Source organism: Haliotis rubra, unplaced genomic scaffold (assembly GCF_003918875.1).
Source record: "Haliotis rubra isolate DU_JTF1 unplaced genomic scaffold, ASM391887v1 Scf329, whole genome shotgun sequence".
NCBI lineage: Eukaryota > Metazoa > Mollusca > Gastropoda > Lepetellida > Haliotidae > Haliotis > Haliotis rubra.
In genome coordinates, this window is record NW_025767001.1 from 9,017 (window position 1) to 150,847 (window position 141,831).

At 40.2% G+C, this 141,831-nt stretch overlaps 4 protein-coding genes across 4 annotated transcripts; 1 reads left to right on the forward strand and 3 right to left on the reverse strand.

Annotated features, from left to right (window-relative positions):
- Positions 1–30,977: 30,977 nt before the first annotated feature.
- Positions 30,978–36,128, reverse strand: LOC124284073 (CUB and sushi domain-containing protein 1-like). Its single transcript, XM_046720129.1, has 4 exons — positions 36,022–36,128; positions 33,893–34,060; positions 32,086–32,227; positions 30,978–31,904 (listed from the first exon to the last, which is right to left on the reverse strand). The coding sequence occupies exons 1-4, from the start codon at positions 36,091–36,093 to the stop codon at positions 31,642–31,644; spliced, it is 645 nt and encodes a 214-aa protein (XP_046576085.1). The 5' UTR covers positions 36,094–36,128; the 3' UTR covers positions 30,978–31,641.
- A 6,624-nt stretch (positions 36,129–42,752) lies between these two features.
- On the forward strand, positions 42,753–55,573 carry LOC124284076 (blastula protease 10-like). Its single transcript, XM_046720132.1, has 4 exons — positions 42,753–43,021; positions 49,258–49,428; positions 54,174–54,315; positions 55,211–55,573. Exons 1-4 carry the CDS (start codon positions 42,950–42,952, stop codon positions 55,459–55,461), a joined length of 636 nt encoding a protein of 211 aa, XP_046576088.1. The 5' UTR covers positions 42,753–42,949; the 3' UTR covers positions 55,462–55,573.
- A 12,780-nt stretch (positions 55,574–68,353) lies between these two features.
- LOC124284075 (cytosolic purine 5'-nucleotidase-like) lies at positions 68,354–105,385 on the reverse strand. The gene is given in 19 exon segments (XM_046720131.1): positions 68,354–71,254; positions 72,676–72,690; positions 72,692–72,795; positions 81,298–81,355; positions 81,525–81,585; positions 82,057–82,279; positions 82,981–83,047; positions 83,604–83,708; positions 87,468–87,503; positions 88,517–88,577; positions 89,392–89,471; positions 89,914–90,007; positions 90,726–90,783; positions 92,186–92,274; positions 93,311–93,406; positions 98,529–98,646; positions 99,517–99,590; positions 102,970–103,170; positions 105,312–105,385. Coding segments are annotated over 18 exon segments (1,698 nt in total). The 5' UTR covers positions 103,068–103,170; positions 105,312–105,385; the 3' UTR covers positions 68,354–70,993.
- A 29,683-nt stretch (positions 105,386–135,068) lies between these two features.
- LOC124284077 lies at positions 135,069–141,745 on the reverse strand. The gene is made up of 5 exons (XM_046720133.1): positions 141,675–141,745; positions 140,121–140,448; positions 139,555–139,684; positions 138,094–138,239; positions 135,069–136,461 (listed from the first exon to the last, which is right to left on the reverse strand). Exons 1-5 carry the CDS (start codon positions 141,743–141,745, stop codon positions 136,156–136,158), a joined length of 981 nt encoding a protein of 326 aa, XP_046576089.1. The 3' UTR covers positions 135,069–136,155.
- Positions 141,746–141,831: the final 86 nt, after the last annotated feature.

Sequence of the window (141,831 nt, forward strand, 5' to 3'; positions counted from 1 at the left end):
TGATGAGAGTGCATGTGGGGTTGGTGATGAGGGTGCGTGTGTGGTTGGTGATGAGAGTGCGTTTGTGGTTGGTGATGAAAGTGCGTGTGGGGTTGATGATGAGGTGCGTTTGTGGTTGGTGATGATGATGGGTGTGTGGTTGGTGATGAGAGTGCGTGTGTGGCTGGTGATGAGAGTGCGTCTGTGGTTGGTGATGAGGGTGCGTGTGTGGATGGTGATGATGATGGGTGTGGGGTTGATGATGAGGGTGCGTGTGGGGTGGGGTGATGAGAGTTCGTGGGTGGTTGGTGATGAGAGTGCATGTGTGGTTGGTGATGAGGGGCGTTTGTGGTTGGTGGTGAGGGTGCGTGTGTGGTTGGTGATGAGAGTGCGTGTGTGGTTGGTTATGAGGGTGCGTTTGTGGTTGGTGATGAGGGTGCGTGTGTGGTTGGTGATGATGATGGGTGTGGGGTTGGTGATGAGGGTGCGTGTGGTGTGGGGTGTTGAGGGTGCGTGTGGTGTGGGGTGATGAGGGTGTGGGTTCGGTGATGAGAGTGCGTGTGTGGTTGGTGATGAGAGTGCGTGTGTGGCTGGTGATGAGGGTGCGTGTGTGGTTGGTGATGAGGGCGTTTGTGGTTGGTGATGATGATGGGTGTGTGGTTGGTGATGAGAGTGCGTGTGTGGTTGGTGATGAGAGTGCGTGTGTGGTTGGTGATGAGAGTGCGTGTGTGGTTGGTGATGAGGGTGCGTTTGTGGTTGGTGATGAGAGTGCGTGTGTGGTTGGTGATGAGAGGTGCGTGTGGTTGGTGATGAGAGTGCGTGTGTGGTTGGTGATGAGAGTGCGTATGTGGTTGGTGATGAGGGTGCGTTTGTGGTTGGTGATGAGGTGCGTGTGGGGTTGGTGATGAGGATGGGTGTGGGGTTGGTGATGAGGGTGCGTGTGGTGTGGGGTGATGAGGGTGCGTGTGGTGTGGGGTGATGAGGGTGTGGGTTCGGTGATGAGAGTGCGTGTGTGGTTGGTGATGAGAGTGCGTGTGTGGTTGGTGATGAGGGGCGTTTGTGGTTGGTGATGATGATGGGTGTGTGGTTGGTGATGAGAGTGCGTGTGTGGTTGGTGATGAGAGTGCGTGTGGGGTTGGTGATGATGAGGGTGTGTGTGGTTGGTGATGATGATGGGTGTGGGGTTGATGATGAGGATGCGTGTGTGGTGGTTGTGTAGTGATGATGGGTGTGTGTGGTTGGTGATGAGAGTGCGTGTGTGGTTGGCGATGAGAGTGCGTGTGTGGTTGGTGATGAGGGTATGTGGTTGGTGATGATGATGGGTGTGGGGTTGATGATGAGGATGCGTGTGTGGTTGGTTATGAGGGTGCGTTTGTGGTTGGTGATGAGGGTGTATGGTTGGTGTGGGGTTTGTGATGAGGATGGGTGTGGGTTTGGTGATGAGGGTGCGTGTGGTGTGGGGTGATGAGGGTGTGGGGTCGGTGATGAGGGTGCATGTGTGGTTGGTTTTGAGGGTGCGTCTGTGGTTGGTGATGAGGATGCTTGTGGTGTTGGTGATGAGGATGGGTGTGGGGTTGATGATGAGAGTGCGTGTGTAGTTGGTTATGAGAGTGCGTGTGTGGTTGGTGATGAGGGTGCGTTTGTGGTTGGGGAAGAGAGTGCGTTTTGTGGATGGTGATGATGATGGGTGTGGGGTTGGTGATGAAGTTGTGTCGGGTTGATGATGAGGGTGTGTGTGTCGAAATTATTGTCATAAGCAAAGTGTAAGTGTATACAAAGTTGCACGAAAAAATAATACTGAACGGTTTAAGATCTGTGCGCTTGGAAAAGGGACAATATGGACAATACCTGTATGTCTGTCGTCATTCACTTGATTTTATTACAGGCACAATTAGTGGGAGCCCATTCAGTTTACCATTCAGCATTTCTCGTGTCTTGTGTAATTATTCCATCAGGCATTGGCTTATGAATCGAGTTAAAATGTTTCACCCCTTACTTATTTGGGCTGAATATTTTGAAAAAACAACAACGTTTGAACGAGTTTGTTCAGATCTAAGCTCTGTTAGTGTGTGGGAGACAATGCCAATGTCAGAGATACTGTAGGGTGTGCGGGACGAGATAGAGGGTTGTGATACTTCTACACAACAGAGTGTCTAATTAATCAGTGACACCATCAGGAAAAGCATTAGATATGGAAGAATCTGAGGGAATGAGTGAGTGAGTTAGTTACAATTTTAAGTCACTTTGGCAATATTTCAGCCATATCGTGACTAAATTAAGTTATAGAGTAAACTTATTAAAGGTAAATTATTCAAATATGTCAACGAAGAACAGTAAAACAACTAGATTATCAGATAGATTATCAGATAGAAAACTAAAACTAGTACTTAAATATAAAACATTTTTACTATACAAGACGATACAATATAAAAACAGGCTATAGATTGCCAACAACTGAAGGTAGATCACCATACTAGGGACCATGGGGACTTACAGTACATTTGCTTCCTACATGAACCTAGAAGAATCTGATATCGGCCGAGACGAAGTATTTGTCGCAAGCCGACAATGTGATTTTGAAGCACTCCTATAATTTTCTATATCGAAAAGCTGAAAATGGCAAGTCTTGTTGGGCTTTAAACGTTTGATCATTATTATTCAGTTATGGTTTTGGTGAAATTTGGCTACAACAAGGTGTAAGAAATAGTGTTTTATTCACCTGTAGTTTAATTAAAGGTGTATTGATATTAAGCAGCAATGTTGGAGTGCAGATTTAGAGGCTTTCGCGAAGCTGGATTTCTATAGAACTCTTAATAATCAGTTAAGTTACTCAAATATACCCGAAACTGTAACAGTTGAAGTTTATTTTACTAATTTCGTCCGATTTTGTTGTTTAAATCAAGACTTAGTAATTGAATCGGACAGGAGTTGGAATATTCCCAGATCAGAAAGATCATGTGCATCCTGTATTGTCCGAAATAAGTACTATGGTTTAAAGTGCCCATTTTATCACAATTTAAGATATACACTGAGAATATCCAACTTCGGACAAGATGCAAGCATTATTCCTTTCAAAAGGTGTAATCTTAAGGAATCTTTGTAAAATAATTTTATTAGCCAAGAAAAGACAAATGTTCTTTCACAAATGTCCTTCTTAGATAAAATTTCTAATACATTTATTTTGTAAAAGCTGCTATTCGTGTATAAATACATGCATTATAATTGTTAGCCATCATTTCAAGCTTTCTGTTTACAACAAATATCTGTACCGCAATGTCTGTTTCATCCTCCTTAGGAAGGCCTCCTTAGGAAATATACACATATCAATTCAATGGCGACGGTATCTATCTCCACATCATCCTTGACTACACCGAACCCTTCATCTGAACATCCTGCCTACGTCCGTCCGTGTTTAAGCCATATAAGGAAAGAAGGTCAAGCGACATGAATTGTGTAGTTTACATGCTCTAACACGATGTTAAATTTGTATTTCTGTTCGATATTCTTCGTAAAATAAAATTTAATTATCCTATGTGTTTCTGAAACCTAACCCACTCTCTCAATATCATATCATCTTGCGTAATGTACCTTGACGTTGGGTGATCTATAAGTTCTTAAGGGCGTTAGGGTAGCCTTGTGTCCAAAGCTTTCGCTCGTCATGCCGAAGATCCGGGTTCGATTCCCAACATGGGTACAGTGTGTGAAGCCTAATTCTGGTGTCCCCGCCGTGATATTGCTGGAATATTGCTAAAAACGGCTTAAAACTAAACTCATTCACTCTCTATAAGCTGTTACGATTGTAGGAACACTGTTCATACCAGAACATTAGCAATGACTTGTGATGTACGACAGGTATATTTCTGACCTTGAAATTCAACAGCAGCATGTGCGCTTTTCAATTTATATCAAGGTATTATTCATTCTGCTTCACTTAAACAGATTAATGAAAGGAACTAAAATTTGAACCAAAATAATATGCATGTATAGTTTTAATGAACCAATATATGTTCACAAATTTGAAAACAAAATCAATTTGTAAATGTTGTTTGATCGACAGATCTCTTACAATACACAAGGTGCGCTTTTAGGAACTTGTTTTCTTCATATTTGATCACTTGTTAGGTCGTTTTGTTTATTCTTGAATTGTCAGGATTTTAAACTAATTACTTTATTTATACATTTTTGCAATAATAATACTTTTAAGATTTTTGTAAAAATTTCCTGAGACACCAGTATTAGTTTGCGTATTTGTTGTCCCGCCATTCGCTGTGATTGTACACACAAATCTCCTAGAAATGAAAAAGTTCTATTAGCGTCCCTGAGCGAGCATATTTTTACGCTGCGTTTACGCTGCGTGTGGGGAATCGAACCAGGATCTTCGACGTTTTAACCACAAGGCTACCCCACCGCCCTCTTGCTATCAGAAACACATGAACAACCTTTGGTTGGAGACAAGGAGACCCCGTCATCAAAATGTTTGAGAGGAATGTGAAGTCAGATGCATTCAAGTTACTAAAGCGTGAGTGTTATTCTGGGGTACCTTATTCTCTGTAATAAAGATCCTGTGCTATAGTTCATAGAAAGTCAGTGCAAGAGCATGTCTACGTGTACTCACATTTCAGGAGATCATGAGCCTTGTAGTGTATCTTGCTGGACAAAAAGTACACACCAGTATCTCTGCATTGCTGATCTTCAACATGACGGATAAACTTGTCATGCTCTCTTAGCGGTATGTCGGAATGAGCACGCATACCAGAATCTGAATAATAATCATCATACTGTTTAGCACCGGGTGACAATTCTGAAGCAGACGACAGTTTTGTAGCAGACGTGTGGATCAGTTCAGTAGCAGACGACGCACAGATAGGTTGTTGCACAATCCCCACAACCTTGTCTATGATCTTTTTATAATATGAATCATTTACTAAGAGCATCTTAGTAACTTTCTTGTAAATCTCCGGAATTTCCTTCGGGGTAGATTCGACTTGAATGAATAAATATTTCTGACGTTGGTGACCTTGGAGAACGTCAGATAGATTCGTCAGTCGGCTGATCATGTCAGGACAGAGATGTATGATTGTAACAAGGGTACTTTCCACCATTTCCTTGAACTTCTCCATAAAAGTAGATCCGATGTCATAATCCCCCCCCTCCCTTCCATGACGCACACGACCCCCTGGGTCTCCAGATCCTCACACATACGAGCATACTCTATTTCACACTCACGGTTCAAGCATGTCACTATATGAACCTTTGCGTCCGACATCCTGGTACAACAGTCATCTGTATTCACACTGTTCACAATATTCCCTGTAGAGAATAACAGTCTTTGTTGCGTTTATCACGAGACACAAATATAGTTTAATGAACAGATATGTGTGTAACAAATAGGTGCATACATACAACCCTAGTCATACATACATGTAACAGGCCTTGAAGGAAGGCGGAACAGCAACGACCCTTGAAGGTTCATATGTCAACTGGCATCCTTCAGTGTATCAGTAAGCATTCGATCCTGTCATGTCGCTGTCATATTCTTCCAAAATCCCGCACATGGAAAGCTGGTATAACATTCGATCTAAGAATACAAACAGACCTTACAAGCCATAAGAATGACCGGTCACTTTACACTATGAGATGCACGAGACGAAACCACTCAACTCGGAAATGTCCGGATCATACAGGCTGCCTCGGATGTGACGGCGGTCGACGCTCTGAAGTAACGATATTTCTCTGATATAGCTTGGGTACTATATAGAATAGCGGTACGAGATCACTTTTGACCAAATCCTCTTATCAGGCCCTAATGTCTTTCTGCTAGTGTGTATACCACTTTTGAAACCCCGCAGCCAACTTCCTGGTCAGTATGACGCAAGCCAACACTTCTTGGTCACGTGACACTATTGTGATCACTCGACAGGGAGGTAAGTGTTAAATATTTTGAATTGCTACTTCTTTGTTTGGGGTAACATTGTGTCGTGAGGTATGATCAATAATTCCTCTCTGGCGAAACCTCTCGGCGGCCCATCTTTCAAATAGTACAAGTTCGGTTCGTTGTCTTTGATGTCCACTTTATCTATGTTGTAAGTTTTGATCGACCGTGTCGGATCGGTGGCTCATTTCCGAGTGTCTCCTTCGTGTTCTCCCGGCTGGTAGAGGTACCTCACGAGAACCCAGTCGGGTATTTGTTTCTCTTTTCCTTTACGCGATGGTGCAGCCGATTCAGCGTTCACTGATTTCAATTTAATAGCGTCGGCTGTTTTTTTATTGATGAGACGAGTGATTTCGTGATTGATAGCCGACACCACTTGAGGTAGCCTCGCGACCCATTCGGTGTTGGGTTTATTTAGACTTATTTCCTGCACTTTCTGATGTCTGAATAAGCGCTCTGCAAAAGTCCTATTGAATCTCTCGATGATAGCTTGGCTGCGATGAGCTCCGGCCGCGCCACGCCTGACTTGGACGTTGTGCTTGGTTAGTAGCTGTGACACGGCACCCATGAACTCCCGTCCAGGATCGACTTGCAGCTCGGTGGGCAATGTCAGCGGACTGCGCTTGTATATGCGCTCGAACGGATGAGCTACTTGGGTCCAATCTTACGCGCTCAAGGGTTCCGCTTCTTTGTAGCGGCTGGCCACGTCAACGACGGTTAGGGCGTACTTGTATGTTTTACGTCTCACCCTGTCGTGAGGTAGAAACAGGAGGTCGGCTTGGTGAACGCCATTGGGCGTCAACACGTCAAATTTTTCTTCTAGGTACGTAGCGCGGTTCCTGTAGGTAGAATTGCCACAGGGTTTGTTTTTCCAACCACGCTTTGGCTTCATTTTGTGATACTCTTGCTATCTCGGCAAGCTTGTGTATGGCGCTCGCGCCTTTCCAGTATCAACGCAGGCTGTAATAAATGTTTTCAATTATTTTTTTTGATGTCGTGACATTATATATATATATACTAGCCTGTGCAAGAAACTGTGCATTGTCAAAATATTATCGCAGTTGATAAGTACGATAACAATGTCAAAGGTACATATAAACTTTAATGGAGGGATCATGAGACCATAACAAGTCGGGAGAATTTCAATTGAAAAGTCAATCAATGACGTCACGAGTCCACAAGCGGGACAGGGGTCAAACGACCATGTCACAAGCTCAATAACGGGTATGTCCACCATCGGCATTGAGAACAGCAGTGCATCGACGGCGCATAGAGCCTATCAAACGTGCAAGGAAGGCTTGTGGGATGTCACGCCAGATTCTCTCAAGTTCTGTTGCAAGGTCAAGGACGTTATCTGGGGGATGAGGAAGACGGCGTAGACGTCGATCCATCTCGTCCCAAACATGCTCTATCGGGGAGAGATCCAGTGAATTTGCAGACCAAGGCAGTAAGTCAACGTTGTGGTGTTGCAAGAAATCCATAGCAACCCTTGCCGTATGAGGGCGGGCATTGTCCTGTTGGAATGTTAACCCAGGGCCATGACGTTGCAGAAAAGGAATTGCCACAGGTCGAAGAATCTGATCCCTGTAGCCCACACCAGTTAAGTTGCCCTGAACAATCACCAAAGGAGTTCTTTGGCGTGCTGTTATTCCACCCCAAATCATCACGGAACCACCACCAAAGCGATTCCTCTCCAAGACACAGGCCTGTGCATAACGTTCTCCCACGCGTCTATAGGCACGTTGACGTCCATCACTATGGGAAATGTTAAACCTGGACTCATCTGTAAAAACAACATTTCTCCACCAAAACAAGGGTCTGCGGACATGATTTCGGCACCACATTCGGCGAGCTTGCCGATGACGTTATGTCAGGATAGGCCGTATGGCGGGACGTCGTGGTCTGATCCCGTGATGACATAAACGTTGTCGAACTAGGTTGGGATGGATACGGCGAAGTCCTGGGATGGTTCGGGCAGTCATCACTGCAGTCTGAAACCTGTGGCGAAGATGGGTCACCCTTATCCATCTGTCCTGTCTTGGCGTTGTTACACGTGGACGTCCAGAACGTGGCCGATCGATGACGTCATTTGTGTTCTGGTAGCGTCTCACCAGTGCAGAAATGGTGTTCCGGTGGCAGTGGAAATGTGCAGCCACTTGTCGTTGAGACATTGCCCCACGGACCATCCCAATGGCATCATGACGTTGTGCAGACGTGAGCCTTGGCATGCTATGCGTTTCAAAAGCCGTTTAATTTTTTGAACGATCGCAAGGGCAGGGGTTGAGCTTTCCAAAGTGACAGTATTGTGTGGCCTTCATTTGCTCTGTTTGTCTTTCCCGGAATGCACGTGGAACAATGTATTGCACGTCTCAAGGACGAACCCACTGACGTCACGGAACGTGGCACGTGCATGCAAGTTAGATACATGTCACTAATCTCTGAGTTTAAATCCTTATGTGTCTACACAGGTTTGATAAATTTAGATTTAAATTTTTTGTATGCACAGTTTCTTTATGTGCCTAGTATATTTTTATTTGATGTTTGAAAGTGCGAGTCTTGAACAGGGCTTCCTTGAATCTGGCGCGTTTGATTTGTTTCTTAACCACATATTTTTTTCACACCTTTCGCTTTTCTGATTTCATTATCGTCAGCTTTCAGGATGGAAAACATTTTGGGCTTCAAGCCGATGTATTACGCGATCGGCGTACCGGTGCATTCGTCCTTCATCTTGCCGAGCACTTTTTTATTGATAGTGTCATGCATAGGGTGGTCCTTGGGGTAGTCGCTGGTGTCGTACAGGTGTATTTTTTCTTCATGTCCTCGTACACGTCATCGGTTCGAATTTCCATCAGCAGGGAATCCGTGTCCGTGTACAGCACTTCACACCTGACGCCGTACTGTTTCTTCAGTTCGTTGTAATAAAAGTCGTACATCAAGTGTTTGAATAAGTCGAGGATGCTCATCCCCACGTTAACAGGCCGGTTGAATTTGATTTGACAATGCTACCAGATCGTCGCTGATTATTTTGCTTCGGGTGAATGCTGGGCTGGCTATCAGTTTCCTGAGTTTTTCTTCCCCTTTCGATTGAACAAGTTTCACGTTCACACGTTTTCTCAAATTTTCCATCGTCTTACCGAACACCGAGTTGTTCATGAGCTTGTACAGATTTTTCTCGAAATCACTGTTGGCCCGCTTTCGAAAATCCGTGTTCATTCTAATGTAGGGCTCCATCCACAGACTTTGGTCGAACTTGAGCACCCTATGCATTTTCGTGAGTTTCATTCCCAGCGACAAGTACAGTTGCAGGTTGCGATAGTGAACGATATATTTTTTTCTTGTTCATCAAGATGGGTACACGTTTTTCAACGTTGGTCGTTAGTTTATTTTTCCCCAGCAACGTTTGTTGATATTCGGACATCCAATCTGGGTTAACGTTCAAACGTTTGGGAGCGAGTGGATAACTGTTGTGTGATTTGTGTAATTCCATGGGATATTCCAAGTCCACTTCGAGTATCGTCTCGGATGTCCACTCGAATCCCCCGGTGGGTAGATACTGGCTCATGGCCCAGTCGTACAGGTTGTTGGCGTTGAGATAGAGGATATGGGTGGTGGGTTGATTCAGATTATAGTTTTTCACGTACTTGTTGTTGGCTTTCGCGTAGCGTTTGGAGGCCATGGAAATCCCACCTCGCAAGCCTTTTTCGATGAACAGGTGCATGTCGTAATCCGTCAACAGTTTGAGTTTCACACCGGTCTTTTTCAACAAGGCATCCAACGAGAGACCGGGGGGAGGAGAAATACCACGAGGGGTCTAGGCCGTACTGTTTCGAGGCCGTTTTTCTAAATGTCTCGAACACGTCGGCCAACAGGAGTATGTCTGTTTTCAAGTACAGGTCGTGGTAATCACCCAGATTCTTGCAGCCCAGTTTATCCCTTATGTTAATCGCGTGCGAGTAATCGTCCTGGGTGATGGCCGAGTCGGTCAAGCTGCTGTAAAATCGGTTGATGGGAGGCAGTCGTGTCTCGTTGAACTTGACCCAGCTGTCCATGTATTCATAGGGGTAAACGCCCTTCCTCATCAGCTGGGGTTGATAGGGCTCGACTCTCGTAATTTCGAGAAAAGGTAATTGCTCCCGGAAAATGACAGGGCGTAGACTAAAGCCACGCCGACTATCATAGCGAACGTAGCCATTCAATATGTGTTCATGTTACTTTAACAAAAATTCCGGTATGATTCCTTGTTTTACGAGAACGTCCTTGGTGGCCAACGCCATACCCAAATTCATAATTAACATGCCCATATCCTGCACGTCGAAATCGAGTTTGATTGTTGGTTGTTTGAGAATCATTTTTGTTAAACGAGAGTACGGCTAGGCAGGCATGATATGCGTGAATGTTTTTCCTTCAGACATTATGTATATAACAAAAATAAATAAATTTTATAACATAATATGCGGGTTTACCTCTAATTGTGGTTGCGGTGTTGTTTTTGGTGCTGATTGGGGTTTATTATATAAACACAGAATATAATTATTTTTGTGGTGCTTGGCTAAACCACCTCTTCTACCAGCGTCGACCTTTTTAGGATTCTTTTCCTTGGTGACTTGTGTCGGTTCCTGAGCCATTTCATGATCGTCGCGGTTACCGGAGCTAAAAACATGCCGTATTTGTGGTACAACACGCAGCTGACGGCGCTCAAAGTGTGTTCGATGAACGGATCTTTCTCGAGATCTTCCCACAGGTAAAGTCGACGTTCCGGTGGAATGGGAAGGAAGTACGACACTAAGCCGGCGTAGACTTGCCTTATGACAGACCCTATGGTTTTCGTCATTTCGGCGCCAATTCGGGACATACATCTCGCGTACAGCTTATCGATCTCATCGGGAGGCATTTTCTGAATTGTATCGGGAGTGTGGTTGCTACCCAAATATTGTTTGGCCTTGCCGCCGACCGCGAGCTACCAGTTTCTCTCGCTTGTCATCGCTTTTATCATCCGGCACCATTTGTTCGAGCAGTTCGTTGCACTCCATTTTATAATGTAACAAACGATTTTTAAGTTAATAAAATAATATCCAATGCACATGAAACATAGCAAGATGAAAGTTAAGTTACACACGAGGAGAATTTCAAAAGTCGACATGTAATATAAAACTATAAACTTTCATTTGCTAAGAATTTGCTAAGATTTGCTAGGAATTTGCTAGGAATTTGCTAGGATTTGCTAGAATTTGCTAGAGTTTGCTAAACTAAAACACTCGATAAGCAACGGGTTGTTCGATTTTGGCCTGTTTCGTTTCGGCGAGCTGTTTTTTCACTCGTTCACGTTCTAGTTTGCTAGGAATCACGTCGTTTTCTCTCAAGCATTCCTCGAACGAATCCCTGTCCTTGCAGTGAAATAAGGCTACCCATCGCGTCTGTTCCCTGAGGTCTTTCAACACTGAGTTGAATTTCTGCGTTAGCACCCAAACGCTGTGTTTTGCGTGTCGACCAGAAAACGCTAAATACTATAGCATGTCTCTATTTTTTTGTTATCTCTTTATTAGCGCTGCAGTCGTCCAGGATGAACAGCGTCGACTCCCCTTTAAATTTGTTGTGATAAGCTTTCAACAAATCCTGCAGACGTGTTCCCGGATCGACTTTGTGCACGTCCGGGTCCGTCATCACCCAAGATCTCTCCGTGTACGTTTTGTTGATGTGTAAAGTAGGGCAAATAATAACGATGTTATCGAACACGTCCCGATAGTATCCTTCCAGCATGTTCAACACAAAAACGGTCTTCCCACAGCCCGTCTGACCGCAGACGATAGCGCAGTGTGGATCGTGAGGTAGATCAATAAATTGCTTGCATGAATCTTCCATTGTCTATATTAAGTTGCGCGTTCCATAATCACGTACAAATATAATTTTAATTTGCCTTCCTTTTTTCGGATTTTTTGGTGATTTGGATGGTTATCCCCTCGCTGCCATTGTCGACGCGGCGCCCACTGCCGTGCAACCGGTCGTCATCCGTGGATCGCATGTCCAACTACAGTGCGTACTTGGTGGTCAGGTAATCCCCAATCTGCACGGAGGATAGATCCGGTTCTTTCACGGCGTTGGGTAGCTTTTTGATCTCATCCCACTGCTGGTGTGCCCTCATACCTTGGCTGAACAGTTGGTTGGGCACGCCCTCGATGGTTACTTCCACTTTCGTGATTTCGGTTCGTAATCCTCCACAGGAATAATCAAGATGCCTTTCATCGATCGCGCCGGCACGTTCAAGTTGATGTTCCACAGCGTGTCGCTCTTGTCCCGAACGATCGTCCGGTGCCGCAGGACTCGGTCATACAGGATGGACAGCTTTCCCGAGTACTGGTTTTGAACCTGTCGGGCCAGCTCCGGGCTCGTTACCATGTCGAACTCCAGCGAGATGTTGTCGATGGCGTAACTACCAGCATCACCGTTTGGCGTACGCACGACTTTGCTGTAGTCGTTAAACGTGAGTTCGTATTCCAACCGTGAGCCAGCGCGACCTGGTTAAACGGCACGTGTCCCGTGAGCAACTCGAAGTTGAGCGGCATGCAAAACCGGTTCCCATACGCTTCGGCGATGGCTTTTTCGTCCGCCGGGATTTTGTTGAGCTGATCTTGCGTGAAGACGTACCCGACGAGCAACCGAGTGGATTTACTGATACCTTGATATACATCATTATTACGTTCACCCTCGCTTTTCCATAGATCTATATAACAGTAAAACACATCGCTGTCGTCTATACTCAACATCTCGTTGCCGCTGATTTTGATGGTGGTTTTCTTGACGATGGCACGGCCGATATTCCGCACGAGTTCACGTTTGTCGTTGTCGGAAGTCAATGTGATGTTAAACGCCAGTCGAACCGTGCCAGGAACGATAAGGTCATTCCCGCCCAGGTTGGGGAATCGAACCAACAGCGTTTGGTTTTGATCTATCTTGCTCGGATTATTGGTGATAGTCACCGACTGACGCACGGCTTTGACGCCGAGAGGCTCTCTTAATCTTCGAAAAGGATCTAGCTTTCTTCCGTATTGTGACATTATATATATATATAATATATACGTTTAATATAATTAATATAATGGATGATATCGAAATGACCGATTTCACCGACCAGTCTCAGCTGGACACCTCGTTCATGGGTGACACCGTTAGCAACGAACTTTTAAAGCAAACCGTAGACGAATATTACAACACATTGAGGCGAGATAAAAATTATGTCGAACCGTTGGGACGAGACTATTCCAAATTCGAAATTGGCAACAACGGGGCGCTGCAATTGAAAGCTCATCCGGAGGTCGATCTCATGAACAAACACACGAGAAAACCGCTTGCCTTGTCGACACTCGCCAATCGCCGTGGTGGGAATCAACTGATCCGCAACGAATTAAACATGCGAGATTACGGTGGCGCACGGCCCAAACAACTTCCACCGAAGGTCGTTCAAGATCTGCAAAAGACTCGAACCGAACTCGGCGCCACGGCGAGCGCATTGGATCGAGACAATCTGAGAGACATTCAAGACGGACTCGACAACATACTGTCCACGATGAATGAAGCCCCTTACAACCTTCGCGAACTTCGAGGTTTAGACAAAGCCATGCAAACCATGCGCGGATCGCTGGTTAATAACATCGCCAAACTGAACACACTAGACGACCGTATCGCTTATGAGAAGACAAAACTCGAACAAGCGAATGACGACGACAACATGCATCAGGCAGCGTATCGAGGAGAGATTACGCGACTTACAAGAGGAAAGATTGGCTCGAATAGAAGCCGCCTCCACCAACCGAGAAGCCCTTCGATCCCAAATCAGTTGACACCATCGACCGAGTCCTCCATGAGGACACCACGTTGGCCGACAGGATTCGAACTCTGCTCCGGGAACAAGGCATTACCATCGCCAGCATTCTTCCGGCATTGGGCTTCATCATATGGACCATGGTCGTATCGCTGACGGGCGGCAGCGGAGGCACACCACCAACACCATCACCAAGCAGCGGCAGCAGAGATTGGATAAAAAAACTTGGTGAAGCCCTGGCTAAACTTGCAGGTAAAGCCGTCGAAGCGTTTCCGGGAATCCTGGGTAGCATCGTCTCGTGGCTACTGAGTACGCTGTCGAAAACTGTCACTTGGCTCGGCCAAAACCTGCGGGCTTTCATCGTCGCCATGGCGGGTCTGGTGTACGTCGCAGCTAAGGAATTTTTAACTAAATGAGGCACAGTCCAACCGCGATCCCACCGACCACCAGCGCTGTTTTGTGATCGAGGTGTTCTTTATTTTCAACCACCTCGTGTGGCGAAAGGGGCTGTGGTGGTTGTGGCCGAACAACCCTAGGCTTCGGGGATGATGTCACTATGTCAGTTTCACCGGTACTCATCATAGGCGTGATGGTTAAGACGTTGATATCTGGGTTGATACCCAACTTTTGATCGGCGGTGGCGATGACGATTTCGTTGTTGTAGCCCACCACTTTATGGATTCTCAGTTGCATGTCACTCGGAGCCATGTACAATCCCACACCGAACACGTAGTCGATTTTCGACCGGGCGTGTTCCAACACGTTTTGGTAGTGTTGGATGGCACTCAGTAGATCAACTGGAGCATTAACAGCATCCTCAACGTTGAACATGAATTGTTTTTGCGCGTCGTAAGCAGTCCATTTACCCACGATGCTGGAACGCGTTTGCGCTTGTGCACCCACCAGCGCCCACACGTACGTTCAAATCGAATCGCTAAAAAGCATTACACCGGCACGGGTAAACCCTTTCGACGTGTCCAGCATGAACATTTCCCAATCGTCCATGGAGTCTTTGGGTTGCTCCACTTTTTGGACGGTGAAAGCAACACTACCTTTAAATCCATACGATCATCTCGCCATTCATTACTCGACAAAGCAAAGTCCTGACGCAGTAAATCTCGTTTCAGTAAATCATCACTGACTTCTTTCACGGATCGGACGCCATCATATGGAAGACACAAACCGTGTTTCGGACCCGGCAAACGCTAATCCATCTTCAAATGGATTTCGAATTCGTTGCAAATTCGTTCGTATGCCGGTCGATCGTACGGATTGTTCACTGCATCCCAACCTTTGTCCTGTGGAAGCGGAGCACTGATTTCTTTGAGGATACGTCTGATCTGATAGTACATGTGAAACATAACACAGACCAACTAGCGGGCCACACTAAGTGTCGCTCAACGCCAAACCGCACCCCGTTGTAGTGCACCACATGGCGAAATTGAATTGATTCTGCCAGAACTGCATCGGGTTGGGTTGTTAAACCAAGCGTGCACCGTTTTCACATTCGTCACAGAAACCCTGTAATATCTAAACACATCAATAAACTGTGCTCTGAAATGTAACCATCCTTTGCATCGACCACGGTCTTCATGTTCATGAAATATATATCCATTTTAGGGTAAAACACTCCGTGTTTGTACATTTTAAAATTATCATATAATGGGCATATAAACTTTAATATGTACGTAACACTTCAAGGAATAACGAGCGGTGAGTCCGTTCAACTGATGCACGCGATCAATAACACGCACTCTGCGATATCACCTACTACCCGCGATGGACCAACATCAACAGCAGCAACAACAGGTTGTTCGTCAGTAACAAACGTAACCACATAACCGACGGCTACTACAGTGTGTGCTCGCTCAGCTAAAGTCTTCGAACCCGTGGGAGTCGAACTCAAAATTAACGACTCGAACCAACAAAGGAATAAACGTCTTGAGACTCTGCCGGTCATTGGCGAGAACACTCGGGTTGCCGTCGAACGAAATACCCCCAACAAACACTGTCACAGGCATGGAACTACCCGACCTAGTCCCATACCGCGAACTGTGCATTCATCTCGGTCAGCTGAGCACGACGGACAACATTCAAGGTGAATGCACTTCTACGCTGCAATCCCAATATGGCGGCCGTGGTAAGACGTGTTTAACTCGGGTGGAAAGTTAGTCAAACGCAAGTCAGACCGTCTACTAAAGTCCACATATGTGCTAGATAGTATTACCTAGAGGTCCTTGGTATAATTTGACGTATATTTTGTGTTTATTCTCACCAAATGGGAAGAAACAAGGGCAAGGACAAGTCGACAGCCAAAGGTCCGGCGAGATCCGACAGTGAAAAGAGGAAACCATCATCATCTCCTGCTGACAGTATGCCTCCTAAATCTACCAAACAGGATTTAGTGCAAAAGACTTTGGATTTTAAAACCATGGCCGACAACTTTTGTGCGAGCTTCACCTATGACAACAAAATGACAAGAACGCCAACAGCAAACGGACACGGAGAAAACAACAGCTACAGACAATGTAAGTGGAAAACCCTCTTATCTTGACCAGTCTGTGTTCAACTTCATAAATAATGCCGCTACTGATGCTCTAACATCGAAACTTTCCACAGCCTTAATGTTACCCCAACTTCAAGAAAAGTTTCAGACAGCTTTCATGGAGGTTGCAACGGCCCTTATCGCTAAGCACGTTCAAAATATTGTAAAACCACTAAAAGAGAGCTTTGAACAACTTAAAGGTGACATTAACCCCATAAAAGAAGATATCAAAGAGCTCAAGAAACTAAAAGATATTATAGAACCGCTAAAAGGAGAAGTAAAATCTCTCAAACAGCGGGTCGAGGAGAAAATTGAGGATATCGACGGGTGCCGGGAGGAAGTGGAAAGTAAGACTGAACAAATCATGAAACAGAAGAATGAAATAAGAAATATGAAAAGACATGTTGAAGAAAGAACTGACGAACTTGAACAATACATTCGATGGAACTCCATCCGTATCACTGGCGTATCAGAGTCTGAATACGAGGAAATTGACAAAGTTGTGATGGATGTATCAAACACCATTGATGATAGTTTGCCCATGTCAGCTATAGACAGATACCACAGAGTTGGAGAAAAAAAACAGGGAAAACGAGACAGATTATATCGAAATTCATGAACCACTACAGCAAGTACTACATGATCAAACACAGACGACGCCTATCACAAAAATACAAGAACGTGTATATCAATGAGGATTTAACCAAGGCTAGAAGTGTACTGTTCAAGAAGTCGAGAGATGTGTGGAAGAACAAGTGTTTCTCTGGTACATGGACAAGAGATGGTAGAATTTTTGTGGAAGAACAACCAGAGGGTGCGATCCGTGAGATCCAACGTGTTTATGACTTGGATAGGTATCGTAGATAAGTTTGTGATATCTGTTGGATTATCATACGGATTGTTTTGGATTATCGTGGAGTGCCTAAATGAGTAAGTGATCTTGACTTCTTGACTTGGCTTTAACGTAATTCCCACTATGTCAATAGTAGCAAAGATGTATCAGTATCTAGTAGACTAAGTTGTAACAACCACCAGTTTGTTTTGATGTAATAACTACCATTGTTCTGTGGAACCACGTCTCCAGCTGCATAACGATTTTGAATGAGCGTATCCCACTTGCATTGTACATATTCCTGTTGCATTGTATATATATTGTACATTAACTACATTGCATCATACCTTGTCACGGTTCCTCTCCTTTCGTTGCTTCCCCAGTTGTGTATATCCATCATCTATATTGTTTGCTATAAGCGGGTTTCCATTTTTCTCATGTGATTACATGTTACTATCATATTTGTCCTATATCTACCGCTTTAATAACCTATTATACCAAATTTACTATTCTTATACCATTAGTATTTCGAAGATCTGCATTGCCTGAACACCCCCTATCTTTCAGCTATAGCAAAGTCAGTAAATAGATATCGTATACACTTTCATTAGAATGGGTAATGACATAATCCAACATAGAATTGTTATCGGGCTTTTTCATGGAATCACACATCGAGCAAGCTCAAACTTTAAAACATCACGTATAAATCTACTAGATTATTTTACAAGCCTTTTCGGCTCATCATTGTGTATCTTTAGCCTAGAGTGTAAGGCGTGGATTGTATTATGTGCTCTGTGTTTTGTGACAGCATCGTTAGGTAACACCAACGCGCTGATCTTATTTCTATTGTTACTTTTGCTTTCTCGTGACATTGTGTTGAACCCTGGCCCTGTGCATGATGTAACTCAATCATTAGACAAGTCTAACTCATTAATCAGATAAAATTTCATTAAGGCCGAGAGACGCATATATGGGGCAAATTAATCAGCTCCTCACAGCGAGTGACGTGTTTATGGGGCAGGTAATTAGCAGTTTCTCACAGCGAGAGCCACATACAGTCGTCAACAGAAAGCACCTCTTATTCAGCGAGAGACGCACATGTGTGTTGTACTTTTAAAAATCGCACTGTACCTATTATTTCAACCAATTTAGCAGTACTGAGCAAATGTTAGCTTTTCTTACGAGAGATCCCACCTTTAGTATCAATCAGAAGAAGTATTTAAAGTGTTTTGATAACAATTGCTAATCATTATCATAGGCTTGTACAGCGTTTAGCAAATGAACGCATGTCGGCGAGAAAGGGATTATGATGTTTTTACAGAGGTAAGTGCCTGGTACTCTTCCTTGGGAATGGATACTAAAATACTTCGTATGCACCTTGATTGAATTAGATGTAATGGTTTAGAGGTTACTAAAAATTATATTTCCTTCAACTACCTAATAAATAGGAAACAATATACGAAATTTCAAGGACATACAAAGAATTCAAACACAATAGAATAGTTTGAATTTACTTTTAGGCATCATTACGTTGTCATGTTTCATATACTGAAACATAATGTATAAACACAAGTAATTATACATCCAAGCTCGAATAGATTAAACATAATTGAACTTACTAATTTGAAGTTTACTGAATTGTAACTAGTTGTTTTCCATAATCTAAAGTTCGTAATGTTACCTAAGCGAATATAAAGTGATAAGTCGCGCCTTTGCATCGAATACATATATACATGTCAGTGTTATTACAACAATGAAATGTTTTACTACGTTTGTTACAAAAGACAGTAAGTTGGTAATTCAAAACATTGTCACACATGGACAGAAGTAATATCATAAGTTATTACATGTAAGCCATACAAAGGTATTTCAAGCATTTTTGTTCAAGCTGTTGAAAGTTTCATGTTGATTTGAATTGTCAGTTTTCTATGCAATTTACATGAGCATTCTGTAAAACGTTTGTATTTGATCTGTGTAATTATCAAATCCGGTGCAATTATCACGTGTATCAATCAACTCAGTCTCTATTGATCCATCGTCAATAAAAGCTGGATAGTATATCAGTTACGGTATCGATACACATGCGTATAATCATTCAAGCAGATTACAGTAATGAGATAATTGAACGCCTCTTTCGACCTTGAAATAACAGCCTCCGGTAGAATGCATGTGTAGTTACGTCCTTGTTGAAAGGTTTGTCCCGTGACAAGTGTAAAATAAACAGATGCGCTGTTATATCATTGGACATCTTGCTTTATGGAGTCACGCCCCTCTCTGTGATGTTTATACATGCATGCACATCTGTAATCTTATGAACCTCGTTTGCATTCAGTAAAGATATAGGCACGCCCACCTTCATAAATATTGGGGTGGGGGTGTCAACTGCAAGTTTATACACTATAATAATTCAGTATAGTGTCACCTCGTGAATTCTGTAATGCGTGTACTCTAGTTTGGATAGTCATTCGTATCAAGGTGAAGATTATATTTACATGTACAGCAAACCATTATGTTTTATGTACTAGTTGTGTGCATAAAATGTATATGAAAATAAATACTACCTCTACTCAGTGGTTGGATTTCAATCGCTTTGTTTTACTTATCGAAAACACTAAAATGAGGACAAATAAACTCGCCAAAGTGACTATCTACTCCTATTTGTCTTATGTGTATATTTCATACATCGTTACCAGTGTGTATGTTTACAATACACAAACTGTTACATGATAGCTTGAGTTGATAAAGCCGAAACCCAGCATATCGACTGGTCAAGGATATAGCCAATAACCAATCTCTATCCAAGCTGCTGAGTGACCAAACGTGCTCTTCAGAAATTTCGCCCACGCCCCATCACCTGTCCTTTCCTCTGTGACAGGTATCTCATGATACGATTGGTCGCAGATAACATATGACCAGCCACTACATTGAACAGTTGAGATACCGAACGTTCTATTCGGGAAATTTGATGACGCCCTATCACGTGACTCTTTGTTTTATGTCTATGCAAGGAATATGTAGTATACATTTTGTATATGTATGTTTGTATGGTCACGTATGTTTTCTGCATTAAATCTGTATGAAATAAAGTGCAATGCTATGAATGTGCTTTGTGCTAGTCACAGACTAGCGTTATAGTACTTTCATTAAAATAATTCGTAAACACTAGAAATGTATCGGCAAACCGCTATTTTCGTCGAAGATTATAAAGTATGAAAGTAAATTCTTCTTTACAGTATGTCATTGTCATAGATGTTTTGTAAATTTAAACCTCACACAATGATATAAGAGAGAGAATTTGTTAACGTGTGTCTCATCTGTTACATACAAAGAATACATGTGTATGCATATTGTGATAAAATATAAATGTACAAGCCGACAAAAGGTCTACAAGAGAAACTTGCAATAAAATTACATAAAGCTTGCAATACACGACATGTATTCACACCTGATTTCTTTCAACATATATCTTTACGACACAATTAAACAATCAGGACTTGTTTGTACGACTAGACAGTTTCCTGTGATCCCCGAAACCTGCCAGGGAAATCAGGTGTGACTAGCACTAATTAGTCTCGGCACAGAGAGTGGGCAATCAGCGAGGGCTTCCAGGTGTTGAGTAGTGATGGGTCTCCCGGGCTTAATGAGTTAATCAGTAACGATATTGACATGTTTGACAGTGGCGTTATTGATTTCAGTAGTGACATAAGTGATCACAGGGGCACACTGGTTGCCATTAACACAGCTATCTCCATGTCTTTATGTTATACCAGAGATGTATGGTGTTATGATAAAGGCGACTATGAGTTATTGAATAGATATATAACCAATGCTGATTGGAATTGTGTGATAACAAACACAACTGATATCGATGAAGCAACAGATGTATTTTATGATCATCTAGGAAGGTATATTAAGGAATGTATTCCATCTAAAAAGGTAACGATTAGACCAAATGACAAACCTTGGTACAATTCGGAAATACGACGTGAATCAAGAAAACGTAATAGGTTGAGAAAAAAGGCAAAAAAGAACTAACAGATGTGAGGATAAAGTGGCATATCGTAAACAACGAAATAAAGTTAATAACATGAAGTGTTATGCAGAGAAACAGTATTTTTCGAACCTTGATGAATTTATATCTGAATTGAGCAGAGATAACAAAACCTCATTTTGGAAAGTACTCAGAAGGCTAATCAAAGAATCAGGAGCTATGAACCCTATTCCGCCATTACGATCTAATGAATCTGACGAGAGTCCAAATATATTTTCAGACTTTGATAAAGCGGAAGCATTAAACTCATACTTTGCGTCTATTTGTAAATTAGATGATAAAGACAAACCTCTACCCTTATTTGAAATTCGTACATCTAGTAGGCTCAATCACATTGTAGTAAATGAACGTGAAATTGCTGATATTATTAAATGCTTACATGTTAACAAAGCGAGTGGACCTGACCGTATAAGTCATAAACTATTGAAATGTATTGCAGAATCTGTCAGTAAACCATTGTGTTTTATATTCAATAAATCGTTATCTTCAGGTACCTATCCTAATAGATGGAAAGAAGCTCATGTCATGCCGCTTTATAAAAAAAAGGAGATAAATCTAGTTGTAGTAGATAGGTGAAGAATTACTTAAATGGATACACTGTTACATCAGTGGCAGGACTCAAAAGGTGTTTTTAAATTGTTCATTATCAAATCCCAAATCTCTTGCACCCGGGGTACCCAGGGATCAGTCCTGGGCCCCTTTCTGTTTATAGTATATGTTAATGATATTGCCGATGAACTAGATTGTGCTGCACGCTTGTTCGCAGATGATACATCAATGGGATTTTCATCTATCAATCACAGGCTTATGCAAGAGACACTCAATAAGAACCTACGATATTTATCGTGCTGGGCAAAACGTTGGCTTGTGACATACAATCCCAACAAAACAGAAGCTATACTTTTCAGTCTTAAGAATAATAATACAATTCTAAATTTAGAATTTGAAACTCATTGTGTACGTTTGGAAAAATCTCATAAACATATTGGAGTAACATTTTCTTCTGATTGTAAATGGAACACACATATTGATAACATTGTAAAAACAACGTCCTTGATGGTTTCATCAATGAGAAAATTAAAGTTTATGTTAAACAGAGACACTCTTAATAAGATTTATATTGTATTCATAAGACCACATCTTGAATATGCTTGTGAATTGTGGGATGGTTGTTCGGTAGATTTAACCGATAAAATTGAAAAAGTTCAGTTTGAGGCCGCCAGGATAGTTACTGGTTTACCAAAATATGCTACTAGAGATACTCTGATAAATGAAACAGGTTTGCAAATGTTAAAAGAAAGAAGAAGATGTCGTAAACTGTCTTTATTCTATAATATCTACAACAAAAATGCTCCATCCTACCTTTGTGATCTTATGCCGCAAACTGTTGAATCTAGGACAAATTATAATCTTGGAAACATTCGTGATCTTTCCCTGTACTATTCCCGCACAAATCTCTACAGTCAATCATTTTTCCCATCATCTGCACAACTTTGGAATAATCTCCCTTTATATGTTAGAGAATCAGTTTCCCTTAAAAGTTTTAAATCGCATATAAGCTCGCGTAAGTCAAAAGCACCAGGATATTTCTCATTCGGTAATAGAAAACTCAATGTAATTCATACCCAGCTAAGATATGCAAATAGTAGATTAAATGGTGATCTATATAGGATCGGTCTCATAGAGAATCCCGAATGTAATTGTAAATTTACCTGTGAAAATTCTCAACATTATTTTATGGAATGTTCTTTGTATTCTGTTATCAGACAGGAAATGTTTCAAAATATTAGCGGAATTTGTAACATTAAAGCACCAACAAACCTAGACGTACTATTAAATGGCAGTGCAGATCTTCCGTATAGTGACAATACTCACATTTTTAAAGAAGTTCAAAAATATTTATCAAATTCCAAAAGGTTCAGTGATTGGATATAATGTGTATGATCTAAATAATTCATGTATTCATTGTATTGTATATATCATTTTGTATATATCTTTCTATCCCTGTACATATAGTTTGTTTCACTTTTGCATGTAAGCACTGTAAATAGGAGAGGGTTTCACTAAGTTGGCATAACTTGTACCCAATCCATTCTCTTGAATAAATATGTTTAAATCAAAACCGCGAACTGTGCATTCATCTCGGTCAGCTGAGCATGACGGACAACATTCAAGGTGAATGCACTTCTACGCTGCTGAGAGCCGTACCGGTGAAAACGGAAAAGTACCACGACGGCAGAACAAGAAATTAACGAGAGGTCCATCTCGGAAATAAAAATATGTATTTTAGATATACAAACCATCCTACTAATATAGGGTACCTCAGCATAACGCTGCACATACGATAATGACTAGCGCCCACGGCCCAGGAACGCGATTAAGAAAATGTGCCAACCTAGCGATCTCCGACCTCGGGGACACTCGTGGATTTGACGAACCAGGAATAGACTGTAAACTGTACGCCTTGCAACTGAAAAATAACATTTACAAACGCGTTGAAGTCCCCGCCGGTGGATCCGACAGTAATTTAAGTGATATCGTTGATACCGCAGGAGCGAACAGCAACACTCGGTACGACCTAGTCCACAGCGGTGAGGATAAATGGATGATATACCCAGCGTTCGGTGGCAAACCACGATCGTCGCTCGAAACAAGCAGTACAGCCTCGTCTTCACCGACGACAACAAATGGGGTTTGGTACAATCTCGAACCGACTGGTTTCTCAACATCACGCTCGGCTCTCCCTACGTGTTCACAGAAAACAAAGACCACTACCTAAACAAAGTTGTGAACAACGGAACCCTGCTCGTGGCTTACGTCCCGACAGAGACGCAGTGTGATCATCAGCGCACTCTCGAGTACGACATCCCACATGCTATCGAGTAAACCTGGGACGCAAAACGTTGGATTGCTAATAGTGTCTGAATTCGACAACGTGGCCGACATCCTGGAAAATATACCAGAGAATTCCACGCTGATCATCCAAGTCTACCTCGGTGAACCATCATCACGTGAAGTCGAAATCGTGAAAGGAATCAAACTCCGGTGGACCAAACAACAATACAATAATACCACGTTTGCTCTGTTTACGTGCGGGTGAACATCGATTCCCACACCAGTCTGCAGGGAGTCACCGTGACCGTGGAAGACACGATATCACTCACCAAAATTTTCCTACCCGACAACATACATTTCATGGGGTTGAAGTGCACACCTGAGAAATTATCAGAAAAACAATTGGAAACTATTTTATAACATTTTATATAAGCAATGAACAGTTGTCACCCAAACATCACACTCGGTGATCTAGGGGACACAGAGGGATTCTATCAGCACGGCAGGGACGACATCTTGTACATCATGCGCTTAAAAGATAACAACGTGTATGAGCGGGTGGCTCTGGCAGACTTTAAAGAACCCGAATGGTTGATCAACATGACCCTCACCGCACCTTACATCTCTTTAAACAAAAATAGGTATGTCTCCGAAATTAGGAACAACGGCGTCTTTCTCGCGTCTTTCATTCCGATTTATGAGGAGATAAGAGTTTCCCAAATACCAAATCACACGAGCAACATGTTAGTTTCAAACGTGGATTCAAATTTAAGGTTCGACTTACCCGATGACCTGTCAGATTCTATGACTATGAAACCAGGCTCCACACTCATCATAGAAGTCCTTCTCGGAGACGCTATTTGGGGTTCAGGCCGGCAACTTTTACTTGGGTTGACAATGCATTGGGAAGACACATGGGAGAGTGACCGACGTTGCCTTATCGTCATACAACTGAGCTCGGACTCCTCACTGAGATTCATCCCCCACTTCATAACCCGCTGGGGGGTTCGTATAGACCAAAATTTACCGATTAACCTTTCCCAGATTTTCCTGTACGAGAATCTAAACCTTATAAGCCTCAAATACATTGATCGACTATTAAATAAAACACAATTAAAATATTATCTTATAAAATATATATATGTACACAGGATGGGGTTGTACCCAGTCGTAGAAGAAGTAACAAAAACACTGGAAACTGTAGACGGATTTCGTTTGAGCCAGTTATGTGACATAAAACGTCAACTAGAACAAGATGGCGACACAGAAAGCATTATGTAAGAAATACCATAGAGCTTTCAATTTCGTGGATGGGGTTGATACCTCCCTTATGGCAGCCAGTATGGGATTAGGTGCGGTAGGTGTCGGGTTATTGTCCACCATTGTAGCCGCACCTATAGTGCTAGACATTGAAATAACAGCTGGAGTGTCAGGGTTGGTGGGATTGGTGTTTAAGTTTGTATCTCGCAAATTACATCGTAAAGCATTGAAACACAACGAAATTAGAATTCTAGCCAGCAAAGTTAAACACAATAGCCGATCATATTTCCACCGCACTCACGGACGGTAAAATCTCAGAGGATGAGTTTCGTTTGGTTCTCTCTGAACTCACAAAATATCACAGAATGAAACAAGAGATTCGAACCAAGTCTCGTAACAGCACTGTCATCAGCGAAGACGAGAAAAAAAGTACATATGAACAAGGGATACAACAAGCCCAACAAGCCTTCATTACGAAAACCAAAGAAATCATAGGAGATTCACATTAAATTGTTCGTCGAGATCAACATTATATAGGTTATTGATATGAAACAACATAGCCGAGTGACCAGGAAGTGTTGGCTTGCGTCATAGTGACTAGGAAGTTGGCTGGGTGAGCTTGTGGGATTTCAAAAGTGGTATACACACTAGCGGAAAGAGATTAGGGCCTGTTAAAAGCTTTATTTCATAAATAAAGCTTTACAGAGGCTTTTGTCAAAAGTGATCTCGTACCGCAATTCTATATACTACTGCTTGCATTGTTTTACTCCTTTCATTCGTTGAAATGTGGTAATCCCAAACTCTATTTTCAAGTGTCACGTGATTCGTTCTTCTTACTAACTACAATAGGTTATTTCAAAGTACACTTGCGCATACAAAGACTCGCATCATTTCCAACTGGGTTGCCCGCCGTGATGTTGCTGGAATATTGCTAAAAGCGGCGTAAAACCAAACTCAGTCAGTCAGTCCAACTGGGTTGGCAAGATCCGGGAACCGCCACACTGGACAAAGTATACAAGGAATTAAGAAAGCAAGGTGCAATGTATTTCACATCCTGTAAGTATATAACAATGGCATATAATAATCTGTTTCCTGCAAGCTGTTTTTCTAAAATGAACAAAATGTGAATTTACGACATTTATAAACTTGTGTGCTTCCTATACAGTGATTATTTAAAATAATGTATTTCACATCCTGTAAGTATATAACAATGGCATATAATAATCTGTTTCCTGCAAGCTGTTTTTCTAAAATGATCAAAATGTGAATTTACGACATTTATAAACTTCCGTGCTTCCTATACAGATAATATTTCAAATGACAAAAATTCACAATGAAAACAATTTCTTAGGGCTTTGTTGCCACATCATGATTGTCTAGTTGTGATTATAGACTCTAGTTTTGAACGACTTTAACACAGATTGTGGGATCAGCCCTCACCACGTGGAGATTGCTCGTGTGCCACTAGCGATTGTATGCATTATGAGGCATTTATCTAAAATGAACGGATATATGAGGTTGGTTGGTTTGTTGTTCAAATATTCAGCAATATTCAGCGGTCTGTAAAGAATCGCGTTTGGCCCAGACAATCCAGTAATCAACAGCATGAGCATCGATCTACCCATATTTGATACGATATGTGTCAACCAAGTCAGCAAGTCTGATCACCCGATGCCGTTAGTCGCCTCTTACAATAAGCATGGGTTACTGAAGACCAATTCTAACCCGGATCTTCAATTTTATTTAAAAAACAATGATTAAACGAGAACCAATTTTATTAAATGGTCCTTTATAGAAGATGATTAGAAACATTGATCCCTTGTGATGGAAAAATCATTACAGTCAAGCACAACATTGCACTGAATTAACAATTATGGTGAAAGTACGAGGATGCTTGCACTTCTACTACCAATATAAGGTTTGAACAGTAAATCCAGATAAAGTTGACTAGTCACGCAACATTCCACGGATGCATTGTGGGACTGTGGACATAGACCCAGTCAGCGAACAGTGCCGTGTGGTGGTTTAATTGTGATTCGAGCTGAGACATTTATCCGTTGAAAAAAGTTGATGTTAGCCGAGTGAAGTACTACAAACCAGGAACCGGGGTGCTACAGAGTAGTTTACTGCAGGAGACTTTACATCGAGTCGTCGGTTGCCAAGGGTACGTTGATTACGTGGGGGCAGACAAAGATGGCGTAGTGACGTCAATACAGTGTGACGTATTGCAAAATGTGTACTTCAAGTGTACGAGAAAGTCCGAAAACAAATGGACATAATTGTTCCAAGCTGTGGTCAGAAAAAGCAAGGGTATCTTATGCTGCAGGTTGTCATAATGCTGTTTTGGTCACACATGGAGGGATGATGTAAATCCAACTAGGGTCCATGCAGGTAGCAAAAGTACTGTAAGTCACCATGGTCGCTGGTATGGTGATCTACCTATAGTTGTTGGCGATCTATAGCCTGTTTTTATGCTGTATCGTCCTCTGTAGTTAAAGTATTTAGATTTCATTACTAGTTTTAACTATATATATCTGTGATAGTCTAGTTAGTTTTACTGTCCTTTGTCGACAGATTTTTAAATTGATTACCTTGTTTTCATCGCTATATGGCTGTAATATTGCCGATGCGATGTAAACTTTTATCTCACTCACCCATTGGTCACAAATGGACATCATTGTTCCAAGCTGTGGTCAGAAAAGGCAAGGATATCTTATGCTGCAGGTTATCATATAATGTTGTTTTTGTCACACATGGACATCACTGTTCCAAGCTGTGGTCAGAAAAAGCAAGGGTATGTTATGCTGCAGGTTATCATATACAATGTAATGTTGTTTTTGTCACACATGGACATCATTGTTCCAAGCTGTGGTCAGAAAAAGCAAGGGTATCTTATGCTGCAGGTTATCATATACAATGTAATTGTTCAAGCTTTGGTCAGCAAGGGTAATGGACATCATTGTTCCATATGTGGTCAAGCTGTGGAAAAAGCAAGGGTATCTTATGCTGCAGGTTTATCATATACAATGTAATGTTGTTTTGTCACACATGGACATCATTGTTCCATGGTGTGGTCAGAAAAAGGAAGGGTATCTTATGCTGCAGGTTATCATATAATGTTGTTTTTGTCACACATGGACATCATTGTTCCAAGCTGTGGTCAGAAAAAGCAAGGGTATGTTATGCTGCAGGTTATCATATACAATGTAATGTTGTTTTTGTCACACATGGACATCATTGTTCCAAGCTGTGGTCAGAAAAAGCAAGGGTATCTTATGCTGCAGGTTATCATATACAATGTAATGTTGTTTTTGTCACACATGGACATCATTGTTCCATGGTGTGGTCAGAAAAAGCAAGGGTATCTTATGCTGCAGGTTATCATATACAATGTAATGTTGTTTTTGTCACACATGGACATAATTGTTCCAAGCTGTGGTCAGAAAAAGGAAGGGTATCTTATACTGCAGGTTGTCATGAAGTTGGTTTCCTCACATATGGGCATAATTTGTCCATGTTGTAACAAAGACCATCATGAACTGGAAATTTGATGTACATAGAATAGAACATCTTGCTGTGGTACAAGAAGTATTATGTCATGCTCATGTGTTTGTTATCTTGGATAGTTACTTCAATAAATTTACTGAGTTTTGGACCCAAAATACATAATGACTGATGTCCCGAGTGTAGAGAAAAAAGGTCTCTTGGGATAATTCAAGCAATCTTGATCATTGGTAACAACCTAGCAATTAGCTTAAGTAAATATTTGGAAAAGGTCGCATGACTTGTGAACCATGTTACCAAGAATATACATCTATGTGATCTCAACTTTTTGCTTCAACGCCTTTTGTTACTAGCTGGAAGATGGTAAATAATTAAACATTTGGATACACAATTATCTTTGCCTTTTCTAATTATGTCAACTTTTCTCCTTAAGAGTTTTGAGTGTCACTTTAGAAGTTGTGACGGGAAACTCAATATAGTTTATTGATGACAACTTCAGTGTTCTGCTGTGTTACCAAGCTTACCGAAACGTGGCAAAATATTAGAAAGAACTTGCCATCCATACACTATACAACCTTTACCTATTCTTCAGGACTGATGTCTGTTATGTACGAGTGTTTATGAAAGGAGAATGAGCAACGTGTGTCCGATATTCTCTTTGTGAGTTTCTAATGAACTGTTACAGAAAATCAATTATAAAAAACTAACCAAAACAAGCATCACGTAGAAAGTAGTTTTGATTTTGTAACTCGGTGAAAACAAACCTAAATACCATTTATCCTCAGACTGGCGGATGTTCCCGACAGGGCGCCGCCATGTTTAAAAATAAAAAAAATCTGTTAGAATTAATGAGATTATAGTTGTTTTTTTCATCAAGTTAGATAATCAAGACTACTTTCTACTCGTAGTTAAATATGTATTGGAATCATAACCAAACGGATTTTGCATGACACAACTTATAACATAACGATTTCTTCCACGGAAGCGAGGTGGGGGTCGAAGTCACAATACTGCGCGATAAATTTCTTGCTACATTCCCATGGTTAATGTCCACTCACCAGTATGTAGATACTAGTCAATGTGCGTCTTTATATTTGGTCTTATAATCCTAATTAGTTTATTATCATACTTGTATGCATTTTGAAACTAAATAAAAAGCAGACGATCTGCTGATACTTATAGTGAATTTATAACAGAACTGTAATATCTAGACATTTTATAGTTTGCCAATGTGAATCATAATTCGCACACACCCTAGTGCATGTTGTCTGACTCATTACACTTCACGGCGAAAACAATGATTCTGTTGAATGCTACGACAAATGAATAAAATCAAAATGCAAATATTAAAATTAAAACAGATTAAAGTTATAGGAACAATATCAGGCCATTACCTTGTTCGAGGAATGTATCCATCAATATCCACAAACTGTTCCAAACGATGTGTCTTTTTAACAGTTTAATATACGAAAAAGTGATAAATCTTTTCAGGTATTGGTGTATAGTCTCATTGGTCACCCAAGATAGCACACCTGGCAACTAATTGCATAATGTCCGCCTTTCTTTAAAAACAGTAATTTAGTTAGCCAATAATGGGCAATCAATCAATGTATTGCCGGTTAATCCTTTGAACGAAGGACGTTGTTTTTACGCAGACACCGACACGACAGAGTGTATTCAGTATAGATTAGTAAATCTACATACATAAACACTACCTTTTGACAATTCCGCTGTGTGAGATAAAAGTAATTAATCAATCAGCGTGTTATCGGTTAATCCTTTGATCGATGTTTATAATGTTGAATATTTACTCCAGACACAAGAAATGCCAAATGGGAACCTTTGTCGGGTAATCTAAGTGTGTTACCACTAATTATACCTGTTATAAATTCATTAACTGACCATCAAGTGAATGATGACAAATAACATGTGTAGGTTTATACCACCTAACACGGGTTACAACAAGGGAGTATTAATTGCTGTATTGGATGTGAAAACTTATGGGCCGACACTGTTTTGAGAATACAAACAGATTTTAACATGACATGATTAAATATCGAGGTAAAAAAACACAGAAATGGGATCGATTTGGATCAGTCATTATACAAATAGGGCCTAACGACACCAATCGATTTTGACAGAATCGTCTATGAAAACAAGTTGTAACTCGGAAACTAGGCAAAGCAGGAGACAAAATTAAATGACAGTAGATTGTGAGAACATATAAAAGTGAAGAAATCTGTATGAAAGGTTTATCTTTAGTGGAATGCGAAATAATGATAAGGTGTTTTCAGGAGGGACAAAAAACGGAACATCAGTATATGAACCGAACAAAACTTAAGTTCTCGTTATCTGATTCAACTACAACGAACGTAAAATATCCTTTGCCGTTGTACATGAACTTGTATCATTAATAGCTCACTCTCCAGGGTGCGTACCCACTAAACAACAATTGTCGGGGGATTCTGCACAATTCCGAATAATTTCCTTAAGGCAACATTTCAACTGTGGATTGTGTTCAAATTCAAAATCTCTGTAACAGCGTGACTCTCTGCATAATATTTTATTGTTAGGTGTGTATTCAGGAGAAATATCATTTCTTCATCTTTTCCTGGCACTCACAGGCCGCTCAACAGTGCAACTATTTCTGGACCATCCATATACGTAACCAACAGTTGTCACGCCTCTAACTCACATTTATTCTGAATAAATACAAAAGCAAAGCTAAAAAGATCAAGCAGTAAACTCGACGACATTTAGATGATAAGGTCACCCAGTTCTTACGTCCTCCTGGGGTTAAAAAAGAACCGTTGGTCTTCGTAAAGTTACAGAAGAAATAAAGAAGCAAACTGTTGTCTCCCCCTACCACTCCTCATCAGGTCTATATCTACATTCGCTTGAAAATACTTGCCGGACCGTCGTCACCCTCTATGTTATGAAACAACGAGCAAGTCTCGCCAACAAAACCGATTGCTGCACAGAAGACGTCAATCCGGCAAATGTGCATACAGTCAAGGAAGATGGTTGAGCTGAGCGTCTCCAGGTGACCCAGCGTGAGCCCGGATGATGACATGCGCACAAAGGTCTGGTCGTACCCACATTCGCCATAAACGCGGTTCGTGATGTTTTGTTTCAGAAAGGCAGCAGCGACTGAAAGTAAAAATGTTTGCACAAACATGTCATTTATAAATACATGTATTTATAAGATTATATGGACAGTTATTTTACAATTTTTCGAAACTCATATCACAAATATTATGCCATGTTGAATCGGTGGGTCTAAATAGTAAATATACACTCAAGCATAACTCATGAGTGACTATGAGCTTACTGGTCCAAGTGGCGTTGAATCCCCGTTTCGTGAAGCTACTATCGCTGGTGAATTGCAGGCGGTAATAGTTGGAAGGCTGCATGACGTACCCAGATTTCCCACCACCCAGAAAGGCAAGCAGGCTTCCATAGGCATCGTATACCTACAAACATGTACACCGTATGTGTGGTAGTCTGAACATACTGACGGAAACAAATAAAGGAACACTGGAAAATTCAAGCTTACCAGTTTTCATCACCCGCTTTCAATAGCGCTGTTGGAGGAAATCTGAGAATAAATAAACGAACACCGCCATGAAATGGTGTTCCCTAATTTATTTCCCTCAGTATATATTCGACAATGAGATCACATTATTATCAACTAAAAGAATATTGATCATAAAGACGAAATCGTGAACTATGTAGTTTGGTGTGCTAATCAGTCTTCTTGACATGTTGCGGTATACAATGTCAACATTGGGAAGCTTTAATTAAAGGGAAGCCTTTTACCTCGGCACTTAAAATTATGGTACTAATTTCTCTCAAAATGCCTTCTCTCGCAATAAAAACACCATCTCCTCAGAAAACGATGGACCAATGAAGCTGAAACATCCAATGATGAAACCTGATGGTTCGAGGGGTTCGAATCGACCGCCATACAGCCATACTCAAAATATCATTTCTACGAAAAAACACCCACACGGCAAGTAAAATCTACACAGCAGTTTGGGAAATTTAGGACACGCTTAATCTCAAATGCTTGACATTGTGAAGATTTAGTGAAAGGGAAGTGGGTATTCGAGTGTGGTCGGGGATCTACTAGAACAGTACAGTTATCCAGTATTGTAATCAACAGTGTGTAGGATTATACAAGAGGGACAAGCTTATGCCTCTCTCATCTTAAATTTGGGGATATGTTAATTAAAAACAAATTGAAAATTACGTATATGTTTTATGAGAAAATTATTACCTGTAAAGAAAAGTATTCCATTGTATATGCTTTACGGTGAAATAGGTAGCGTCCAACTTTCTGTTGGTGTTAAAACTCGGGTCTAAATTATGTACAAACAATTCATCTAAGTTTCCTTTAATCTTTTGTTCTAGACATTATGGTCCTTACTTCTGATATTTCATTCTCTACCGCCATTCCGATGCCACTGCTACTGAATTTGTACCTTCCCTCTATTTTTTTCTGCCGTTGTAAGTTCTACATTAAATAATTCATTCAAAATATAATTGTATCAAGCTCCGCCCTTAGGCAAATCACGAACCGTGTGTGTGTGTGTGTGTGTGTGTGTGTGTGTGTGTGTGTGTGTGTGTGCGTGCGTGCTTGTGTGTGTAAGAGAGAGAGTGATACATATTCGTAATTCAAGTCATATGTGCGTGGTAAGTGCCTCCCGCAGCAGAGAATGTGTATTGTATTTAACTCTATCTTCTAATCGCCAACGATTTGTTGCTTTAGAATGTAGTTTGTCATTGATTGTACTTGCGCATATTCCCTCCGAGTAAAAGTAGCAGTTTTGAGATATAGTAATATGAACTTAATCAAGGCTAATCAGCTCACCGATACCAGCCATCTCATAAATGTTATTTATTTATTCCACTAAACATTTGTGTAGTTTTTACTATGTTCGAGATTTCTATCTTTGCTACCAATACCCTCTCTTCTAAGTTCACATATCCGCTTATATTTATGGACACTGGACCTTGATGTTAGTTACTTGATCTACGCTTACCCTGAGCTCTATTATTCAGGTGACGTTTATCTATAATGGGTGCTGCATTCCTGTTTTGCATTTATATTGATTCGATAGAGTTTGGGTACATACCTCGACTGCGTCAAAGTTTTTCTCAACCTGAAAGTCCACAAACACAAGGCGGATCAACGTAGTTCCAGCGTCGATGATGTAGGTGCAGTTTTGGTCGTTCTGGTATTTATCTGGGTAAAGAGGGGAGGTAACTGTACCATATGTTCCGGTTCTGTTCTCGCCACATTCCTCCTAGGAAAAGCACAACTATAGAAATAAAGCTCATGATTGAAGCATGTATAGGTATATGGTGCCGTGGCCAAGTCGTCTAAGGAGTTGTGTTCCTTGACGAACGTCGGAAACATATGATTGTCAGTTCGAATTCCGTTTCGACCCAATTATGCTTCTGGTATTTTCATCACCATAACCGTGCTCAGGGGGTTCACCAAACCAAAGAGTTATACTTTCTTCCTACATAAAGTACCCGTGAAGATCCGTGTTAGAATTGGTCTTCAATAACCCATGCTTGTCGTAAGAGGCGACTAACGGGATCGGGTGGTCAGACTCTCTGACTGGGTTGACACGTGTCACATATCGCAATTGCGTAGATCGATGTTCATGCTGTTGATCTCTTGATTGTCTGGTCCAGACTCGATTATTTACAGATCGCCGCCATATAGCTGGGATATTGCTGAGCGCGGCGTAAAACTAAACTCACTCACTCACTCACTCCTACATAAAGGTGTCCTTTGTTTGATTTGAGTCATTACATTCACCACAGACTCGAAAGTAAATAAGGTTAAGAGGTATAGTACGATTCGGAAAAGAACACGACTACGTGTATCGGTCTACCCTGACTGCAATACCTGAACTGTTTGACTGCTCATATGCTATGAAAAATAGATTATAGTAAAATTAGCATCTGTTGTGAAAATATCTAGCATGACAGTCTTTGAAGATCCGGGCTATAATTGATCTTCAGCGGAAGGTCAGGCTCGCTGACTTGGTTGACATATGTCATGTATCACAATTGCGTTGATCGATGCTCATGATGTTGATCACTGGATTGTCTGGTGAGGTATTTACAGACTGCCGCCATATAGCTGGAATATTGCTTAGTGCGGCGTAAAACTAAACTCACTCACTCATTCACTTATTATAGCAATATCAAGACATGTGTATATCTGCAATATCCTTGACCACCCCAGCTTTATGACTGACTGATTATATTGTATTTTGTGTTCTTCTGCTCTTTGTGGTAATGAAGGAAATAAAGTATATCTCAGCTGGTACCAATATCTTAGCTATCAGCGCAAAAACAATGGTATGACCCGAAAGATATCACACAATTATATTGGAGGAAACAATAGTATGACCGGAATATATTTGCAAAAGAACAATAGCTTGGCCGGGAAGACGACACTGTATTATATTGGGGCGAATGCATCTGTATACCCGAAAAGATATCACAGTATTATACTGAGTCAAAAATCAATAACATGACCCAAAGGATATCAGTATTCTACTGCGTCAAATAACCTAGTATGACCCTAGTATACTGCTTCAAAAATAATAGTATAACCCAAAAGATGTCACACTATTATTTTGCGTCAAAAACAATAGTTTGGCCCAAAAGATATCCCACTATTATATTGGATAACAAACAATAGCATGTCCGTGAAGATATCACACTATTATATTGGGTCACAAACAATAGCATGTCCGTGAAGATATCACACTGTATTATATTGGGCCACAAACAATAGCATGTCCGAGAAGATATCCCACTCTTATATTGGGTCACAAACAATAGCATGTCCGTGAAGATATGATACTATTATGTTAGGTCACAAACAACGGTATCCCCCAAAAGATATCACAGTATTATATTGTTGCAAAAACAACAGTATAGCCAGGAAGATATCTCATAGTTTTATATTGGGACAAAAGCAATAGAACGGCATCAAGGTTGAAATAGTAAAGGCTGTATGCCACATGGCTATTTTTAATTCAAATTAAAACATTGAGACTGTGCATAACAGATGCTTCCAAAATGGCCTCCAAAATGTTAAACCATGTGTAACATATTCCTGTTATAATTCATATGAAAGCTTATAAAAAGCAAATCCATAAAAGTGAAAGTATTCCTGATCCCTGGCCACAATTAGCCATAAGGATTTGTATCAAGTTACTGGAGTGTTTATACTTACCTGACACATGATGTGTAGCATGGGGAACAGGAGAACTATACACGTCTCGGATAGCTGTAGAGTGAATTTCATGTTCTCCTTCTAGACCGGAGCCATAAACAGATACATCTGTACAACCCAAAGTAGTCAAACAAATACCCGATAATCAGTCTGTCTGTAAGTGGAAATCCATAAACTCCATGCTTGAGTTTATGTTTTGTTTCCATATAAGGGCTGTATGCATCAGCTCGTCCACACAATCGTCTATGGATTAAACAAGGCATGCCGACATTGATTCCAGTGTTTGTGTACATTTCAAGGCAGTTGCTTACTTACTGCTTTTATTGCCTGTATGTGAACTTACAGACAGACCAAGTTTAGTTTACGCCACTTTTAGCAATATTCCAGCAATATGGGCACCAGAAATGGGCTTCACACAGAGTACCCATGTGGGAATCGAACCCGGGTCCTCGGCGAACTCTTTAACCCCTAGGCTGCCACACCACCCACCCACATATAAGTTGGCGGGGGTTCCAGGGTTGTGGATGGAGACAACGCAATAGTGAAGACTATGAAAATTGAATAATGTTTTAAACGATAAACATCGTTTATGTATTTTTCATCCATGTATTTTTACAACAGTCCGAATCAATATTTTTTCGAACATTTTCTGGGACAATGTAAAAATGCAGTTATCTACAGTGATGCACTGCGCTATTCTTTCACAGCTGGAATATGCCACTATTGCATGTCTTCCGAGCTGGACTCTCCATGCTTTGCGGGCGAGAAGAAGCAAGCCAATACTACCACATGCCTTCGGGGCCAGATTAGGAATACCAACCACACTGTGCCTTCAGGACAAGAACAGGTCCCTACTAAATATATAGCCCATGCCTTAAGGGCTGGAACAGGTCCCTTCTGCCCCATGCCTTCCGGGCTAAACTCGACCCCTACCACACCATGACCTCCGGGCTAAAACAGGTCCCTACTAGCCCATGCCGTCCGGGCTAAAATTGACCCCTACCACACCATGACCTCCGGGCTAGAACAGATCCCTAGTAGCCCATTTCCCCCGGGCTAGAACAGATCCCTACTAGCCCATTCCCCCCGGGCTAGAACAGATCCCTACTAGCCCATTCCCCCCGGGCTAGAACAGATCCCTACTAGCCCATTCCCCCCGGGCTAGAACAGATCCCTAGTAGCCCATGCCCCCCGGGCTAGAACAGATCCCTACTAGCCCATTCCCCCCGGGCTAGAACAGATCCCCCTACTAGCCCATCCCCCCTGGCTAGAACAGGATCCCTACTAGCCCATGCCCCCGGGCTAGAACAGATCCCTACTGATCCCCTACTGCTAGCACCATGACCCCCGGGCTAGAACAGATCCCTACTAGCCCATTCCCCGGGCTAGAACAGATCCCTACTAGCCCATTCCCCCCGGGCTAGAACAGATCCCTACTAGCCCATTCCCCGGGCTAGAACAGATCCCTACTAGCCCATTCCCCCGGGCTAGAACAGATCCCTACAGCCCATTCCCCTGGCTAGAACAGATCCCTACTAGCCCATTCCCCGGGCTAGAACAGGTCCCTACTAGCCCATTCCCCGGGCTAGAACAGATCCCTACTAGCCCATTCCCCCGGGCTAGAACAGGTCCCTACTAGCCCATTCCCCGGGTGGGCTAGACCAGGCTAGAACAGATCCCTACCATTCCCCGGGCTAGAACAGATCCCCAGGCTAGAACAGGGCTCAGGTCCCTACTAGCCCATTCCCCCGGGCTAGAACAGATCCCTACAGCCCATTCCCCCTGGGAACAGATCCCTAGCCCATTCCCCGGGCTAGAACAGATCCCTACTAGCCCATTCCCCCCGGGCTAGAACAGATCCCTACTAGCCCATTCCCCCGGCTAGAACAGGGCCCATTCCCCCGGGCAAGAACAGATCCCTAGCCAATTCCCCTAGCTAGAACATTCCCTATTAGCCCATTCCCCGGGCTAGAACAGATCCCTACTAGCCCATTCCCCTGGCTAGAACAGATCCCTAGCCCATTCCCCTGGCTAGAACAGATCTCCTAGCCATTCCCCGGGCTAGACCAGGTCCCTACTAGCCCATTCCCCCAGGGCTAGAACAGATCCCTACTAGCCAATTGAGCTCCCCCCGGGCTAGAACAGGTCCCTACTAGCCCATTCCCCCCGGGCTAGAACAGATCCCTACTAGCCCATTCCCCCGGGCTAGACCAGGTCCCTACTAGCCCATTCCCCGGGCTAGAACAGATCCCCTACTAGCCCATTCCCCGGGGCTATAACAGTTCCCTCCTAGCCCATTCCCCCCGGGCTAGAACAGATCCCTACTAGCCCATTCCCCCCGGGCTAGAACAGATCCCTACTAGCCCATTCCCCCCGGGCTAGAACAGATCCCTACTAGCCCATTCCCCGGGCTAGAACAGATCCCTACTAGCCCATTCCCCGGGCTAGAACAGATCCCTACTAGCCAATTCCCCGGGCTAGAACAGGTCCCTATTAGCCCATCCCCTGGCTAGAACAGATCCCTACTAGCCCATTCCCCCAGGCTAGAACAGATCCCTACTAGCCAATTCCCCAGGCTAGACCAGGTCCCTACTAGCTCATTCCCCCGGGCTAGAACAGATCCCTACTAGCCAATTCCCCGGGCTAGAACAGGTCCCTATTAGCCCATCCCCAGGCTAGAACAGATCCCTACTAGCCCATTCCCCGGGCTAGAACAGATCCCTACTAGCCAATTCCCCCGGGCTAGACCAGGTCCCTACTAGCTCATTCCCCCCGGGCTAGAACAGATCCCTACTAGCCAATTCCCCCCAGGCTAGACCAGGTCCCTACCAGCCCATTCTCCCCGGGCTAGAACAGATCCCTACTAGCCCATGCCTTCCGGGCTGGAACAGGTCTCTTCTAGCCCATTCCCCCCGGGCTAGAACAGGCCCCTACTAGCCCATGCCTTCCGGGCTCGAACAGGTCTCTTCTAGCCCATGCCTTCCGGGCGATTTCCAGTCTGGTCCCCAATGAATTCAGGGCTAAAGTAGATCCCTCCTATCCCAGGCTGGATTTGGTCCCTTCTAGCCTATACCTTCCTTGTTAGAATACAGTTGGAAATGTTGAGTTGCGGGGGAAAAAACTCAAACAAACAATTCTGTATCGACACAATATCTCGCCTTTCCCACCACTTACCATCTAACTAGGGAGGTAAATATAGACAGAAAAGGGCAAGACAAAGCAGGTACTTTTGTGGATCCCATTCTAATTAGTTACCATCTCTCAGTCAATAACAAGTATCGATGATGTACATAGTTCACATCACACAGATACGCATTCGTGGTCACCTGGTTCACAAGTGATGCAATGTAGATGACTTGACTAAACCTGTTTAAAGATTGATAATGACGATGAATAGCTTCTTAATATATTTACATGGCGCACCCTACAGTTTTTCTCTTTGTTATCACTTGTTTACTGAAGCTAATCCATCCCTACGCTGTTGCGAACGATCAGGATTGTTTGAATTTACCCCGGAAGAACTTTTCTTAGCTGTATATATGGGGAATGGAAATCTGAAATTGTTATTTCCGAAACTGACAGGATGACTCAGCAATACACTAAATGAAACCTAAAGACAAATACATATATATATATATGTTCTCCTTTTCATGTAGCTACAACAAATAGCTATCACAATTGTGCCACCAATGTTCGATTTAATTTGCAATGCCACTGATGGAACAGATATATTAAACATACTGCAAGTTTGACAAAAGTGACTGAATTCATCATTGATGTGAGAGATATAATGAGGTGAGGTCAGGTGAGGTGAAATTGGGTTTTACGCCGTGCTTGAGAATATTTCGCTCATATGTCGACGTGCATGCATGTATATGTGTATGTGCGGCTGCTTGTACTAGCCCAGACTGAAGCTGGTTTTATAGTGCTAGCCCACTGAGATACCATGCCGCAGTGAAGCATGAATACCCCACTCAGACACATTATACTGACTCCGAGCCGACCAGTCCTTGTTGTACCCATTAATGGCGAGCGCCATGCAGGGACCAACAAGTACCATATTTTAACTTCTTTTTGGTATGACGCGGTCGGGGATCGAACCCGCGACCTTCCGCTCTCCGGGCAGACGCTCTAACCACTACACCACGGAGGCGGTCAACAGAAATAATGCAACAACGGAGTATAAAAGTTTTACCAAAGTGGAAAAGGTCTGAGACCTTCATTGACTGGAATAATGATCGAAACCCATACCAATTTACCCACTCGCACCTTAATCTGTACATATTCACACAACGCATGGGGTGCACGTGCACAACGCAGAAGCCCCAATACGTGCATAGGGGGTGTAATTCTTGATTTTGACTTCTTTCAAGAAGGTCGATAAATCTAGACAATTCATTTTGACAATCACCATGCACCACACAGTTGTTTGTTTCTAGCCGGGTTTGCTATCTTTTGTTTTGCTCTGCTCTGTTTTGTTTTGGGATGTGTCTTATGATGTTGTTTTTGTTTGTTTTGTTGTTGTTGTTGTTGTTGTTGTTGTTGTTGTTGTTGTTGTTGTTGTTGTTGTTGTTTTGGTTTGGGTTTTGGTTTGTTTTTTTGTTGTTGTTGTTGGCGGGTTTTTTTTAGATTTTTCAAATAAAAATCTAACACATGCAAATTTCACGTCACACACCAATCATCTTTCCAGATCTATTACTAATACAAACAACTATGGTCATAAGGAAGTGCAAGTGGTGATGAACTCTCTAAACATTCATTATTATCATACGCAAATCGATTGGCTCCAATATATCTCCCAGTTTTTTCAATCGTAAATACAAAATGAAGATCCCCTACATTTTTAAAAGTATATATCATTGGGCTTATTGTTTGATTCCTTGTTGTACGCCTCCTTGCGTAGTATATCAGTTAAATCAGGACATCCAAGCTTACTGATTGTTCAGAAATTCAAGTAAACACGATTTGGAAACGCACAAAGATTTGAATGATTCAGACAAACTGATGATATTTGGACTTGAAACATCCACCACTGGATGGTGTCACGTCGGCAAATTTTTCCCGTGTTTCATGTTAGCAGGTAGAAACGTTTCCACCCACCCACGCCATGGTTACAAAATATTTCCTCTTTGCATTCTACACTGCACACCGCAGACAATTAAAAATACTAAACAAATTCCAATGTAAACAGACTAACATAAATATAGTATTGGAAGAAAGTAAATATGTTACATGTCCATTAGAAGTACGCGTGCAGTTCCCCGCGGAACTACGAAACACTATGTGCATACATTATACAATAAACTACATTAAAATTGTTTAATGGATTTTCAGATGCATCATTTCCTAGATTGTTCTTTGCCTAGAATCCAATGTCAAGAAGGCGGTGGCTCATGGCCCAATCTTGTAGGAGAACGAACTCTTTAGTTTTCTGCTGGAGTATATCATCGGAGTATCCTTGGTGCTGCAAGTTGGAGACGCACTTAGTTTTAGCATGGTATTAAGATGATTGTTGATTGATGTCGGTACTCTCTGGAAATGAAGGATCAAGATGCAATCTACGTTAACCGAACCGTAAAAACAATGGAACCCATAAACCAATATCTATCAGTTCTCCTGTTCATCTCCAAATGATCTAAAATATCTAATGGCAGGTTACTGTAACATCAGTGTCGACACCGACATTTCAAATCTGCTAATTATATAAGATGCTGCAAATGCATGACCATGATGTGTAAACACTTGCACACTGTCTGTTGTGCGTGCTAACTGTGGTGAGAAGACACATACAACAGAAGATTCTGACAGTATTTTTAAAACATGCACCAACTGACCAGGCGACGACCCATATTTCTTTAAAGAGGGTTCGACAGTAGATGGAGATTAACAAGATCAAATTCACCCAAAACATTAGTTTTACAGATGCCCCAAAACTTGTCCCAAGATCTGAACTTAACGAAACCTATGCTTCAATAGCCAGTAAACAGTCTGAGCAACCCCTAAAGTATTATGATCATCTGCAAGCTGTCAAACAAACTTGACATGGTGAAAATCGATTCTCTTCAGAGTGTGTTTCCAGGAATATCCATTCAAACTGCGAAGTCACTTCCTGGGACGTCCTTAATCCAATCATAGTCGCTATTTGTCGATCGATAAATTTAATGTTTCTTGCCGTTGCAAAAACATACATACTATTGAAAGGCGACTGCAATTATGTTCAATTAATTTTGATAATTATGTTTAAAAAAGAATTCAAATTTTCAAAACAAAAACTAATTGTGTCCACGGTTTGTGGAAAATACACACTTCATAACAACCCGGAACTAATTGTAATAGTTACTCCTATTAAAATTGTAAATGACGCAATTATTTTTTATCAATATTTTACCTTTCGGACACATATATTATATTTTGAGAATACATGCGTGAAGGCAGTTGATATATTAAAAATTGTTTCCACTTCAAAGACGGCCCTTCTCTAACTGTACAAAGGCCTAATCCGTCAGGGCCATCAATCACTTTGTAATTCCTTTCATGAGGAGGACCAGGCATTGTAACAATGATTTGAAGATGTGAAGAAAGGTTCATTACCGTTAAGATATATTTATAAGCTAAAAATGACACCACGCTGTCTTTCATTATTGTTATGTGCTGAATTCAGATACTCGAGAAACGTTTTAAGAGTAGGCCTACATGATGTATAATAACACGTAACGGTTCTTTTGAAACCTAATGCATTACACTTGGTGACACTCTCAAACATATGTTCTTCAGTCGTTCCTGAGACGATTTCAAGCAACTGGCTTCTTGTCTTTCTGCAAGCAGGCTGAATTAAGAGCTTATTATTTTTAGACTGGTTGTCAAAACAAGCTGGGAGCGGTATAACTCAAGAAAATTTGCAGAACTCCAGTTGAGTGTTGAGGAGAAAATGAGATCAACGTTTATTCAATCCGTCATGTCTCACATCTGCCTTTATATGATGATAAACATCACTCGTCAGGTAGGTGCCAAAACACTATCGAATACAAGACGGTATTGTGACATGTTTTGAAAACAGCATACAGGTTGAGAAAGGATCGGGAATCATTTGGGTTTTATCTGATTGACATGTATTACAATATATGATTTGAATGTGCCTCAATTATACTATTGTACCGTCTGATCTGAATGGAATGACCAAAAAAATGGAATGACCCTGCCCTGCGTTTTCTTACCTTCCTTTTTCAAGCTTAGCTATACTGTGTATATTCCAGTTTATCAATGTCTTGCTCCATTACCCTAATCTTCAGCTTACTTTCGTCCTTGCTACAGGACTTTTTTATCTCCGATCAGAGTTATTTTCCAAACCTGAATGTTGTTCTTACCTCCACCTTAAAACTGTTTCTGCGGGTACTCTAAACCTCAGCGCCCAATCTTCTCTGGCACAGTATTAGTCTGAAGCGAACTCATACCCTTCTGGGCCCGGTTTTTAAAAACTCGGTTATCTTTTAACCAGCCGTTAAGTACATTTAACCGACCGTTAACTAATAACAGAGGGTTATCTTGTTGTTCAAAACTCTGTTAACTTTAAACAGGTTGTTAACGTGACGTTAAGTTAACACACCTAAGGACCGCCGCTAACTTTTTAACAGTGTGATTAACTCGCAAATGGCGTTCATGGCCAACACTGCTTTCATGAGGCCAGTTCAGCAAAGAAAGGATAAGGTGTATCGTGGACTGGACGTCGATCCTGGAAATTATTCTGACGAAGAGTTACATACGAAACTGTAACTATGCACTTCATAGGAACTAAAATACATGTTTTACAAGAACATGATGCCTACGTTTCATCTTTTAACACTTTATATATGTTTTACTACACTAAATGTGTGAATTTCTGACTATCTGTGTATTGTTACATGTTTTTATCGTTTTCATTTTAAGAAAGAGAAGAAGCGGCCAGAAATGTTGATTATTACCGTTGTCGTTCTGCATGATTTTGCGTCAGTCATGGCGTCACGCTGCACAGAAACTTGACAGTTTCGTATAAACATATCACATTCCTGTATTGTATCTATTTTTAATTTCCTATTTCTTGCTACTATGCTCTTTCCATGCAAATGGGTGTCTGAAAATTTGAGAAAATGCTACACAGTATAAAGTCTGAAATTTTCTTTGTTTACATTTCGAACAGGTGTTAATGTCTTTCGAGCACAGCATTTGTTTCCACCCCCAATATCTTTCGTTTCAGTTTATCTAGACACTTGGTATTGGTGACAAAAACCAGTTGTAATTAGATTCTAAAATGTATGAGGAATTCAGTAGGGCTGGGACGAGTAGGAAAAAATGGAATCGAGTACCCGCATGTACTTACCCGAATCAGAATCGAGTACCCGGAAATGTAAGAAATACATTCGGGTCAACCTCTGAATATTCAATCACGATTTGACAGAGACTATTATAGAAATTTGAAAAAGTGGTAATAAGACATTAAAACTGACCTCAAGCTATTTAATTTACGTCTGTTTAACCAATATAGAGAGTAACACCATTACTTACGCTCCTTGTTATAACAACGAACGTTTCGTTCCTGCTGCTACTGTAACTTAACTACTCATATGCATAGATAAATTACAGTGATTAAAACTATGCTCCATTAATCGGACAATACCAATGATGTAAAAACCCGTGAATTTCCGGGTTAGAATACTGATCTTCAGTAACCCATGCTTGTCGTAAGAGGCGACTAACGGGATCGGGTGGTCAGACTCGCTGACTTGGTTGACACATGTCATCGTATCCACATCGATGCTCATGTTGTTTATCACTAGATTGTCTCGTCCAGACTTGATTATTTACAGACCGCCGCCATATAGCTGGAATATTGCTGAGTGCGGCGTAAAACTAAACTCACTCACTCACTCAATGATGTAAACGTGTGTTACGTCAAAAACGAAAAAGACAAGCTATTGTCTGCCCTTGTCATTACAGAGCTCTCTCCCTTTCCGGGTACCCGATTCCTAGAAATAGGACTCGATTCCAGCAGTACCCGACCCGGATTCGAGTACCGTAGTTTTAACTTATTTTATAACAATATCTGAATGCTAATGTTGTACACTGATGTATTTTATATAAGGAATACAATGGCACAATAGTATTTCTCTGCCGAATCGTCGCAGCGTTCTATAATACACTTATGAAATATGATACATGTTTTCCGACCTTGAAGTCATTAAAAAAAATTATGCATTTTCTGCAGTCACTTGTGAATTGAACTAAATGAAGGTTCATCTGGTTAATGAGTAGCGAGGAAAATATGTTCATCTATAAATTAGACGCAGCTTCATGTTTTTCAAGACATCTTTCCAGAATATGCGTCTGTGAAGGCGTTCAGATAATGACGATATTGCACAGTTTTATTCATGAGATTCCTGTCAACAGTAAGGTCGAATAATAGATCGATTTTATTCAGCAGTGTTGGCCCTGGGGCCTATAGTACAATTACAGTTTGATTACTTTCACGTGGTGCTAGTAACATATTAAGTTTCTATTGGCATTGAATGCATATTTCAGATAAAAAGCTAATGGTATTATTGTCACAACATCTATATTGTTTGATGTTAAAAGATTTGGCAATGTGTGTTCATACATTACAAGTTTTGACAGACTTGGCAAATAATTAATAAATGATATTGATAGCATCTTAATGACTTGGCCATACAGTCATGACAATTTAAGGAGTGAAAAGTGAGCGATAGGTCTTGTGGGAATTCAGGATTCATTAAGACTGTAGCCGTCTAAGCGTAACTCCTGTATGTAATAGTTGTAAATATTCTATCCACTGAAAACATGCTTCTACTATTAATATTACATGTGTTTTCATGGATTCATCATATTTTATGTAAAGCTGTGCTATAGTTTCTCATTAAAATGTCTTTTCTGTTGTCGGAATTGAAGTAAGTCCCACACAGAGCTGGAATCATATGTCTTTGAAATATATATGCAAACGTCTGGAACCTTGTGTTCCAATACAAGCGTTCGTAGCGCTACGACATTCGCATGCCTATGATAAACTATAGAGTTGGTCTCAACCATTGACTGGATTACATTCTCATCGTCAGCAGAGAAATTTCGACTTCTCCTTTTCCTTGGGGTGCAGGCGACATTTCGCGATTCCATTTTTGGTAATCCGGAAGTAAACAGAAAACGGAATTGTGAGATATATGAAAGCTAACCAGTGACGTTAACCACACTATTAAACTTTTACGGCGACGTTAGCTAACGGCATGACTAACCATGTTTTGAACAACGCATATTAAACGTTCGGTTACCTAACAGCCGGTTAAGGATTTAACCGGCCGTTAGGAGTTAACCGGCGGTTAAGATAACCGAGTATTGAACAACCGCGCGTCTGGTGGTTTGCCCGACTGAGCTACGTCCTCTCTGTTAACCTAAGTGCAAATTAAATAATGATCGTAATGATGTCGAGGTTCACTCTCGACGTCCATGACTTTGGAGGGGTGAGTTAGTGAGTTAAGATTTAAGATCGGCCATATCTCAGTTATACAGTGACGAGAAGAGTTAGGTTAACTATAAGAGTGAGTTAGTAAGTTAGTGTTACGCCACACCCAGCAATATCCCAGCTATTTGACGGCAGTCTGTCTGGTCCAGACACGATCATTTACAATCCAGTGATCAACAACATGAGCATCGATCTGAGCATTTGGGATACGATGACATGTGTCAACCAAGTCAGCGAGCCTGACTACCCGATCCCGTTAGTCACCTCTTACGACAAGCATAGGTTTCTGAAGACCAATTCTAACCCGGATATTCACGGGTTGTTAGCTATAAGAAGCATCTGTCACAAAGGACAGTAAAACATTTGCAAGTTGTCAAAAGTTGATTATAAAAACTAACTATTTCAAACATTTAAAGATTCTATCCAACACAAAGGTTAATTTTACATAAAATGCCATTACAATTCGACACCAGCCACCATCCATGACCTCTGAGACGTTCTAACAAAGGCATTAACGTCATAGAGCATGATCACTTTGGAAGTGGGTCGCTAATGATATATGATGGCAGCACTGTCCATTTTATTCATGACACAGTCTCAGGTGATTACTATCCATACAACAACATTGCCCTACCCGTGGTGTCATCTGCACACACATTGGGCAAGATGTCATCTTTCTGGATGACGATACAAGTCCATGGAAGTGTCACAGGTCAAAAGTATAGGACATAACTTCACCACTCCTGGTGCCATTTGTGCATCATCCACTTAGTTGAAACTATCTTCTATTTGATCATACTTTCTCTGTGAAGGTGATCATTGTTTGCAGACTGTGGCGCAAATATGCTTCCATAGTTAATCACAAACACTTATTAGTCAAGCTCGATCAATATATATTAACGGAGAAAAGTAACTGTGCATAACATAAAATTGCATAAAGTAAAGGTTATTTGAAAAGGTGTTAGGCAACAACGAACCCATTCGATATGATAGCTTACGTTTCAGCAAATGTGATCATTTGCCAATACCTTGTGGATCAGATTAAATATCTTGAGGATTTAATTTTCGCCTACGGAAATATCTAATAAACTTCATTTTTGTACATAAAACCACCAGTTACTGAAAAAAACCATGTATATAAGATCCCATTAATAATATTTAGCTGAAATTGTCCTTTCCTTCTCCAACTTATTTCTCTGTCCTTCTCCGTGACCAACTATTGTCCTTTCACCAACTTATTTCTCTGTCCTTCTCCGTGACCAACTATTGTCCTTTCACCAACTTATTTCTCTGTCCTTCTCCGTGACCAACTATTGTCCTTTCACCAACTTATTTCTCTGTCCTTCTCCGTGACCAACTATTGTCCTTATTTTTTGTAATTTCCAACTACTTTATTTCTCTGTCCTTCTTCTCCTTTCACCAACCCTATTTCTCTCTGTCCTTCTCCGTAACAATAATTGTAATTTTATTTCTCTATTTCTCTTCTTCTCCGTGATCAACTATTGTAATATCTCCAACATATTTCGCTGTCCTTCTCCGTGACCAACTATTGTCCTTTCACCAACTTATTTCTCTGTCCTTCTCCGTGACCAACTATTGTCATTCCCCAACAATCCTGTGTTTTCCTGGGACAACTTCTGTTCTTAGGTTTCTGTCATTGACGGAAGTGAACCATTGTTCATGTCCCAACAAACGCCTCTGTCCTTGTTTGCTGAAACTGTTTCCTTTCCCGACAAGTTGAAAAATAGTGTGACGTCCTCTGATTACACCATTCATTCACCGGGGTTATTGTGGAATGTGTATTAAGTTAATGATATTGTTTGTGATATAATCGGAGTCGCATAACGGACTCCAATGACTTTGGAAATGGTGGGGTTGCTTTAATTTAAGTCACATGTCAGTTAAATACACCCCTCTACCTAAACTGTGGGCATTATTTATACATAGATACATGCCAGGTTTTATATATACACACGCACACGCACACGCACACGCACGCACGCACGCACGCACACACACACACACACACACACACACACATACGTAAGGTTACACTGCTTCCAGGTTGAACAATGGATGTGTTTTGTGAATCGATAATTTGTATTGAATATGCTAGGCCTTATCGGGTCTATTGTTAACATATACTCAAGGCTAACATCTACTAACATGTGGACTTCAAATTTATGTTGATATTTGACTGATTGAATTTTATGCCGCTTTGAACAAAGTTGAAGTAACAGCACGTCGTGTCGGCACAAAGTGGAAAGCAAGCTTGAAGTGATGCAGGTCTAAAGAGTTTAGCTCTTTGGTGAAAACCACGAGCACGTGTATGATGCTGACAGTTTTCAAACCATAATGGTGGCAAAACGGGTTTCGAACCGTTCGAACAATCATTAGGTTTCCTGTCCAAGAAACGCAACTCCGCACATCGACTTGCGGACCGTGATGCCCCTACGTATTTAATCATGTGCGCGCATGCGTGCGTACGTGCGTGTGTGTGAGCGTGATATGATGATTTTTGTGAAGAAGAATGTTCAATGTGAATGGACCCCTAAAATGTATGTACGAAGTTAGAACCCCCCACCCCCATCCCCATGTCATGTAGAGAATCGTTGACCACCCCTCACCCCCCACCTCCCCAGAACAAAATGGGTGACCCCCCTTAAAACCTTCATGACCCCTCGAGCCATAAATTATCAACGGTCCCTTAACATTAATTCATTCTATTTTCCAAGGAGGGCTGTGGCGAGAAGAGAACCGGAACATATGGTTCAGTTACCTCCCCTTATTACCCGAACCAGTACACAGACTTTCTTAACTGCACCTACATCATCGACGCTGGAACTACGTTGATCCGCCTTGTGTTCGTGGATATTGAGCTTGAGCTTGATTATGACGTAATAAAGGTAAGGACACTAAAACTTTCTGACCCAGATACCACACAGAAGGATAGACAAGGACATGGCAACACACTTTAAGCTGTCCGCTTGTATTACCAGTGTTAGCTATTTTAGAGATTGGTGTTCCAAAAGCATGAAAGTGGAATTATATTGGTTGTAAATGTGAAGAATTTTTAGCACATATAACGGGTTTTAAAATAGACTCCGTGCGTCCGTCCGTGCACATTCGTCTTTTTCGGAGCAGAACCGTTCAATATTTCTTCACCAAACTTGGCACATAGACAGATCTGGTTGTGTAATGGTGCCTTTCGGTAGTTTTGGATTTCTGAATAAAAAATTGTTTGCGTTTACATGGCAACAAGTTTGATTTCGACTGAAATTGGTGTTGGTCTTCTTTAAAAGCGCACAGTGTTTCTCCACCTAACTTGGCACATAGATAGGTCTGGTAGTGAACTGGTGTCTTTTGTAGTTTTGGATTTCTGCATAAAATATTGTTTGCGTTTCCATGGCAAGTTTGGCTTCGACTGAATTAGGTGGTAGGCTCCTTTCTGGAGCAGAACTTCAAAACCTTTCTGTACTCTCCTTCCACTTTGCTATATACACGCCAAAACATATGACATAGTCATAACTAGTAGAAATATGCATGAAGAGTATTTTGACAATGCGGGGGATATTGATGACTTTGTCTTCGTGTTATTATTTGTCCAACACCTGCAATTATTTGATTGGTATCTAGCTTACCAGAATCAGAACCACGTGCTTTTGTTTGTTATTTGTTTTGTTATTGTTTTACGCTGCACTCACAAATATTACAGCTCAGTGACGGGGGTCTGCAAATAATGGAGTCTGGACCAGACAATCCAGTGACTGACATCTTTAGCATCGATCAACGGACTAGGGATACGATGACATGCATCATCCACTCAGATGAAAGTATCTTCTATTTTGATCATACTTTCTCTGTGGAAGTTATCATTGTTTGCAGACTTTGGCACAAACATGCTTCCATTATTTATCACAAACAGTTGTAAATTAATCAAACCTGATCAATATATACTAACGGAAAAAAGTAACTGTGCATAAAATAAAGGTTATTTGAAAAGTTGTAAAAATAACCCCAAATAAATATGTAGGAAAGCACTTTGCATGAAATTTGATGTCACGTATCGCGTGACACGTGCATAATGAACTTACTCACTTTTTGCATGCTTTTTGACACCCGAAGTTCACACACCTGATATTGAAAATTGAAAAACCTTTGATTATTCTCTTGCCTCTGAACGTTGTGGAAAAACTAATTAAATTTCAACCTAAACTGTGCGTACGTCATGCCATGGCTTACAGAAAATCATCGTGGATATGCTGGAGGCTGGAATGGCCCAAAATGAAGTGGCCAGACATTTTGGTGTCCATCGAAACAGGATCATATTTTCCAAATAATGGGAACACGAGAGATTTGCCCCGGGCCGGCCGTCCACGTCAGCAAGACAACCACATTCGCTTGACCCATCTAAGCAATTGATTCCAGACTGCCAGTTTGACTGCTCGAACCATTCATGGCTTACGTCAAGGGTGCCGTTGTACAAAACAACCTTAGCGCTAAGGTGACATTAAGTCTATGTTAAGATATAGGAGTCACGGTCACCGTATCGCTAAGTTCGCTTTGTACAACGGCACGCTGGACTATACGGAACCGACAGAGGGAGCACAACATCCGGCGCCGACGGCCTGCAATACATCAAATTTTAACGTCACCGACAGGCACGTCTTGACTGGTGCAGGCAGCATCTACGGTACAGGAAATAAGATTGGGATGGTGTTTTGTTCACTGAGATGTTCACGAGATTTCATCTGGACAGCACAGATGGCAGGGTAAGGGTGTACAGACGGCGAGGTGAACGGTATTCTGACGCGTGCGTTGTTCAACTTCGAAAGTTTGGTTGCGAAAGTGTTATGGTCTGGTAAGGTATCACATCTCATTGCCGGATACAACTCGTCATTGTCAATGCCAATCTGACAGGTATGCGATACAGGGATGAGATCATTGCAGTCGTTCATTCAAGGACAGAGACGTTCACGCTTCAGCAATATAGTGCCCGTCCACGTGTCGCTATCGTTGTGACAGATTTCCTGAGACAGCAGAACATTCTGGTACTCTACTGGCCAGCTGTTTCTCCGGATCTGTCACCTGTCGAGCACGTTTGGGATTAAACGGGGAGACATTTACGTCAAGCCCAGAGTCAGCCTTTTACGTTAGCTGAATTGGGACAAGCGTTGGTTCAGACATGGAACAACATTCTCCAAGCGTTCTTCACTCGCTTAGTGTCGTCTATGCGTCGTCGTTGTTAAGCCTCAAACCGATACATGGACCAATTCAGACAATGACCTACTTCACAGACGATCCGAATTTTCTCGTGTGAAAGTGAAAAGACACACAACAAACAACTCTGGTTACACGAAATTCCACTTCCTTGTTTCAAAAGGATATGGTATTTACAAATGAATTATAATTTTAAACTTCGTACATAAAAATCAGATTTCTATATTTTAGGTTTAGGCAGCATGTCGTTAACTAAGACGACACTGACTGTCCCTGTTAGAAGAGTCGTCCAATGATTCACAATTCATCTGGCTCACTGGTTACACCTGTTATGTGTTCTTTGCGCTTATTAAGTGTATTTTTGTAGCGTATTTTATGTATATTTTGAAACATCTTGTAGGCTTTATGAGTCAATGTAATATAGCGAAATTGCACACTGGGAATGCAGACTTATCCGTCTTTGGCACCAACTCGAGGAAAGTCAGTTTGAGTGTCACATGGAGACGTGTGGTGGCGCTGAAGTCAATACCTCGTGTGACCACCGTGGGCATCCAGAACTGCACGGCACCACCTCGGCATCGAACGAATAAGTCTCAGAATCTCGTGTTGCCCAATCGCAGCCCACTCTGCCTGTAGTGCCTGTGCGAGTTGCTGAAGTGTCTGGGGCTGAGGGTTACGGCGTCGCACCCGTCTGTCCAGGGCATCCCACAGATGTTCGATCGGGTTTAAGTCCGGTGATCTTGAGGGAGCACATTGATGTTGTGGTTCTGGAGGAAGTCTCTAGTGTGACGTGCTGTGTGGGCCCTGGCATTGTCCTGTTGTTACAACTCCCTCTGGCGATCAATGATTGGAAGGAGGTGTGGGCGTAGGATTTCGTCACAGTACCGTTGAGCTGTCAGGTTGCCCTGGATCATCACCAAATCACTTCTCCTACGGCAGGTGATCTCTCCCCACATCATAACACTTCCCCGGCCGAATCTGTCCACTGGGGAACGCAAGCGTCGGCGAAAAGTTCACGTCGACGTCTGTACACCCGCATTCTTCCATTGCGTCGTTCCAATAGAAATCGTGATTTATCACTCAACCAGATTCTACGCCAATTCGGTAGGTTCCAGGCCTGAACGTTGGTGCACCATTGAACTCGATGTCAACGATGTTGTTGTCGAAGCACAGGGCCAAAATAAGGTCTTCTGGCACGTAAACCAGCCTCTCTCAACCTGTTCCTGACGGTCTGTGCAGAAAGCCTCCTCAATCCGGGTATTTGTCGAGCGGCACTGGTCGCCGTAGCTGTTCGATGACGCAGGGGATGTACCCGGATGTAGCGATCCTGCGCCGCAGTGGTCGCTCGAGGTCGCCCACAACGAGGGGCATCTGCTACCGCATTCTGCCGGCGATATCTCTCCCAGAGCCGTGAAATGGTGCTTTGGTGAACATGCATGCACTTTGAGACTGGCGATATGACGGTTGGCTTCACTTAGACGTGGCATTTTGCGTTCGTCAACAATATCCCAAATACAGTGAATAATCGACAGACAGCGATCAACCTTTTATACCCATCATTGAAACTATCTGATCCCCAACTTTCACGTGCATTACATGTGAATTGTGTATTCTGTGACACTACACGCAGAAATTGAAAATCATGCTGTTAAATACGGGTATTTTACGGATGGTGCGTTTTGTTGTGATGTTTCAAAACATAAACACCATAGGACTCATAAACAGAGCAAAACCTTTTGTAAAATGAATCACGTTTTAATTCATTGCTACATGAAATTGCTATTTTCATGATGCGTTTCTTTTTGGGAGAGTATATATGACCAAAGCTAATGACTGCAGGGGTATAGAGAAGCTGCGTATGTGCGTAAATTACGCAAATATTTATGTGAAAACTCAATTCCTATTAAGTCTATTTCGTACAAGTACGCTTGAATTTTTGTAAATAATCAATAAATTTCATCTTACATGCGTGCATACAAAAATGTCAAATTAGCTTGCGTACCGGTGAATTAGTTCCTGTCACCAAACCTACTAGAATTTGGAGTAAACAGACCCATGTGCTATAGATGGAGGTTACTGGGGATAGATAAAATAACTGAGGTATACTGAGAGGTTCTATTTCAGCACATGAACTTGGCAACGTGCAGTCTTTCTTATTGTTTCTCGTATTATAGATCAAATATAAATAACAAACACGTAAACGAACATTTAAATTTTATTGTACTTTTACAATCACATGTAATTAAAAATGAGTGAGGTGGGTATAATTTATTTGGTTAGTCAAAAGAAAATTACGATACCCAATTGAGATGAACACACGCAAGTACATAACTCAAAGACCGTAAAATGCATATGTATCTGTTGCTCTGTTAATGCTGTTCAATATATATGCCCCAGCCTACACTTGTGGTGTACCAGTATCCGTTTGTAGGTGTTCAACGCCGCTGGCAGTCCCATTGTGACTCTGACAGGTCAGGAGTCTTGGTACGTCATGAGGCCTTCCAACTACTACCGCCTGAAGTTCACCAGCGATATGTCTATCCGTTTCCGGGGATTCAACGCCACATGGACCAGTAAGTTGTAAACTCCAAATAAAGTAAGGGACTAGCAATATACCCGCAAATCACGGCTTGGGACACCAGGAATGGGCTTCACACATTGTAACCATATGCATGTGGGAAATCGAGCCTGGGACTTCGGACTGACGAGCGGACAAGCTACCCCACCGCCCCTCAAATGAAGTTGAAAGGGCGAGTGTACACGTAAACAGTGAGTGAATGAGTTTAGTTTTACTTCGCACTCAGCAATATTCCAGCTATATGGCGGCGGTCTGTAAATAATCGAATCTGGACCAGACAATCCAGTGATCAACAGCATGAGCATCGACCTGCGCAATTGGGAACAGATGACATGTGTCAACCAAGTCAGTGAGCCTGACCAGCCGATCCCGTTAGTCGCCTCTTACGACAAGCATAGTCGCCTTTTGTGGCAAGCATTTGAGGGGCGGTGGTGTAGCTTGTCCGCTCGTCAGTCCGAAGTCCCAGGCTCGCTTTCCCACATGGGTACAATGGGGTGGACTTGGAAGTGGAATATATGTAGTATTTCGTTTTGTAACTCGGGTTTCGGGTTTCTAATGAAATGAATGAGTGTTTTTCACTATTATATCAGAAATATTCCAGCAACCTCACGAAGGGGAGAAAATGGGTTTTGCACACTGTACGCGTACGAGCAGTAGAATATGACCTTCCATGTGACGAGAGAACGATTTAACCAGTAAGCAACCCCGGGGTTCTTGCAGTTCCGATTCTCTGATTACCACAGCGCGTAGTATGTATGTAGCAACTGAAACAATGTATTCGGCATGAAACTTGATCTTGTTTCATCTTTCTAGTGTATGAATCTTGTACATTTGTATTTGTACTTTTGTATTTATATTTCGCATGTCTGTATAAATACTTTGATTTTCAGTTGCTGCTGTCTCTGTCAAAGAAAGCCTTCATGGCGCCTGTGGGTACAACGAGACGTCAGTGCGCATGTCATCATCCGGGCTCACACTGGGTCACCTGGGGACGCTCACCTCAGACACCATATCTGAGTGTATGTACGTCTGCAGGATTGACGTCTTTTGTGCAGCTTTCTATTTTGTTGACAAGAATTGCTCTTTGTTTCTTAATTTCAAGGGTGATAACATCCCCGCAAACATTTTAAAGCTGATGTAGATGTGGACCTTGCTCTTGGGACTGTTCAGGGGAAGAAAGCATATATTTGTATTTATTGCTACAATCTCCAATCATTTGACTCAAGAACTTTTTCATATGCAGCAGCTTTTCTGTGGAACTCTCTCCCTATCGAGTTAAAATCATCTCCTTCCCTAAGTACATTCAAAACACGACTAAAGACTCATCTATTTCTCCGCTACAAGTGACTTCCAATCATCCGTACCTGCCCACTGTATATAGTTGTAACTTGAGCGGAGGAAGCGCTTTGAGCATATCCCTGTGACGTGGAAAGGCGCTATCTAAATGGCCTATTATTATTATTGTATTTTTCACCTTACAAGGAGTGGGTGAGTGAGTAAATATGGTTTTACGCTACTTTTAGCAAAATTCCAGCAATATAACGGCGGGGCACACCTGAAATGGGCTTCACACATTGTACCCATCTGGGGAATCGAACCCGGGCCCTCGGCGTGACGAGCGAACGCTTTAACCACTAGGCTACCCACCGCCCTCCCCTCACAAGGACCAAGGGCTAGTTTACAACATCACGGTTGAATGTGATGTCCTTGGTGGCATAGTGCTGATGTTGATATTTTTGTATCTTATTCAAATTTCTTCTTTTACTTTTTTTACACGTTCTCTGTGGTTCAAAATGGATGTTGGCCTTTGCTTTGTTTTAGGAATGTCACTTGTAGTTTACAGAAAATAAAGTGCTTTGCACAATATATTATATATATACTGTGTGTCGCGTGCAGTATATGCCTGGCGGTCTCGGTTGTAGGCAGTTGCAAACATTTACTCTGCTGTAGACAAACAATTCATAGGTGGTGTAAGGAGATCACTGGTCAAGCCTGCATTGGTCAGCTGTTCGGCCGATTTCTAGTGAGTGAGTGAATTTAGTTTTACGCCGCTTTTAGCAATATTCCAGCAATAGTGGTGTAAAGCGGCTTCACACAATGTACCCATGTTGGGAATCGAACCCGGGTCTTCGACGTGACGAGCGAACGCTTTAACTACTAAGCTACCCCACCGCCCAGTGAGTGGAAACGAGAAGCCAGACAACCCCTTCGAAATCTTGAATTTCATCTTCTTGCTGTATCATTATGAGGCCAACGGTAAGGTCTTCCTGACGACCGAGACACATGTGAATTGTGGAGGTGGTTCTACGTGGTCTGTGCCTATTACCTTATCAGGACGATGGTCAACACTGTTAGATTGCATATACCTGTAACCAGCAGACTTTGCTACTGATGCTACTGGGTCCTTTGCTACTGATATTGGGGGCATGTATACTGAGTGAGTGAGTGAGTGAGTTTAGCTTTACACCGCTCTCACCGATACCAGTGACCCGTGAATATCCGGGTTAGAATTGATCTTCAGCAACCCATGCTTGTCGTAAGAGCTGACTAACGGTATCGGGTGATCAGGCTCGCTGACTTGGTTGACACATGTCATCGTATCCCAACTGCGTAAGTCTATGCTCATGATGATCACTGGATTGTCTGGTTCAGACTTGATTATTTACAGACCGCTGCCATATAGCTGGAATATTGCTGAGTGCGGCGTTAAACAACAACCAACAAAAGAACTTAACATTAGTGATGTCATAATAATACGTTGCGGACATGCAGACTGTTACCTGTGTTATGAGCATGTAAGGATCAGGGCCCCGTTCCTCAAAGCGATCGTAGCGCTACGACAGTCGTATATCTATGTTAAAGTATGGGAGTTACGACTGTCGTAGCGCTACGATCGCTTTGAGGAACAGGGCCCAGGGCTAGAATTGGTCTTCGGCAACCCATGCATGTTGTAAGAGGCAGCTAACCGGATCGGGTGGTCAGGCTCGCTGACTTGGTTGATACATGTCATCGTATACGAACTGCGAAATTAAGGTCATCTTGAGTCCACAACAACCAAAATTATGGTTAATTTTAGCTTGACCTCATCATAGTCGTAATTGTACATCATCATTGCCCTTTCTCTGAGACACTGCGACCACACAAAACACGAAACACTTCATCGTTCGCTGCGACTAGAAACTTTGAAAAAAAACAGTGACACAGTTCTTTGAAAGAAATATTTTTTTCATTCACCACACCTTCAACTACTCGGAAGGTTTGACACCGAGTCACTTAACTCCTCATGAACAACCAGGGCAATGTCTGAAACAGACTGACTGAGTTTGGATTTACGCCGCTTTTAGCAATATTCCAGCAACATCACGGCGGGGGACACCAGAAATGGGCTTCACAAATTGTACCCATATGGGGATTCGGGGATCTTCGAAACTACCCACCGCCCCGTCTGAAACGGAACCGTCACAGCGTTGTATTTCATACTGTGTGTTTGTTGTGTCAAATTAATATCGACCAAGGACGTACTTACGTCTTTGATATGGACGAAGCAATTGATCACACAGTACACAACCCTGTGCACTTAAAACAACCCACGAATCCGTTGGTAAATGACCAGATGGTGGCCACATGAATACGTGAAAACACCTAGATGCGGGTACAGCAACGTGCAGTAAACTTGGACAAAGTACTGTGACTGTCTCAGTCCTCCTAGCTGTGAATGGCTACCTCGTAAGCATGGGAAAGCCGCTTGGTGCGCCTAGTGGCTGCAAGAGTTGTATAATCCCCAGGGAGTTGAGATTGATAATATGGTGTGCCGTTGAGATTGACATCCAATGATCGAGGGAAAAAACAGCTCCTTGAGCATGTACTAGTGCGTGGATATGTGCTCTATATAAATAATATCCTATGATGATAAACACGCAGTAAAACGTGCACAACAACAAAGAGAGTTTGCAGTTAGGCCCAACACATATGTTCCATTTTCGGGATATTATAAATTTAGACATTTTACTTATTCAAAAGTGCATTTCCTTCAACTCTCAATCACATCAGAAATCAATGGAACCACAGTTCGTTATAAGCGTATTCGATTTATACGTAGTTTATTGTATATTACAATCGCTCGTCTAAGAAAGATGCAAAATAGCTGCAAGAGACAGAAACGATCGACAATGCAGCCAGTCGCAAAGAACCGCCTGTTCAACTGGAAAAACATGTAAATGTATCTTGTGTTGAAATTCAGTCGAAATATAACACTGGCAGAATAATATCATAATACTGAATGCCAAGAAACAAAAAGGAAACAAGGACAAAGAAAAGAAATCCATTTTTGAAAATTAATCTTTATAGACGACGGGACAGGCTATTTTCTTAGGAGCAGTTTAAATACATACTGCTCATATTGATGCAATTTGAATCGTTCAATATCCATTGTATCACTATTGGCATTTTTGTGAAACACTGGCAGTATATGTTGAAGCAGACTTTTCTGGAAACCCTTCAGATGTGCTCTCACTGCCTGGTGGAAATGGATAAAATTGAATTGATATCGATTAAGAAATTGGCAACATTAAATAGTTAAAATGCCTAAAACAAACAAAGAGCTTGAAGTGTGGCCCAACACACATGTTCCGTTTTTTTCGCAATATTTTCAATAGGGAAATTTAAATTTAAAAATAAACTTAGGTAACTTACCCGGAAGTTTGGCGGTGAGACAAAGACGTGTGCTCTCCTTGCGGATCTGTTTCTTGATGCATATGGATCGGACATTCTTTTGCTCGGGTAGGTAAGATGCAAACAAGGTAACTTGGACGTTTAGCTTAAAGGTCACATGCAACGTAAAACACAACTTTGCAGATTCTGATACCTTTCGGTGTGGACATACCGAAACAAATCGTCAAAAATGCAAATTCAACTTATAAAGTTGAAAAATAACGCGATGAAAAAAACCGCGCGAAATCGGAGTTCAAACGTTTCACTAATTTTCCCCAGACTTTTCTGGGGAAAACGGGTTTCAACAGCTGGGCTGCGCTCATAGCACGTGCGCAAGTAAATAGGTTCGCGCAGCTTGGAAGCGGGTTGTCGGGTGAATACTCGGTGAAGGCTTTGGTGTGAGCTATTTTTCTAATGTTTTGTTGATATCTCACAGGCGCGAGCTTTTTATATGTTATGACAGTAAATTAACTGTTTATATAATTTCATTTGTCTATTTCACCACACGTTCTTCTTACCGAGTCACTTTCTCAGTTCGATACTTAAAAGCAATGTCATTATTTAGCGTTGACAGAATTTCTAACTGTGAAATAGATATGTCGTTGTCACAGACAAAACTCAATGTCTTGTTTTATTGACACCTGTGTGTCTGCCTGCCTGTCTGCTAATGACAATATTCAATACACAGCTGCTATCACTGACCACATGCAATTCGAACTTAACACCAATCAGGCTATACACCATAAACAAAACGCATTGTTTATGGCCCGAGTTCGGTCTCTGTCACATTATGTAATTACACAGACAGGCAGGTGTGATACTTGAACACATGACATGTTATGATGTCTGTTGACTGCAAAATGTTATACACAAAAAATGAGCATGTATTTACAAAACCCAACATCTCTATATATACACACACAATGAGCCGTGAAGGCGGCATCTGCTAATGAACCAACCGTTACACTTGAGTGCACACCCACCCGCTCTGACTGGGTTCGGTATCCCGGCTGCTTCGTTTCGAGGGAGGTAAACCCAAGTACAAAATATTGCACTTTTGATTTGCGATTATACGCTTATAATTTTGTTTATTTGTTTTTTCATAATCAGCAATGCATATCATATGTCATGAAGAAGTGATAATTGTGTTTTAATTATGTTTGATTTTTTGGTTGCATGTGACCTTTAAGCTTCAGGTATATCTATGATCTAATATAACTACTCGTTAGGTTTGCTCTCTGCAGTGGGTCATATCAATACAGGTGGAACACTGAATTATATATACTACTCTTCTATTACCCTGACTCAGAATTTGTACTGTCACACAATATTTGTAATTTACTACCATAGTGATGTTATAAACCAGAGGTTATGAATGTACCTAGAGTCACAGAACCTGCTTGTTGATGAACAAAACGGATTTTGAAAAGGACGGTCTTGCCTTGACCATGTTTACAGTTTATATAGCATTGTTAATAACAGAGAAAATATGAAAACATCTAAATTCGCTTGTTTTATTAATTTTAAGAAGGCATTCAGGGATTTACTTTGGTTCAAACTTATGGAAAATGGTATCTCTGGGAACATTCTTCAAGCTGTGAAATCTCTGTATGACGACGTCCTCTGCAGTGTCCAAGTCATCGAGTACGAAACAGATATATTCCCTGTTAATAATGGCGTGACACAAGGTTGTACGCTCTCTCCTACTCTGTTTGCAATTTACATTAACGATCTAGCAAATTAACTCAAGGGGAACAACTGTGGAATTCAGATCGACGACATCAATGTTGCCGTACTTTTATACGCTGACAATATAGTACTGTTAAGTCAGGATGCATAAACCTGACAGATTTTGCTCGACACTCTCGGCACGAGGCCACGCAAATGGAGAATAACTGTAAACGCAAAGAAGACAAATGTTCATTTCAGAGGAAAAGGCGGGCGTCAATATAGCGGGATTTTTTTCTGCGGGGACACAATACTGGACAGATACCGTTACCTTGGATTTTGGATGCACTGTAACTGTGACCTACGCCGTGAAAGAACTTGTTAAATCAGCTTCGAGAGCATTGGGCTTCTTAACTCACAAATTCTATTCCCTGGGAGTTATGCATTTTAACGTTTTTACAACATTATATTCAAGTTTAGTCCAACCAGTGTTGTCTTATTGCTCTGGCTTATGGAGCACAAGTAAACACCAGGAAGTATACACAGTACAGAGCAGGGCTTGTCTTATCTTTCTTGGAGCGCCAAGAAATACCTGCAATTTAGCTGTACGTGCAGATATGGGATGGTTAGATCCCCAGCTCAGACTGTACACAGAAACAGCACGCCTGTGGAGTAGACTGCGACGTGTGTCGGAAGATAGACTGGTGTATAAGATACACAACTGGTCACTCCAATGTGGAAAATCATAGAAGAAGATACAAACTATTTTTAAACGCCATAGATGCCCTGATATGCTCACTCCTGCCTGTAGGTTACCATCCTAGGTCTCGAACCAAGTTATCCCCAACTTCATAGAGATAGACCAACAAAACTGATTAAAGGAACTGAGTCGATGCCAAAGCTTAGAATGTATAAACTCTTCAAGTCAGCATTACGTACTGAGCCATATGTACAACTTCCACGTTACATGAGAAGCATACTAGCATCCTCAAGATGTGGTTCCTTGAAGCTTGAGGTAGAAACGGGCCGCTATAGTAACCCACCAATCCCATCAATTCTACGATTTTGGAAAGTCTGTTCGAACTGTGTTGAAGATGAAACCCATTTTCTTCTCCACTGAAGATATACGCAAAACAGAGCTGCCTACCTTTTTTAATGACAGCCAGACCACTGCCATAAATACCCTGCTTAATTATAATGCCGCTATGTTTTCCTTAGGTAAAATGTGTTTTAAAATGTTTAGTAGTAGAAAGTTATTTTTTCGCTTATAGATTGTTTATATCTTATCCCAAAGATATTTTATTTTGTTAATAACAGCACCTTTCTGTGTTGTTTGTCCCTTAAACTCCGGAAACGGACTTAAAAGCTTAAACGTAAAGAACTGGAGAGGGACCTTCTCGTACACATTGTGGTTTATCATTAGCGTAATTGCTTACTCTCCAGGCTACATATAGATGAAATCTTTGAAGAGCATTTAGAAGTGGAATGCATAATATAAGCAAGATTTATGGATGTCAACTTCTTTATTGTGAATAACACGACGTTTCGGAGTGTATGCTGTATATCACCTCAAGAAGGCGCAAGCATACACTCCGAAACGTCGTGTTATTCACAATGAAGAAGTTGAAATCCATAAAGATTGCTTTTCTTGTACATATAGATGGGTTAGAATCCAGTGAAATGTACGCAACAATAATGCCAGTCAGATAGAAACAAAAAACACTTATTACGCCACAAACCGATATATATTGCGAAAATAATAGCCCCACAATGCAGAAGCAAAGAAAAAACGATCACTCAGTAAATTGGAAGACACTGGGAGGATAAGGTCACTTGGACCTATGGTCCTCGTAAGGTAAAACATAAATGTTTTCTCTCATTTATAAATCTACATTCGCTTGAAAATATTTCCCGTACCGTCGTCTATAATATGAAACAAACGAGCAACTCTCGCCAACTAAACCGTTAGCTGCACAGAAGACGTCAATCCGGCAAATGTGCATACAGTCAAGGAAGATGGTTGAGCTGAGCGTCTCCAAGGTGACCCAGCGTGAGCCCGGATGATGACATGCGCACAAAGGTCTGGTCGTACCCACATTCGCCATAAACGCGGTCCGTGATGTTTTGTTTCAGAAAGGCAGCAGCGACTGAAACTTGAAATGCTGATACTGGCATGCCAAGTACATTGGGATAAGGACAATTGTTTGGCCATAAAGATATCACAGCATTACATTGGTGCAAAAACAATATTTGGGCCAGAAACATAGTACAACAATAATATATTGGACCTTTTATAAGATTTTATAACAGATTTGCCGGGAAGAGAAGACAAGTATTATTAAATGGGAACAAGGACAACAGTTTGGCTAACAACTTACCAAATCTTATAAAAAGCAAATCCATAAATGAACTTTTGGTTGAATACAACTTTCTGTGCTTCAATTCCAGACTGACATGCCGGTACCGTTCCACAAAGCGATCGTAGAGCTAAGATGATCATAGCGCGGACACTTTAACATAGACTTACGACAGTCGTAGCACTAAGGTGATCGTAACTCCCATACTTTAACATAGACTTACGACAGTCGTAGCACTAAGGTGATCGTAACTCCCATACTTTAACATAGACTTACGACGGTCGTAGTGCTACGATCGCTTTGTGGAATGGGCCCCTGATCTGCACTTGAACGTCCCTTTTCTGAATCCTAACTGGATTTTGTGAAAAGTACATGTCGGTGATAGCTGTAGTATTGTTCTTTCGAAGTAAGTTTTTTCGTCCAGCTGGGTCTGAATCCTGTCATGAGAATCTTGGTAACAATGTCCTAGTCACACATGCAAGAAGACACCAGCTTGAGATCGAATCGATTTTCAGTTCATATGCATAGATGTTTGTCATTAAGCGTGAAACGTTACGTTTCAAAGAAACTGTTCAGTCTTGCACCAAAACAACGCGCACGTGTATTGTTTCTGATTATTATTATTATTATTATTATTATTATTGTCATTGGAGTTTTGAGTTTTAACTCCCAATTCAAATTGTTTGCAGACATGCCCTTTTCTCTCGACAGGTAATATTTACATGGTTTACTTTGTATAATTGTCTTTTTGTTTATCAGAAACTCGAAATATGAGTATCGGAAGCAATGCTGTTTCTCCTTTCATAAACATAAAACACGGTCGTCCTGTAAGAGATGACAATTTCTTGATTCTGAGATATTGCAATTTTTCTATATACTAGTTGGAATATAATAGAATAACGAAGTTGTCCTCGACACAATATCACGCCTCTCCCGTCACTTAACATCTAAGTAGTGAGGAAGATATAAACAGAAACAGTTAAGGCAAAGCAGCTACTTTTTGTGGATCCCGATTAAATTATTCATCATCTCTCAGTCAATAACAATAATCGTTGAGGTACAAAGTTGAGATGACACAAATAGGCATCCTTGGTTTTTAAGTGATGCCATGTAGACTACTTGACTGAAACTGTTCAAAGCAGGGGCCAGTCTGATTATATGTTCCCTGTTTACAAATTAGTTGTGACGATGAACAGCTTCTCGATATATTTACCGAAGTTAATCTCTACGCTGTCACCAATGATCAGGATTGTTCGAATTCGAACCAATGCTTGTTGCGAGAGGACACTAACAGGATCGGGTGGAAGGGCTCGCTGATGTCTATCACTGGATTGTCCTATCCAGACTCGATTATTTACAGACCACATGTCATTTTGCTGGAATTGTGGTGAGAGTGGCTTTAAACAGTTAACAAAACACCAAATAATGTGGTGTTTTGTTTTTAAATGTTTTAAATATTTTTATTGTTCCCAAATATACAAGCATGGTATAATGTGGTATTGTATTGATTCTGTTAAGCTAATGGCAACTGTTGAAGAAAATACTGATAGTGAATGTTTCGACGCAAAGAAAACGAAACTGCTTAAGATTGAAAGGCTGTCAACACATGCTTACTGATGTATGTCATCAAGTGTAATGCATTTCGTTTCAAAGAAGTGTTAAGTCTTTTATAGCAATATAATAGTATAAAGAGGTTATATCGACACAATATCTCGCCTCTCCAGTCACTTACCATCTAAGTAGTGAGGCAGAAATACAAAAATGCAAAGCAAAGTAGATACTGTTTATGGGTCCCGATTCAATTATTTAGCATCTCCCAGTCAATAACAAGCTTTTAAAGAATCGTCTAAATACAAAGTTGAGATGACACAAATACGCATTGCTGGTCACCTGGTTCACACATGATGCACTGTAGACTAATTGACTGAAAGTGTTGAAAGATTGATAATGATGGTGAACAGCTTTTTAATATATTTATATGGCGCACCCCACAGGTGTTCTCTTGCGTCAGTATTGACATCATTGTGGAACAATGGCGCTGAACGACCAAGGGATTCACAGGAACTTGTTAGAATCATAAGGGCTTTAGGTGCAGCCTTCGGTGACTGTCACTGTCTAAGAATCACGAAAAGTGGATCTCAGTGGTATGTGAACAACGTGCCACCCTAGTTAATTTAATTCATTGAAATTTAAAAGACAATTCAATTTCCAACCTGTTTTAAAAGCTGTGTTTCTTTTGCACCTCAGTAAGTATTACCAGTTGCCGATCTAGTGGTAGATGACATGCTGCGATCTAACAAGGATACTCTATCAATGATTCAGAGTACAAAGCTAAAGCTGTCTATATGACTTGCAGCCAGCAGAAACACATGTTGGTCTCCGTGACCTCCACAACAAAACAGAAACAAATTGGAATGCAACTATTTACTCTTCAAATGATTATAAAATATTACATTCATATGGTATATGTACATCAAGATATAGCATACCGGTATATACTGTACATATATTCTACAGTAAATATCATTGTAAACTTGAGTTTATGTAGAAGGCATTATAAGTACTCTAGCAGCTGATTAGACAATCAACAGCGACAAGGACCTACAAGGACATTGATGGTCAGAATAGACCAAGAAAACGCCATCTTTCTGGGACAATGAAACATGATCAACATCAGATGACATGCAGACTGTGAGTTGCCACAAAGAAAATTGATATAATAATGACAAGATCATGACAAACATGATCACGAAGAAACATTAGTGACAATACCAAAGTAAGGTTTGACACATTTAGAAACTGACAAGATGGTATCTATTCTGGAACCTGTAACAAGAAAATTCATATTTGATAGTTATTGGAAATAGACATGACACTAATTTTGCAAGGACAGTACTTTGGCTGGGCCAGAAATCAGCGAAGGTGAGACAAGTACATTACTATGGTAGGAGAGTGGTTCAAGGACATGACAATAATTTGAGAAAAGCTGAGCCAGAAAAAATACACAAAAGTGAGTTTGGGAAGGAATAATGGACATGAAAGTAAGGAACAAGGATATGGCATTCAAGCTGTGAGAATATGTGGCAGAAGCCTTGGAGGACACACAAATGTGTCTGGTAGGCTGGGACAAGGAAAGGGTATGCTGGCAATTGCACAATGGGACAAAACATGGAGAGTCTTGGACAAGGATAAGGAAGCCTGTCCTGGATAAAGGTTGGAGTTCTTAATACAACAAACAATATACAACTTCACATCACAGTTCTCTTATCATGCTGTCTTCATCCTGCTATCCCATCCTCTTTTGTAAAGATCAATGAAATGTACTGATACGTCTTGTTTGCCAATCCTTACAGTTCACCAATCAAGAGCAAGGTTGGTATTTGAGCAACACGCTTATAAAACAAACTACTGTTCAAAGTCTACTCAAGTTTAGAATATTCTCTTGGATATATGACAGAAACAGGTCTGAACATGGTGGTGTAAATGAACAATCATATTACTGATCACTAAAATACATAAGCACTAGAAATCATATTGTATAGATATTTATGCTAAAATATTGTGTTTTGCACACCAAAATGCTTCAAGAATAAAATATAAGGATTCTTCACAATAAACATGAACTGGTGATAAATAAAATCAGTGATAATATTACGCATGAAAGCACCAAATATAAAACAGAAATACATGTATTGGATACAAATCTGTAAATAATGTATAACAATTGAATAAAATGACTCGCACATGTCAAAATGCAGACACGCTGAACTTGCACTGTAAGTTAAACAAAACACCATTTCAAACTGGATTACTGTAGGTTTCAGGGTGAGATTGCTAAACTGCTGGTCAAACAAACATATATACCACCCTCAATTTCAATACACTAACCCCAATAGAATACACGCTTTAAAATTTCAACTTTGTAGAAAGGAAAATATTAATGACAACATTTGATCCTATTTCAATCCTTAACTGGTCGACATACAAAATTTAATAAACTTACAAGAAGTGTGAAATCAAAAGATTGCAAATATATAACCATAGAAGAACATGATCTAATATTCAATTTTTCAAAATTTAATGTTAATAAATAAAAATAATAGTGTCTTAGCAAGACTTGTAGCGTAACCATGGTAACTGAAATGGAAGCACCGCCATATGTGGTTCAAAATACACATCAGTGTGTGGTAATCAGCAGCATTTCAGGACAGGCAAGTCAGACAAAGCAGTTCTAAATTGCAGAGAGACGGCTCCCAATACTGTTCAGGACTTTTGCGCCATCATCATTTCCCATAGCAGAATCTGTAGGTACTCCTCTTTTACATGCAAGTTAAGGTTATCTTTATAGTTGTTAGTATATTCCTGTGTTTCCTTCTACACTTGACATGCTGGCATGGATTAGCATTCAATATATCTAATACCAATGACTAAACTCATCTTATTTCTTCCACAAGTTAGAATTAATAGGAATTCATCAAATTTACACAAATTTTACTATTATCATTGTTTACCAGTGCTTTCCATCCTTCAAATGCCTGAACACATATCAAGCATTTTCATAGTCTAACTTCATCACATAACAATATTTCTAAACACGTTTTATATGTATGGAAGGTATCTTAAAGCAGTAGAAAATTCCTGGAGATAGAAGTGTCAGGTTACAACTTAATGCGACTAATATATGGACTACCAAGCCTCATTATTACATTGTTTCCAAAAGTCATCCCACCAATATGTGTTTAGGTTTGTAACATAGGCTACTTGAAAAAGAAAGAAACATTTATTCCACAATCGTCATGAAGCATAAAACCAAACGAGATATTCCAACAGTAACATTTTTATAAACCATTCATTGCAAATAAATCCCCCCTTGCATTAATTAACAAATACTCGCCACAAACAGGACTGTCTCCACACACAACCTGCCTACATAAAGGCCCTGTTTGATAAGGAACTCAAGGACCTGCCTGTTTGACAAGGTACTCAAGAACCTGCCTAATTATACTGTACTCAAGGCCGTTTGATATGACTGACTGACTGAGTTTGGTTTTACGCCGCTTTTAGCAATATTCCAGCAACATCACGGCGGGGGACACCAGAAATGGGCTTCACACATTGTGCCCATGTGGGGATTCGAACCCGGGTCTTCGGCGTGACGAGCCAACACTTTAACCATTAGGCTACCCCACCGCCCCCGTTTGATATGAAACTCAAGGACCTGCCTGTTTGATAAGGTACTCAAGAACCTGCCTAATTATACTGTACTCAAGGCCCTGTTTGATATGAAACTCAAAGACCTGCCTCTTTGAAGGTACTCAAGAACCTCCTTGATAAGGTAAACAAGGACTATTAAACAAGACACTTAAGGACCTGCCTGTTAAACAAGACAAGCTATCAATGAACACATATCAACACTCAACAAATACAGTAGAAACCAGTCAAATAACAGCGTACATAGTACCAGTCAAACTAACAGGGTTGAGACATAGTATATGTCAAAGTCTGCTGACTAGAAAAGGGAATTTCTGAAATTAATGAACAGATGGAGTAACATTAAACAGTCATGTAAGAAATCATACAGGTAAGGCACAGCTACACACCTCCTAACACTGCCGGTTAAATTCTGTAACAACAACGTCATGAAATTGTTTGTTTGTTTGTTAGTTGTTTAATGCCACATACAGTTATATGGAAGCAGTCTGTAAATTATTAAGTCTGGACCAGACAATCCAGTGATCAACAGCATGAGCATCGATCTACACAATTGGGATACGATGACATGTGTCAACCAAGTCAGCGAACCTGACCAACCAATCCCGTTAGTACGTCATGAAATAAGATGAGAGTTAGGATATATTGTTCTGGCGAAGACTGGTGATTATTACCCCAAGATTGAATTATCAGTAGTGTGTACAGATGAGGACATACATGCATATAATAATGTTAAAGAGGCTGATAGGAATGTTTGCCATTGATACATCAGCAGTAACAGCATCAGTGTGTTCAACTCTTCAGAGTCAGACTCCTTCCAATATCTTGGGCTTCATCCTGACCTACACAGAAACACATGCACACATGTGGAGGCTGTTTGAATATGCCTCTGTTCACACAGCAGTAAAATTGGGAACCCGGAAGTATGGAGACTGTGAACATTCTACTGTCTGGCAAAGCAGGTTGAATTGAATGATCCCCAGGAAGCTGAGAATGTTAATCAAGTGTACACTGATCCATTGACCGGGACAACAGTGTCAGCATTTTGAGCATGATTCTTGTCTATGGAGCCTCATTTACTTTAAGTACACACATTATTTATTATCATCACCATCCAAGTTTATACTAAGTATATGTGAATAAGCTACTTCTTAGCTATACGAAGTACAAACATCAATATACCTTCATGTTCACAATGGATGAATACTGGCATTAACAAAGAACAGTATAGCAAGCAATACTGAAACATGACCTCACCTCAGTATTTTGTGTTATGGAAGTGCAAGTATAACTCATACTAAGACTATGTGACTGGCAACCAAGAAGGTTAATGAGCATGAAATGATTACTATTTCAGCTAGGCAAAGCCATCAACCACACACCACTGTACATCCTAAATGATACCAGTTCACAATTGTTTGTTTGCTTTCTAAATATTTCCATCCTTTATTTGACATTTGACACATATCTACCACTGCCAGTGTAAATATATCAAGTGCTAAATACCTACTTGAGAAGGCATTATTATTCAAATCAATGTTTCATTTATTTCAATCAAGTCATGAAATATGTTTTGGTGTTTCATCATGTTCATGATTATACTTAACATAATTTGTGGTAATAACAAATCCTCTACAAGAACAGTGTATTGATGAAAAATAAAAGACAAACCCACAAAACAAAACATATACAAGGTTGACTTTGTACTTTCAACAAATGTAAATAATAAAACTTTATATGTCAAGCAATACTTTTCTGATAAATAATCACATAAATATGCAACACTATCCTACTAGAAAGGTTAGGAAAAGAAGTAAAAGTATTTTCATGAAAGAATATTGATAAGGATATTTCACACGAAGTCACCATGCACCTTAATTTGCATAAGAAAAGTCAGACACCAAATAATACATGCCCCAGTATTTTGATGTTTTTGTAAGTAAAATGCCTCTTGTGCACAACAGTTCAAAATGAACTGTATATTGCCCTGTGTCTTTGCTGTTTTCCTTGTCAACTGTGGTTTACTAAGACAAATCATGAACAAGGCACAAACACACCGGATACACAATGGACACACAGTGATCCATCACAACCGTGATGTCCTTCACATCCCCTGGTTCCTGGCAGTCTCAAACATGAACCACAGACAAGCACAATGGACACACAACCATGACAACCGTGATGTCCTTGACACATCCCCGGGTTCCTGGCAGTCTCGCACATGAACCACAGACAAGCTCAATGGACACACAACCATGACAACCGTGATGTCCTTGACACATCCCCGGGTTCCTGGCAGTCTCGCACATGAACCACAGACAAGCACAATGGACACACAACCATGACAACCGTGATGTCCTTGACACATCCCCGGGTTCCTGGCAGTATCGCACATGAACCACAGACAAGCACAATGGACACAAAGCCATGACAACCGTGATGTCCCTGACACATCCCCTGGTTCCTGAGAGTCTCGCACATGAACCACAGACAGGAAGAATGGACACACAGCCATGACAACCATGATGTCCTTCACACATCCCCTGGTTCCCGAAAGCATCCCACATGAACCACAGACAGGCAGCAATCATACTCTCGTCTACACAACCCACACAAACCAGAAAGACAATTCATCCCACTGCTGCGTACCTGGCACTTCACAGATCCACAACCCATAGAGTCTACATTATTGCATAGATCTAGTTGACTGTGCTGTGACTAGCAAGTTTAAACAGACTTATCACTATTGACACCGGAAGATTCAGAGTCATCGGAATCATCCTCATCATGTGTATGAGTGACTTTACGGGGTGTGTTGGCTCGAAGATGAAGCACATGTTTCGATGGTGATGATGTCTGACGAGCTCGTTTCTTAGGGCTTCCAAGTTCAGGTGTGCCGTTGACTGAGCGATTCCTCACAATTCCAGTGAAATCCTCTTCTTTCTCCTTCAGTGAAGGCTCATGTTCAACAGTAGATTCATGGGGCATCTGAAAGCAGAGTACAGATGGTTGCTGTTTACTAACCTATGAGTGAGTGAGTTAAGTTTTATGCCGCACTCAGCAATATTCCAGCTATAAATAATAGCTGTAAATTATTGAGTCTGAACCAGACAATCCAGTGATCAACAGCATGAGCATCAATCTGCGCAACTGGGAACCGATGACATGTCTCAACCAAGTCAGGGATCCTGACCACCTGAACCCGTTAGTCGCCACTTACGACAATCATGGGTTACTGAAGATCAATATTCTAACCCTGACCTTCACGGGTCACTAACCTATATTACAACAGCCTGAAGTCACCGAGGTCTTCACAAGACAAACCTCTGACTAACACTGTGAGCAATGGTCCTCACTGTCGGCTTGAATGACACACAAAAGCAAGTCTGGTCATCTTAATCATTAAGTTGCATCATACAGAAATACATTCCTGCGGGCCAATTCTTTCCTAGGCCCCACTGAGACACTCATATTGATCTGGTACACTACATCTGAGTTTACACAGCAGCAAGATGCACCCAGTATTACAGCTGGTGCATGGTAGCTATGGAAAATCTGTCCATTACTCAGAGACCAAAATACACGGACTTAGGAGGTGAGGTGAGGTGAAATTGGGTTTTACGTCGTGCTTGAGAATATTTCACTCATATGACGAAGTGCATGCGTGTGTATGTGTATTTGCGGCTGCTTGTACTAGCTGAGACTTAAGCTGGTTTTATAGTGCTAGCCCACTGAGATACCATGCCGCAGTGAAGCATGAATACCCCACTCAGACACATTGTACTGACTCCGAGCCGACCAGTCCTTGTTGTACCCATTAATGCCGCGCGCCAGGCAGGGACCAACAAGTACCATATTTTAACGTCTTTTGGTATGACGCTGTCGGGGATCGAACCCTCGACCTTCCGCTGCCCGGGCAGACGCTCTAACCACTACACCGCGGAGGCGGTTCATGGACTTAGGAAGTGAGTATGGTTCTATATCACTTTTTGCAATATTCTAGCAATATCACATCAGCGGGACATCAGATATGGGTTTCACACGTTGTACACATGTGGGGAATCAAACATGGGTCATCGGTGTGATGAACAGATGCTTTAACCACTAGGCTACCACACTGCCCTCCGTTGCAGAATAGAACCTGGGTCTTTAGGGTGATGAGCAAATGTTTTAACAACTAGTCTACCCCACCTCCTCCAATGGACTACGTCCTGCAGTTGCAAGGATGGATAATTCAGGCCCATAACGCTTGTCATACTTATTAAGCCATTGGACCGACTACTTGCAGAGTAGCATAACCTATCAGTGCATGATCTCGTACAAAATCAGTTTTTAAAGTTCATGAACATGAGCGATGACATCCCAGGCAGAATTTGAGTAGCACATTGCTTGTGACATATGGTAGTTACCAGCATGGCAGGAGCCCCGGAACAAGTAGCAGAATGGGTAGTGAAGGAGGTTCAGGAATGTCCCAGCATAGATGTCAGCATATCGCATCACCTGGGATGCTAAAAATGTCTGCCGAGAACCTGGAACATAACATGTGCATAAAACTGTGAACTGAAACCCTCACAGGACATTACTTGATACACTGTGGCCTAAAAAGTACCCATGAAATAAAGTGAAAGTAAAAATAACCCTTGAAACAAGTGTAAAAGTGATCACAGCTCACATACCCCGGCTTCCCACTTTTGGACATGGACTGACTGACTGAGTTTGGTTTTACGCCGCTTTTAGCAATATTCCAGCAACATCACGGCCGGGGACACCAGAAATGGGCTTCACACATTGTACCCATGTGGGGATTCGAACCCGGGTCTTCAGCGTGACGAGCCAACGCTTTAACCATTAGGCTACCCCACCGCCCTTTGGACATGGAAAGGACTGATATTGATATATATAATGTGACAAGGATCAGCTGCTCACAAGACTTTATCCTTGACTCCACCAAACTTTATACATGTAAACATGTTAGATAATAACCTAGCATATATAGTTTCGGTGATATGCTCCGGACAAGATAACCATCGAACACATTTTGCAATAAACTCGTGTTTCCATAGAAACAGTAAAAAATGTAATTCTGATAAACTTTAGAAAAGCAAAAGGCACATTTGTCGGTCATGATCAACTTGTGTGTTAAGTTGTATAGTTTCACTGATATGCTCTGGACAAGATGACCATCAAACACATTTTGCACTGTCATGTTTCCATGGAAACAGCAAAATTGTAATTTTTTGAATAAAATTGATATTTTATATTTATCCTGATTCATGCTCTTTTTGCTTGTCTTCTTCTTCTTGCGAACATAGTGGAACACTTGTATCTCCCTAATTAAAGCTCCCTTCAATTTAAAATCACTAATCAATACTCACCAAGAGTTGCCTCTCTTTGCTCCCTTTTGGCGGGAAAGGTGGCGCCACCACATCCCACATGCTTCACTCTCTCCTGTTTAACTAGCCCGACACTTGAATTTTCAGGGAAATCCAAAAGTGTCATGTGGGGAGGATGGGAGGGCTTACCTCATGAGTCAGGATAAGTATAAAATATCAATTTTATTCAGAAAATTACATATTTTTCCTTATCCTGACTCATGCTCTTTTTGCTTGTAGAATCCGACGGAATGTGAGGTGGGAACAGATACTTTGCATTTTAATTAGTGATTTAGATGTACGGGAACTTCATAAGGGCACTGTAATTAAATTAATTTCTGCTGCTATCATACATAAGTTCTACCAGCTGCCATAGATGGGGTACTACAATATTAAAATAATATAGGAATAAGCGACTCCAAATTGGAGAAGCGACCCAATAGTACATGTAACATAGGTACTGGGTTTTAAGACTAATGTAGGCTTAAGATATACAACTAGCAAAAAACTCTGTAGAGTTTGTAAGCTTGATAAATACTGATATAGTATATACAGATATAATCTCGTGAGACTATGTCTCATCGTCTACGAGGAACTGTCAACTGCTGTGCTAAAACCAATGGTCCGAAATGGTGAATACCTGAGACGTCCTCGGTGGCGATATCTCTCAGGTAGTGGTTAGCAAACACCATGTCGGATTTCCAAAAGCAGCCCTCCATAATGGTATTCAACGAGCAATTTCCATGTAGAGCGAGTGTCGAAGCCAGTGCTCTGATTTCGTGAGGACTAGATGCTCTTGGAGGGTCGAGTCCTGCAGCCTTGTAGGCTCGAAGTATGACAGTTCTGATCCATATCGATATCGTGGTACGTGAGACTTCGGTCTCAGTCGCTGTAGATAGAGGGATGAATAACCGCTTGAGTTTTCTTCGCCTCGTTTTGGATCGTTGTAAATAAATTTTGAGTGCTCTCACTGGGCATAATGATAGATCAAGCGTATCATGAGGTCCGAGTATCGAGGAAAGTGCAGGGACGTGGAATAATCTGTCTGGTTGACCTGGCATTTGATTCTTGGCGATAAAGTCCCATCGCAGTCCCATATGCACTGTGTTTTGATTCTCATCAAAACGTGTTTTCTCGTAGTCTAGAGCGTGGATTTCTGATACTCCGGCTGCTATTGCTAGGGATAGCAGGAACAGTGTTTTCTGCGTCAGAAATTCGAACGATGTTGATTCCAGTGGTTCATAAGCCTCACTTGTGAGGTACTGGAGCACTATATTTAGATCCCATGCTGGAGCGCGAAATCTCTGTTTCTGATCCTCCAATCGGAATGAACGTAGCAAGGCCAGTAACTCTTGCGTCTTCGTTAACTTGACACCCGTTCTCACAGTTATCACTGAACTTAATGCTGCGAGATACGTAGATAGTGTCGAGCCTTTTAGATGTTTGGTTTGTCGTAGGTGACAAAGGTAGACTGCCATTTGAGGGTGGTTAGCATTTCTAGCTGTAAATCCCTTTTTAGCAGCGTATGTCTCAAAACTGTGCCACTTGTCATCATACAAGTTGCGCGTAGAGTTGCGCAAAGCAAGTGTGACTGCTTTTGCCGCTCTGGCTGAATAACCTCTCTTGTTTAAACACACTTTAATACAGTCCATACGTGAAGTTGGAATGCTCCTGGGTTTTCGATGCGCTTGTTTGTGTGAGGATGTACAAGTAGATTCGGCTTTGGTAGTTGTAGTATTGGTTGTCCGATTTCTTGAATTAGAATGGGAAACCACGTTCTCGCTGGCCAGTAGAGCGCGACCAAAATCAGTTGGAGGCTCTGAGTTTGTCTGATTTTCTGTAACACCTTTGGAATTAGCTGGCGCGGAAACGCATCTGGCGTTGAGGCCTTCCAAGGATATGCTTAGAGCGTCCGTTGCCAACGCTTGTGGATCCGGGACTGGTGAGACGAATGTTGTTAGTTGATTGTTGAAGCGAGTAGCGAATAGGTCTATTAATGGAGCTCCTATTTCCATGATAATCTGAGCGAAGATTTCTGGGTGGAGTTTCCATTCCGTCGGTGATGGTAGATATGGCCGAGAGAGTGCGTCTGCTAGTACATTCTTGGCTCTGGGAATGTGGCATGCTCTGACATGTATGTTTAGATCGTCGATCAGATCGAACAGTTGGAAGCTTAGAGTCAATAGGTTCAATGATCTCGTTGAACCTTGTTTGTTTATATAAAACGCCACTGTTGAGTTGTCGGTGTGGATCATTAGGTTCGCATTCTGTAGAATGGTGCTCCAATGAAGTAGGGCGTTCATTACTGCTTTCATTTCGAGCATGTTTATATGCAGTTTGCTCTCTTCTTGGTTCCATAACCCTGATGCCGTCTGGTTGGCGAGATGAGCTCCCCAACCTTGGAGCGACGCGTCTGCATAGAGATGGGTTTTGAACTCCGGCTCTGTTAAATAGATGCCTTCGCAAACATTCGACCTCCTGGTCCACGAAAGTAGATGAGGTCTGAGGTAATTCGGTAGACCGAATGGTTGAAGGTCGTCGAGATGAGTGTTGATGAGGACCTGTAACGTGCGTAACTGTAGTCTGCCTCTGGCTGTCATGTCTTGTGCTGACGTGAGGAGACCCAACAGACTCTGCCACTGTCGTAGTGGTAATGGAGATAGTAAGGCTTGTGGAATGGTCTGTTGGATCTTGAGCCATCGGTCCTCTGGTACGACGATACGATTCTGTGTCGTGAGGAATCGAATGCCTAGAAATTGCAGGTCTTGCGTAGGTTCTAGAGTAGATTCACTAACCATCCTAGCTGTGTTAGTAGCTTGATGGTGAAATTCAGTTGTAGTTTGAGACGCTCTGGATCTTGATCTACTTGAATCCCGTCGTCGAGGTAGAACGCACTGCGTAGCCCTTGACGATGTAGGTAAGTGACGATGGGTTTCGTTACTCTTGTGAACAACCAGGGAGCCGATGATATTCCAAATGGTAGTACCCTCCATTGGTAATGTAGCCCGTCTAGAGTAAACCGTAGGTACTTCCTCGAGTCGGGATGTATCGGGATATGCAGGTAGGCATCCTGTAGATCTATACTGGCCATGTAGTCCATCGAACGAACGAGGTGCCGTAGTTGAGGTAGATGTATCATGCGAAACGTTGGCGGTTTGCGTAGATAATCCCTGTTGAACGTGCTCATGTTGTAGATGAGTCGGAACTTTTCCTTGGAATTTTTCTTGGGTACTAGGAAAACTGGGGAGTAGAAACCTGGCTCGATGTTTACTTGATCCTCGATTTCTATGGCCTGCTTGGTTAGGAGAGATGAAACAGCTTCTCGTAACTTTAGTAGTTGTTGTGCCTGGAAGTCGAACTTGTGAGGGATGACTGTAAGCGGAGGTGTGGCCTGTAGTTGGATTCGATATCCGTGTTGAAGGATGCTGGAGACATATGGATCTTGTAGTATTCCCCAGTTCTCCCAGTGCAGTTGAAGGCGTCCACCCACTTGTGAAGGTTGTACAGGGACGGCTGGGGGTGGAAGACTCCAGTCGTTCCGAACCCGTCTTTCATCGTTTATAGTTGCGGGAGCCTCTGGGTGCCCTGCCTCTTCCAGATCCTCCCCTGTAGTTGCCGAATGGGCGGCGAAAAGAGTCCTTTCCACCTCTGGATCCGGCCATCTTCCTGTCCCGTGCTCTCTGTAAACCAGTGAACTTCGATCTTCCGGAGTATCTCTGTGATGTCTGCTTGATGACACTAGTCAGAGTGTCAATCGATTTAATCATGAGGACTTCTCTTGAATCCTTGATGACTTCTTTAGAGACTTTATCAATTCCTCCAACGAAGATGGAAGGCGTTGACCATGGGGCTGTGAATAGAGGTGCTGTGAACTGTTCACCCCAACTACAGGTGGTGAGGAGACCTTGACGACGAGCCTGAGTAAGAGCTGCTGAGATGGATGAAAGGTGATCCGTCAAGAATTGCTGGTCCTTCTTCTGCATAAGGAGGGCCGAGTATATCATTCTGTCGTCTTCTGATGTATAATCTCGGAATCTAGTGATGAGAGTTTCATTAATAGTTCTGGATCTGTTGAGGCCGAAAAACATTCTTCTGGTCATAGTTTCGACTTGAGCCAGCTTGCGATCCTCGATCTTGTACGTCTTGGCCTTGGCATTGTTGATGACTTTAAAGTTATCATCGATTTCTTGAGCTTTGTAGAATGGGTCCATGTCATCAGCAAAGAACTTCTTGGCGTTGAACTGAGGTAAGAGCGGCGGCGCCTGAGCTTTAGTGGCTGTTTGGAAAGCTGTATCCAAGTTCTGTGGAACCGTTGCTATAGGGTCAATCGGAGGTAGGGTGATCGTGTCTGCGTCGTCCTCCCTCATGAGATAGGTGTGAGCCGGGTTGTTGTCTTTAGACAGCGAAGCTAGGTCCAGGTTGTTGGCCATCCAGTAGCATATCTCTGCGTTGGAGAATATGATGCCTCCATCATCTTCGGTATCCGGAGCGTTGGTAAGAGGCCGATGATACTCTTCCGATGGTGACTGAGGTGGAGTTCTGTATACTTGAACAACTGTGCATGGCGACGTGTGAGGAGACCTGACTGGAGACTTTCGCGGAGGCTTATGAGGCGAGCGACGTGGTGATCTATGAGGTGTCCTGCGTGGTGATCTACGTGGAGACCTATGAGGCGATCGACATGGTGAACGGCCTGACGAGCTGCGTCTGTAAGGTGACCTTTGCGGAGATCTACGTTGTGGTGAAGGACGATAGCTTCGCGAAGCTCTTGGGGAATCACTCGATGACCTTCTAGACGAAGATGACTTGGAGTCTGTAACTGGAGTCCTTCCGAAGACCTTCGCGAAGCTTCATCTGAGTCGGGTCCTGGGGAGTGACGACTTGACCTTCGCGAAGGCTGGTGGTCCGAGGCAGAGTCCGGAGTTGAGAGGATCCTTCTTCGTGAACCCCTTCGCGAACGTTGATCATCAGAGTCCGAGGCTGGTGACGATCTAGGTGTCCTTCGCGAAGGCCTTCGCGAACGCTGATCGTCTGGGTCCTTCGCAGAGGTAGACTGTGACGTCCTTCGCGCAGGCTGGTCCCTCAGTGGTGACTTGGTAGTAGCCGCTACGTTGACGGGTGGTCCCTCAGGGGTGACGTCTGAGGTCCTAGGCTGGTTGTTTCTTCTCCAGTCCGTAGCGGTCTTCCATCAACTTCATAATCTGTTGAACCAGGTCGCCCGGAACGGTCTGCGAAGTTGTAGTAGCTGCCCTATCTGCGTTGGTAGCGACGGGACCCATGAGAAGATCGTCAGTCCTCAGCGTTGATACATCGGGCTGATTGAGGATCTGCGCTGACGTCACTGTAGCTGACACTGGTCGTTTCTTGCGATGAACATCAGGTATGATGAGCGGCTGCTCATTATACAGGCCCTGTTCTGCGGCGGGAACAATCTCGGCTGAGAAAGTTCTTGCTGACTGCGTTGTTTTCCCCTTGGTAGTAGACGCTGCGCTGGGGGTGCGGAGTCTGCGTTGTGACGTAGATGCCCTCTTAGCCTTAGGCTGCGACGACGGGAGGTCTGGTGATGCAGGACGCTTCTTGAAGACGGCGGAATGCGTCCCACGCCTCTCCTCCGAGGGTAACTCCAGCGGAACACCAGACGGGAGGGGGTCGTCCGACAGCAGCTGACTTGCGAGGGGTTCAGTAGCATTAGCCATGCCTAGACTCTGTTTACGTGACCTATCTGCTGCACGTCTCAGGACGCAAAGTAAATATTTGTTAAAAGCAGAATTAGATAAAGTAATACAGAAACTGCAACGTGAACTGAAAGCACATGGTACAGTACAGCTAGGGCATATTAAATGCGGATCAGCAGCAGAAAAACGTAACTTACAAACAGTACAGATTTTCATCAACGTAATCTACTGAACAATCACGGCGTCCCGTGAATAAACAGCAGTAAATACGAGTAAATACGAATTAATATCAAACCATATTGTTGAAGGATACTAGCTAAACCTCTATAAGAGACTTGTAGAGGTAACTAAGTAAGAATAATCAAAGGATATAGTGCCGTAGGGAGACACAGGCGCTCTCACATCCTGTTCACTGGGCGAAGAAGGAGAGAGTGAAGCATGTGGGATGTGGTGGTGCCACCTTTCCCGCCAAAAGGGAGCAAAGAGAGGCAACTCTTGGTGAGTATTGATAAGTGATTTTAAATTGAAGGGAGCTTCAATTAGGGAGATACAAGTGTTCCACTATGTTCGCAAGAAGAAGAAGACAAGCAAAAAGAGCATGAGTCAGGATAAGGAAAAATAATAAAATTCTGATAAACTTCAAAATAGCCAAAGGCGCATCTATGGGTAATGATTAACATGTGTGTGAAGTTTGGTGTTCCTAGCATGTAAGCATTAAGAGATATGCTCTGGAGAGACGGACGGACAAACAGAATGAACGCTATATACCCCCGCTACGAAGTAACGTGGATATAACAAAGTGACAGTCTGATAAAGTTAAGTACACACTTTAGGTTGAAATAGAACTGATTTAGAACACAAATGTGTTCAGGATGACCAGCTAACAACTCATCAACTTCATTTAAGTTCACAAAAAAAGAGGGGACTGTTGAGGAAACAAAAAGTAACAACAAGAAGACAAAGTCATCAATATCCCCCGCAACGGCAAAATACTCTTTATGAATATGTCTACTAGGTATGATTATGTCAAATGTTTTGGAGTGTATACAGCAAAGTGGAAGGAGAGTATTGAAAGGTTTTTAAGATCTACTCTTGAAAGGAGCACTACCACCAAATTCAGTTGAAGCCTAACTTGTTGCCATGGAAATGCAACAAGATGACATCCACAAAGTCACAGCCTAAGTCAAGTTTCCATGGAAACCACAAAAAATAAAATTCATATCTGGCTCTAAACCCCAAAAGGCACATCTAGGGATTATGCTTGACATATGTACCAAGTTTGATGAAGCTAGCATGTATAGTTTGGGAGATCCGCTCCGGACAAGATGACATCCTCATAAGCACAGCATAAGTCATGTTTCCATGAAAACCGCAAAAAATAAAATTCATATCTGGATCTAACCCCAAAAGGCACATCTAGGGATCATGGTTGACATGTGTACCAAGTTTGGTTAAGCTATCCCCAATAGTTTAGGAGATATGCTTCGGACAAAGTGTGACAGATGCACGGACGGACGGACGGAACTTATTTCTATATCCCTTGCAACTTCGTTGTTGTGGGGGATAAAAAGGTGTGGTCAGTTTCACTAACTACTTGCTGATCCTTACTCTCAGTATGAAGTTCTTACTGAGTTAGTAATTAAGAAACTCACTTGTGTCTCAAAATCAAAAACACCTAATTTTGTCAGACAAGGGTAAATGTCTCTGATCATGTGGGTGTAAGCCAAATGTAAGTATAAACATGGCAAGAGCCAATCAAATTGTCAAGTACTGCAACAAACTTTTCAACAATGTTATTTCATCCTTTGTACTGGAATATTGAGAATGTAATGAAACTCTCTCGCATGGAGATGGAGATTACTATTCAAGTTATTTATGTCACTGATTGCATGTTGTGAATCATTACTGAACAATACACCAAGCCCCATAATGAAGTCACTGCACTGGTCACTGCACTAGTTGTGACTACGTAGTATGTACTCACCACTCCTGAAGAGACTACCCAGAATGCCATAAGACATGTCTAGCTTGTGAACCACATCCTGCAACATCACAAGGGTAACAGTCAGGTATATGCCAAAATATACATGCACTACAGACTTCATACATCATGGTATGGTTGACTACAATACTTTTACACTTTTACAAAATATTGTTCAACTCGTCAAAAATGAAGCATCTCTGACACCAGACAGGTGTGTCAAGACTCACCCGGAGAGAATGCTGGATACCACTGATGTCCGGTTTATCGTTTGTACTGCTGTCCAGGTTTCTGAAGAAGGGTCAATGAGGAAAAAATAATTAAGTAATAAATATTAAGAAGAAGCAAGTGACGAAACTGTAAAACTGGCAGTTCAGTGTGTGTATGCGTATTTTTTTTGTGTCTGTTAGTGTCTGCCTACCTGTACATCTGCCCACCTGTGTGTCTTCCTACCTGTATGTCTGCCCACCTGTGTGTCTGCCTACCTGTATGTCTGCCCACCTGTGTGTCTTCCTACCTGTATGTCTGCCCACCTGTGTGTCTGCCTACCTGTATATCTGCCCACCTGTGTGTCTGCCTACCTGTATATCTGCCCACTTGTGTGTCTGCCTACCTGTATATCTGCCTACCTGTACATCTGCCTACCTGTATCTTGCTGTATGTCTGCCCACTTGTCTAACTATCTGTATGTTTGCCAAGCTGAAGTGTGCCCACTTATATTTCTGCTCACCAGTTGTCCCCCCCACCTGTATGTCTGCCTACCTGTACAAATCGGCCAACACAGCTTCCAGGTGTTCCAGCTGTTTGTAGAGTTCCTGCTTGTCTGTCCACACCCTCAACTCCTGTCCAAGCTCAGGAACAACAAGGAATGTCCGCCATCCACGCTTCTTCTTTGATTTGAGGATGTCACCATATATGTGATCACCAACATACAGAACATCACGTCCCTTGGCTCCAAGAAGCTGGGATAACACATCACAGGACCCTACAGGAAACATGTAGCAATCATAAAAAAAAAAAACATGATAGTACAGGGACTTATGAAAGTTGGAAAAATGGAATTCGTAACTTAGACAAGGACATTAAAGAGTCAACACAATTGCACTTTGATCTTAAGTGTCTCCAAAAACACCCTAACACAATAAGCCAATTCCCAAATATTAACAAACATTCTTGTGTCCATCTGATACAGATCAGTAATAATTATCAGGACAAAAGAACTTTTAACCACCATTTAAAGTACCCTTTTCTCACATGTCAGAATCATTATTATTATTGTAATCATAGTGATGGTTTCATTATTAAAACCCTGCATAAAGGGAATCATATGTCAAGTTGACCAGATATTTATCAAAACTACTTGGGGTGAGTGAGTTAAGTTTTATACTGCACTCAGCAACATTCCAGCTATATGGCGGCAGTCTGTTAATAATTGAGTCTTGACCAAACAATCCAGTGATCAACAGCATGAGCATCAATCTACACAACTGGGATATGATGACCAAGTGTCAACCAAGTCAGTGAGCCCGACCATCCGATCCTGTTAGTCGCCTCTTACGATAAGCAGGTAACTGAAGCTCATTTCTAACCTGGATCTTCACACCTCAAACTACTTGGGACTAAACCCTACCTAAGGAAGTACATACATAGGGCATAGTGCCTGTCACAGTATCATCAATATCCTACCTCCTGAGTATATGTGCCCGGGCTGTAAGGCCCCAACATGGTCGCCAAGCTTCAGGGACCCTGTCCTCTGCAAGCGAATTATTCTCCTTAACTCAAGTCATAGAATTATGGTAAACATGAAACAACGAAGCCAGTGAATACTGTTGACTGCTATGCTTTGAATACTTAACTCAATCCCAATAATATATTAAAAGAAACACCGCTGAGTTGATGACATTATTTTACCTTCACATGCATTAACAAAATGTCTTCACTAGTGTAAGCATCCCATTTAGGAGACACAAAGTCAGATTAACTAAGATACTGATTGGGTGAGTGAGTTCAGTTTTACACCACTTTTAGCAATATTCTAGTAATATCAAAGGGGGGGGACACCAGTCATGAGCTTCACACATTGTACCCATGTGTGGAATCAAACCCAGGTCTTCTGCATGACGAGTGAACGCTTTATCCACAAGGCTACCCCACTGCTCAGATACTGATTGGACAGAGCGTCTCATTATGAAACTGTGGCAATAAGCTAATAAAACAATATTTGGAAATTGCTAGGTATTAAACCTGGTAGATGAACATGGATACATCATTTGAGCTGGTGAAAACAGTGACATGTAACATTGACATACTCTATCCACTTGTCGGAGAGTTGTCCCATCTCCAAAGAACAGCGGCTTCTTGGCATCCACCACAACACAGTCAAAGAAGGTGGACCACTCCTGTACGGTACCATCCTACACAAACAGACAAGATCTGTTCAGACAAAACATTTTTGGGTGGCATTTTTACACCTATTAAGGATAAGATGCAGATATACTGAGGGAAACAAATAAGGGGACACATGAGAGATCAAGTGCTCCTATATTTTTCCAGGCTTCTTCGTAAACTTTGTATTGCACTGTGGGTGAAAGAAAATCTAAGAATAAACATAGGAACACTTTGATGAGGCAATGTTCCCTGGATTCTTTCCCTCAGTATATATGTGCTAAATAAATAAGTCAGCACCTGCATCATTAAAAGAAGTACCTTATCCTTAAACATGCCAAAGGTTATAATATGCTCAACCAAAATGCATTTAACAGATTCTGCTTCGATGAAAATAACAGCAATATCTCACATATTTTCAGAAGATATTATTTTAAAATACATTTTCATATCATTTTACATGTTGTAATTACCATGCTTACATATACTCGTTTCATGTAGCTGACCTAATTTTGCATACAATGTATCACACTTCTCCAAACATTCATTACACGCCAACAAGTTTGTACTGGCACCAACATATATCTTCATGTCAGGTATTTGCTAATGCTGGGAAAGGTAATGTACAATATAACCAATGACATCCCATCATAAAGTATAGAGGTAATTGGGTATGAGCTGCTGAGCTTTTAACCCCCAAGGAAGAATACAGGCCTTCCTACAGGTTATACTACACTAAATGAGAATCGCTTGCTCACTGAGCGAGAAGCGTATGTAAACAAATGAAGAGATAGAGACATGTGACAGCTGTGATTGGATGAAATAGTGTAAGATGTTTATGTTTTTTAAAAGCATATCCAACCAGCAATTAAAACTGACCACAATTTTAAGTATTCAGTGCTGTGATTTTCATCACCATGACTTATGCTTATTGTGTGTACAGATATTTTCCAGTAGGTGACATTTGGTGCGGATCTGGGGTTGATGTGTTCCGCTTCCTGTGCACGCAAAACAAGCCGGACAAGTTGGCCAGATAGTGTTCTTTTATGGTAGTTTAAAGGCCAGAGTGTACCCATGTGCACATGGAATGGCTGTTGATAGCCTGGATTATTTTTAAAAAAATATAAGGCTACTATAGAAGTCTATGGGAAAACATTTGGTGGTGTGTAACCTGTAGGGTTCGAGCACTTTTCAATAATTCATACTTTACATGATTTCCTGTGTTTATTTCACCATGGAAACATGTTAGCATTAATGTAGAGGCAAATTTAAAGGTACTGGGAGTAAAGATAGGGCTGTTTTGAGTGCAATAGATTGTTTTAGTGTCCAGAATATGAACGTTGCTTCGTTTTGTTGTCGAACAGTGGGAAGAGACCCTCACGGTGAGTCTTACCGTCAAGTAGTAGTTCCCTGGCTTCTAAATTTGTTGGAACTGATGAATTTGACAACAAATTAGGTTAAAATCACCACTGCCACAACAATGTGAGTGTCTAAGTTAATCTCCTGAGGGTCAATTTGAAGTCAAATGATAAGAATATCATGAAATATATTCACTGCTGACAGCAGAACATGTCACAAACCCTTGTTTTAAATGCAAACAGTGTAGCATATGATCAATTCTTTCTGCCTGTCCCCTTTTGAATATGCAACGACCTAATATTCTTTTCCTTTTTTAAAAATATACCCCTTTTTTCACCCATAGGACTGTCAAAATGAATTTCTGTTTTATTAACAACTGTCTCATTGCTGTTATAGATTTTATGATTTGACATTTAATGTAATCTCAACACTATTTTCAGCTTGTAGAATGCCTGTTGGTGAATGGGGAGGTGTATCTTCACAAATACAGCAGAAAAAGAAGCCTTCACATCCAATGTGGTATTTCGACAAACCGGCCGAAGTCTGTTGTTGGCAGTGTCTAATCAAGCATACTCCCTTTGCTTCGATATGCTTCACCGCCTTGTAGAAGTTGCAGTACTTGGACATGTAGGTACATACAGTACATTTAAGTGTCCCAGTCCAGTTAAGGCACCACAATGTCTCACTACCAAATTCCATCACTCGGTCATCCTCATACATTAGAAATTTCTGACAGTGTCCCCTTAATGCCTCAGTGTGTAGTATTTCAGCTTCCCAGACATGAAATAAGGGCTGTACATCAATCCCAGAAGCTGCTTAGATGTAAATAATAACAACTGACCCTTGTGGAATGTAATATTATGGGTCTGAATTCACATTTTATTGACATGAGAGTGTTGATATCTTAAAATTATCTCCCTGTTTACCCAAATACATTGTGTCTTTCTCTAACCCAGTAACCCATAAATTACTGCAGAGAAGCTCTGTTTTTAGCTGATATTGCCAAATACTGTTAATTTTAATTAAAAATATTCAGTTTAGGGCAGGGTAACCAATAAATTTCCAAAGTTATGTGGATTTTTTCACTTTGTTCCCTCTAAACTGGCTTATACATGAAATTGGCAAGTGTAACAGCCTCAAAACAATACACAGTCAATAGTTTTGAATTTCTGGAAGTATTTCAAAGTCTTAGCTTGATGAATCAATAGATTCAAGTGTAAGTTCTTATCATGCTGTGGTCTAAAAGTGATTTCATCTGTTGAAGGGGTCATTTGCCTTGATCGACTAACAAGTGACAGGGTACTGTGGTCAGTGTTTCAGACTGCTAGGCATAATCCAACCCCTCACTTATTACATTCTGGCAAAGTTCATCATCCAGCCTTACATATGTCAGGATGTTAAAGCTGCTTAATGTTAAACCTGTCCAATTTCTGGCCTGAATTCCATGATTTTTGTCGTTCAAAATATAGTTTGGATTGATATGATCAAGGCAGTCCCAGTCATGCATGGAATTAACCCATGGCCCCCTTTTTTGTGAAATAAGAGTAAACTCCCATGGTATATGTATGATTTAAAAACTTTCTCTATTAATGCAGAAGTGCATTTTGTATAGCTTTGGTGAAATAGACATGATATAACTCTTACAGCTCTGTCAGTGCAGCAAATCACTATATTCTTGTGCCATATAGATATGTTGGACAGGAAAAAGTATTGAAGCTTCATGCAGTTTTATATTTTTTCTGAGAAGTTACATGTATATACAGTACATAAGTCACAGATTTGCCTAGGGCAAATGTTTCTAAATTTCCTACAGGTTATACTACACTAAATGAGAATCGCTTGCTCACTGAGCGAGAAGCGTATGTAAACAAATGAAGAGATAGAGACATGTGACAGCTGTGATTGGATGAAATAGTGTAAGATGTTTATGTTTTTTAAAAGCATATCCAACCAGCAATTAAAACTGACCACAATTTTAAGTATTCAGTGCTGTGATTTTCATCACCATGACTTATGCTTATTGTGTGTACAGATATTTTCCAGTAGGTGACATTTGGTGCGGATCTGGGGTTGATGTGTTCCGCTTCCTGTGCACGCAAAACAAGCCGGACAAGTTGGCCAGATAGTGTTTTTATGGTAGTTTAAAGGCCAGAGTGTACCCATGTGCACATGGAATGGCTGTTGATAGCCTGGATTATTTTTAAAAAAATATAAGGCTACTATAGAAGTCTATGGGAAAACATTTGGTGGTGTGTAACCTCAGCAGGGAACTATTTCCCCAAAGTCGCATTATTATTAGCCCAACAAGGGAGCTAACTCTGCTTGTCTAATCATTGTATGGTAGTGACAATCAAAACTAACAGATTGTCTCATATACTCAGCTTTTCATGACCCATTTTGCAAAACTCAACGACTAATCAACAACTTACCTCAGATGGGTAGTCCAGCAGGTAGGTCATAATTTTCTGGAGATATAATAGCAAAGCTTAGCTTCTAATGTTCAATAGTAATCAAGCAATATTGGAAACAGTGATCTAATGAGTAAGTGAGTCAGTTTATTACTACACCGCTTTTAGCAATATTCCAGCAATATCACGGCAGGGGATACCAGAAATGGGCTTCACACATTGAACCAATGTGAGGAATCGAACCTGGGTCTTTGGTGTGAACAGCGAACGCTTTAACCACTAGGCTACCCCACCATCCCTGACCTGATGAGTGAGTGACATTGGTTGAACTTTGAACAGTATGTTAATGATATCTCAGTGTGTCAGCTTGATGCAGGAGGTAAGCCAAATGATGCAAGCTAAGGACAAGGATGGCCAAAAGAATGGAACAACTCACAGCTACCAAGACGAGGACTTGGTAGCTGCGGGTACTCAGGCTGTACCAAGATTTGAAACCTTGATTACTGGTCAGGTGAGGTGAAATGAGGTTTAACGGCGTACTTAAGAATATTTCGACGACGTGCATGCATGTGTATGTGTGACTGCTTGTACCAGCCCAGACTTAAGCTGGTTTTATAGTGCTACCTCACCGAGATACCATGCCGCAGTTAAGCATGAATACCCCACTCAGACACATTATACTGACTCTGAAAAAAAACAGTCCTTGTTTTACCCATTAATGCCGAGCGCAAGGCAGGGAACCAGAAGTACCATATTTTAACGTCTTTTGGTATGATGCAGTCGGGATTGAACCTGCGACCTTCTGCTCTCCAGGCAGTGGCTCTAACCACTACACCACGAAGGCGGTTCTTGATCACTGGTAAACCAGTGAACCATTAAACCTAGGCAATGCAACTCTGCACAGCAAATTCTACTATGACCAAGCATCTTGTAATTATGTTGGAATATATGTGAAATACCCATATCCCATGTATACCAGTAACTAAGCATAGCCAGTTAGTAGTTCATCTTAGGTTGATGTAACTTAGATCAAGTCATACTTATAATATTTGAAAAATGAGTTGACTTACATGAGTGTAAACATATTCGCTGTTCGTTATCAGCACCGTCTTGGCGCCATGCTTCCTCAATCTGTCAAAGGAGAAATACATGTTACTAGATATATCATGAAAGATGCAATCAAAACATATACAGAAAGGCTTCCTTTCAGAAACATGACATGCACTCAAACAATCTTATACCTCAGGTGACTAGTGAGTAAGCGAGTTTAGTTTTATACCCCTTTTAGCAATATTCCAGCAATGCCACGACAGCGGACACATGAATTCGACTTGGACTTCACACATTGTACCCATGTGGGAAATAGAACACAGGTTTCAGAGTGACCAGCGAATTGTTTAACCACTAGGCTCCCTCACCGCCAATATGGTGACAAACATTTAGATATTCTCTGTTGATCTGTTTCCCTTTCTAACAATGCCATGTAGAATGTGGGATACAAGGTAAACCAAATAACGAATGCCCTTACAAAATATCAATGTAAGATCAGGCTGCTGATCGACATAGTCATCTTTGCTTGGAATAACCTAAAATTGTCACAGTCATCTAATGGTGGTAGTAATTTTTCTACAACTAGTACTAAGATTCACCAACTAAAATGCACCATGTAACATGGCCTTTGATATGAATTAATGATGACAATGGCATGATACACACAAAGCTGTATCAAGATCCAAGACGATACAAAGGCATACTTTTTTGGAGTCAGGAGAGGATTTTATGCATCATTATGATTTTTACTTTAAACTTACAAGTCAAAGTTTTTAGTTAATTGCCTTTGTGTTATTGTTCCGACATCACAAGATATGTATAACTATAACATGGCTGCCCACATCAAGACTTGTACCCTTCCCTGTGACCTTTCATTGCATGTTTATCTCTGTACCTCTGTAGCAGCAGCGGAAGTCTCTCATCTCGGTGCACATACTTGTCCATCTCTTTCACTGTCTCATCCTTCAAGGAGCCCTACATGTGACACAACATGGCATATTCAGTTTGGTTCCAACATAAATCATGCCAGGTCAAAACAGTCAAGTGCACAAGACATTCATCAAAGAGCAACAGAAAACAACACAATCACCTCATATATTACAATGTCTTGAATAATGGTTCATAATGCAGAAAAAAAAGTATCCAAAAAATATAAAAATATGTAGGAACCATGAATTTCATAAAAAATCCAAAAGATATTCATGATCCAATACTTTAATTGTCCAGTATATCTTAGATTTTGCAACTTTAATTGTTGTGAGTTGGGACCTAAAACTGCACAGAACTTGTCCCAGCACTGCACACAACTTGTTACATGAATAGGTCGAGGAAGCAGCCAAGTAATGTTGGAACAATGTAGAATTTAACCAGGTTATATAAGACTTTCTATAGCATAGATCTGAAGACTGAAACTCACATTGTAATGAAGCCAGTCAACAGCTGAGCGGACATCTTGGAATATTGACTTGAATGACATGTACAATTCTCCACTCCTTACACCTTCCTTCTCTCTGAAACACAACCTCCAGATCATAAGCCATTCTGCCACCTGTTGTGGGTGGGTAAGTTGGGTTTAAGACCCTGAACAGTATTTTGGTTTAGTCAGAATTCCATGTATTAATTTAATGTAGGAAGAAAATACATAAGTGATGCAGCTTGAAGATTTCGACCACTTTGGAGAAAACAACAAGCATAGATATCATGCTGAGAAACCAAACCAGTACCTGTAGTAATCGGGTCTGATTAATGATGGTGGCTTATAGGGGCTTATCTTCTAAGACGTCATGCCACAGTTTTACAAGGATATCCCACTAAGCCACATTATACTGACTCAGAGATAGCCTGTCCTTGTTTCATTTCATTAATGCCGAGCACTAGGCAGGGAGACATCAAGTACCATTTTTTAATGTCTTTTGTTACGGCCAGGACTGGGGATTGAATGAACTCTTTCTGCTGTCCATATGGGCTCATAATCCAAGCAAAGTCATGATTCAAGCCCATAATCACCAAGGTCTCGATCCAGGAAGCGTTCGGAACGTTAAGAGCTGTCGTAACTCTATAGTTTATCATAGGCTTACGAATGTCGTAGCTCTACAAACGTTTCGTGGATCAGGACCCAGATTCTGGAATGACTGAAAGAAACAACTCCACAGAGCACACTGTGACTAATAAACTCATGTTGGCACCTTCACAAATGACACATAATAAAAAAGGGTTAACACTACTTACTTTGTGTAGTGCTTACATGATGAGAAGTAACGTATTATGCAGGCTAACATGTAGGTTTCTGGAACAAACAAACACCAGGTCAATGATGACACACATGGGCCTGCATGCAAGGAGCTCTCTTCACACCATGGCTAATCTAATTCCTATAATGAGGTACACATTAAAACAGCTGTAGCACTAGTTCTACTATGTGCAGTAGCCTCATGATTAATCTGTTTCACAGTACTTATGCTGAGTAGTGAGAGCACCTTTAAACAATCAGTCAATTATGCACAGCATCTGTTTAACATATAGCCGGTATACATCGGGACAAATTGTTTGACAAGTCAGCTGTAAGCTGATCACTCGGAATGCTGATGTGTAATGTCATTATACTCATGATGCAGGTTTGTTTTGCTGTTTTTCTCTTCTGGGGCATGTTGAGTGATGTGCCCAAATATTAAGACAATCGCTTACTGTCACTCAAACATTTTGTCTGCGTAGATAACACAAGACTCTTTTAAATAAACTAGGTTTTCAAATCCAGTCTTCAAAAAATTTAAACTTGTCAAATAAACTTGTATTTATTCATTTTTTAAATTCTGCTGAACAGAAATAAGTCAACTGCTTTAAAAAAAGTGGTAAAAAGTTATCTTAAAACTCCTTCCCTACATATTTGGCCAACCTATTTTGAGGAAATTAATATGAAATATGAAATGTTTCCATAACTTAGTGCTTTGTCTTCTCTTATGGTCCTCCTAACCCAAACACTGATGGATTCACTGTCATACTGTGCATGTATCCAGGTGACCGATATCGCTGGGTCACTCTGGGTCACTCGACTGAAAGTAGGTCATGTATTATGCCACAGGCAAGTCTGTTGAATTCAGGCCAAACATGTCTGTCAAGTGGACAAACCATAGCTGTAGATATTCTTGGCCACCATATCACTAATGGGTTAGGTCAGTGACCTTCTTGTACCGTGATCCACTGACCCGCTTCACCATTTATCCACTATGTTAAATTATATGAAAGATAATACTGCCGGACCCCTTTCGGACCACAGGGTCTGGATCTATTTTGAGGGTATTCGGGACTCAGCAATACGGTACTTGGGATGCAAAAGTAATCGTCCTTGGTACATTGAATGTTTATGCAAATTAATTCTGTATGTATCATAGTGTTTTGGGTTTTTATATTTCTTACTTAATTTAACTTTGAAGTTTACCCTAGTCTGAATGCTCTTAACATTGTTGAAGTTTGTTGTCAGTAGTTTCCGAGACAATGAGACAAGTACCGGTATATAATTAGAGGGATTTTTTTAGGGGTTGGGGATGGTTGAGAGCACTTGTCACCCTTAAAAATACTTTCATATGATAATATCTTTAAGAACATATAGTCGAATAATGGTACACACTAAATTCATCTGAATTACAGTGTTACAACAACTACACTCGCCTAACGTCCATTTCAATATTTACCTGGGACATTAAACAGTGTATTGAGCACAAACAGTCTCCTCTCATCCAGAGCCAAGAACTTATTTGGATAAAGCTCTGCCACCTCATTGCTGGAAACACAATCAGGTCAAATGGTGAATGTGTTATGTAACTATAGATAAGACACTGTATATCATCAACATAAATATGATAATGATATCAAATCCATGATTACATCTGAATAAATTATATATCACATAGCCACTGTATGATAGTGTTGGGAATTGTTTAAAATCTCAGAATTGATGTTTGGTTCATTACAACCTATTTATCATGAAAATAATTGGTTAGCGTCATTTATTAAATTCTCCTCGTTATGTTTGTTAATGCACACACAAAAATAGAAAGAAAACATGTAGTCCTTTGGGGGTCTTTTTTCAAATTGCACAAAATGCATTTACAAATTTCACATCTTTAAAGGAATATGAATTTCCTCTGGAGTCTTTAAGATAAATTGAGTCATGACAAGGAACGAGCTTGTAGTGCTTATGAAATGTAACAGACAAAACCAACCTTGTGAAATATATTGTTATTGGAAACAAGTGTTCCAATATTGTTTGTGTTCGATTATGAGAAAACATGATCGATTGCTTGGTCGTTTAGTCTTTGCGACCAATCTTCGATTATTTCAACTAATCGGACCACCACTACTGTATGAGAGTCAAATTTCACTAAATCTCTCATGCAGTCCTTGGAAGGCTGAGTATTACTACGTGAATGAGTTTTAGGATGCAACTATTACACAAATGAGTTTTTATGACGCTGAGCTTTACGAAGCAACGGAGTTTATGACTGACATGCACATTTATTAAAAAACTGACATCTCTGTTTCTGGGAATTGCAAAACATAGCATTCTGCACACTGTGTACATTAAAATCTGTTACACAGGTCTACGCAGTATGCATGATGACCATCAAAAGCATGATAAGCACAAAATATCTTGAATTCACTTCTGAAACAATGATCCTGTATTGTGGTGGTACCAACAAGTGTTGCATAAATCATGTATACTTCTGTTGTTTCCAGATGTTTGGACACAGGAATGCATAACAGGTGAAATCTAAGAACCTATCACATTGTTTGTATTAACAAACCTATATACTTACGGCTTAAGGAAATCGAAACCATGCACACAGACAAGAATATTTCCATAGGCATCCACTTTGAGCAGGTTACCATACCACTTGTCAAACCACAGACCTCTGTAATAAATACGACGATGGGTCAGGAACAGGACACTGAAGTACCGGACACTGCTGTCTATTATGTGTAGTTACAGAAGAATGAGATCATATAACTGCATTCAGAACTTTCATAGGTGTCACTCCATGAGATGATCTTAAAGTGTTCTTTTTACGGAACACAACTGCACTAGGGCAGACAAGATCTACATGTCTCAATATGTACCGGACAATCTACTGTTGTCAACACACACATGCCTCGCTTAAACTACCAGTGAATGAAACTAACTATTCCTCTATATGCTCGTTCAATAAAATTCCCATTTTCACTGATTATCGATAAATGAAAATACATCATGCATGAGCAGATTTAAGAACTGAAATCACTTTTTTTTTAAATACTTTGAATTAGTGTATCCAAAGTTGCCCAAAAATTAGAATTCATTTACACTAAGATTAGAATGATTAATTTACATAAAATGTCAAACTACATTTAATGATGATGATCTTTGCTTGTCAATTACAGCAAGCTATTGTCCCTACGAGAGAGTGTAGCACACAGCAAACTCTACAATAATATAAAGAAAACCTCAAGTGAGAGTGCAGACCACGCTAACATACACGCCGGCCGGTGTCTAGCTGGGCCGGCTACTGGCTGAACCGGCTATAGGGCTGGGCAGTCCGTGCCAGCCCAATGTCATCGCCTGTGCCACGGTGAGCCTCTTACCCCCTAGCAGACAAACAAGTCATACAGGGCACATTATCAGTGTTAGTAGCTGCAGCCAGAGGTTAGACTCTCTCCATCAGTAAAACCTTCAAGTCAGACAAACCTAGGTAATCCAACTCATCTGACTTCAAGGTTTTTGGCCTTGATGGAATTGCTTGCTTAAAAAAATACAATGTCATCAATATTGAAACAATGTTTATCATGGAAGATGAGACTATGAAAGGCAATTTACCAAGTCTGCATCATTGAATCAGCATCTGAAGTTACATGATATGAAGAAATAGCAGAGATACACTGTAAATATTGTTCACCATAGAATTGTGTGCCAAAATGTTTTCTGTAAACATAATAATTCTTTTAAAAAACATTGAAATGTTACAAGTGGACCCAAACAGATATAAAAAGTTTTCTCTGTCAACATGATTCATTCTTTCAAAAAACATTGAAATGTTTGGTTGTAAGTGGACCCAGAAAAACTTCATGAGAAGAAATATTAGAAAGTGTTTGGGTTTTTAGGTCTTTTTTGTTTTGTTTTTTTCATTCCAGAAGCTGTTGAGTTAAAATGGAAACATAACACTTTACAGACAACATGTAGTTTACAGCATACAATGACATTTCATTGTACATTCTAACATCCAGCATGATACAATATTAAGAATATACAACAGAAAGTCGCTTTAGGCAATAAACCACTGGCTCTTATCCATAGAGATGTATGTTTTGCTAAAAAATGCCAAGACATAAAATTCTTACGAACTTGTGCTCAACTGGTTTACAATTCTTCACCATTGTGAAATTTTATAATTTGACTCATTCTTCGGTTTGTCTTTTTTTGTTCACAGAGGCTATCTTGTCATTTTTCAATTGGTACAAATATCATAAATGTTATCACATCAGGTAGTACACAATCACAATACAGTTAAGCCCAAAACAATACTTCTTTACCATTAAGGCATGAAGGCATTTTTCTGTTCTTTGTCACAGGGACCATCTTGTCCATTAAAAGTTCTAAATATCAACAAGAGTCATCAGAAGATGACATATCCCCCCGGCCCCCACATCTTTGAAAGAACAAATCATCTGACAGTTACTTAAAGTCCAGCTTGATTTTAGACTAAGTGCAAATCGTTTCCATGGAAATCATGAAAAAAATAAATGACAAAAATCTGCAAATAGCAAAAGGCACCACTTTGGGATCTGCCTCACATATCTGCCAAGTTTTGCTGAAAGATATTAAGAAGTTTTCGCGTTGTGCTCCAGAAACAAAACCCATCCCTTCCTTTTTGAGACTAAGTTTGAATCATTTCCATGGAAACCGAGAAAATAATAAATCACAAATATCTGCAAATAGCAAAAGGCACCACTTCAAGATCTGCCTCACATATCTGCCAAGTTTTGCTGAAAGATATAGAGAGGTTTTTGAGTTGTGCTCCGGAAACGAAGCCCACCCTCACTTTTGGGATTAAGTCCGAATCGTTTCCATGGAAACGGGAAAAATAAAATGCCAAAATCTGCAAATAGCAAAAGGCACAACTTTAGGATCTGTTTGATATATCTACCAAGTTTTGCTGAAAAATATTATACGGTTTTTGAGTTGTGCTCCGGAAACGAAAGCAATCCTTACTTTTTGAGACTAAGTCCAAAATGTTTCCATGGAAACCAAGAAAAATAAAAATGCCAAAAATCTGCAAATAGCAAAAGGCACCACTTAAGGTTCTGTTTCATTCATCTACCAAGTTTTGTTGAAAAATATTGAATGGTTCTTGAGTTATGCTCGGAAGCGAAGCCCACCCCTCACTTTTGGGACTAAGTCCGAATCGTTTCCATGGAAACCGGGAAAAATAAAAATGCCAAAATCTGCAAATAGCAAAGGCACCAAGTCTTGTTAAGGTTCTGTTTGATATATCTACCAAGTCTTGTTGAAAAATACTGAACGGTTCTTGAGTTATGCTCGGAGTTATGCTCGGAAGCGAAGCCCACCCTCACTTTTGGGACTAAGTCCCGAATCGTTTCCATGGAAACTGGGAAAAATAAAATGCCAAAATCTGCAAATAGCAAAAGGCACAACTTTAGGATCTGTTTGATATATCTACCAAGTTTTGTTGAAAAATATTGAATGGTTCTTGAGTTATGCTCCGGAAACGAAAGCAATCCTTACTTTTTGAGACTAAGTTCAAAATGTTTTTATGGAAACTGGGAAAAATAAAAATGCCAAAAATCTGCAAATAGCAAAAGGCACCACTTAAGGTTCTGTTTCATAGATCTACCAAGTTTTGTTGAAAAATATTGAACGGTTCTTGAGTTATGCTCCGGAAACGAAGCCCACCTCTCACTTTTGGGACTAAGTCCGAATCGTTTCCATGGAAACCGGGAAAAATAAAAATGCCAAAAATCTGTGAATAGCAAAAGGCACCACTCTAGGATCTGTTTGATATATCTACCAAGTTTTGTTGAAAAATACTGAACGGTTCTTGAGTCATGCTCCGGAAACGAAGCCCACCCTTCTTTAAGACTAAGTCCAAAATGTTTCCATGGAAACCGAGAAAAATAAAAATGACAATAATCTGTAAATAGCAAAAGGCACCACCTTAGGTTATGTTTGACATATTTACCAATTTTGGTTGAAAAATATCGAACGGTCTTTGAGTTATGCCCCGGAAACAAAATGATTACGGACGGACGGACGGACGGACAGACGGACGAGGCGACGACTATATCCCACCGCATTACATGCCGGTGGGATAAAAAGGTTTTCACAATGGGTAACACATGAAAATAAGCAGCTTAACTTGTCATGGACCAGTTAAGCCAAAAAGAATGCAATGCTGTTAGCTTGAATGGCATGAGGAGAATTAAAACCTGTATATCAAAAAGTTCAAAGATTCATAATAACTTCCAAATTGCTGCCAGTACAATATGTAATGTTGAAAACTAACGTCTTCTACATGGATGATGTATTTTCTCAGGTTCTCAGCCATTAAGCTATTGATGCTACTTGATCTTGGGCAAAAAATTCACTGGCTTTTCTGAACGTGCATATTGTGCAAATAGAACTGACACAACTACAGATCATTATGCAAAATTATTGAGGAATTCTACAACTAACATAGCATTTAATCCAAGAAATCAGTCAAATTTGCTGAACCCAGCAGCAGAACCAGCAGATTCTCATGATATTTCAGATATCTATCAGACACTTTATCGGTTATTCTAAGATACTTCAGTGAAAGATCAAAGGCACCAACAGTACTTTATCAGACGAAAATGTGCACTTTGTGTACTACGTCACAATGTATTGGTGTCACTGCACCATTCTAGTCTGCCCCCTCGTAGTCGAACACTTTTGCATTACATCACAATGTCATGATGCATGCCAGTTGTCATCGCCTCGTACATCCTCCTACAGTAAACTACTCCGTTGCATCCCGTTTCTTGGTTTCCAGTTGCTTCACGCAGATAACATCACTGGTGAATTCCTTATGTTTATGTTTTCCAACGGTTAAAATGCCTCAATTCGACTAACAAGTTTACAGCGATACGATAATGTTCGCAATGTTTACATTCCCACAATGCAATAGTAGAATGTCGCTTGACCACTCAGCTTCATCTGGATGTACTGATCTAAACTTACGTTGGTAGTAGAAATGTGACGTTCACATTGCCCCATATGGTTTACATTAATCACAGAAGTAAATTAGAATAATTTAGAGAAGATATTTAATCCGAATGTAAACCGTCATCAAACTGTTTATCATTTGTTTTTTCTGGTAACATTCATCTTAACGTAAACGGCAGACACATCAATAGAACAGTGCGCCAGTTAGCCCTGTGCAAGGATTCTTAATTTAGGTCACTGACACAGTCCTTTTTTTTTTTGCCTCACATTAATCATAATTATCCTTAGAGAGTATTAAATTTGACATCTTAGAAAAGAAATACAGTTCCAACTACCACCATCTATAGTGTAACAAAGCACACTTTCGCCCTGAACTATAATAACATTAAATCACTTGGACGCAAGCGTCCTCATGCTTTAACTGTAATAGTTCAGGGTGAAAGTGTGCTTTATTAAACTATACATGGTGGTAGAGCGAACTTTATTTCTTAAATACATGGTGGTAGAGCGAACTGTATTTCTTAATAATAGTGTCCCTTGAAACATGTTACTAGTAAATGAACTGACTACACAATAAAACGTTATTACAAACTGATAACTGGATAAGCACAAGTTCTCGTGATAACATAGATATGAGCTAACGTAATGATCAATGATAATGGGGAGGATGATAAAATAGCAAAACATCATGTTCCACTCAAATGGCGAAAAACTGTGATAAAATTACATTCCTAATGAAAACATTCACGAAAATTTTCTTAACAGATGAATTCAAGCATACATTTTATCTTCCAACTCACCTGACAGGAAACGAGGGGTCATACTCAAACACGCCAATTTCCTTAGGATAGCCAATGGTCAACAGTCTCTGCTTCAAGAGGTTAAAGCTCATCGTTTCATACTGAGGTGACTTGTACACTGAAACAGATCATCACAATAACGTGCATAATTAATTCCTTAACCTCCAATATTTATGCTTTATTGCTCACGAAATGATAATGTCATTAGATATTTTAAGCAAGTGAGTCAGGGCTTACAGTGCTTTCAGCAATACTCCAGCAATATCACAGCTGGGGAAACCAGAAAAAAGCTTCACACATTGTACCCATGAGGGGAATCAAACTTGGGCATTTTGCATGCTAGGCAATGCTTTAAACAACACTAGGCTCCGGTCCGCCCTGATATTTTGAGTGGGTGAGTTCGGTTTTACGCCTCTTGTAGCAATATTCCAGCAATATCATGGAGGCAGATACCAGAAATGGGGCTTCACACATTGTACCCATGTGGGGAATCGAACCCAGGGCTTCGGTGTGACGACAACCGCTTAAACCACTAGGCTACCCCACCACCTGATATTTTGAAGTACCATGGATTAATTCTGTTATTCAATGGAAGCCTATTCTCTCCCCAACATCAAAGCTCAATGTTTCTAAATATACAGCATTCACGTACTGACTGAAGCTTGCACATGGATGGCCGAGTGAGATAAGTATCAACAAATCAGTGTACAGAGTTCTGTCCCTTAGCAGTATTAAGAGTTCTGTCCCTTAGGCATACCACATCATGGATTTGAATGACAGTTTGGTCAGGATTGTTTCTTGGCTTGTCAGCATCATATCCAAGTTCATGGGGTTCTCCAAAGTGGTAAACTCCCAATGATCTAACTGAAATTCTGTTCAAAGTGATGTAAACACACTCACACACACTGATGTTAAGTCAGAATAAAAGCAACAGATATACACATGCATCTTTGATCTGTTTTCTTATGATTATATGTCAAGTCCTCACCTGCAAGTGTATAGTCCATGTCAAAGCCAAAGAACTTGATCTTTTCCAGATGAAGGCTTCGGTTGACAAAGACTCTGAAACAGATATTGTTCATCCATAACCAAATGAATACATTTGTGACACAAAGCACTGCAGCATGAATATATCTTTGCACAAATGTTAATCAGCTAGCCAACAGGACAGAGCTAATGGAATCACACTTGGCCTGCCATTGCCACATAATCTAGGAACAGTGCCAGTATTTTATCAGGATCCTAAACAGTGTTCACAAATGGTGTTTCAAAGTAACAGGACATTGGCCTGTAAGTTTAAGATGTCAGTCTGACCCATTGAAAATTCACAGGACTCATAGAATAAAATTAAACACATATTTCAGATTTAACATTTCTTATAATTGGCATTGAAATTATTAACAAACATAAGAAAAATTAAGATAAAATAAACAGCAAACAAGTGTCACATGTCACATATAATAACTTCAGTCAAAGTCATTGTGAAATATACAGTCGGACACTGGGGCCGGTGGGTTGTAGACTTCTATCTGACCGTTGGCGAATCTGCCAGATTTGCCAGAGGGTCAGACACTATTTGCGAACACTGATCCTAAAGAAGATTATTGCAAAGTACCAGTATATGTTTCTTACAAAACAGAAAGCACCGGAGGTCCATGATCTATAGACTTCAGATAACACCATTCACAGTTTTACCCAGACCATGTAGACATTGTACATGGGATCATCTAGCTAACCTCAGAGGACAAACAAATAAATATCATAAATATCATAAATTTGAATGTAACATTTCTTAAATCATGCAATGAAAAAAGACTACAGTGATGAAAAAACATTGTTTGGGCCATTCTACCTGTGAAAGGAATCAAAATGTAAATCCATGATCACTGCCTAATGTCTCAAAGTAAAAATGTGTATGAGCTGAACAAATATCCAGACATCCAGTTTTACTAAAACTAATAAAAGATCATAAGATCACAAAAGGAATTACAGCCTGTACTTAACACAAGTCATGTCCCAAGTACAGCTAACCAGGAAGGCCTTAGTGTGGGTGATTGCACCAATTGCCTTGTAATTACTCACTTGTTATAGTAAGTATTTGCACTGGTAGTCCTGTATTATATGACCTATCAGAGTTTTTCAGTTGTATATAGTAAATGTATGGTGCTTGCTGTTGAATATTTCCTTTACAATCTTGAAGTATTTTACACAATCAACTATCAATGCAATCAAAGCATGAGCACCACTTTACATATGATAATAAAGATTATTATGTGATTGTAGTTTGCTAATGCATGTCAACTTAAACACATCTTCCCTACAACTTTCAATACTTACAAATTCAATTACCATGCTTATCATTTCAGGTACATGTCTTTCCACAGAAGTGTTACTTTATAATATAATAAAAACATTGTGCTTTATTCCACCTCACCTAGAACCGTTCATCATGTTCATGGTAGTAAATCTTTAAAACTGTCACCCAATTACTCTACTTTAACTAGAAATCTTAACCTGAAGCAATGGGGGAGGGGGGAGAATATAAGGCAGTGACGGCGGAAAGGTTCTTAATCCTGTTATTCACCATATGAAGGGTGACATGCCCTGAGAAGTTCAAATGCTTATATCAAGCTTCAAAAGCCCCTCAACAGTCGTAGAGTTAACATACATTTCTCCAACTAGCCCTATGTGTTCCACGGAACGTTGTGGACAGGATGAAATACAAAATGAGATCAAGGAAAGTGAACTTGTTGCTTGCACAGCAGGGTCACCGGTGGTGTGAGTGACTGTAGTTTCGGGGTTCAAAGAGATGTAAAGATGTAGAGTACTCACAACTGTACACTTGAGTGGGTGAGTGAGTGAGTATGGTTTTACACCACTTTTAGCACTATTCCACCAGAAATGGGCTTCACACACTGTACCAATGTGAGGAATCAAACTCAGGCCTTCGGCGTGACAAGCAAACGCTTTAACCACTAGGCTACCCCACCACCCCACTGTACACTTGAACAACCCTTAGTTACATGCTAGGTTGACACATGTCATTGGTTCCCAATTGCGCAGATCGATGCTCATGCTGTTAATCACTGGATTGTCCGCCGCAATATAGCTGGAATATTGCTGAGTGCAGCGTAAAACTAAACTCACTCACTCACTCACTAGTTACATGCTACATGTGGCATACGCTTGCCCCCTCAGGTTCAAGGGCAGATTAGGTGGGACCTTTACCAACGCATTAATCTATCCAGCATAGATTTCCTGACAGATGAATCTTCACAGGTAAATCTGAGTAAACAGAGACTATGTAGTGTAGATGCTTCAGGACTATGAATGTCAGCAATGTAGAAACTATAGCAAGGATTAGTCATGAGATTAAAAACAATTTGTTATGAACAAATTTAAACTATCGAAGATGGCAATGATCCAAAGTTTCCTCAACACATCACACTTGGCAAGGATAAGTTTGTTATGCACAAAATTCCATTCATAACATCAGCAACCTGTGTCAAACGTTTTACAGTATACTAGTCCTATGTCATAAGCTTCTTATCAGTTGAAGTTAGTGTTATCATCTGGACTATTATTAGTGAGTTTCAGTGAGTGAGTGAGTTTCAGTGAGTGAGTGAGTGAGTGAGAGAAAACGGTATAAAAGCTATACCGAAACGTCGCTACTGTGAAAATAAAGAAGTTATCCATTAAGTTTTGTCATGTGTATAATTTTACTAAACTCAACCTTCGAACTACTGACTGATCTCATAGTGGTACTATATATTGTGAGGGAATTAAAGCATGTTGAAAATGAAACATTACAAACACTGACCATGTTTTACAGAAGGTTTCTATGAGACAAAGGCGTGCTTGATGTCATGTCCACAGTTCAACCTGGTCTAAAAAATCATGTCACATTCTGTGCTTAACATGATATTAATAAATTTAACCACCTACACAGCCCATTTGATGAATGCACTTTACCATCATGTCCGAAGAAAAGGTTTTATTTTTATTTTTTTCTATTATTAAGGCTTTACCCATTTGACGAAGAGGGTGGTTAAGAACTATTTCATCAGCATCAATCACATTATAAATCAAATTTAAACATAGTGCACTTGTAATATTTACCATGCAGAAGGTGGCTATGCAAAGGCAATCACAAATATCTGTTGAAAGTTGAAACAGCCATAAAATCACATCGCGCAAGGCTTCACCGCATAAAAATGTGGTACAATTTCTTGCATTTAGTTGTTCAAGGCGTCGACGTCCTTCATAAATGAGTAAGAAAGCTTTACTTATGCACTGGGGTTAGAAGTGATGAAAAAACGTCGAGAATATGACAGGCTATTTTGCAACAATGATCAATAATCGACATGTGTTTTCAAGTGCAAGTATTGTCTTGAGAAAACTCATGGTGATGTCCATGCTACAAGGTACTATCTCCTCTCACCTGTGATGAGGCTCTCTCCTGTATCTCCGAGGGCAGGGTTCACTGTTGTTATGGACACCATTGGTGCTGGCACCGTTTGCTATGGCAGGAGCTGCCATGTTGTACAGTCAGGGGTGGAAGCTCAGGCTATGTACAAATCTTGGGTATTCAAATAATCGACACTGTGAGGTGGACTTGTAACTCTGAATTTGTTCAGTCTTTCTGAAGAAAAAAAAAAAAAACAAATGAATTCTTATATTTTACTAATATGAAGCTTCGGACCATCCTTCGGACTCAGACTAAGATACAAACTCTTTATTTCGTAGATGATGGCCTGTGAGGCCTATAGCACAATTTCATAAATAAATCAAACATTGTGGTTTGTTATACAAGCGCAAAGTTTGCATTACGGACACTAAACATTTTAGATACATAAATTGCTAGATTTTTAAAAATAGTAGCTTCATGGCTGGACAGTAATTGAATGAATTTTTGTTTAGATGGATACTTATGGTAATATAGTAGTATATACCTATCTCTTGGATGTGTGTATAATGGGCATATTATTAAGGTATGGTATTCGTCTTGCATTGATTATCGTATTCAAAACGGACCATCTATATGATGCAATATTTAATTCCAAGCGGAACAATGGAATTTTGCAAGAATGCCACGCAATTTAGATGATTTGATTTGGTTTAAATATGGCTCCATTTGGAGGGACTAATCAGTCACATATTAACTTTTTTCTTGTTGAAGTTCTTGTGCAATGTTTTACAATAACCATGACAACAGTGAAAGAGATACAAACAAGATCGTGAGAAGGTAGATTAAAGAAGTTAAATGAATCACGATATGTTTAATGTATTTAACTTATCAACACTGAAACCATGGTAGCAAGTACAGAACACATTAATTCATTTTCTTGTTAAATTTAAAACTGCAGTAACAACCTCTATCAGCATGATCAATTGTCTGTTTAAAAACACTTAACGTCAAACTGAGGAGGACTATTAGCCCTTCACACTGAACAGTACTGGTACCAGCTATTTTGGTAAGAATTCGTTTAGTACAATAAATGGCTTCTAAATAATAAATACCAAAATCAGTTACTTGGATTCAGGCAGATTAGCTGAACTAAACCATGTACACCTGTCTCTTAATCATTTAATTAACTCTACCAAGTAACAAGGGCAAACTACAGCTTGGGCATGATAGTAAGGCCAATCTTTAATCATATGAATTAGACAGTAATTTTAAAGGTGGGATTTCTTCATCAGTAAGGGTCTACCTCCTTAACAGAGTGACAAAAGCGAAATTAATCAGGATTTACCTAGATCTGCCAAACGGCTGATTCCAAGGCCTTCAGCAAATGTCAGTAATAACCTGTATTCACTGTATTTCAAAGATAACTGGAACAATAAACAGGAACAGGTTTGGGAGTTTAGTTTTCATGGCATAATGCAATCTCAAAATACAATGTTAAAATGCCCCTGAACATGCTGAATATAAGAATATAATAAGGTTGAAAATATTCATAATTTTGAACAATATAACAATGTTTTCCCAAAATTAGTGAATCCTTCAGGACATAGCTCTGGATAAATATAAATGTTAGCAAATTTGTTTAAGTTCAGTTTTATCAAGTAACACAATCAGGTTATGTGCTACACAGTAGCCTGTTTCATGAGTATTGTCAATATAATATTTGAACCCAAAGGTCTCCCAAATTAAAACTTTTAACATTAGACTTATGACAAGGACCCCTAGACTTTCATGCCTGATTCTAAAAACTGCATCTAAAACATTACTAAACTAACATGCCAGACTTCTCACATCACAAGCAGTCATGGCTTATGCTAATGAACACTAAACACTGCCAAATCCATGTACAGCCCAGGCACTGAAGCTTTCACCAACATTCACACAGTGGTAGAAACAGGTGTGACTCACCCCATCATTCCTATAGCTCATGGTAGCTATATTCAAATAATGAGGTTGTAATGAAGAAAACAAATGCCAACATTCAGAACAGATTCTTACACAATGACAAGCTTCAGTATTTGAGATTGGCATCTTACCGAATGACAGTAAGCTCTGGAGAAGAATGGCTTACCTGCCGTTGTATGAGGAGCCTGTATACACTGATGAAACTAAAGCACACTGACACACAGGTGAGCACTGTACATCTGTGTTTACAACTACTTCCTCAAGTATATAACTGGGACATACATACATGAGTGAGAGGAACAGACCCACGAAGCAGCCACTTGCTGCCAGGCTAAGGTAACCCGATATCCGCGTGGAACATTCAGTGATCATGTGATCTCCAGATATATAGCCCATGTAGACAGAACACTTACTCTTCATCCTTGTACTTGGCCACATTCACCCGCATGTTCAGACCATGATTTGTTTGTCCCTGCACTACATGCCCCCAAATGAAATTAATCCCGACAGCAGTCTGCAGATGTAACCACTAGACCAGAAACTAACAATAGCTATTATTACCATCAAGCATCATAGCCTATGTAATATTGAAAATACTGATAACTGTGTTTAGGCATTGTGACTCAAACAGTTTTAAGAGTTATGTTTGGGATTGAAGACAGAAAGTTGTTTAGCATACTGTTAAATCTAAACTTCCAAAAGACATTTCATCAAGAATACAAACCAGCATGTAATATATCCACCTCAGTATTAACTAACAGCATAACAAATGAATGCTGATAAACATGATGAAGGTAACTGAAATATAGATAGAGCCAGATACACATCTCTCTTCAAGATGATATGACACTTCCCAAAATGATGCATAATGCATAATGTTTCTATCAGACATAAACATCTCCAATACCAGTATGAAATATGATTAAAGACATTCTCACCAAGCCCTAAAGTTTTGATAATTCTAATTCAGTAAAACTTTGTAAATCAGTAAGCCTAAAAAGCTTAATAATAAGACACGGTCAATTTAATAACAAAATCTACTGAAAGCAATGTTATACGCAGGGTTTAAGATCGGTTTATTGTTAAGGAGACTGACTAACATTAAAATGTCCTAAAATACAATTAGCATCAAATATAATTGAAATAAAAGTTGAAAAAATTGTGCAAATGTCTTATTGCCATTTGACTCTGACAAAACTACTATTTATAGCAAGTACAGCAAATTCAGACAAGTATATTCAAAGCGTTTTTGTACTGACAGTAATAACAGTGAATTCCAAGATCATGATGATTATTAATACAGTGAAACCTGCCAACACCGGCACCTGTCTAATCAGGCACACTGTCAAAACCGGGCATAAAATTTTGGTCCCACCATTTCACAACCGTATTATGATCATTAAAACATGGTCTAATCCGGCACCTGTCTATTCCATATTCCGGCACGATTTTGCGGTCCCAACAAGCAATTTTAACTGTAATGAACACTGTCTAAACCGGCATGGGTATGAGCAGTCCAATCAAGGACCCATAATCCAATACACTAATTAATCCTCTTGGCGCGCTACATAATCAGGAAGTAGCGATTGCGTGGTGGATCAAAGGCTCTAAGCCGGCATGGGTATGAGCAGTCCCTTAATCCAATACATTGTTGCACAATTACAAAAGATCAAAGGCATTGTAGAGATAAAGAGATTGACGAGTGTAAATGGCAGCCATGTTGGAAAATGATCGTCACTGTCTAATCCGGCACCCTGTCGAAACCGGCATTTTATTTCGGTCCCGTGGGGTGCCGGTTTAGACAGGTTTCACTGCACATGTATTTTCATCTTTGGGCATTGATGCTAAGACAAATAATTGGGATAGCATGGGATGCATAATGCACTATGTATAGCAGTCATTACAGCTTATTAGTTTATTTGCATTAACTCATGCATGCTATGCTCTGAGCACATTTGATTATTCTAATTGTATGTATGAATGTATGAGAGACCATAATGAATTGTGTAAGCAATTATCTGGTAGTTTTCAACTCAATTTGGAACTAAACACATCACTATTTCAAATATCTAAGACCATTACTGTTGTAGTGTTGTTATCATGGTTATACCCTTCAGCTGTGGGGATCGTGTCTACTGCTGTAGTACTGTTATTCCCCACAGCTGCAGGGATTGTGTCTACAGATGTAGTACTGTCATGCCCTACAGCTGCAGGGATCGTGTCTACTGTTGTAGTAGTTATACCCTACAGCTGCAGGGATTGTGTCTACTGTTGTAGTACTGTTATACCCTACAGCTGCAGGGATTGTGTCAACAGATGTAGTACTATTAAGCTCTACAGCTGCAGGGATTGTATCTACTGCTGTAGTACCTGCTGTAGTACTGTTATTCCCTCTGGCTGCAGGGATTGTGTCTACTGCTGTACTACTGTTATTCCCTCTGGCTGCAGGGATTGTGTCTACTGCTGTACTACTGTTATTCCCTCTCTGGCTGCAGGGATTGTATCTACTGCTGTACTACTGTTATTCCCTACGGCTGCAGGGATTGTATCTACTGCTGTACTACTGTTATTCCCTACGACTGCAGGGATTGTATCTACTGCTGTAGTACTGTCAAGCCCTACAGCTGCAGGGATTGTGTCAACAGATGTTGTACTATTAAGCCCTACAGCTGCAGGGATTGTATCTACTGCTGTACTACCGTTATTCCCTACGGCTGCAGGGTTTGTATCTACTGCTGTAGTACTGGTATGCCCTACAGCTGCAGGGATTGTGTCTACTGCTGTAGTACTGTTATTCACTACAGCTGCAGGGATCGTGTCTATACTGTCACAGTTCTATTATCGTCATTATGCCCTTCAGCTGCAGGGAACATGTCTAAGGCTACAACAAGACAAATACGATATGTTGAACAAATCTATAGTAACAGGGAGAGAATGCAATTTTTCAAAGGTTGCCAGAGAGCCACACACAGATTACTTTGATTACAGTGCCTTGAAAAAATAAGCATGGCCATAACTTTTCATGATCAAATTAAACTTCAAACATCGAGAGAGAGAGCGAGAGAGAGAGAGAGAGAGAGCGCTATCTAAGTATCTTTTCTGACTAAATCTCCGAATAGATGTTCAATGGAATCAAACGTTTCTCCGAATAGATGTTCAAGGAAATCAAACGTTTACCTTGCCTGGTAGCACAGAAGTAAATAGAGCTGCACTAATCTTCATTACTTGAAAGATATCAATGTGTGCTAGTTTATGTTACTCACATGTCACAGAAGAAGCGCTATTCTTATATAGTGGTTTTCGAGAGGTCAAAGCTGTCAAATGTCTAACGCAAGGTGTTCTTGTCTTATCGTCAGCTGTTTGGGGCGCAGTGATATAGAATTGGGGTCATCTGCCATAAACATTAGTGTACCCAGAACTAATGTAGTCATAATGCGTATGTATTGTCTTGTCAGTAAATCAAGAATGGAAATGAGTTACTTGAAACACACTACAGGGATGTGTGTTATTGTACATTGAGAAACAACAATGGACTATTTGCAAGACCTGTCGAACAGAAAAAATGGCGCTGCTGACATGTCACGTGATATCTATTTTTAGCTTCAATCCCCCCCCCCGTTTCTTTTCAACATTTTGTTTGACTAAATTTCTTCTCCCATGCCACCGGAAAGGTTTTCGACATAAAGATAAAACTATTATTTTAGAAATGAATTGATTTAAATGATTGTTTATTTGGTGAAGCATGGATTCTATCCAAATGTTTGAGGTTTTTTACAGACAAATTTATTAAGTCTTCAACTCGGAAAAGACATTTATAAAATTTCCTGTGACAATGTATGATTAGGATTAACGTTTTAAGGTTGAAATGAGGAAACAGATTCAACAGGAATATTATACAAATATTTATTATCAATATACTTTAGGTCGGTGATTCTTTTCATCAAGTACTAACCGAATTTCTTCACGTATGGGAAATATTACGATTCCTTAGAGTGAAACCTATCCTCATATATGTTCTATAATTAATTTACACCGAAAGATCTTTGCAGAAGAAAGAACACAATGACTATTAAAATATTGTAGGTGTAAATATGCTTTTACAGGTAATATTTTTTATGTAAATGTGATTTTACAGGTCATATTTTGTTGATATAAATGTTTTTACAGGCAATATTTTGTTGATGTAAGTAGATCTATAGTTTGTACAGGTAATACGAACGTGCCATACAGAGCTTCATCGGGCCAACTTTTCAACATATATATGACCTATAAAAAATTGAAGATCTTAACAAGCGCTGTGAAACAATATAAGGCGATATACAACAAAGTTTCATAAATCACTTCTCCCACTAGATCGATTCATACAAGGCCTCTTAAATTACGTCTCTTGTTGAAGGGACAGCGTGACATGGTAAGACTAGGTGTGATAAGCGGTACGTGTTTTGTATTGTCTGTGAGTGAGTGAGGTTCGTTTTACGCCGCACCCAGCAATATTCCAGCTATATGGCGGCGGTCTGTAAATAATCGAGTCTGGACCAGACAATTCAGTGATCAACAGCATGAGCATGAGCATCGGTCTGCGCAGTTGGGAATCGATGACATGTGTCAACCAAGTCAACGAGCCTGACCACCCGATCCCGTTAGTCGCCTCTTACGACAAGCATGGGTTACTGAAGGTTCATTCGTACCCGGGCCTTCAAGGGTTGTAGTCTGTGAGCAGTAAACATTTACGTAAGTACTTCCTGTACATACGAACTTCAATTTATATCTACTAATTCCTGCAAAGCACGTAATCCCTGAATATGTGACTTTCATCAGTTTGACTTGACCCCCTTGGGGCGTTGGGGTAGCTAAGTGGTTAAAGCGTTCGCTCGTCACGCCGAAGACTGGGTTCGATTCCCAATATGGTTACATTGTGTGAAGCCCTATTCTGGTGTCCCACGCCGTGTGATATTCCTGGAATATTGCTAAAAGCGGCGTAAAAACATACCCACTCACTCACTCACCTTCGTCCCCGGTAATCAAATTTACTGACTGAAGAATGTTATTCGACAAAGGGGAACATATGACCGCAATGTTTAAATAACTTGCTACTAGTCTAGATCTTCAAATAGCTCTTCTGTTTGAATTATGTAAGGACTACCTTGAATGGTGCCAAATTCAAACATAAAGGTGTTTGGAAGTCGGTCAATGTCGATCTGTTAGTGGAAATTCCCTTACACAGTAATTTTTTTATTTATTTATTTATTTTTTATTGGTTCCCAAGATTACAATATTGCAGATATACCAAGCCGTGATTCGTACGGCTTAAAGTAATATGTCTACATGATGTACAGGTGAGATATTTTTGTATTAATATATTTATAAACATGCATAATTCATTAAATAGATAATGTACAGATGTACAGGTGAGATATTTTTGTATTAATATATTTATAAAAACATGCATAAATCATTAAATAGATAATGTACAGATAATGTCAGGTACAAGTCAATACAGTTTGAGTCATCTAAGTACTGGGGAGAGAAGGCTCCATTTATGATGGAAATTATTTATTTTATTATTTTTTGCTGATATATGTTTTTCCACAAAGAATATTTCTTTTAGAGTTTTTATATAGAAAGTTAGATTTGGAAGCATATTTTTAATACTACATAAGTGAATATGTCTCTTTGCAGCAATGATGATGTGATTTAGTAATCTATTTTCATGTTGAGTACCAAACCAAATCATGTTTTCTGATAATTTCAATGGATGTGGATAATAATTGTTAAGCCAAATTTGTAGGTTTATCCAAAATATTTGAGTCTCCTGACATTCCCAGTACACATGACACACACTCTCATTTACATCTTTGCAAAAACAACACAAACTGTTGTCAATTTTTTCATTTTGACCAATTCCTTTTTTGTGTAAATGATACCTTGTAGAAATATATATTGAAAGTCTATAAGCTTTGTTTCTTGCAATCCCTTTCTGTATACTGTAAATATATTTTTCCAATCAAAGTCAGTTTCAGGAAATAAAAACTGCCATTTATTTCAAATGTTTGGATATTTATCATTACAAATAAGTTTATCGTAAAAAGTTCTGCAGTCTTTGGATGCTTTTACTAAATGTATCTGGCATTGGTTAACATTCAAATTACTGACTGGAATAGAGAGACAGTGCTTTAAAAGTATATTTCCAAGATTCAGGTAATATGTTCAGTAAATATCTGAAATCTAAAAAAGTGCCTTTGATATGATAATTTTCTTTTAAAGATTCTATTGATAGTAATCCATTCTCATCAGACATATCCCTAATATTCATAATCCCTTACACAGTAATTAATTACTCCAAGGTGATCTTCAGCCCGAGATTGTCGTGTGCCGACACTTTGGATCGAGGTGTTGAATTTATGGTTTGATACCACTCCACCTCTAGCTCATCATCGACAAAATGTATTTTTCACGAAATCGCGACTCGCTCTTTGAATTATTTCCATTACCGTAACGGAAATAATTCAGGGCTTTCTCAGTAAAGTACAGATTCCAGTACTCTTATCGGGCTGAGTCCCATCCTGGAGAAAGTGTAATCCCAAATATAACATGTGTTACATGATCCAGGTCCAAGCCAGTAGAAGTTTAAATGATCCTTATCTTGAACTAACCATTATAATTGGTGATGTATTGAACAGGGCAGATTGGGTCACTGGCGCTCCCAGCTAATCCGGATTAGCCTTCGCACGCACCTTTCGCACGTCAAACCCTCTGTGACCGAGATATGGTGAGTAAAACTGTAAACTGGATACTGGAGCACAGTGAATGAGTGAGTGAGTGAGTGAGTGGGTGGGTGGAGGGAGAGTGGGTGGGTGGGTATATGATGAGTGAGTGAGTGAACGAGAGAGTGAAGGATTGAGTGAATGAGTGAGGGAGGGAGCCATTATAACATCTGTAAGGAAGCACAAGGACCACAGAGACCAAACTCCCAGCTGTAAGGAAACACTAGAATCACAAAGTCGTAAAAATGTTGTATGTACAAATATGAAGCAGTGGGAACAATAGAAAGTTCAGATAAGAAAAACACACCCTAAGAACTCCAGCACAACTGAATCAATATTTGTGAAACTATAATAGCGACATAGTCGATGATCTTTGTACTGACGACCTACTCACTTCTAACAATGAAAACCTACGAGCCATATATAGTTGTATAGTCCCTGATCTCCACGGGGCGCAGTGCTCTATATACGTACACCAAGGAGAGGTCACAAGTACAAATATACCTACTGTAGGCAGGGTAAATTCCACCAGCTGTGTACGGTGAATACACTTAAACATCGATCATTTGTATATTCGAGTTATACACTGCAAATATACCACAACATGCATTTGTTATTATGATAAAATATACCAATCGTGTACGGCCAATATATACACCCACATCGAACATTTTTGTATATTCCAGTAATTCACCTTCATTTTCACCTGGGGACGGTGGGGTAGCCTATTTGGATAAAACGTTTGCTCATCAAGCTGAAAACCCGGGTTCGATTCTCCACACGGGTACAATGCGTGAATCCTTTTCTGGTGTTCCATCTGTGGCTAAAAGCCTCATATAATGTTAACCCAAATTACTCATCTCACCCACCGACCCACCTACAGCAATGATATGCATCTAATATAACTGCAACTTGATCCATAATCAATTACATGTGGTATATACACATAATATAATACGCCAATTATATTTGTCCATAATATATTACATTCTAATGTACTATGTGTATTAAAATACTCTACATGAAGTATCTGCACATAAACCAGTAAAACCAAATGCATTTCGATTTTAAATTGGAGTAGTGAGTTTGTATAGTTTTACGCCGCACTCAGCAATATTCCAGCTATATGGTGGCGGTCTGTAATACACCTCTTACGACAAGCATGGGTTACTGAATATCAATTCTAACCCATATCTTCACAAATTAGTTAGAACAGGATTATGCACATGATATAACACTTACTAGGGGACCATAATAAATTAGCCCTGGAGTGTGCATATTGTACACTAATTATATTATATATTATATGAATAATTCTCTCATAGTGGACGAAGTAGTAGCATATGTTCTAAAACTCCACCGTGCAAATGCACGTGAATTCTTTTTTTGGTTGGTTAACGCCACACTCGACACTGTTACAGCTACTTCACGGTAAATAATCAGGTCTGGACCAGACAATCAAGAGATTGACATCATGAGCGTCAATCTACCTAATTAGCATGCGATGACATGTGTCAACAAAGTCCGTGAGCCTTCCGCCCGATCCCGTTAGTCACCAAGTATGGATTGTCGAATACAAATTCTAACCGGATCTTCACAGGTTAAAGCACGTAAAAGTCAACATGTCACGTTATATCGTGTCATGTCATGTCGCGATTATGAATCACTGTCACGTAGTTAAATTTGTGAAAATGTTAGCGCATCCTGTCCCACCGGGAACCGATGACATGTTTCAAACAAGTCAGCGAGCCTGACCACCCGATCCTGTTAGTGGCCTCTTACGACAAGCATGGGTTACTGAAGGTTCATTCTAACCCGGCCTTCATGGGTTCGTTCACCTGAGGAAAAAACAGTGCGAAAAGGTGGAGTTGAAAAGTCAACAAAACAGTTGCATCTCGGACGTCATTTTGTTGACTACAAGAATGTTTAATAATCTACAACTGATAATAATCTACAAGAATCACATGCACCTCATGAACAATATAAGGGGCGGTGGTGTAGCTTAATGGTTAAAGCGTTGGCTCGTCACGCCGAAGACCCGGGTTCTATTCCCCACATGGGTAAAATGCTTGAAGCCCATTTCTGGTGTCCCCCGACGTGATATTTCAGGCATAGTGCCAAAAGCGGCGCAAAACTACATCCAATTATACCGTTATAGTATAAATAAACTGATTATTTGCATGTAACAATTTCATAAAGTATATGTATCAAATAAAGGTATAATATACACAAAAAACTTGTGTGTAACCTCCATGTGACAGCCAGCACTCTCCTCCTCATACCCCCTGTCAGCCTCCTGGGCCCCGTTCCTCAAAGCGATCGTAGCGCTACGACAGTTGTAAGTCTATGTTAAAGTATGGGAGTTACGATCACCTTAGTGCTGCGATCGCTTTGAGGAACGGGGTCCTGATCCTCTAAAGGGGCAGTCTACGCCATTCCCCATGTAAAGCAGCTTCCAAATGGGCCAGGTTCTGCACAGGAGGATCCCTTTGTTGCACGCGAAGACCAATCATGTCCCAGATATGCCCCTAAGGGTTAAGGTCGGGGCTCATTCAATCGTGAGATCGACTGACTGAATTTGGTTTTACGCCGCTTTTAGCAATATTCCAGCAATATCACGGCGGGGGACACCAGAAATGGGCTTTACTCATTGTACCCATGTGGGGATTTAACCACTAGACTACCCCACCGCCCCTCGTGAGATATGTCAGGGGGTGCTTAACTAATGGCTTTGTGCATAGTATAAACGCATGAAGTAACATGTACTGTAATCATTTAAAGTTCCTGTTAGTACAGTCCTTATTGTCATTTCACGAGGTGACGGCTCTCAAAACCTTTAATTTCCGTCGCCAACACGAAGTTTGTACATGCTTGAAACCACGTTACTCTCCGACTCGGTAAGACATGACTGTATTGTGTCACGTACCTGCACAAGGACACGTGACCTGACTGACCCTGGTTATATCTCTTCCCTGTGGACTGGTACACACTAACGGTAGACTAATTGTAGTCTCTGAAAGTATACAATTAATAAATATAATTAACAAAAAAACACTTTTAAATTGAAAAGGAGCCCCAGTAAGATGGGAAATTCAGTCTGAACATGACTTGTCTTTGGCATTATGTAAGTAAGTACTTCCAGTACATACGAAATATATATCTACTACTTCCTGCAAAACACCTAGTCCCTGAATATGTGGCTTTCATCAGTTTGCCTTAATTGGTCCCCGGGGGCGGTGGGGTAGCCTAGTGGTTAAAGCGTTCGCTCGTCACGCCGAAGACCCGGGTTCGATTCCCCACATGTTTACAATGTGTGAAGCCCATTTCTGGTGTCCCCCGCCGTGATATTGCTGGAATATTGCTAAAAGCGGCGTAAAACTAGACTCACTCACTCACTCACTCTTTGGCATTACATGCTGAACTGAGCGGAAGGGAAAATAACACGGTTAGGGGACTGTGAGACAGACTACTAGTAATAACACATATTGCATCAGAATTTCAATACATGTACATTTACACGTGTGCTGTTGTGTTGTAAATGTATTACCAATACAATATGTCAAAGTCAAACCACCGACCATCTGACAGACTAAGGTTAAGCAGAGACCATATATGGTCTCTGGGTTAAGGTTAACAGGCTTTACACACTGCCTTGTCAACAGAAGACACATCTGGTCGCCCAGTAGGGGGCTAAGACATAGATTGATCAAGCGTTATATGAACGTGATCAGCCCCACGTGGGGCACAAATGTGGAGATCGTATAGTTTCCGCGTCCCACACTCGAACAACGGACAATCTTATCAATGACAAAGAGTTTTATGCCGTCAGCTAGCGAACAAGGTGAGGCGGATTTGAGACAAATAGCAGCTGAATGAATGTATTGGGATCTATTCAGCAAGTCCCCGGGAACGGTGTGCGAACGACAAACGAGAACCCGGGTCCTCCGACTAACAAACGTACGCGAAACCACTGAGCCATGCACCCCATCTCACTTATAACAAACATGGACTGTTGTTGGAGACAGAGTCTGGATGAAATGTAACCTGCCACTTACGGGCCATTGGCGAAATTCCTATCTAGATATGCTTTGTGCTACATTTTCGATCGGTCATGTACAACTATCTTTCTTGTGAATAGGCGATACCGATGCTTCTTTCCATGGACTGGGAAAAATTGACAGGCTAAAGGGACAAATTGAATAATTTCAGAAGTATGGATGTTAGACGTGATGCTTGCTTATTACGCCTGTAAATTCTGTAATATGGATTGGATGTCTGGGGAAAGAAACCAATCAATCTACTTCTCTTTTCTTTTGGTTTTAATATTGACTGCGCTTTCAAGATTATCTAATATTATATATGTCGTTGCAGTTATGACATATTAGCAACATTTTTAAACATTCACCCATGGACGATAAGTCACATAATCAATTAACCGACTGCTTTTTGAAACGACGAGCCGAATTCTATATCGAAAAAACATAATGTCTTGGGTTTGGGGCGAAAAAATATATTTGATCGGTATAATTTTGAAAGTTTGGTCTTCTATGGAACTTGAATTGAAACAGGATTGATGCTTTTGATTGCCGTGCGACAGTTACTTACATAGTGAAAACGGAATAATTTCGTATGGTTTTGTTAAGGCTGAGGATGCGGCAAACACGATGTATTCAGATTACTAAATTTTCACTTATAGTGAAAACGGTTTGGTTTTGTTATGCAATTTTGAATGCGTATGTATGTGTTGATTGTTGGTAACACTGAAAACCCGGATGTAGAAATATCTATGTAGAAAACAAGTTGTTCAAATAGGTATAGTGGGAAACATTAGCCGTTTCCTTGTTCATATCAATTTTGATCAGGTATAAAAACATATATTTTGTTCTCCATGCGGGGTTTTAGCGAGGATTAATTATCGCAATACATCATGATTTGGACACAGGAGACCTCGGGCTCCAGGTTTATCGATTATCTGATATCGTTGCTATCAAATACCAAACTGCCACAGCGTTGCTTGTTCGTTCTTATTGTGGGTGCTTACAGGACAAATGCTTTAATTCCACTAAATCTCTTGATTGCATGAAGGAGGTATCTCCCCTGCAGTTGAGTCCCAAATGTATCACGACTTGTACCCCGGTTCGTGAGAGCCCTAATTGAAAATGTATCACGTGTTTAGTGTTTTGATCTGTGGATGACGATTCAGAGTGACAGTAGACTCACCACAAGAGTGCATGACAATAGGCTGACTGCAACTATCCAGTAGTCAACATTCCCATTATATCGAGGAATGTTCACGCTGCCACCTTTGGTATGATGGCTGATTAGGGCCATCGCCTTAAAATTCGGAGGCGAAAAAGCGATATCAGGAGACGAGAAAGCGATATCACGAGACGAGAAAGCGATAACGCGAGACGAGAAAGCCATAACGCGAGACGAGAAAGCGATAGCACGAGACGAGAAAGCCATGGCAAGACGCGCAATGATATCACTTTCTCGTCTCATGCTATCGCTTTCTCGTCTCGTGCTATCGCTTTCTCGTCTCGCGTTATCGCTTTCTCGTCTCGTGATATCGCTTTCTCGCCTCCGAATTTTAAGGCGAGATATCGATGGCTCTAATCAGCCACCATACTTTGGTGCCTTCATTACGCAACCTTCGTGGAACAATGCAGCACGCTTTTTTCTGCGTTTTCAAAGACACAACATACAAGGTCTCAGTAAAGCTTTGACATGTATGCTGGGCTTGAGAAAGACATCAGTGATAAATAACGATGTCTGATGCATTCCTTATTCTGATTATTTGCAGGTGACAGAAACGGTACATTGGAATAATAAAACATAAAAGGAGCATAACAGACGCTGTATAGTTTAACATTGCATGATGGTTGGAGTTTCAGATGCTTTGTTTTGTTTACAGTTTAACGGCGCACTCAACAATTTCCCAGCTATATGAAGGCGGTCTGTAAATAGGAAAGATGTTTTAGGAATATGATATGGTTCCGACGCTTGCAGTTACATGCTTTAAAAGTTACTTCGTACCTACACACACGGGAAAATGGTAATACCAAATATTCTTCATGTTCATATAGCCGGAACATGAATGTATCTTTTGGATTTGTAAACAACAACAAATGATTTTCGTTTGGAAAAACAAAGGATGCAATACGTTTAAATAGTTCTGTTTTGTACCGAAATGTTAAGCGCTTTGTGCTCAATTTGTTCCAGTCTTGTATATTCAAACAATATGTTTCATGAAGAATAACATACCCATGCATGCTTCACTCACTCACTCACTGTCGCTTCTGTGCTTCAGTATCCCCAATGTACTTTGTCAACAGTAAACCATTTCTCGGTCATGGAGGGTTTGACGTAAAAAGGGACGCGCGAAGGGTAATCCGGATTAGCTAGGAGCGCCAGTGATACAATCTGCCCTGTTTAATACATCACCAATTGTAACGGCCTTAGTTCAGTACAAGGATCATTTAAACCGCTACTGGGTTGGGCCTGAATCATGTAACACATGTTATATATGGGATTACACTTTCTCAAACTCAAACTCTTTATTCTCGAGAAACCACCAACGTCGGTACATGGGAAGGGATTCAACCCAACAAGAAAACTGTAATCTGTCCTTTACTCTGTCAACAGTACAAAACTTTAAATACAGTCTGGCAAACATCTTGGGCATGCAACCGCAAATGTTTTTTTGTTTAATACCACACTTATCAATATTGCATTTATTGATTCTCAATCGATCTTGTGATGGACGTCTTTATTGGAATAGGGGCGGTGGGGTAGCTTAGTGGTTAAAGCGTTGGCTCGTCACGCCGAAAACCCGGGTTCGAATCCCCACATGGGTACAATGTGTGAAGCCCATTTCTGGTGTCCCCCCGCCGTGATATTGCTGGAATATTGCTAAAAGCGACGTAAAACCAAACTCAGTCAGTCAGTTTATTGGAATACCGTGACATGCATCAACTAAGTAACCGACCCTGGCCATTGTGTCGCCTCTCATGACAAGCATGTGTTTCTGTGTCATTATTGGTGCACTACCGCCTTCTACTTTGTAGCGGTGTAAGAATACAATCACTAATTAAAATAGAGCACTTTTTGCCCTGGGTAAATCGGGAAACAATTTGGGTTTGTGAGCCAACGTTCAAAAAAACCTTTGTAATACACTCCATCACACAGAACCCAAGTTAGACTAACGCTTAGTCCCTGGATATATCATGTTGATAGTAACAAATAAACCGATTTAAACTGAAAGGGATCCCGGGTAAGTGGGGAGATTGAACCTGGGGAAATCTAGACTTCATTTAGGGCTTAAACATTGCAGGAAGGGCTGGACAAGTAGTGAAAATAATGTGGTTAAGGGACTGTGAGACAGACTAAACCCAAGTTCACCCTCCCACACCTCAAGCGATTTTTAACATAAACCCAACCTCCTCCGACAAACTCCCCCTCCCCCCCTTGGATTTCTCCCTTGTATGTATCACTAGTTACGCTTTTGTGTATATTAGGGTTACGATGGTAGCGTACATACGTTTCGCGGTGGAAATCAAATATGATACAATTGCTAGAATAATCTTTTCGAGAAATGCAACGAAATGGGCTCGTTTGAATTCAACATTGTTGGCCAGAAAACATAAACCGAGAGAAAGAACACATGTTCCGTTGAACTGTAATTCAAACTCAGTGTTACGTCATCGGTATTTTTTCTTTATGTGTACTTTTCGGTCAGAATAGATCTGGCATTTCAATTTTTACGTGATTGCACATCGTTATGTTATTTGATGATGCACACACGCACATGCCATCCCAGCTTATCGGGGTATTTATAGGGAAGGTATTTCTGTCTGACAGGTATTTTGATAGCAGAAGTTCATACTGTTGTAAACTCGCGGTACAAATGTCAATGTACAGACGTGCGTGAAGACTGCGTGAACACTGAAGTGGTTATACACCTTTGGGTTACCTTAACACGTTGCGTGGTGGTTTGGAGCTTCGTCACACATATTACAATATAACTGTACCAAGAGATACAATAGTGATTTGGTAGCTCGCAAGACCGGTAACTCTCTCATAACGTGTTTGCACTGCATTTCCCATTGTAGTGCAATTCCAGTTGTGTTTTATGTTATTATATTGTGTCGGTATGCAACTCCCATCATGTTTTATGTTATTATATTGTGTCGGTATGCAACTCCCATCATGTTTTGTGTTATTATATTGTGTCGGTATGCAACTCCCATCATCATGCAACTCCCATCATGTTTTGTGTTATTATATTGTGTCGGTATGCAACTCCCATCATGTTTTATGTTATTATATTGTGTCGGTATGCAACTTCCATCATGTTTTATGTTATTATATTGTGTCGGTATGCAACTCCCATCATGTTTTGTGTTATTATATTGTGTCGGTATGCAACTCCCATCATGTTTTATGTTATTATATTGTGTCGGTATGCAACTCCCATCATGTTTTGTGTTATTATATTGTGTCGGTATGCAACTCCCATCATGTTTTATGTTATTATATTGTGTCATATGCAACTCCCATCATGTTTTATGTTATTATATTGTGTCGGTATGCAACTCCCATCATGTTTTATGTTATTATATTGTGTCGGTATGCAACTCCCATCATGTTTTATGTTATTATATTGTGTCGGTATGCAACTCCCATCATGTTTTGTGTTATTATATTGTGTCGGTATGCAACTCCCATCATGTTTTATGTTATTATATTGTGTCGGTATGCAACTCCCATCATGTTTTATGTTATTATATTGTGTCGGTATGCAACTCCCATCATGTTTTATGTTATTATATTGTGTCGGTATGTTCATTATATCATGTGTGTGTATATTGTGGTATGCAACTCCATCATGTTTTATGTTATTATATTGTGTCGTTATGCAACTCCCATCATGTTTTGTGTTATTATATTGTGTCGGTATGCAACTATGTTATTAACTGTCATGTTTTAAGGTTATGCAACTCCCATCATGTTTTGTGTTATTATATTGTGTCGGTATGCAACTCCCATCATGTTTTATGTTATTATATTGTGTCGGTATGCAACTCCCATCATGTTTTGTGTTATTATATTGTGTCGGTATGCAACTCCCATCATGTTATTATATTGTGTTATGCAACTCCCATCATGTTTATGTTATTATATTGTGTCGGTATGCAACTCCCATCATGTTTTATGTTATATATTGTGTTTATGCAACTCCCATCATGTTTTATGTTATTATATTGTGTCGGTATGCAACTCCATCATGTTTTATGTTATTATATTGTGTCGGTATGCAACTCCCATCATGTGTTATCATGTTTTTTGTCGGTATGCAACTCCCATCATGTTTTATGTTATTATATTGTGTCGGTGTGCAACTCCCATCATGTTTTATGTTATTATATTGTGTCGGTATGCAACTCCCATCATGTTTTATGTTATTATATTGTGTCGGTATGCAACTCCCATCATGTTTTATGTTATTATATTGTGTGGGTATGCAACTCCCATCATGTTTTATGTTATTATATTAGTATACTCCCATCATGTTTTATGTTATTATATTGTGTCGGTATGCAACTCCCATCATGTTTTATGTTATTATATTGTGTCGGTATGCAACTCCCATCATGTTTTATGTTATTATATTGTGTCGGTATGCAACTCCCATCATGTTTTATGTTATTATATTGTGTCGGTATGCAACTCCCATCATGTTTTATGTTATTATATTGTGTCGGTATGCAACTCCCATCATGTTTTGTGTTATTATATTGTGTCGGTATGCAACTCCCATCATGTTTTATGTTATTATATTGTGTCGGTATGCAACTCCCATCATGTTTTATGTTATTATATTGTGTCGGTATGCAACTCCCATCATGTTTTATGTTATTATATTGTGTCGGTATGCAACTCCCATCATGTTTTATGTCATGTTTTCATGTTTTTATGTTATTATATTGTTTTATGTTGCAACTCCCATCATGTTTTATGTTATTATATTGTGTTTGTATGCAACTCCCATCATGTTTTATGTTATTATATTGTGTCGGTATGCAACTCCCATCATGTTTTATGTTATTATATTGTGTCGGTATGCAACTCCCATCATGTTTTATGTTATCATATTGTTTGTATTGCAACTCCCATCATGTTTTGTTGTTATTATATTGTGTCGGTATGCAACTCCCATCATGTTTTATGTTATTATATTGTGTCGGTATGCAACTCCATCATGTTTTATGTTATTATATTGTGTCATGGTATGCAATTGTGTCTCCCATCATGTTTTATGTTATTATATTGTGTCGGTATGCAACTCCCATCATGTTTTATGTTATTATATTGTGTCGGTATGCAACTCCCATCATGTTTTATGTTATTATATTGTGTCGGTATGCAACTCCCATCATGTTTTATGTTATTATATTGTGTCGGTATGCAACTCCCATCATGTTATTATATGTTTTATGTATTATATATTGTCGGCAACTCCCATCATGTTTTATGTTATTATATTGTTTGTATTGCAACTCCCATCATGTTTTATGTTATTATATTGTGTTTGTATGCAACTCCCATCATGTTTTATGTTATTATATTGTGTCGGTATGCAACTCCAATCATGTTTTATGTTATTATATTGTTTGTATTGCAACTCCCATCATGTTTTGTGTTATTATATTGTGTGGGTATGCAACTTCCATCATGTTTTATGTTATTATATTGTGTGGGTATGCAACTCCCATCATGTTTTATGTTATTATATTGTGTCGGTATGCAACTCCCATCATGTTTTATGTTATTATATTGTGTCGGTATGCAAGTCCCATATTTTTTATGTTATTATATTGTGTCGGTATGCAACTCCCATAGTGTGTTATGTTATTATATTGTGTCTGTATGCAACTCACATTGTGTTTTGTGCTCTCATATTGTGTCTATATATCCAATAAGCACATGCTGGGGAGCTTTGAAACACTGTCATGATCAAGGATTATATCCCACGAACAATGACTTCTGATGTGCCCAAAGGACACAATTCTGCATAGCAAACTAAGATGGCTGGGCCGACTTGTGGAAGTTAGGCCACATAAAAAAATGCTCTTGTTCCTCATCACTTTTTACAAAAAATATGGGTCAGGCGGGCAGATTTTATTTTTACACTTTAATTTATTTTATATCCCAAACCCCTTGATATCTGTGGAAAATTACACCTTTTCTCCAATAGAAAATCAAAACTTAGAAGTTTAAAAAATTCATGCACATTTTGAGAGTCAAACTTGCATTTTCTCTAGTGTAACCAATAAAACAAATCTTATGGTCGGGTCACATTTTTGGGTCGGGTGGTAATGAGAAACAAGAATATTTTTTATATGGCCTCATGGTTGGTAGGTTGTCACACTCAGCAATATTCCAGCTATCTAAGCAGCGGTCTGTCAATAATCGTGTCTGGACCAGATAATCTAGTGATCAACAGTGAGCATCAAGCTACACAATTAGGATACATACAACCAAGTCAGCCAGCCTGACCACCTGATCCCATTAGTCGTCTCTTACGACAAGCATGGGTTGCTGAAGACCAATTCTAACCCGGACCTTCACGGGTATGTAAGTTATGAAAAAATAACAAATCATTAAGAAATTATAGTTTATTTGTATTCAATCAGGCTTCTAAAAACATGACAAAAATTCCATCAAAAACAGGTCATCATAAAATGAACACAATGTTCAACTAAGTTACGAGATTATTCCTCCAGTGGAATAACGATGATTGTACGGCACTAGCCAAGGACAAACAAGACTTAAACTCTTTCATACACACTTACGGTTACTGATGGCTAAATCAACATCACTAGGTACACAAGGCACAGAGAAGGACGTAACCAATACCTGCAACCAATGTCTGTATGTCGACAGTCTGCAGTCCCTGAACCGCGCAACAAAACAATAACAGATCAAATCTACAGGACTGTGAACAACAAGCTCTGGGGAAATGACAGTCAAACAGAAATGTTGGTTTCTCTGACCCAAAACCACTTTATGACTGCAAAATTTCAGCTCTAGAATCCTCAGACTACTTTTTAATTTAACCATTAATGTTTTGACTGCTAATCATCAAACAGAATTGTTGGTTTCATGGATATGTACAAAATGAAACCAACTTAAGGTTTGGACTACATGCTTCTACTATCATGGAATTTGTACTTATTATTCTTATTATTCTATAATGTTGAGATACTCTCTCAATGTTCCACAGTTCATTAATTATTTATTATTCAAGGAATCATTTGATCATGTAATAATTCATATTGCTCAAGCAATGGTTTAGTCAAGTAATTCTTTTAACAATATAAAACATGTTGCACTATTAAGCAAAGTTAATCTAATTAATAAACAACATCAATGCTAGAGAGCAACCAGCTTTGACCTTCCAACAAATCAAATTCCACTGGGCTTTATTAGGCAAAAGAAACATATTTCTACTGAAGATAAATGACAAAACCTTTTCCAAGATCCTACTAACAAATCTCTTTGTAAGGAAGGATAACAATATATGGATGAACAACTTATTTATTGCTGTGAGAGCGACATTTCGGTGTAGCTTCTAACACCGTTATCAAGCAAGTGATGCCTCTCAAAGAAGTTAAATCTCTTTGTAAGGAAGGATAACAATATATGGATGAACAACTTATTTATTGCTGTGAGAGTTAAATCTCTTTGTAAGGAAGGCGACATTTCTGTGAGAGCGACATTTCGGTGTAGCTTCTAACACCGTTATCAAGCAAGTGATGCCTCTCAAAGAAGTTAAATCTCTTTGTACTCTTCTGACTATAAGTTATTTTCCATTACTCAAGTAACTTTTCCAAAGTTAAACAAAATTTAAAGTTAGCATTCTCAGGCTCACTATTGTATATACTTTGCTATGTCAATAACCAATTAGAAAAGGGTCATTATCACCAAGCAATGAGGAGGTTATCACTATATTCTGTTATTTGTTTTGCAGAACTTGTATTAGCAAACCAAAATATTGGCTACAGTTGTCATTGATGTGAATAAATGTGGGTAAAAATTCAATCCTGTTGTGTCTTAGCTTGTTTTCTTTATTAGAGGTTATCCTTTACACTGAATCTTGAAATAATAACTCAGAGTTATTTGCAACCATCAATGAAATAAATAATTGCATCTTGTGCATAGTTCCTGAGTCCTCAGTGAAAACAAACTGTTAATAACAAACTACAGTTTTAGGTCATGCTTATTTTCACACTGGGAGAACCTATGCATGGTGAGGTATAATTTACCTTTCATGTATGTATAACCTGTATATATAATGCATTAATGCAGGAGTAATTCATGTGAATCTAACTCATTTACCTTTAGGCCTAAAAAAAATGTTGTAGTTCCGATTACCTGACCGACTCTTGAATTCAAGTGCCAACCCTATTTCTTTTACGTGGTATGAAAAAAATAAGCTTTAAGATACCATTGTTTTTTCCCGGCAACGACAGACATCGGTCACTCTGATAAAGAAAAGTTGACATGATGGCCACAAGCTTGATTGAATAAACAATTACACATTGATAAATGTGTTATTGGTTCGTACTTTACTTCTAAGAAAAAAAGTATTAAGAAAAGGAATTCTACCTACCTATCCTAAATTTTAAAGAGCTGTAATCGGAACCACAACATGGTTTTTATTTGGCATAAGCATAACTTTCTTCTTCTGCATCGTTTAGCAATACTTGTTTTGGCATAAGCATAACTTTCTTCTTATGCATCGTTTAGCAATACTTTTTTTCAGCTGGTATGTGAAAATATGGTAATGTAATATCCCTGGCCTGAGTTACTCAATGGTGTACTTGTCTTGTATACAACTGATACTTGTCACCATCAAGAAGATAAATCAGTTTTCCATCAACTGTTACAAGGGAATCATGCATGCTGTTATGTATTTGTAGCTGCTCTATTGTCTTATTCAAGACAACTACCTGTATAAGCATAATCATAAATATTATTGATGTAAATATACCAGGGATATATTATACAATATATATAGCACTGTTTCTATATTGCATACATAAAGATCCATTCTCGCGGTACGACTTGCAGTAACTACTTTTAGAATCGACCCGAGTTGCAATGTGAGAACACCCTAGAAGTATAAACTTTGACAAGCTCTCAACCTGTTGAAAGTGAGTTGAGAGAAATAGAAACTTCCCTATTTTGTGCGACGGATCGTATGAAGTTGACCAATCAGAAACGTTGCAATGCTATTTAAAATAAAGCTCTTTGAACATATGTTATTATTTTTCAATTAAAATATATAAGTCAACTATAACGTACCACTTGCGAGGAAACGAAAGGTAATTGCTATCTTATCCCCTGCTGATATCAAGTTCCTCATTGGCACTGATTGCTTTTAAATTTTGTCTTAAATTAATTCCAACCAAAAATGGAAATTATTCAAATCCAATCTCAGAAAATTCCTAAGAGTGAGAGGGTCTTCTTCCAGTTCGCGTCAACGGGAATGATATGCACCAGCGATAGGTCTGCACAGTATCCACTGCCTAACCCAAACAAATTTGGTTTTCTTTTTCTTTACATTTACCAAATGTACAGTAATTAACGTCAGCGTCTCCCCATCGCTTGATGAGGCCATTTTCCTTGCAAAAAATGAGATTATCGTGATATTACAAGTCATATCAACTCATTTATATATGATTTTTAAATCAACATGTTGATACAATATCTACAGGTTGTTACTACAAGTCGCACCGTGAGAACGTACCTTAAGCACCCCTGTTTCAGACTAGAAGCCTCTATTGACTAACTGGAGATGGGGGGGGGGGGGGAGTGGTGCAATCCACAGCTACATCAAGAGATTTAAAGATGTTACCTTGCTTGTAACTCAGCATTAAGTGGATAAATAAGGACTGGACCCACTTGCACAAAGCGACCTTAGCACTAAGATGATTGAAACTTTGAAACTATCATATTCTAACATAGACTTTAAACGGTCTGAGCGGTAAGAAGATGATCGTAAATACCATGCTCTAACACAGATTTAAGACTTAGTGCTAAGATCGCTTTGTAACAAATCTTCAACCTCATTTTATTTCAATTCACTTTTCAACTCAAACCCAGTGGACATTCATGGCTTACCTACTGAAGGAATATATATTAATTTGGACTAAATTATCTACTAAAACATCCCTTCTACTCAACCACTGATACCCAAACCAAGTTTTGGACAACTTTGGAACAGACGGGTCAAAACAAAAATAGATACTTCTCTGCAAGCACAGATATTTATGAGTATCTATCTCCACACCAGAAACATGGTATGTTTTTTTCCATTGTGACTGTCTCTCAGGCCATGAAGAAAAAATGAAAAAAGAAAAACTCAAGTGTACAAGAATGAGGCGATTTTATATTGCTTCTGCCTCAAATTTAGTAACAATCTGTGCTTCTCTTGCAATCTGTATTTCTTCATTTCTGTAGATATATATATATATTTACTAAGATTACTTTATTTCCGGGACAAATGTCGGTTAAAGACATTGAACTGTCACATGTATTTATAACATGATCAGGGTGTGGTTAGTTGTCTTAGGGTGGATCAGTCCACAACTTCAGAGGGGCTGTTATTTGAAGGTGCAGCAATAGATAGACCAGTTCACACCTTCATAGGGAGGCTCCACAAAAACATATATGTGTATTTGTTTCTGGGGATGATAGTGATAGTTGGGGAAAGTTATTTCTAAATCAGATATCCATGATATATTTCATTAAGACAAACTACAATATCAATGATACATTCTTTCCAAGGAAAAAGATTTAAATTTGAGACTGCCAAAACATTGTTCCTTTTAGGTTATCTTTCTTGTACAGATGAAAATTGCCATTCCATTTCCATTAGACATATGCAGCCATTATGCCATATACATGTATACCACCTATACAAGGGGTATACTCTCTGCACAGTCAATACCAACAAATACTGACATAAACAATTGTAAAAGCATGCAAAACACCCTCATCTTATAAAATGGACACAGAGAAGTCAAAAACGGGGAACATATCGTCCCAGATTCATCGATAATATTGCTTTTCCTGCTGAGTATTGTATGAAACAATTAACAAAGATACAGTGAATTATTTCCTTGGCAGGAAGGATGGACATGTATTGCACAAAATAAACACCACTTATACAACAACATATGGAGATAGACTGAACACCATGGCATAAGAAAGATAACACTATATACAACTATATACAGCTATATACAGAGGGATGACTTTTCTTGGAATATCTGATATCGGTATGTTGAGTGAGTGAGTGTGGGTTTTTTGCCACTATATTCCAGCAACATTATGACCAGATATTAGCTTTATTCACCCGAGCATATATAGAGGATATTATATGAGTGCCCATGTCATACTATGTTTACGAGACGAGTGCCTAAATGTTGGTATTTCTCGAGTGAGAGCGAGGGATATACGATATTTAGGCACGAGTGTCGTAAACATAGTATGATATGGCACAAATATAATATTCTGTTTATTACCAAAGTCGTCAAATTAAGGAAAATATACCCACATCTACTTTCAAACACAGGCTGGATACCCGCCGTCGCCGCATGTAGAACGCCATGTCACAGAAGAAGCTATTTTTGATATTTGCCCTAGGACATCGTATGAAAAATATGGACCCCGATATGTTCACCCTCGTAGGTAATAATCAGATATATGGACTGACTTACTGTACCAATGTGGAGAATCAGACCCTGGTATTCAGAGTGAGTGAGTGAGTATCATTTTAACATTTTTAGCAATATCCCATTTAGAGGGACACCAGAAATGGGCTTTACATGCTGTTCCCATGTGGGGGATCAAATGTGGGGTCTTCAGCATAATGAGCTACTAGGTTACTCTGCCACCGCTTCAGACTGATGAGTGTCAGGTATAATCACAAGTCTACCAAACTGCCCAATCAATATAATATGAACAATACCATGGCATATTGATAAATTGATTATTTATAGAGTGAGTGAGTGAGTTGGGTTTTACCTCGCTTTTAGCAATATTCCAGCAATTTCACGGTGGGGACACCAAAAATGGGCTTCACACATTGTGCCCATGTGGGGAATCGAACCCGGGTCTTCGGCGTGACAAGCCAAACCTTTAACCATTAGGCTACCCCTCCGCCCCCGATTATTTATACAGAAATTTAGCACCTGTTTTTGAAAGTACAACATGTTTACTTATCTGTTATGAACCACTGAAACAAGTTCAGATTCATGTTTAACACCTCTGCTGTATCTCATTAAACACCCATACCTCTGTTACCAAATTAAGAACTATAAAATAATTTCAAGATTACAGTGAGACCTCGGATATCCGGACACATTCGTTTTTACGTAAATCGTCCGGATAATTGAATATACGGATATCTGGATTTTTGGTTTTTATACACCTCAAGGAAAATCCAAAATGTTTACGATCATCAAGCGTTTATTATACATGTATAGACATTCAAAAACAGCATCACAACATAACTGACTTGAATATCGACACACTGCACTTTTATTGCTTTGACTGAATAAACAACTAAACAGTTAGAACCCAATGGTTAACTCAGTGTCAGCTAGGCCTTCTAATCACCACCAATACCTTGATGATCATTAATCCGGATTAGCCGACCATGTCTCGTGTCAAAACACGTGGGACTCTCGCACTTCCCTTCACACGGTTAGCGGTAGATCAAAGCTTCATGCGGATAGGTGAGTCAATTTTGTGTTGATTTAGCCGGTTTGTTTGTAAAATGTACCGTCCGGAACCGGAAACCGAATATCCATTATAGACAGTCACTTTTATAACGTAAGAGATTGTTTTTTTCTAAAAATTGACTGGAAGGCGAGGTTCCCAGATATGTGGGGTCCGGGTATCCGAGGTCTCACTGTATATCATATTACTGTACAAAACTGTTGTGCCACCCAATTCTTTCATATCATTGTACACAAGCTGTAGTAATATGAAAAGCCATTGTCCTTAACTTATTTGACTAGGATACATTCATGAAAGGTTGTTTCCTATTTTTAATGTTTACAATCAAACATTGGTCTCCCACATCAACCTTTTGCTACATCCATCTTGAATGACAACCTTATCATACAGTGTGCAAAACAAAGAGTATTAAAGAATTATGTACATCAATACAACTTGTAAAAGAGGGCACCTTGGCAAAAATTCCAAACACTTTTTTTCACACAGTAAGATGGGCATCTGCTCACATCATTGCTTAGGAGTCATGGTACAGTTGTTCAGTCTACACACTTGTAAACATTCACACCCAACCAATGGGCAAGAGTATTTCATTCACTCAGTTATGTCTCTATGTTTGTCAGCAGCATGCCCCTGCTTGCTGGTTACACTTAATAGGGAACCATCTGTCACCTCCATTACCTCAGGCCATACCCCACATGAGGCTTACACGGTGTAATACACATGGAAGACTGTTCACAGCAGCATTAAACCCAACTCACTCACTCACTCAATAATCTGACTGTTTCTTCTTTATCTGGCAACACACACTAAAGTCACTGCAGAGAAACCCTGTTAACCTATTCATTGTCACTGGGATGGAAATTTACTTAAAAATAAAAAAGCCAACAGGGGTAAGGGTGGTGTATGTTCTGCTAATCAGGAGCAAAATGTTAGTAGTTCTTATGAAACATTATACTTCCAAATTCAAACTGCTTATAGTGTCAAATTGCAGCAGATTGGGGGAATCAAGAGCACAATTACATTAACAGAATATGGACGACTGACTGACTGACTGACTATGGTTTTACGCCGTTTTTAGCAAAATTCCAGCAATATCATGGCGGGGGACACCAGCAATGGGCTTCACAAATTGTACCCATGTGGGGAATCGAACCCGGGTTTTCGGCGTGACGAGCGAACGCTTTAACCACTAGGCTACCCCACCGCCCCAGAATATGGACGAAAACTAAGAAGATCGATGTACTGACAGCATCCTAATCTTATAAGCCCAAGGTAATATCTAATGTCTCAGGACTATAATCAATTATGATGATTATGATCATTAATTTCCATTCCAGTATCACAATGACCAGACTGGGTCAAGGCCTGTCACGTTATTTTGATTTCATACTTATCGTCGGGAAAATGCAAAACTTTCTAGGACATAATTGACAGGTTCTACTGTAAGCTGCGGTGAAACTGTCTCCATTTTACAGAAATAATTACATACAATAGACAAAACATGGATGGCACATGTCCAAACACACTCTTTCATCATCTCCATGTTGTAACAGACATGCATCTATGATGAAATAAATTCAAAGAAAATTACCACAATTTATTCCTTCCCATCAAGGTAGAATAAGGGACTGACATTGTCAGGAGGGTTGGGGGATTAAAAGAGTGTTACGAAAATAAACAGACACATTGGAATAACAGAAAAATAGAACATTTTCTTTCTTACACCAGCAATATTTGGCTTCATCAGATGCTCAACTACAGTTAATAGAATGAAAAAAATCAGATTTTCTGAATACAAACAAATTTTGTGTTCCAAGACAAATATTTAATAACACATCTACATTGTTCTTATCTATATCTCCTAATAAAATAACCTTGGGCCAAAGACCTGATGTTGGAATACTTATAGAATCAGCCCTTACAACACTTGTTCGCCTTAATTAGGCACCTGGTGTTGCAAACATGATAAGTATGATAAATATGTTTCTCATCTGAACACATGTGGGACCTTCATAATGACTAATAAAGATTTTTTCCATCTCCTAAATTATGCATATCATATAGGTCACAAATATATAATACTTGACCTTTGTAGCGCCTAACATGAACCCAGATAATCAAACTCCTGAATCAAACATTAGTAATTCTGGAAACACAAAATACAACAGAAACAAAACACGATTGTAAAATTTGGAAATTTCAACATAATCACATCTGAATATTACCTTACAAACATTGCTAGTTCTACTTCCTGTCAGAGTATTATATCTAAAACCTTCACGTCTCGACACAAAAGATACCATGATCAGATCTAAAATGCAATTCTTTCAATGAAACATAGAAAACAAGGACAAAATACAAATCAAACAATAAAAGGCACAATTTCACGAGTTAGCTAATATAGGTGCAGGGTGTCTTGGCAATATGTCATATTTTTCAAGTCTTGCCATGGAACGAAGCGCAGGGGACGGAACTCATACAGTATTCCAAACCTGATATTTGGAGGTGAAGAAAAGGTATGTCATAAACATGAATCTGTATCTTCTACATATATTGCATCCCCAAATCATACTTCCTTATCCAAAAATACCAGTGCAAAACATGAGCATATTTCTGTCAACTGAGCACTATACTTACAATAGCAAAGACAGTTGTAGAGTCTGAGCATGACATGCTACACATTCTACTGGACACAGCAAGTATGGGATATTTGTGTTGGTATAAAACATAGTCTATGCCCTGTTATTTTTATCCATACATTTTTATATGACAATACACTTTCACACAATTTGCCTTATTAAGTTATTCTCATTCCATTATAGGTTGTTCACAATGAATATTTCTATACCAGTTGAAAGCAGAAGAGCTCTGAGTATATTTTGTGAATATATAAGTCAGGGAGGTATATATAAAACCTTTCAGAGGAGGGATATCTAAAAACATGACAGTCTCAGAGAATGGATATGTAAAAACATGACAGTTTCAAAGGAAGGATATCTAAAAACATGATAATTTCAGAGAAGGGATATCTAAAAACATGGCAGTTTCAGAAGAGGGATATCTAAAATCTAAAATCATGACAGTTTCAGAGAAGAGGGATATCTAAAAACATGACAGTTTCAGAGGAGGGATATGAAAAAACATGACAGTTTCAGAGGAGGGATATCGGAAAACATGACACTTTCAGAGAAGGGATATCTAAAAACATGACACTTTCAGAGGAGGGATATCTAAAAACATGACAGTTTCAGAGGAAGGGATATCTAAAAACATGACAGTTTCAGAGAAGGGATATCTGAAAACATGACAGTTTCAGAGAAGGGATATCTGAAAACATGACAGTTTCAGAGAAGGGATATCTAAAAACATGACACTTTCAGAGAAGGGATATCTAAAAACATGACAGTTTCAGAGGATATCTGAAAACATGACAGGGATATCTGAAAAAAACATGACAGTTTCAGAGAGAGGGATATCTGAAAACATGACAGTTTCAGAGAAGGGATATCTGAAAACATGACAGTTTCAGAGAAGGGATATCTAAAAACATGACACTTTCAGAGGAAGGATATCTAAAAACATGACAGTTTCAGAGAAGGGATATCTGAAAACATGACAGTTAAAGAGAAGGGATATCTAAAAACATGGCAGTTTCAGAAGAGGGATATCTAAAATCTAAAATCATGACAGTTTCAGAGAAGAGATATCTAAAAACATGACAGTTTCAGAGAAGGGATATCTAAAAACATGACAGTTTCAGAGGAGGGATATCTAAAAACATGACAGTTTCAGAGGAGGGATATCTAAAAACATGACAGTTTCAGAGAAGGGATATCTAAAAACATGACAGTTTCAGAGGAGGGATATCTAAAAACATGACACTTTCAGAGGAGGGATATCTAAAAACATGACAGTTTCAGAGGAGGGATATCTAAAAACATGACACTTTCAGAGGAGGGATATCTAAAAACATGACACTTTAAGAGGAGGGATATCTAAAATCTAAAAACATGACAATTTCAGAGGAGGGATATCTAAAAACATGACACTTTCAGAGGAGGGATATCTAAAAACATGACAGTTTCAGAGGAGGGATATCTGAAAACATGACACTTTCAAAGGAGGGATATCTAAAAACATGACACTTTCTGAGGAAGGATATCTAAAAACATGACAGTTTCAGAGGAAGGATATCTAAAAACATGACAGTTTCAGAGAAGGGATACCCAAAAACATGACACTTTCAGAGGAGGGATATCTAAAAACATGACACTTTCAGAGGAGGGATATCTAAAAACATGACAGTTTCAGAGAAGGGATATCTAAAAACATGACAGCTTTAGGGGACGATCATAAAAAATCTCAGTAACTTCAAGGAGGTGACATTAGGAAAGTGTTTGGAGGATTATCCAAAGACATGACAGCTTCAAGGAAGGAGTAACCCAATACAATCCCAAATGTCAAGAAATTCTATGCAATGATACTGATCTCTAGTTATTCTGAGCTGCGTACCTTTTATATCCTCTACACAGTACACTGCAAAATTGACAAGCATCTGAGTTGCTTTGAAATAACGAGATAGTAATGGTTTGTCCACATACAGCCATAAACATAAATATCAATATCAGCCTAAAGTGTATATATGGGAAAAATCTGACAAAGATGAACACATGATCATGCAAAATATGTAAAAATGAGAATGACAGTAAAGTTACAAAACCTGATCAGATATGTCTTTCTATTTGACACACACAAAACACACACACATATATAAATAACACAGGGTCACATGAACACACATACAGGCAAGGAGATGAGCGTTTTGGACGGATTTTCTCATGTGAAGCTAACCAATGAGTGATATGATATCCTGCCTCTAAATCTATAACAGCCTTCTGTACAACGGCGTATCTGACACGACCAAGATATGAACACTGGTGTATACTACTCAAAAAAAGTTTAGGACCAATCAAATTGTTCATATCAGTAAAGATAGAAAGGTTTTACCTTCACCTACTAGGCTTCCAAGGCACCCCAGTTATTATTTCAAATGTCCTTACTGGAAATATGAGGGTCCTGAGAACAGGCCTACCAAAGAAAACTTTCCCACTGTGCAGAAAAACGCTGAAAAGTCCACATTTCTCATGGAAATAGTGACATAAACATAATACCTCGCTACTGAAACAGAAAAAGCAGCCACTTTAAATCAATAAACTGGATAAAAAAAATGAAGAGCCTGCAACTTCGATTTTGTGCATGCGAACATGGAAGAGGAAGCCTTCACCGCATGTTGACATTTTCCAGCTTGGACAAAAGTCACGCTCCCTATTCAAAATATTTCTGTTGTGTTATTTGGCATTTATCATCATCATACTTGTGTGCACACTTGTTTAGTTTACTTTCCATTCGTATGAAATGAGTGACAGCAACCATTGTGACATATTCAATACTTTTTCTGAGTGAAGCAATTTAAAGAAGCTTGGATCGTGACGTGCATGAGCAGTAGAGGTCAAAGTTTGCTGATATAAAAATGTTGCAGTTTCATAGTCTTTTGTTGCTGTTTTTACTTTTTCAGTAGCGAGGTATTATGTTTATGTTACTATTTCCACCATTAATGTGGGCTTTTCTGCGTTTTTCTGTACAGTGGGAAAGTTTTCTTTGGTAGCCCTGGAGGAGATATGAAGTGGCATAGAGTACTGTACTGTAAGATCAGTGATGTAACATGGCCAGATGGCCTACACTCTCTAAGTAACATGGAGAACAGGGTGGTCCTCAACTTCTTTTGAGCTGTATACTGATAGAAATACAATAATAAATGCAATGCTGCCATTTGTATTTCATAGCAGCAACTGAATTATCTGTGTACACAGATCCTCATGTTATATTTCACATGATAAAATTGTCTATGCATATAGATAAACACACACATTAAGATAAACCACACAATGTCTGTCTCTACTGGTATATCAACTTTCATTGTAGTGGCAGAAAAGTCTCTTCACCAGATAGACACAATATTACCTCAAAAGCATTTATAAAACATTTTTACCTGCATTGCATTTTATTACAACTCATGCTGGCCTTTGAGCTGCAAGTACAGAGCACAATATGTCATCTATACCATATGTAAATACTGCAACAAAATAATAAACATGGCTTCATGTTAGTGATAAATAATAGTATGTTTACTGTACAATAGAAAAATTAAACAAACACACGTTTACCCTCAGTAAAAGCATGAATACCAACTCCACACATGGCTAAGGTGTATGAAGCACCAACTAAATGGTTTAGACGACTGTTACATCAGTGTAGTTGTAGCGCTATGACAACTATGGTGAAGGGGTAAGAGTGAACTACAGGTACCAAGTTAACTTATATCTCACATTAATATATTCTAATCTCCATTTCTAAAAATTACTGGAGATGTTTTGAGTCAAGATGGAAAGATCAACACAAAATCAAACACTCCTGATGCATGTAAGGGAAATGGTTATTATTTAGATACAAACCAAATTTTGACAAAAATAAACCAGAGTTTACTGACTCCTCAAGTGTCACATCTCTGCATAACAGAAGCAAGGCAGATTTTAATTCAAAAATTGCAATTCTGAAAATTTAATATATGTGTTGTTGTGGTTTGGGTGTCAAAAGTTTTTTTTGTCACACAGAGCCTGACCTATGTTATCAGCACGTCCTCATCCCCTTGCCTGTCGCACTCCCCAATCCTCCGATACATCAGAGAGATGTGATTATCTCCCCTTATATTCTTTCTGTACTGCATGAGAGCCAGTAGAATAGCAGCACCAACTCCAACGAAGAATGTGAGTGAGATGACAGTTCCTGCAATGATCCACTGCCTGTTAGAGCTGCTGTTGGATGTATGCTGTTTGCTGCGTTGCTTGTCTTTCCACGACGGGACGTAACATTTGTTCCGGCTACAACAACACAACTCCTCTGTCTTGTTGCTTGTACCCATGGTTACCTGTGACAACAAAAGCGAGTGAGAGAGTGGGTTTGTAATGTTTTTATTATGGCAGATGGCACAGAAATATATTGACGAAAAACCCATCGAATATAGATTGTAAAACATGTGATTCTGTTACTCAGATTGTTGTTTGTAAAGGCATATAATCCAATGGTAATTGCCTTTGTTTCCTGGAAATTGTTGATATACTAAACATTAAACATAATCTACCTGGAAACAGCTTGTGAACACTATTCCTAGCTAACTCACTACCAGCTCATTAACCAAACACTATTCCAAACTAATCCACTAACAGCTCATGAACCAAACACTATTCCAGGCTAACCCACTACCAGCTCATGAACCAAACACTATTCCAAACTAACCCACTGCCAGCTCATGAACCAAACACTATTCCAAACTAACCCACTACCAGCTCATGAACCAAACACTATTCCAAGCTAACCCACTGCCAGCTCATGAACCAAACACTATTCCAGGCTAACCAAATACCAGCTCATTAACCAAACACTATTCCAGGCTAACCCACTACTAGCTCATGAACCAAACACTATTCCAAGCTAACCCACTACAATCTCATGAACCAAACACTATTCCAAGCTAACCCACTACAATCTCATGAACCAAACACTATTCCAAGCTAACCCACTACAATCTCATGAATCTAACACTATTCCAGGCTAACCCACTACCAGCTAACCCACTACCAGCTCATGAACCTAACACTATTCCAGGCTAACCACTACTACCAGCTCATGAATCAAACACTATTCCAGGCTAACCCACTACAGCTCATGAACCAAACACTATTCCAGGCTAACCCACTACAAGCTCATGAACCAAACACTATTCCAGGCTAACCCACTACCAGCTCATGAACCAAACACTATTCCAGGCTAACCCACTACAAGCTCATGAATCTAACACTATTCCAGGCTAACCCACTACCAGCTCATGAATCTAACACTATTCCAGGCTAACCCACTACCAGCTCATGAATCTAACACTATTCCAGGCTAACCCACTGCCAGCTCATGAACCAAACACTATTCCAGGCTAACCCACTACCAAGCTAACCCCACCAGCTAATGAACCAAACACTATTCCAAGCTAACCCACTACAAGCTCATGAATCTAACACTATTCCAGGCTAACCCACTACCAGCTCATGAATCTAACACTATTCCAGGCTAACCCACTACCAGCTCATGAACCAAACACTATTCCAGGCTAACCCACTACCAGCTCATGAATCTAACACTATTCCAGGCTAACCCACTACCAGCTCATGAACCTAACACTATTCCAGGCTAACCCACTACCAGCTCATGAATCTAACACTATTCCAGGCTAACCCACTACCAGCTTATGAACCAAACACTATTCCAGGCTAACCCACTACCAGCTCATGAATCTAACACTATTCCAGGCTAACCCACTGCCAGCTCATGAACCAAACACTATTCCAGGCTAACCCACTGCCAGCTCATGAACCAAACACTATTCTAAGCTAACCCACTGCCAGCTCATGAACCAAACACTATTCTAAGCTAACCCACTGCCAGCTCATGAACCAAGCAGTATTCTAAGCTAACCCACTACCAGCTGACACAACAAACACTGACTCACCTGCTTGCAGTTGCTATAATTGCCGACTGCGATCCCATGTTTTTGACAAGAAGAGAAGTTATCACAGAAATACTGGGTCACTCTCTTCCCTTTTTCCACCCAAGAGGCTTGACCACACACAGGTATTTTACAGACTTCAAGGTTGGCTGAGGAACAGAGGAAATTTCAAAATGTGTAAAAAATGATTTTAACTTTTAAGGAGACAATGGTATTCATAAAAAAAACAAAGAAAAATGTCAGTATTAAATTAAGTGAGAAGGGTTTAAACCACTTAAACAATATTCCAGCAATATCACGGTGGGGGACACCAGAAATGGGCTTCCCACATTATACTCATGTGGGGAATCGAACATGGGTCTTCAGCGTGACAAGTGAACACTTTAACCAATAGGCTACCCCCACCGGCCCCTTTATGAAGAGCCAGTATAATTTGAAAATAATTTGAAAATATTCAATCATATTTCTCCTGTTTAATCTCTAAATTTGAAACAGAAACTAATCAATACTCAGGACATTCACAAGTTCTGAGGGTGAAGTGTCAGCTTCATGGTTATCAACATTTTTGTCCAAATTGACCATTTAAGTTTTCTTTTTACTTTTCATTCATGTCAATTTTCAACAATTTGTACTACTACCAATGACTTAATTTTGTTTCTTTATTTTTTTAGTTGTAGAAATGTTTCCGTGCAACATGCAGAATTCTATAGGTTAGGCAGTCTCTCAACAATTTTGCACACACGTTACATTCTCTACTGATTATTGACTCCGAGCTGCCAATGCATGTTTTATCAACTTAATGGGGAGCGGTAGGTAGCGTAACAACAAGTACTTTCTTTTTACTTTTTTGGGTATGACTAAGCACCTGATCAAACCACTAACCCTCCACCTTACGAGCAGATGCTCTATCGACTAGACCACAGAGGTGGAGTTCTAACTCTCCATTACAAACACACCATCACAGGCATATGGGAATATAGCCTATATTCCAAGTTCTTTTACATTTGACACAACATATGAGTTGTAGGTTTAAATGCGGTATAACATCGTTACTTAAGAATATTTCACTCTTAACGACATGCATGCATGTGTATGTGTGGCTGCTTGTACTAGCCCAGACTTCAGCTGGTTTTATAGTGCTAGTTCACTGAGATACCATGCCGCAGTGAAGCATGAATACCCCTCAGACACATTATACTGACTCCGAGCCGACCAGTCCTTGATGTACCCATTAATGCCGAGCGCCAGGCAGGGACCAACAAGTACCATATTTTAACATATTTTGGTATGACACGGCCGGGGATCGAACTCGCGGACTTGCGCTTTCCAGGTGGACACTCTAACCACTACACCACGGAGGCGGTCAAGTGATGTCAAAGACTATGGTCAAGTTCTGTGACAATTATCATATGAAGGTGTATATAGCTACGGTTATATTGACTCATCGTGTTCTGCTGTCATCACCTGTGGGTCTGAGAGTGATGTTGTTCCCGGTGTAGCAGATTTGTTGCTGAGGGGGAATTCCCTGAATATGAATGTTGCACTGGTTTGTGTTGCAACAGTAAACATCTCCATGGAGTCCTTTGTAAGTCACCTGCAAGACAATCACCTCTTATCACGTACTTCTCATAATAATCATGCATATTTTCAAAGTTATTAAATCAGTTCTTCAATTTTTTCAAAATTGAATTTTTGCTTAAAACTTTTAAAGATTTTTTTAAGAAAATATTTCAACACTGTAAGATTTTTAAAGATTTTTACTGGTGCTGTATCTCACTGCTGGATACCATTTTTCCATGATTAAATATCAGGGCCTGAATAATGACTTCTTAAGCACAGAATTCATCCTATTATTATCTTTGCAGAGGATAAACATGGTATAAACTGTCTAAGCCTAATCAACTTACACCCATCTTAGCTGTTCTGAACTAGCAATAAGTACAGGTGACCCATTTTGAACTACTCATTTCCAAACACTGAGTGCATCCTGAAGTATTAGTATTAGGGTAATCCATGCTGTCTGTACTTACGTTATACAGCCATCCATTTCTCACGCCTTTACACAAACCAGGATGGTCACACGAGTAGTTGGCGTACGTGCTGATTTCATATGTCCTCTCTCTTGCCCCGGTCTCGATGTGCTTCATATACCTGAAGATCATGCAGTGTGCGACTTTACTGATGGACACAGCTGCCCCTGCTGTTGAGTGAGTCAAGTTCTGTGGAGGTGATAGTGTTGTTGTAGCCGTCTCTCGGGACACAATGTTAGCTAAGCTCACCTTGCCTGATGCACATGTTTCATTCATCAATGATGCGTGAGATTCAATATCACCATACCAACAGTAGGATACAGATGCACTGAAAAACAAACCACCAGTTCTATTTCAACCACATAGATTACCAAGGCTATATACAAATTTCTTTTATTAGTTACTTTTCATGACATGTTTACCGTAACAACTTAATTTAATCAAATTGAATATGTACACCATGTACTCCAAACAAAAAATGAAGCAGCAGATAATATGTTCTGGCTAAAATGTTTCTATTTCCAGTTGCACCACAATTCTCACTGAGCATGCTGAACTGTAAAAGAGTGTTATCCTCAGATGACCAAAAACGGAAATGGATCATGTGTTTGGACACCATACGTTTTCAGACTGCAGTGTTTACTGGCGATATAGGTTAGTATAATGATGTGTGTTGTGATACACAGACAATGTGATTGTGAGGTGATAATGGCTTGTTTTTAAGATAGAGTTGTGAGTTATTAGTTAAATCTTTTACAGTTGTTCATATGTTCAATAACAAAAACCAAATGTTTCTTATTCTTAAGCGTCCAAACAAATAAACTAGCAGAAACATAATACACAGATACATCGGAAAGTCTTCCGCTCATATCCCCCCTTAAATTTCATTCTAGTCAAATCATACTAAATGCGTATATATATTCCTCATCTGATAAACATGAGTTTTAACATGTTTCTTTAATTGATTCTGAACATACTGAAGGCATATCCTACTTCTGAAAATGCCACTCAAAGACATATTTCATCATCGTTAAAATTTAGGGGGGATAGGTCTTACCAATACATCATCTAAACATGATTAAATGGCATTTTAGAAGTTGTAGTAACCATGAAGACAATTAACTATCTACTGATGCTAGTACCTTTACCGTTTATGAAATAAGAGATAAACATGACAAATATCATGAATATAATTAAAAATGTTAAATTCTTCAAAGCATTCGATGGGTTAAAAAATACACCAACTTCATGTAGAAATGAGGAGAAAGGAACAAAAAGTAACGTAACGATTTAACGTCAATCGTAAATAAAAACAAAGTCACCAAACCAGTCAGCGTGGTTTAGTAACCTGCATATTTCCTAGTCTGACTAGATTCCTGACGTTCGCTGATGTCTTGCCTCCAGGCATTCACTGTATCTAAGCCTAAATGGATCCCGAATTTTCAGTATGAGATTTTCTGGAACAGTGCTAATGCAATCGTGACAATCAAAACACGATGCTCAAATTATCCTCGCATCATTCGTATTGGGAAAAGAGTAAATATCTTAACTTGCCTGGCGTAGGCGAATGCCAACATCCAAATTCCAAATGTCAAAAACGTCAACAGGTTCCAAGGACCTGCCATTTTGACCGCTTACTACATAAATAAAAATGATCGTGGAGTTACCCCCCTTTGATTTATTGACCCATCCACAGCTGTAGTCAAGTATT

Coding starts and splice junctions, on each gene's coding strand:
- LOC124284076 (XM_046720132.1), top strand. CDS start 42,950: ATGAGATCAACGTTTATTCAATCCGTCATGTCTCACATCTGCCTTTAT. Junction 49,429..54,173: donor TTGATTATGACGTAATAAAG/GTAAGGACACTA, acceptor ATCCGTTTGTAG/GTGTTCAACGCCGCTGGCAG. Junction 54,316..55,210: donor ATTCAACGCCACATGGACCA/GTAAGTTGTAAA, acceptor TTTGATTTTCAG/TTGCTGCTGTCTCTGTCAAA.
- LOC124284073 (XM_046720129.1), bottom strand. CDS start 36,093: ATGAAATTCACTCTACAGCTATCCGAGACGTGTATAGTTCTCCTGTTC. Junction 34,061..36,021: donor TGCTACACATCATGTGTCAG/GTAAGTATAAAC, acceptor TTTTCCTAGGAG/GAATGTGGCGAGAACAGAAC. Junction 32,228..33,892: donor AAAACTTTGACGCAGTCGAG/GTATGTACCCAA, acceptor ACATGTTTGTAG/GTATACGATGCCTATGGAAG.
- LOC124284077 (XM_046720133.1), bottom strand. CDS start 141,745: ATGGCAGGTCCTTGGAACCTGTTGACGTTTTTGACATTTGGAATTTGG. Junction 139,685..140,120: donor GAAATGGATGGCTGTATAAC/GTAAGTACAGAC, acceptor ATTGTCTTGCAG/GTGACTTACAAAGGACTCCA. Junction 136,462..138,093: donor ATTATAGCAACTGCAAGCAG/GTGAGTCAGTGT, acceptor TTGTTGTCACAG/GTAACCATGGGTACAAGCAA.